The sequence below is a fragment of the Phyllobates terribilis genome, unplaced genomic scaffold (assembly GCF_046119375.1).
Source record: "Phyllobates terribilis strain yellow unplaced genomic scaffold, ASM4611937v1 Scaffold_9__5_contigs__length_417890890, whole genome shotgun sequence".
Lineage (NCBI taxonomy): Eukaryota > Metazoa > Chordata > Amphibia > Anura > Dendrobatidae > Phyllobates > Phyllobates terribilis.
In genome coordinates, this window is record NW_027362769.1 from 105,691,714 (window position 1) to 105,835,892 (window position 144,179).

General features: G+C 43.8%; 1 protein-coding gene across 1 annotated transcript; it reads right to left on the minus strand.

Moving 5' to 3' along the window:
- Nucleotides 1-5,816: 5,816 nt before the first annotated feature.
- On the minus strand, nt 5,817-86,830 carry MTX2 (metaxin 2). Its single transcript, XM_073646884.1, has 10 exons — nt 86,674-86,830; nt 74,092-74,139; nt 60,722-60,768; nt 35,126-35,198; nt 27,776-27,852; nt 24,811-24,903; nt 19,854-19,892; nt 19,385-19,510; nt 15,895-15,971; nt 5,817-6,185 (listed from the first exon to the last, which is right to left on the minus strand). Exons 1-10 carry the CDS (start codon nt 86,711-86,713, stop codon nt 5,975-5,977), a joined length of 831 nt encoding a protein of 276 aa, XP_073502985.1. The 5' UTR covers nt 86,714-86,830; the 3' UTR covers nt 5,817-5,974.
- Nucleotides 86,831-144,179: the final 57,349 nt, after the last annotated feature.

Consider the following 144,179-nt stretch of genomic DNA (forward strand, 5'->3'; position numbering starts at 1 on the left):
CATAATGATTGCCGCGGCCATGCTACCAAATCTTTGCTCTGTATCACCGCTGTCTCCGCAGCAGGGAAATAGCTACTTGCCTGGTAGTCAACAATATGCTGAAGAAAAATTGCTCCCTTCTAGAAGAATGAGACTCCGTAGGAACCCGTTCTTATTGCTTTATATACTAAGCAAATAAAATATAGTAAGTGACCTGCTGACAGATACGCTTTACTGTAAAGTTAATGGATCAAACCTGCGAGGAACGTCAGCGCCACATAATGTCAGGGAAAGTACATTAAATCCCAAACAAAAATGATTTTTGTGCTTATCCTTATTTTAGGTCAAAAAAGTGAAATCAACTCATTCATCACAGAAATGATCCCTTGTAATGTTTCCATGTTTAGCTTAATTTGGCACCTCTGGCCAGCTGCCCTACTAGCACCAAAAATATTATTCCTCACCCAGCAGGTGATAAATAATAACTTCACTCATGATTAATATCGCATATTTCTCAACCTGACTAATGTAGCTAACTTAGAAACCTGCAGAACAAGTGTGTGATAATTGTGAGAGCGGTGGGAGCATTGTGGAAAGAAATCCACAGGAAACGAAGCGTTTACCCGTTGTCCAGCTGATCCTAAGAGGCCTCATTAAGCGCCTCTCTGATGCCCATTTGTACAGTGGAGGTGATCTCTCCTCCACAAGACTGAGCCGTAACTGTCTGCAAGAACACTTCGTCCTCCTCAAGTGTGGCTGCAACTGAGCTCGATAAACTTTTCTGCCGGAATATTTCAATAGTTCTACGTATTAAAAATGTAAAGATGCACGCTCCAGAGTGCCTTGCTGCACTCATTTATGGATCAATGGGTCAGCTATATTTTTTTTACTAATTAAAATGTATTCCATAGTTCAGTTTGGTTACCAGAACTGTACCTGAACTTGAACCAGAACCCAATTGAGATCCGGACTTTTGCCCTCCAGAACTCGGAACATTGCAACGGACTTCCAGGAGAAGTCCGTGGTCGGCGTTTAGCACAGAACACCAACTGTCCGATATGAACGCCAAACTTTTAGCTTTGGGTTGGCTCATCTCTAATCTTGTGTTATATGCAGTGTGGAGGTGATATCCGATGGTGCATTTAGACATGTCGATTTTGGCCCATCAACGCGTCCTGTTCCCATCGCGTTTGATCCCATGTAAGAGGCTCCGTAGATGCTTACACCTAAAGCCCTGGAAAATGGGATTCAGACGTTTGCTCTTACAGTGCCATTAACTATAATGATGGGTTCTGTCAGACATTATTTTACAGCTGTATTTGCTTATTTGAGGCGGACACCAAGACATGGTCGACCAAGCTTCAGTGCCAAGCTCAAACAAATGAATATGGCTGAAAACGATGTGCAAAAGAGCACACAGTGACTCCATCGTAATCATTACAGCCAATGGCCCCTATCAGCGTATACGCTCAAATACTGTTTTCTGGGGCTTCAGACATGAGCCCCGATGGAGCCACTGACATGGATATCAAATGTGATGTGAAGCCGGCCTTAACGAGCACGAACTATATACAGGTCCATCAGTGCTCATTTACTGGCCTGTACACAGTGACTGACGACCACTGATGGGAAACAGAACAATTGTTAATGAGATCCATCACACTCATGTTGTCGGCAGGATATTCCCTGTATACAGGACGATGTGCTGCCGCTGAATTTTTTTGTTGCCATAAAAGATTCAATCACCCAATGAACAAGCGTTTTATTTGTTTGCTGGTTAATCGCCGGCATGTTTACACAGGACACTAGTAAGAGAAAAGCGTTCTGATCACCGATTATCGGCCCATCTAAGTGCACCATAATCCAGTCTGTCTGAAAAGTGACAAAGAATCAGCCCATTGTGAGGCTCAGCGGCCAGAGTGAAAACTACAAGATTTCAGGATGTTTTTTTAAAATTTTGTGAGATTGAAAATTAAAGTAAAAAATTGAACAAAAACTCTTAAAATGATGGTTTAACTTGTTGTAACTGGTCATTTTCTGATTACAGTTCCATTTAACTACTTCCTGACATGAGATGTAAAAGTACATTACAGGTCGGGTCCCCGAATATGGAATGGGCTCAGTAGCTGAGCCCGCACCATACCAGGGAAATGCCAGCTGTTTTACATAGCTGACATCTTATTGTAGCAGCAGCAGCCAGAGAAAGCTTCAATCACTGCTGCTTAACTATTTAAATGCCGCTGTCAATCTCTGACAGCAGAATTTAAATAGCGCTTGCAAAGGCTCCTATTGGCTCCCCACAAAGCAATCGTGGAGAATCGATGGATTGTCATGGCGGCCAGAGACCTGCTGAAGGCACCAAGGCTGCCATCTTTGTCCTCCTGTGAAGCTGGGCTTCATAGGTGAGCATCATGTTAACTAATCACTGCAAAACAAATAAATGTAAAAAAAAAATTAAAAAAACTATACAAGTTTGGTATTGCTGACATGAAGAATCATACTGCCTGGTCATTTTTACAGCACAATTAATGGCATAAAAAACAAAACTAATTAAAAGGTGGCATTGGAAGGTTTTGTTTTTTTTTTGCAATTTCACCACACTTGGAAATTTTTTCCCTTTTCTCAGTACATTGAATGGTAAAAAAAAAGCCTTCATGTGGCTATGCCCATGAAAAAATGATGGTTCTTGGAAGGAAGGGAGGAAAAAGGAAAAGCGTAAAAACGGGAAAAAAAATCACCAGTAAGGAGTTAAAAGGGGTTTGCAGGATTGAAAAAAAAAAAAATCTACATTTTTTTTCTAGAAACCGTGCCATCCAAGGATTGGATCTGCCATAGCAGGCTAACTGCTTTTACTTCATTGATGAGCTGCAGTACCAACTTCAGTCTGTGCACAGATGTGGTGCTGTTTCCAGAAAAAAAAACTTTTTGACAGACTCTATACAGCTCTTAAATGAATGTGTGCCACTGACCTAAATTCATAGTGACTTTAAAAGACAATACGCCCAGATCAGAGGCGGGTGTGTATACCTCAGGCCATATTTATTTAGCTTCACAGATAACATTTTAAGTTGATTTTGAGTGTTTGGTTAATCTGTTGATCTAACACCTTGTTGTACTGCTCATAAATTGACAAATGATAAGTCAATGTTGTTTGCTGATAACGTAGTAATCGCATCCTAGGTCAAAAGGTAAGTTACTTATGACCTGCATGACACGCCACTTCTCAAGCAGCCGCAGCCCGCCTTTGCTTACTTTAAGACATGAGGAATGTAAGTCAATATCCTCAGGGTTATAAATGAGCTAGGAATGGAGTACAGTAATGCATTATGCTATGAATCGGGAGTTTTAGGATTGGATAAAACGAGTAGAATAATGAAAATATCCTATAGTAAACCGCCCACCAACATAAACCCGCAGCGGCTCCGGATTGTGTGCACATACCCTTAAGAAAGATGCAGCAAGCAAATGACTTGAGAATTAAGTAAAGGGAAATCCAGCGCTGCCATCCGTCGATAAATAATTATTAATAATCCATTAAAAGACAGAAGGAAGAAAGTTTGTGAAGAAAGTTAAAAAAAACTGACGCGTTTCAAGTAAGATAAAGGGGGGCTTTTCCGCTTGAAACGCGTCAGTTTTTTGCTTTCTTCAAAAATATTTAGATTTGAGAGTCCTCAGTGGTTGATACCTTTTAATGGCAAACTGAAAAGATGGTAACAAATTGCAAGCTTTCGAGACTACGCAGCTCTCTTCATCAGGCTAGTATATCACAAAATCTGAAGAGTCACATTTATACACAATAAGACACACAAAAAATGCAATAGGTAAGACAGGTGATGAAAAGCAAAGTTATTATGGAAGAGATAAAACAGTTCTGGCTATAAATATTTTAGCAGTTAATGGATAAGGAATGTGAAGGTTTTATTGTCCTGTGACTAGGTCCAGTGTTATGAGGGCCTCACAAGTCTGAGGAGCACATTACGAAAGCTTGCAATTTGTTATCATCTTTTTAGTTAGCCATTAAAAGGTATCAACCGCTGAGGACTCTCAAATCTAAATATTTTTCTAAATATTTTTCTATCTACTGGCTAACACGGTACAAGAATATATATTTTGCTTTCTTCACAAACTTTCTTCTTTCTGTCTTTTAATGGATTATTAATAAAAATATAATAATATTTTATAGACGGATGGCAGTGCTGGATTTCCCTTTACTTACTTGTTTGTGCTGACTCTGCCAGCTGAATACGGCACTCTCCGTTCGACTTATATCAAGCACGGAGAGCAATCATAAATAGTGCTGTCTGGCTTTTCCTCCTCCAAATGACTTGAGACCCAAAAGAAAAATTATTCACTGTGGGGGTATCATACTGTGTTTTGGGGGTGCTTGTGTTGGCATCATACTTTATGATCTGTATTATTTATTAATTCAAGGTTTTTCATCATTTGTGATTAGGCCATTGGGCCATATGCTTTTTACTGCTCTTACATATTATATTATGCCCCATTTGTGAGGTGTTTATTTTATTCTAAGATCTATTAATTAAAATGTACTTTGTTTGTGGGACAACCTTTAAGTTTGTTTCTATATGAAAAAGGTTCATCGTTAGATTTGATAAGTAAAAATTTCCTCATAGACTTTTTTTTAATAGACATCAAGGTTGGTCTACGACTTTGTCCAAGTTTTTAATTTTGGCCCTCTGTGTATTTGAGTTTGACACCCCTGTTCTAGAAGAAGAAAAAAAAAAAAGCATGGCCCATGTTCTCCCTCGTAGCTTTCTTGCCATGATGAAATTAGATTTTTTTTTTGGAGCTGTTAAGATCTATGAGCCGGACAAAGATCTCCCTGAGAAACTGTCTCCAGAGCTTATTTTTTCATGAAAGGGAGAGTTACTAGTGTGAGACATGTAATGTCTGTTCTCATGATTTACATGTCTCACACAAGTAACTCTCCATTTCATTTATAATAAGCTCTGGAGGCAGAATCACAGAGAGATCTATGTCCGGTCCATAGATCTTAACAGCTCATTTACATATTAAGAAAGATGTGGATTTCTCTGGAATATGACATTGGATTGCAGATATGAAAGTATCATTTAATTTAACTTTTTAAGAATTGCATGCACATATAGACATCTTAGGAGGGTTGATCTGAGAGATTCCCTTTAATCTTCTCAGCTGTTTGTATGTAGGAGTTTGTGGTTTTTTTTCCCCACTTCAAGTTTTGTAAAACACCTGGTTGAAAAAAAGAAAGTGCACCTGATAGAATCTGATCCAAACTAGGCACTTGTCCAAACAAAAGGCAGAAAAAAAAACACCTCACAAAAATTTTTTGGGAAAAAAAAGCTTTAAAAACTCTTAAAAGGAGCGTTCCCTCAAGCAGTACCCACTTGAAAAACTGGTTGTTTTTGAAGGCCTCAAAAGCTGTGTCCATATATCCTTACAGTCCCTACTTTCTTATTGCTAAATTTTGTAACATTTTGACAACTTTAAAAAAAAAAAAAGGTATCATAGACTTTGGGAACTGCCATGAGAAAAAGCGCAAAAAGTTTTTTTTTGTTTTTTTTTTACTTAACCAGATTACAGCTACACTTCCATCTTTGGGATGCTAATCTGTTACAGGGACTAATCACCTTGTAAACATGCAGTTTTCCCAGAAAACAGTAGTTCTACCAAGTCTTGCTCCCTGATGTAAGTAACACTATAATCCCTGGAGTGTGATGCAAATGACCTCTCCTTTGTTCTTCTCCTGTCAAGATCTGAAGCCACTATTTGCTACATCTTACAGGTCTCAGACAGGGGATTTGAGGAAGATCAAAAAGAAGGAAGTGTACTCTTCATGCATTTGTTTTCCATTTATTATAATGCAGACACATTAATACTTTTGAGTGCAAAACACAGGATTATCTATTGTACGTATTGTATACAGCAAAATTCTTTTACAGTAATATGTCAATTCTCATTGTAAATTTCTCAAAAAATTCATAATTTGGAAATCCTAGGGCAGTGATGGGCCTTTGGATAATCTCAAAGAAGAACCGGCAGAACTGTCCCTGTCGTGATCTTCAAAATAGTTCTGTTCGATCCTTCGGCAAAAGGCAACCAGGTTGCTGTAGTTTTTCACTTTTTCGCGGAGTTCATCATTAGTCAGCTGAGTGGTGAGGATTGTGAACAGATGTCCGAATACCAGAGCATCCAGCTCAGTGGGTCTACGAGAGTTGGACAAGAAACAGATCAGTGCAGTGTTCAAGTCAAAACCATCTGCGATTTCTCCTAAAACATGTAAAATAAATTCTGAAAATTTTTCCTTCCAGATTAACTCCTTTGATGACTCGGGGTACGTCAGTGATACATTACCCCGTTGCCCAAAAAAGGTGTTACAATGGAGATACCATGTTTATCACTCCACAATTTGTTTTTTTTGGAAGACTTGCCTTTCTTTTTCAGGTACACTGCCATTGGGGACTGACTTTAGTCAGGACTACCTAGGGTCAGCCGATGGTGAGCGGGGGTGGGGGGCATAAATTGAGTGCTTCATCTAGAGTGACATTCTCCACGGTAAGGCAGGGCTCATCTTTAGGGTGCATCATTTAGGGAAAATATGAGGACACCCCGCTGCCTGATCTTGTTTTCAGTCCTGTTTTTTATGTGATGTATTAATTGGATATTACTTGGTTACCACAAAGATATATGTATAAGTAGTTGTTTGATAGGAATTAGCAAGTTCATTTCCTTTTAATAGTATTAATAAAAGTATAATATTTAATAGGGATTTATTCACCTCGTTAGAAAAGGACTTGCGTTTCAGAATGAATGTAAAATTTCCAATGCATTTCAAGACTCAAAATGAGATTCCAAAGAACCATAGATGGAAGAGAAAGCGTATTTGCTTTTATAGGTAAATACACATTACACTTAGGTTGGCTAATCTTACAGATTTAGCAGGAAACAGTCAAATCTAAACCATATCAACCGTTCAGCCGCCCCTCATTCGTCAGATGTCTGGTGAAAAACGATTAAGCATGTTGAATTTCAGTATGTCTGATCTTTTGTTCTCAGGGACAGCATGGTGGCTCAGTGGTTAGCAGCACTGCAGCCTTGCAGCACTTGGGTCCTGGGTTCAAGTCCCACTAAAGACAACATCTGCAAGCAGTTTGTATGTTCTCCCCGTGTTTGTGTGGGTTTCCTCCGGGTTCTCCGGTTTCCTTCCACACTACAAAGACATACTGATAGGGAATGTAGATTGCAAGCCCCAATGGGGACAGTGATGATAATGTCTGTAAAGTGCTGTGGAATTAATGCCAAGTAGTAAAATAAATAAATAACGATATCTCTCCCTACTAAAAACATGCGTGCCTGCCCTCTAGATGTCCCCTGCTCTAATCCAACTGACCGCTCACGCCGACAAGCCAGAGAGAATAACTCGCTACAGCAAGCGAGTGAGTGACAGGACACCACTTGCTGCAGCGAGTCATTCTCCCCTGCGTGAGCAGTCACCACTTGCTGCAGCGAGTCATTCTCCCCTGCGTGAGCAGTCAGGTGGATTACAGCGGGGGGACACTTAGAACAGGTGAGTATAAGGATTTATTTTATTCTTCTTTTTACACCAGGATACAGCGGGAGCAGAATGCTACTCTATCATTGTCCCTTGCTGGTGCTGATTGCAGCGAAAGTAGGGGACCATGATGAGGGTAGCATTCAGCACCCGGCGCTTGGGAACAGCACTAACTGTACACTGATTCCCAGGCGCCAGTATGTGTGATACTGATACAGCACACGATTGCCACACATATCGCACTCACGGACACGGATATCTCCGGTTCTGGTTTTTCCAGTACCGGAAATATCCGGACGTGTGAAAGAGGTCTAACAGAGGTAAGATCTGCACACCGGCAATCAAACATGACTGTGGCTGCAGAAACAAACAAATTCTCATAATTGTCTATTTTATTAAGGGGATATTCCCATCTCCAAGATCTTATTCCAATATGTAAGTAGGTGTAATAATAATAATAATATTAACAAATACTTCCAATTAGAAATGTAGTATAGTTTTTCTGATTCGCTGTGTCCCTTTCCTCATGTGCAGGTATTGCAGGACCTTAGGAATCCATAGTTACGACCACTGATATAGTGGATATAGTGACAGTTCGCTAGTTGCTCGTGGTTGTAACCATGGACACCTAAGGACCTGCAATACCTGCTCCTGAGGAAAGAGACATAGCGAATCAGAAACTATATTACATTTCTAATTAAAGGTATCTGCTAATATTATATCGTAATTATATATATAATTATATATTATTATTACACCTACAACAAACCGGTATAGGATCTTGGAGATGGGATTACCCTTTTAACACAGAGAATTCAATGTACAGGTAAGCCATATATATCCTAAAAAATAAAACAGTTTTATTATAGCTGGCTATTAACCCCTTTATGACCTATGACGCACCTATACGTCATAGGTTGCCTCCACCTGTTTGATGCGGGCTCAGGTGATGAGCTTGCATCTTTTCCAGCACATGACAGCTGATTTCATCAGCTGCCATGTGCCCATTACAGCCGCAGGTGGGCAGGGTCCTCTTCCCCCTGTACCAGTCTATCACTGTTAGTTTGTTTACTGTAAGTGATATCTGTATTTTGTATGAAACCTCTTCTCATGCAATAATAATAATAATAATAATAATAATAAGCATTTATACTACACATAGCATTGTTGAAGCGCTGCTATGTGTAGCACAAGCAATCAGAAGATCACAGCTCTATTGAAGCAAGTAAAAAGTAGAAAAAAAGAGTTTTTAAAAATAGTACAAAAATATAAAAAGTTCAAATCACCCCCCTTTTGCCTCATTCAAAATAAAATCCAAAAAATAAAACACGTTTGGCAACGTAGAGTTCAGAATCGCCCGATCTATCAAAATAAAAAAATAATTAATCTGATCGGTAAACGGCATTAAGAGAAAAAAATCAAAACGCCAGAAGTAAGTTTTTTTGGACGCCGCAACATTGCAATAAAATGCAATAACAGGCGATTAAAGCATTGTATCTACCCCAAAATTGTACCAATAAAAACGTCAGCTCTGAACGCTAAAAATTGGCCCCAGATCCTGAAAAATTGAGACGCTATGAGTCTCAGAAAATGGCACCATATTATTATTTTATTTTTTTTTTTTTACAAATTTTGGATTTCTTTCTCACCACCTTAATAAAAAAAAAACTATACATGTTTGGTATCTGCAAATTCGTAATGACCTGGAAAATCATAATGGCAAGCCAGTTTTAGCATTTAGTGAACATGGTAAAAAAAAAAAACAACCAAAAAAATTGTGGAATTACACTTTTTTTGCAATTTCACCGCACTTGAAATTTTTTTCCCGTTTTTCAGTACACTATATGATAAAATCAATGAAGTCGTTCAAAGGTACAACTCGTCCAGAAAAAAACCCTCACATGGCCATATTGACGGAAAAATAAAAAAAGATATGGCTGTGGGAAGAAGGGGAGCAAAAAAACAAAAATGCAAAAACGGAAAAGGGGTTAATCTAGACAATGTTGTATGTGCTTCAACACCAATGTAATGTAATATACAGGCCTGGGACCCGCTCGCAGCCGGTGGCTTATGCTTTTTTTGGCATCCATGAATGGTATAAGAAGTGTTATGACGTGTTTTTAATAAATATGTCAGCATTTAGTGCAGACAACACATGGTTATCATGTAAACCACTCAGAGCCATATATACACATACAGGACCTTGCCAATAAGTAATGAGAAAAGGGTGCATGGACTATAGCTCCACGCAGGGTGATACCGGATAGGGTTTTCAGCCCCGTGTCCTCAGCCTGACCAGTAGTGTGACAAGTGACAACTGTTTCTCACCCTTTCAGCTGGTGGGACAAACTACATGAATCACCTTGTTCTCTTGCAATGTCCCCTACAGCTCGGGTGCATAAGAAAGGAGAAGCACTTCAAACACTTACAGGCGCCTCTTCTGCACTGTTCATGGGTCTCACATTCCTACCAAGTGAGAATGGGGACTACATAGTGGTGGCAGTCAGATCCATTTCTGTTGTGTAAATGTCTAAACAAATGGTAATAAACCTCACTGGAGAAAAAATCAAAGAGGAGAAGAGATTCTGTGAATGGCACCACTTCCACTTGACAGCCGTGAATGCTGTGACCTTGTCACCCAAGCAGATGTCATCAGTGATCGGTTCAGGTAACCCCGACCCTCTGCAGGGGTAGAACCGGACGTGCTTTCATCGCAAATCTGCCCAGTTGTACTGCAATATGGAAGTCTATAATATAGAAATATATATATATATATATTCTATAACCACTTAACTACATGGAAACCCCAATGTTATTTATTAAAGAGATTTTCGAAACATAATAATAGGGCATATGGGTTGGGGTTATTCTGTTTATTAAATAGCTGGCTATTCATCTAGATGGCCACCATGTAGAGATGGTTGACACCAACTTCTACCATCACAATCAGACGTCATGGCATCTCAGGAGCCAAATACTTGAAATCAGATAAATGTCTCCCTATGTTAAAGGGGTTGTACAAGGCTCCATTTAGACTATATGCAAGGTATTACATAGTTACATAATTAATACAATTGGAAAAAAAAGACAAAAATGTCCATCAAGTCAAACCAAGGGATGGGAAAGGACAAAAGGAAGGGGCACATGCATGACCACAATGCATGATCCGGACCGCCCCCGAAGAGCTAATCTTTCCCTCCTGATTCCAATTGTCGGTCCACTAGATTAAACATTTAGAAGAAAACTTTACACATTTACATATTTATATTTTTTTCTTCTATAAAGCCTTTTTTAAAACAATCATCGGTCCCCACTATGACCAGCTCTTAGGGTAGACTATTCCACAGATTAATACTTCTTATGGTAAAGAAGACCTGACTCCTACTCTACTTTTTTTCTCCGGATGGAAGGAGCGCCTCCTTGTCTCTTGAGGAAATTTTGCATGAAACAGCTTTTGACCATACCTTTTGTATGGCCATTTATGCACTTGTACAAGATAATCATGTCTCCCCTTAGACGTCTCTTCTCAAGATTAAAAAATGTAATTATTTTAGTCTTTCCTCATTACCAAGATCCTCCATGTCCCGCATCAATTTGTGGCTCCTTCTTTTTTCTAACTCCTAGGTCTCCTTTCTATGAACCGGTGTCCAGAAATGAACTGCATACTCCAGATGAGGTCACACGAAAACTTTGTAAAATGGTAGTATTACGTCTCTGTCCTCCAAGTCAATGCCTCTTATAATACATGACAGCATCCTGCTGGCCTTAGAAGCCGCTGATTGACATTGCATGCTGGTATTTAGTCTGTGATCTATACCCAGATCCTTCTCTACTAGTGACTCTCCTAGTTTTACTCCCGCCTAGAGCATATTATGCCTGCATATGATTAGTGCCCAGGTGCATAATTTTACAGTTCTCCACATCTGCACACCTCATCTGCTACGTGGATGCCCAAACACTCAGTTTATCCAAGTCAGCCTGTAACTTATGGATATCTTCCATAGACTGCGCTATTACTACATAGATCAGTCAATCAGAACTTGTTTATTGGCTTCTTTACACAGACCGATGATAACCAATGGGAACAGAATAATTGTTCCGACCCCATACAGCATCATGTTATCAGCACTACCTGCCCTGTTTACACGGGTAATGTGCTGCCTGTAACAATGATTTTTATACTTGCATAAATGATCTTTTTTGCTTATTCATCATGTGATCGCCAGCATTTTTACACGGGTGAAAAGGGTAACGAGCATTCTTGCGCGATTGGCTCGTCTAAATAAAGCAACCCCTTAAATCTATCTTCACAGCTTTCACATAGATTGGCTCTCAGATTTCTCATAATGTAACCCTGCTCAGCCATTTGGGACATACAGAATGTGTGACTACTAGAGTTGAGCAAAAAATACATTTGCAGGACCCCGATCCAGTGGCCATGTTGGTTGTTTGTTTCCACTGGACCATAACACTTCTAAGCTCCTACTACCCGTGTCATACCCAGCACTACTTCTGATTATTAGGCCCCACAATGTCCTTACGATGCCACATGCATGATGTTGTGGGGACCAGTGATGCCGCAGGTACTAAGAAGTTTGCAGGGCTCTGGTCTATGGACTACATACTGCATGCGGTCGCTGGACCATGGTCCTACAAATTTTTTTTGCTGAATGCTAATTACAACATAAAAATGCAATTTTCCTTTCAGGAATCTAAGAAAGCTAAATAACAACTTACAGTGGGGAAAATAAGTATTTGATACATTGCCGATTTTGCAAGTTTTCCCACCTACAAAGAATGGAGAGGTCTGTAATTTTTATTGTAGGTACACTTCAACTGTGAGAGACAAAATCTAAAAATAAAAAAACAAGAAAATCACATTGTATGAATTTTAAATAACTAAATTGCATTTTTTGCATGAAATAAGTATTTGATCACCTATCAACCAGCAAGAATTCTGGCTCTCACAGACCTGTTAGTTTTTCTGCTCTGCATTCATTAGCTTTATTAATTGCACCTGTTTGAACTCGTTATAAAAGACACCTGTCCACACACTCAATCAATCACACTCCAACCTCTCCACCATGGCCAAGACCAAATAGCTGTCTAAGCACACCAGAGACAAAATTGTAGACCTGTACAAGGCTGGAATGGGGTATAGGACAATAGGCAAGCAGCTTTGTGAGAAAGTAACAACTGTTGGCACATTTATTAGAAAGTGGAAGAAACACAAGATGACTGTCAATCTTCCTCGGTCTGGGGCTCCATGCAAGATCTCACCTTGTGGGGTAAGGATGATTCTGAGAAAGGTCAGGAATCAGCCCAGAACTACATGGGAGGACCTGGTCAATGACCTGAAGAGAGCTGGGACCACAGTCTCAAACATTACCCTTAGTAACACACTACACCATCATGGATTAAAATCCTGCAGGGCACACAAGGTCCCACTGCTCACGTCACCACATGTCCAGACCAGTTTGAAGTTCACCAATGACCATCTGGATGATCCAGAGGAGGGATGGGAGAAGGTCATGTGGTTAGATGAGACCAAAATAGAACTTTTTGGTATCAACTCCACTCGCCATGTTTGGAGGAAGAAGAACGATGAGTACAAACCCAAGAACACAGTCCCAACAGTGAAGCATGGTGGGGGAGACATCATACTTTGGGGGTGCCTTTCTGCAAAGAGGACAGGGCGACTGCACGGTATTGAAGGGAGAATGGATGGGGTCATGTCGCAAGATTTTGGCCAACAACCTCATTCCCTCAGTAAGAGCATTGAAGATGGGTCGTGGCTGGGTCTTTCTGCGTAACAATGACCTGAAACACACAGCCAGGGCAACTAAGGAGTGGCTCTGTAAAAACCATTTCAAGGTCCTGGAGTGGCCTAGCCAGTCTCTAGACCTGAACCCAATAGAAAATCTTTGGAGGGAGCTGAAACTCAATGTTGCCCAATGAAAGCCCCAAAACCTGAAAGATTTGGAGAAGAGCTGTATGGAGGAGTGGGCCAAAATCCCTGCTGCAGTGTGTGCAAACTTGGTCAAGAACTACAGGAAACATCTGATCTCTGTAATTGAAAACAAAGGTTTCTGTACCAAATATTACGTTCTGTTTCTCTATTGTATCAAATACTTATTTCATTCAATAAAATGCAAATTAATTATGTAAAAATCATACAATGTAATTTTTAAATTTTTATTTTTAGATTCTGTCTCTCACAGTTGAATTGTACCTACAATAAAAATTACAGACCTCTCCATTCTTTGTAGGTGGGAAAACTTGCTAAATCGGCAATGTATCAAATACTTATTTTCCCCACTGTATATATACAGATGATTTTCTTCTATTTCGAGAAACATAGTGCTTGAGGGGGTAAATAAATAAAAAGCAGTGAGTAGAGCCCAATCCGAGGTGATGGCTATTGTAATTAATGGTTCGCATACATCTTATGCACAATGGTACCCGAACATTTGGTTCCTTTTTCATATTGGTAGAAATTTGGATCCGTCACCCCCAGAACGATTCTGTTATATTCCCTCTGTTAGGTTACCATGAAAGGAGCAAGGAAATCCTACACATGAGCCACTTGTAACCCCTTAATGGAAAAACCAACCTGTTCCCCCATCATTCTATTTATATTTAACCATAATGCATGACGACATATGTCCAATAAATTCTTGGAAAAATGGAGATAATGAAACAGACTTTCTACCTTTGTGCTAAAATGATCAATGGGATGAATACCATGGGAATAATTCCCTCTTGATGAGTTTAGAGTTGAATAGCTGCCATATGGCCGGCACTATATAACCGGCTTAATGGAATGAGGAGATAAGGTAGGATCATCAAGATGTATTTTAATGGCCTAATATGAAGAGTTTTCATTCTAGTCTGATGGCAGCTTATACTTCGGAATTGTGTTTTAATTTACAATCAGACATTGTCTGAGCCAATGGTGGGGTCTGCAAGGATACAACTAATGATGTGCACAAAAGGGAAGAACTGTACATACCACACATATGGGAATGCATGGTACTGCTACTATAGAAAATACTAGCCCTTTGTATTACCCGTGATTCCTAGTTTAGGCACTAACTGAGTAGTAACATCACTATGGATGGAGAAATCTTATGGTGCAGTTACAAGAGTTGGATATTCCTGATTATGGATTGTGGCGACTATCACAGAAAAAATGAGAAAAACACTCCTTCAGCAGGTGATCAGATCATTTATGCTGGCAAAAAAATCATTATTATCGGCACCACATTACCCTGTATAAACAGATGAGGTGCTGCCGATAACATGATACTGTATGTGGACAGAACATTTGCTCTGTCCTCATCAATGCTCATCTGCCTTTATAAACAGGCCGATAAACAAGTGTTGAACGGATAGTAATTGCTCGAAGCTCGTTAATTGTGCACTGATGGGCCAAAATCGGCAAGTCTAAGTGCAAAATCAGGGTGTAAATACAATGCATTCTGAAAATGGAACGGCCCCTTCTGGAACACAATAGTGCAGTGGATCCTGAGATTTTTGCATCCTTACATTCTTCATACTGAGGGTTCTTGCGGTACGCGGGGCAGTGCTACGGCGGCATACAAGGATGTAGTGTTCTCAGCACCGCTGACTCGGGGGAGAGTATTTCTCTTCACCCAGCAGACAACACAGTGACAGATGATGCCCTTTGTGGCTTTTTTTGACTTTTCAGCTCTTTTAGTAATCATCTAATATTTTTCCTTTTTTATAATTTGATTTTCCAAGTAAATGCTAATAAAACTGAACATATTGCCTTTGCTGAAATCTGCTATCATTGTTATCATGTGTTACCTTTTACCTCTGGTGAAAACAAAAAGGGTAAAGAAAAAAAAAATAATGTTAGATCTGTTTTTTCCCATCCTCAGACGACATACCATTATCTAGCATCATCTACGATATTAGAGTATTGGCCACTAGCATGGCAGGATTTAGTATAAAAGGTGCTATAACAAAAGACAATCCCCCTGTATCTGCTCCATACAGGTATAGGGACCTTACAGCAGACCACCCCTATGAGACAAGGCAGGGAACTATACAAGAGCTGCACCCTCCTCGGTGGCTCTATCCTGTCCGTCTATTACATGGACGACTGTTCATTCGAATGACTCCACGTAATACAACATTTCTAATCAGCTAATATGTAGAGTGATTTATTTTTTTTAAAGGGTTTGTCTTCAAGAAATAACTTCTGTAAGTGTTGAGGTCCTCTAGGAAAGTTTAGGCTAAAAAAAAAAAGATATGCAAACCAATAAATAAATGTTAGACTGCTACATATGTTGGACGTCAGATGGAAGTAAAGTTATTTTATTAATAAAACTACTTACTGCTTATTGAAGAAATACGGCTGGGTTCCTAACCTTTGTGAAAGGGCCTGGCAACACTGATCAACATCTTCATAGACCTGAGAAAACACAACCTAAAGCTGTATGACTGCTATGACTTGTAATATAAATCTTGTGAACAGTTGCCTGCGCTCAATTAAATGGCTTCTCCACTTAGACATTTTTTCAATGCTAAAAATAAGCTAAAATAAATAGATAACTCACATGACCGATCCCACAATGCTCCTGTTAAAAAGCAGCCCAATCTCTCACCAGCCTTCATTTTCTGCTGCAGATATAATATTCAAACATAGGAACATGTGACCGCTGCAGCCAATCATTGGCTGAGCAGTCTTTTCATGTATGTTGAGATCAGTGGGAGACTTGGGAACGGGAGCGGCAGGGACTCAATGAGGTGAGTAGCCCTTCTTTTACAGCATTTTGTATAAGACCATTTTGCTGGAATAGACAACCTCTTTAAAGGGGTATTCCCATATTGTATACTTAAGGCATATCAAAATATAATGTTATAAATGTAGTTTAAATCTGGGTCCCCCCAATGGGATCTACATCTATATCAAGAACATGCTGTCACAGATACCATTCATTTGTATTGGGAAGTCCAACCTCCTGTGCACTGACCGCAGCATGCGACAAAGCCCCGTTCTCGAGAGAGAGATGCAGGTCCCATTGGTGGGATCCGTATGTACTATACAATTATGGGATATCCTATATGACATGGGAATACCTCTCTTTAGTCTTTGGTCTATCTTTTTATTTATTTTAATCAATAATTCTCCTTCCTTTCCATGACAACCCGCTACCCCATTCTCATTCTGAATATAGAACTTTTGTGATTTTGTTTTGTGTGGGCGATCGTAGGAAAATCAAGTATATAATGTATTCATGAATAAAACAGGATTCTATAATGGATTGTAAAATCGCTTCCAATCTGTGTCGGAGAATTAAAAACTGAAAGCCAAAATAATACGATTGGTATGGAGAGGCCCAAAATTTTCTTTCTGAAACCTGGGACCAAAAAGTTGGAGAAATGTTAATGTAAGATAAGATCTTCGCATATGTAGACGGATTCGGTGTTTCCTGATGTGATCACTCTGCAGCCTGGATCGTTTAGCATCCATTTCTCCACTTGTAAGGCTTTGTCAGGATTTGTTTAGGTGACGTTCTCTCATTTCCTATCACAGAGCTGCAAAATACTTGGGATGGCTTCAAATCTCAGACTCAATTGTAAAGTAGAAAGAACAGTACAATTAGAAATGCTCATTTTACTATACACAGCCCCAAGTTAACAACTATCCACTGGATTAGTCCTGTACTTGGGAACCCAAAGAGCCATTCTTCCTAGAGGCAAGAGTTCTGCCAGGAAGAGTTGAATGGAGTGGCAGGATGCCTGTGCGACCTGATGCTCAATTCAAAGTCCATGGCATTGCAAATACACAGATATCTGAGCACTGCAGTGACGTCAACTTGAATGGAGCAGGAGGAGAGTGCATGCGCGATCTGAGACCTCCTAAAATGCCTCCTAGTTCTGGGAGAACCAGAGAACGGCAAACACAGGCCTCCTGTTCAGGTGATCGGTGGAGGTCAAAGTAGTGGAACCCACAAAGATCTAAATGTGGTTAAATCCACACTATCCTGACACCTCTTACAACTCATCCTTGATGCATTCTTGCGACTAGGGAAAAGCCAGGCAAAAATGGCAGACACACGTCTGATGATCTATGGAGGTTTCAGGAGAAGAATGAAGGTGACGAATATTCTGATGGTAACTGGTATATAATAATTTCAAGCCAATTCTTTGTTTGGAATCATACATGCAGCTTAAAATATACAGTGCCTACAAGTAGTATTCAACCCCCTGCAGATTTAGCTGGTTTGATGAGATGCAAATAAGTTAGAGCCTTCAAACTGCAAACGAGAGTAGGTTTTATGAACAGAAGCATAAATCTTACAAACCAAAAAGTTATGTTGCTCAGTTGAATTTTATTAAATTTTAAACATAAAAGTGTGGGTCAATTATTATACAACCCCTATGTTTAATATTTTGTGGAATAACCCTTGTTTGCAATTACAGCTAATAATCGTCTGTTATAAGACCTGATCAGGCCGGCACAGGTCTGTGGAGTTATCTTGGCCCACTCCTCCATGCAGATCTTCTCCAAGTTATCTAGGTTCTTTGGGTGTCTCATGTGGACTTTATTCTTGAGCTCCTTCCACAAGTTTTCAATTGGGTTAAGGTCAGGAGACTGACTAGGCCACTCCAACACCTTGACTTTTTCCCTCTTGAACCAGGCCTTGGTTTTCTTGGCTGTGTGCTTTGGGTCGTTGTCTTGTTGGAAGATGAAATTACGACCCATCTTAAGATCCTTGATGGAGGAGCGGAGGTTCTTGGCCAAAATCTCCAGGTAGGCCGTGCTATCCATCTTCCCATGGATGCGGACCAGATGGCCAGGCCCCTTGGCTGAGAAACAGCCCCACAGCATGATGCTGCCACCACCATGCTTGACTGTAGGGATGGTATTCTTGGGGTCGTATGCAGTGCCATCCAGTCTCCAAACGCCACGTGTGTGGTTGGCACCAAAGATCTCGATCTTGGTCTCATCAGACCATAGAACCTTGAACCAGTCTGTCTCAGAGTCCTCCAAGTGATCATGAGCAAACTGTAGACGAGCCTTGACATGACGCTTTGAAAGTAAAGGTACCATACAGGCTCGTCTGGAACGGAGACCATTGCGGTGGAGTACGTTACTTATGGTATTGACTGAAACCAATGTCCCCACTGCCATGAGATCTTCCCGGAGCTCCTTCCTTGTTGTCCTTGGGTTAGCCTTGACTCTTCGGACAAGCCTGGCCTCGGCACGGGAGGACACTTTCAAAGGCTGTCCAGGCCATGGAAGGCTAACAGTAGTTCCATAAGCCTTCCACTTACGGATGATGCTCCCAACAGTGGAGACAGGTAGGCCCAACTCCTAGGAAAGGGTTTTGTACCCCTTGCCAGCCTTGTGACCCTCCACGATCTTGTCTCTGATGGCCTTGGAATGCTCCTTTGTCTTTCCCATGTTGACCATGTCTGAGTGCTGTTCACAAGTTTGGGGAGGGTCTTAAATAGTCAGAAAAGGCTGGCAAAAGAGATCTTTAATCCACACATGTGAAGCTCATTATTCTTGGTGCCTGAACTACTTCTTAATACTTTAGGGGGACCAAACAGAATTCTTGTGGTTTGAGGGGTTGAAAAATGACACTCTGAATTAACTTTTAACGTTTTTAAAAAAAAAAAAAAATTTGCTGCAGTGCATTTCCCACTTCCAGGCTGACCTACAGTACAAATGTCACAATGCCAAGTTAATTCCGCATGTGTCAACCAGCTAAATCTGCAGGGGGTTGAATACTACTTGTAGGCACTGTAAACTAAAAACATGTAAAGTTCCATGGAATAAATAATAATAATATAGACATGTATAGGCATACTGACCTGATCCAGGTTCTTTCCAGCCCATCCGATTGCTTTCATTTTTCTCTTAATTTCCCATTTCTTTTGAACAACTAAAATATTGTTGAGGGGCCACGAGTACGGCGAGCTATACCGAGGCTGCGTTATCTGCAATGCAAGAGAACCCATAAAAGTGGACACTAAAAAAAATATTTCTACAACATGGTCTGTAGCTTAAAAGCAGAAATTCTCCTACAGAAATGCATAGCTTACGGAAATCTCTCTTTAAACATTACTTCTTATAAATATATAGAAAATAGCTAACAGCTATATTAAAATTTGCCAGATGTATTGCAAAATGTATGTGCCAGCAGAAAAAAAAAAAAAATACATTGTATCAACTAATGGTATAAAACCTCAATGTTTCATTTATGAGAAGGGACCTACGATTGTGAGCAAAAGTGTTTTCTCATTAAAATTTAACCAAGATAAATGCTTCGGAGTCACTCACCTCCTCTAGTGTAGCTTCATCACACCACTGAATATACAACTGCAAGGAAAGAAATGATAATGTACAAAGATCCAAACCAAGAGGGGGAATCGGCATTTACATGGACACAGGGCTTTCTTTATCTTCCGAATACTAAGAAACCCCCTGCACATACATAATACATGATACATGTATGTACTCAACCTGGGGGAAGATATATACAAATATGTGAGGTTTCATATCAAAATGACAGCATGAGCATCCACAAGAGAATGGAGCAAGTGTAGGTTTATTGCATATATTATATTTATATATATCTGGGTATAAATAGTCCAATACTAAAACTGCTAGAAATTTACTTAAAGGGAATCTGTCACAAGGTTTTTGCTACCTCATCTGACCGCAGCGTAATGTAGGTAAAGAGAAGCTGAATGCATCGATGTATCACTTAGATTACTGGGTGCAGCCGTTCTGACATAATCAGAGCTTTTAGATTTAGAATGAAGCAGAGCTGAGAAAGCTAACCCCGCCCACACCAGGCTCCCTATGTACAAAGTCCATTAGACCGTGAGGTGCTTAGTAACCGGAATAGTCAGACAATGCTAATCTCTTAGTTATAAATCCTTCACAGTTAGTAAACTACAGCACACACTTTGACAAGTGAAACATCCCTGAATCCTGTGTTTCAGCCTCTATCTCTTGCTGTCTTCAGATTACATGGCAAAAACCTGCTGATTGATTCCCTTTAAAGGGATTTTTCTCATCGGCATAAATGGGTAAAACTGAAAAGTGCTTGTAAAAATAAGTAACTTTGCAATTTACATCTTATTAAAAATCCTTTCTGAACAACGGAAGGATTTTTAATTTTGTTGTTTGCTGCTTCTTGCCTAGGGGTCTAAGAAACCGACCACCTCTGATCGGCCACCACTACACTCTGAATATGTTTGCAGGCTCTTGGATATAGAGCTTGTAAGTGCTGCTCTGAAGCTTGCGGGATCTGACCGGCCTCTGTGCCCATGTGCTCCTCCAATGATAGAGGGAAAGCGGCCTCTCCTAGCAGCACTGGAGCGCGCCCCGTTCAGACCAGCGGCTCAACCATGCTGGTCACTATTTGAGGGGCGCCACTGGGAAGCAGGAATATAGCAGTGCTGTTCTCCAAGGGTTAATCATAAAAATCAACACTTTATTGGTAGTGAACCAACTAACTGCCACAAGAGAGGTGAAAGGAGCAACACTAAGGACATAGAAGCTTCCCAATGTGTTTGGAACTGATGGATTAATATAGAGGCTGGGTTCCATACACCAGTAGTGGTGTATCAGTGGTCAGTTGTTTTATGGCTGAGTCCGACACAACTAATGGTTAATTGTTCACTTTCTGCAATGGTCCGGTGAATATAGCTGGTCAAAATGCACTGCAAGTATGATTAAAAAACCCCAACTCTAGTACCAGTCTGGCGCAATAACTGGCAGATAACAGGGACGGCCCCATAGTAATCTATAAGATGACTTCTAGCACCCGTTTACCTCCATTTATTTCACTATCAGGCTTAAGTAAAATAAAAAAAAAGAAACAGCAACAAATGGAAATGAGGCATAAGGCAATCCGTGCCGCTTTGCAATGTGGGCACTGGCAAATTATCAGTGGGTACGATCTGACCAATCGCCTCTTTTGACAGGCCGTTACACGCCGATTGGTCGGCTATATACAAGCCTATTGGCCGTCATTTCTGTTCTGTTTACAAAGGCCAACGAAACAGTGATGGGGACAGAACTATTGTTAACCGGTTACCATGCATACAATACGATGTTAAATCAGCAGCATATTCCCTATTCACACAAGGGCGATGTCCTGCCGATAATGATAATTTTTATGCATGCATAAAAATTATCACACCGGTCGAACAGTAATCAGGAATGAGCATTTGTTCTAATGTACATTCACCAATTATTGGCTTGTGTAAATGGGTCTAAAGATTCAACAAGGACCCAAGTAGGGAAACGTGAGATCTACATAGAGGAGGCACTCCAATAGTATGTCAATTTTATTTATTTTTTTGTTGGAGGGGGTGGGGGAGAGCTGTTTTTTTTGCAACAAGCTTGAAATTTTTTATTTCTTAGAAAGCACTATACTGATACTAATTGTGGCATTTGAAAATGTATTTTGCAGCATTCAGGTGTCATCTACTCTTTAGACCAAGCTAGCAAAAGAATTGATGATCAGTTTAAAACCTACAGACACGTCATAGTGACTTGTGCTGTGATGATGGTAAATTGCACAATTAATAATGGTGGTTGGAAATGAAAACTAACTGCTACACGCTGCGCCTACATTACAGATTATACAGCGGTGCAGTGTATATTGCAGTAACGCTCCCTGCAGCGTGTATCTGTACAGCCGTGATGGCTGAGTGAGGCGATGAGGACGAGCGTTTCGTCATTTCCAGCAGAGTGAGGACAACATGTAGAATTGCTTCATGCCTGGACTATGATCGGCTTCAGAATCGGAGACCTGCTCGTTATATGAATCATCCTAATCTGGAACCCAGCAGGTGGGGGTATGAGACAATTATAGCCTGTGTACATACGGTACTCCAGGGAGACTGGAGACTAACATTACAGGAAGGTCCGCGAGTCTGCAGTAGAGAATTCACTATACATGTGGACTACTGATCCACGCCGAAACAGATGACTGATGATACAAAGAATGACATAAATGCACAAAAAATACAAGGTGTCTCATACACAGAACAATCTTTAGGATATTTCCAGTAACTAGCCCTGATCTTTTCGGTGACCAATCTAGCAATAAGAACTGGCGAGCCAAATTCCCAGGTGCATTGGTTACCATGTACACAGAATTTTGTTTAGCTCTACCTTAAACACCAAATGAAAGGGATTGTCCATGATTTAACAAAAATAAATTTTATATATATATATATATATATATATATATATATATATATATATATATATATATATATATATATATATATATATATATATATATATATATATATATATATATATATATATATATATAGATTTTTTTTTTTTTTTTTTTTTAACTAGACATAGCGCCACTTTTTGACCATAGGATGTGTGTGGTATTGCAGCCCATATATTTGACTATTTCCAATGGACGTGAATGGTGCAAATAGTAGTGATAGGAATAACAAGCAGCCTCTTTTTCTAGTCCAAAACGACCCCCTTAAAAGAATGTTCCCACGGCAAGCCATTATGGCATATGCATAGAACGTGCTATAAATTTCTGAAGGGTGGGGGAGGGATTTTCTACCAAGTGGTTCTTGCATTTTTAATTTGGCCATAAGAAAATGAACGGATTGATTCCTATGGGTAACTCCCCCTCGCTGCCCTCACACTTATTTGATAAATGTCTCTAGTTAAAGAGAATCTCTCACCAGGTTCTTGATGCCCCATCTAACAGCAACATAAAGTAGGGGCAGCATAGTAAAGTGCTGCAGAATTTGTTGGCGCTTTATAAATAAAATTATTACTATTACTACCCAGAATCCAATGCTGCGTCATTTCCTGGGCTTCTTGCTGTACTTTTGTGTGTAAGTGATAAGGACACAAATGTATCCATAACTTTATTGACCACAAACGCTGTTCTGCTGCAGAGAAACCCACTTTAGGAGTGATGAGTCTACAAGTGCTCTGGGCGGGACAGAGAACTTTCGCTGCCTCAGGTCCTAACTCTACTCTCAGCCTAACTCCACCCAACACTAGGTGATTGACATGTTGCGGCAGTGCTATCTGTCAATCACCAAGTGGAGTGCGGAGTTAAAGAAGTTGTCCACTACAAAGACAACTCCTTCTCATACCCCCCCTCGCTTGGGCCCGATAAAAAAAAAAAAGCTTATACTCCCCTCCCGTGCTGATGCAGTTCCCGGGACTCTCGCTCTCCCCGGGACTCTCGTGCAGTTGTTGCGACACGTGACCCTGGTGTCTAATCAGCGATGGCGTCACTGTCTCCACCTTTGGACAAATCGAAGAGGAAGTCCAGGGTCGCAGCTGATCTGTCAAATTGAACATGAAGAGGAAGTCAGAGATCAGCTGCAACCCTGGACTTCCTCTTCGATTTGTCCAAAGGTGGAGACAGTGACGCCATCGCTGATTAGACACCAGGGTCACTTGTCACAACAATAGCACGGGGGCCCTGGGGAGAGCGAGTGCTGACACCGCGGGAACTGCGCCAGCACGGGAGGTGAGTATATGTGTTTTTATTTTTATTCAGTGCCAAACATTTATATCAAGAAGGGGTTGTCCAAGTAGTGGACAACCCCTTTAAGGCTCATTCAGACATCCGATTTTCTCATATGAGTGCGATCTGTACTTGTGATGGTCTATCGGGACATTCACATGTTCGTGACTTTTCACGGACTGAAAGGTCTTCAGAAAATCACGGAGACAAGTCTAATTTTGATCTGAGGGTCAGATCAAAATCAGCAATGCAAGTCAATGGGTCTGAACAAATCGGACCGCACTAGAATAACATCGATTTTCAGAGTGTCAGAAAGGAAAAAGTGTAGAATTATTTTTTTCTTCTTTTTAAATTTTTCCACGTATGAAAAAACAGATGACACTTGGACCACACTCTGATCAAACAGAATAATAGGTCCATTTTTACGTGTGAAAAACAGACATGTGAATGAGCTCTTAAGTTGGGAATAGAACTTGAAGCCAAGGCAGTGGAGGTGCTCTTTCCCGCCCAGAGCACTTGCAGACTCATTTGCATATCACTTCTCAAAATGGATTTCTCTGCAACAGAGCAGCATTTGTATCTAATAAAGGTATTGGATTCACTAATGATCACCTATACACACACACACACACATGGACTTGGTTGGGGGGTGGTAGAACGAGCTCACAGATTCACTTTAATATCCTTAAAAGCTAAAGAACACAAACTTAAAAAAAAAAGACAGTTACAGTCACACGATGGCATAACATACCGTACCTCTGCTGTCAGAAGCATATTATTAACAAGTTCCATGTACGCTTTCATCTCTGCCTTCTGGACTTCATCTAAGCCGTCACTAAGTGCATGGCCCTACGTGAGGAAAAGCAAGCGTTATCGCCAGGTCTTCTATTTGCAAAAAATTATACAAAGACTTTGCCCATATAAGATGAAATCAAAACCTGGAGGGTGGTCAGAAGTTATCAAGTGCAGGGAAATCATGTAAATATCCAGAACAAAGACTTATTCTATATCATCAGAGGACAGAGGAACAGAGGCTGATAATGAATAAGGAGTTGGGGAGCGCGTTCCCCACCTTGAATCCATCCCATATTTCATAAACTCAAGCTCCGGAAGCAACAAAAAATATTATTTCAGCGGCTCAGCCCGAGTTGACGGCATGAGTCACTCACAGATTGGCTGCTGCGCTGTTGATGTGAAGTCTTCACTGGACCGAGGTAAGGTGAAAATTGAACAGTTTTTTTGGGTGGTTTTTAAGGCTGTGTTCCCATGATGAGTTAATGGTGAGTTTTTTATGCCGCATATGTTTTAAAAAATGCAATTAACCTATTTTATACTTAGTAGGTGAAGAAAATATGCAACATCAAAAACTCACAAAAATCTCATCGTGGGAATGTAGCATTAAAGAACACCACAGCAGCTGGAGGGTAGGGTTTTTTGAAAACAGAAAGCACCTTTAAAGGAAATAGGAGCCATGCTGGACAGTGTTGTTCCCGTCACAGCCATGAAATGCAAAGATGGTAATAACCCTTTAATAAAACCAACCTGAAATCATAAATATATTCACAAATGAGGGACAAAAGTTTCATTTGCCGACAGTTATTTCTCTTAATGCCGCTATAAATGTGCATGCTGGGACATCCATAGGGAGAGGTATACAAGCCACTGCCACACTTCCAAGGCAGCGCTCATCTCCCTGCTGAAAAAGGACCATTCATGCTAAAATTCAACATGCTCAATCCTTCTTCCCCACCACCCTCATACACATTATATGGTCAGCCATTCCCACCAAAATCGTTAGGTTCACCTTTTCTAATATGTATACAGCTAAAACAGGGCGGCTATGCTATAGGGCAACCGCTAGAAAGTGCCTTAATTTTCTTTCAACAATCGCAATGGGAAACACTACACATAGTCGGGCCCTGCTTATGTTCGATGATGAGAAAAAAAACAGGTAATGTACAACCCCTGGCAAAAATTATGGAATCACCGGGCTCGGAGGATGTTCATTCAGTTGTTTAATGTTGTTGAAAAAAAGCAGATCACAGACATGGCACAAAACTAAAGTCATTTCAAATGGCAACTTTAGGGCTTTAAGAAACACTAAAAGAAATCAAGGTTAAAAATGTGGTACTCCGTAAGGGTAATTTTTTTCAGACCAAGCAGAGAGAAAAAAAAATATGGAATCACTCAATTCTGAGGAAAAAAATATGGAATCATGAAAAACAAACACACAAAAGAACACTCCAATACATCACTAGTATTTTGTTGCACCACCTCTGGCTTTAATAACAGCTTGCAGTCTCTGAGGCATGGACTTAATGAGCGACAAACAGTACTCTTCATCAATCTGGCTCCAACTTTCTCTGATTGCTGTTGCCAGATCAGCTTTGCAGGTTGGAGCCTTGTCATGGACCATTTTCTTCAACTTCCACCAAAGATTTTCAATTGGATTGAGATCCGGATTATTTGCAGGCCATGACATTGACCTTAGGTGTCTTCTTTCAAGGAATGTTTTCACAGTTTTGCTCTAAGGCAGGATGCATTATCATCTTGAAAAATTAGGTCATCATCCCCAAACATCCTTTCAATTGATGGGATAAGAAAACTGTCCAAAATATCAATGTAAACTTGGGCATTTATTGAAGATGTAATGACAGCCATCTCCCCAGTGCCTTTGCCTGACATGCAGCCGCATATCATCAATGACTGTGGAAATTTGCATGTTCTCTTCATGCAGTCATCTTTATAAATCTCATTGGAACGGCATTAAACAAAAGTTCCAGAATCATCACCTTGCCCAATGCAGATTCGCGATTCATCACTGAATATGATTTTCATCCAGTCATCCACAGTCCACGATTGCTTTTCCTTAGCCCATTGTAACCCTGTTTTTTTCTGTTTAGGTATTAATGATGGCTTATGTTTAGCTTTTCTGTATGTAAATCCAATTTCCTTTAGGCGGTTTCTTACAGTTCGGTCACAGACATTGACTCCAGTTTCCTCCCATTTGTTCCTCATTTGTTTGGTTGTGCATTTCTTGTTTTGGAGACATATTGCTTTAAGTTTCCGGTCTTGACGCTTTGATGTCTTCCTTGGTCTACCAGTATGTTTGCCTTTAACAACCTTCCCATGTTGTTTGTATTTGTCTAGATTTTAGACACAGCTGACTGTGAACAACCAACATCTTTTGCAACATTGCATGATGATTTACCTTCTTTTAAGAGTTTGATAATCCTCTCCTTTGTTTCAATTGACATCTCTCATGTTGGAGCCATGATTCATGATGTCAGTCCACTTGGTGCAACAGCTCTCCAAGGTGTGATCACTCCTTTTTAGATGCAGACAAACGAGCAGATCTAATTTGATGCAGGTGTTAGTTTTGGAAATGAAAATTTACAGGGTAATTCCATAATTTTTTCCTCAGAATTGAGTGATTCCATAAATTTTCCCTCGGCTTGGTCTGAAAAAAATTACCCTTACCGAGTACCACATTTTTAATCTTGATTTCTTTTAGTGTTTCTTAAAGCCCTAAAGTTGCCATTTGAAATGACTTTAGTTTTGTGCCATGTCTGTGATCTGCTTTTTTTCAACAACATTAAACAACTGAATGAACATCCTCCGAGCCCGGTGATTCCATAACTTTTGCCAGGGGTTGTATATAACTATCGGTTAAGTGTCCCTTCATTAACAATGCTGATTCACTTTTTGTTCCAATTCTTACCTTGGCTTTCACAAATTGAACTATTGGTCCCAGTTCAGATACTACTTGATTCCCAACATGGATGAAAGGAACTTTACCTGTAGGACATAAAAGTTTTATGTAATCACTAGAACACTGAACAGAGATATGTTAAAGACTCACGCGGGGACTTGGAGAAACAGATTGGGCATTTACAACTTAAAAAAATGAAAAATCACCAATATATATAAAAAAAAAAAAAAAACGTTGTTTTCTCTTCTGTCAAGCGTTTAAAAATTCTATTCAGTATGGTATTATGTCCTTCTGGGAGAGTTGGCTACCACTACATCTCCCATAATGGAGTCCAGATCAGAAAGGCTATGATCTTACGTCACGGATTTGCCACAGGTTGTCTATATCACTAAACGATCCATGACAGAAATCCAAAGCGGACACTTGAATCTCTGGTGCACATGTGCCATTGAGCCACCGGAGATCCAAAACTAGAATTAGTATGGTCATTCAATGGATCAAATGTCCAGCTATTCAGCGCAGAATGTGTGGAAATATCATGCATGGCATTTTTGTGTATTCTTTTTTTAAGGCATGGACAAGCCATTACATGTGGCATTACAGTGGATTCGATAGGACCCAGTCACAGAATTCAATTAAATCGTTAATGGACTCCTAAAAGGCAACATTAAGTGTCAACGAGATCCATTAGTCACTATCTGGATCAGCTGTACGACAGATGGGTCACCGCTTCATGGCCATAGCATTCATGTTATTAGAGGCTTAGACTATATGCATAAGGAGCATAATCGGCCCGATTCTCTTGCAATATACGGCAGTGTGAGTGAGCCCTTAGTCTGAGACTCAGGACAGGGCTCTCTCTAGCCTTGTATTGAGAAAATTCAAAAAGTGACCTCCGCTCCATACATCATCTACTGTGTGATTCGTCAGGTCACAAATGCAGTGACGTGACGCCGGAGCGCTGCTGAAAGCGGAGGAATACGGCGACTGGTCAATATATTACTGCTCATCAATAGGGCTCATTCACATGTTTGATTGTTCCACGTACAAGAAAAACAGACCCAATATTCTGATCAGTGTTTGGTCTGAGTGTCATCCATTTTCTTGCACATGGAGAAATTAAAAAAAAAAAAAAGAAAGAAGTTTCTCCACTTTCTCCATTCTGACAGTCTTAATGGGTCAGTGATTTTTTTGCACATACCCATTGACTTGCATTGTCGATTTTGACCCAACCCTCAGATCCAAATCGGACATGTCTCCGCAATTTTCCACGGACCACTTGGGCCAAGGAAGAAAAAAAAAAAAAATGGTCGTGTGAATGAGCCCTTACACTTACCCACATGACCCATAAACAGGCAAATGAAAATAAATCACCGGAGTGGGGCTTTAACCTGTCTGACACCCTTGTTTCCTGTGTAATATTCTAATCAGTGGCAGTCATCAAAAGTAGGAATGCAAAACCTACTTTAGTGGACTCTGTGCCACAAAGTACTACCGGTATATGGTCACCCATTTATCTGAATAGCTACCACATAACACACCAGTGCTCTAAAGAGAAATGTAAAAAAACCTTCTCCAGTAATATCAGCTAATTTCCAGCAGTTATAAAAATGGCAGATCTGAGGGGATCCACTGATTGCTGAAGGAGCTTCCTTCTTAGAGGTTGCTGTACAGAAATTTGAGCCAAATTAAAATGTGTGTTCTCTTGACAGATGAGGAAACCTCACTTACATTTAGTGGTAATTTCTTAATTTTAGAGGGACTGTTTACTATTTATTATCATTATTTAACAGCCTTCGGCTCGATCTCGAGCCATGGTGACTTGATGGATGAACAATCTGTAGTAAGATGGATCTTGTGGAAGCCTAGATAGGTCCACCAGGGTCTTCTCCGTCATTATCTTGATACGTTTAAGCCATCAGGTTGTTGGTCTTCCACTTCGCCTTGTTCCTTCTATTCTTCCAACCATGATGTCCTCCAGGGATTGCTCTCTTAATATGATGTGTCCAAAGTAGGCTTATTAGTAGGAGACCTTATTGCCTGGTAAACATTTGCAATCTAAAGGACTGATCGGATGACTTCTCTTTTAATAAAGAATAGATAAACGTTATGAAAATGACATCCCTGGTAGACCCAAGCCCCAGATGACCACCACGTGAAGTGTATGGTATATTATATACTGCATGAACGTACTGGCGTGACCCGGAGACTCTTCAAAGCAAACTTTACTGGAAGATAAGTTTTCTTCCCCTATCTTACTAAAAGGAGTACAATGATTTCACAGCCAGAAGAGGAAGGATTGCCATACGAAGGCGGTGGAGAAATCTGTACTTCCCTGTGGCTTCACATGATACTTATAGCTTTTCGAGTGTTCTTCACCAAATGTTCCCCTGGAGCACATGCAGGAAACCTGCTGTTAGACCTGGTTCACATAGAGTTCATGCTAACAGCAGGCTTTGTCATGGTCCTTTTCAACAGATTCCCTCTTCTCTTGCTCACAGTCAGCCTAAGGGTAATGGATGAGGTGCACAGCACCAACAAAGACCTCATCTGCATCCATACTCTAAAGTGTATGACAAAAGGAAGGAAGGCTTTTTGAACTGCGAAGAGTCAAAGGTTTCATTCACACTGTACTGCCGTGTTGCTGCTGGACAGATCTTTTCATATTCTGGCATCCATATTCAGCACTGGAAACCGCCCATACATTCTTCTACTCGAGAGAAGGGGCATGGCGTATCTAAAATACATTGTGTAGCCCAGAAAAGTGGGTGACGGTCTCTGGCGTTTTATTTTAGTAGTGTAATTTGCTCGCCCTCGTCATGCGATGCACAATCCTGCTGCCAATCACGCTGCAAAAAAAAAATTCCAAGAAAATAAAGAAATCCACTTGAGCGAATGTAATGTATACAAAGTCAAATCCATCAATGCACTGCACCAACACGCAGGATGAAAATGTAGTTCTACCATTCCACGAGCGGAGACCACATTTATCTTACTGCAACGGGCTGGTGCCATCGGTGGGGAAGGAGGTACTTGTGCCTCACGCCTCAGTCTTGACATGAGCAGCTAATGAATGGATCTGCTCAGCTATTGTAGTGGAGATGTCCATATGTGTAGAGAACGTCACAGATATCACAATTTGTAGTCACGGTTAGAAGAAACCTCTGATTGTTCGGCTTAAAACGGATGGAGGAGTCAGGTGTCAGGTTTTCCTTCCCACATACCATACATACTTCGGCAGGCTCGTTCACCCGTCCGATTTTCTCGTACGAGTGGCATCTGTGGTTTTCATGGATAGTATTCATTCCTATCATTCTATTGGGCTGTGCACATGTCCAATTTTTTCCTCGGACCAAGTGGTTCGCGGAAAATCACGGAGACATGTCTGATTTTGATCTGCAGATCAAATCAAAATTGGAATGCAAGCCAATGAGTCCGTGTGGTCTGATTTTCACAGACAGTCAGAATGGAGACTTTTTTTTTCCCTCTCCTCTTACAAGAAAAATGGATGGCACTTGGACCATTCTCTGATCAGTAGAGTCGGTACAGTTTTGTCATATGTTGAAAAATCGAAAGTGTGAATGAACCCTAAGAACTAAAGTAGTGGCAGCTAAGCTGTTGATATTATTAATGGTCTTCCTGTATAGAGAGAAAGCAATCACCCCCAATCCCAACCAAAGTGAATGAATCGTGAGCGAGCACACACCTGCCAGGAATTCATCCTTTCCATGTCAAGGGCATATTCTCTTCAGCGAAAGGCAACATGACCTCTCCAAGTATTTTAATATATGCAAACAGGTCCATGATCCCTGGTATGCGGTAAATAGGTCCAGCAGCATAATAAGCAAAACATGCCCATATCATGATGCTTCCACCATGCTTCACTGTCTTCAGAGAGTACTGTGGATTAGATGCAGAGTTTGGGGGTCGTCTGACAAACTGTCTGCGGCCCTTCGACCCAAAAAGAACAATTTTACTTTCATCAGTCCACAAAATATTTCTCCATTTCTCTTTAGGCCAGTTGATGTGTTCTTTTGTAAAATGTACCTGCTTCAGTACATGTCTTTTAACAGTGGGACTTTGTGGGGACTTCTTGCTAAGAGATTAGCTTCACACAGGCGTCTTCTGTCACAGTACTCATAGGTAACTTGAGACTGTCTTTGATCATCCTGGAGCTGATCATTGGCTGAGCCTTTGCCATTCTGGCTATTCTTCCATCCATTCAAATGGTAGTCTTCCGTTTTCTTCCACGTCTCTCTGGTTTTGCTTTCCATTTTAAAGCATTGGAGATCATTTTAGCTGAACAGCTGATCATTGTCTGCACTTCTTTATAAGTTTTACCCTCTCCAATCAACTTTTTAATCAAAGTACGCTGTTCTTTTGAACAATGTCTCAAAGGACCCATATTTCTCAAGCTTTCAAGGAGAAATGCATGTACAACATGTGCTGGCTTCACCCTTAAATAAAGGCCCCCTGATTCACACCCGTTTCTTCACAGAATGATTGACCTCAGTAATTGACCTCCACAATGCTATTATTTTGAACACATCCCTTTCAATTAATTATTCAAATCCACAGACTCAAAAACCTGCAGATCATGAATGCTGAGTCTGTTGGTTTTCTTAGAATCTACTGCACCAACTGGTAAATTGTTTGACATGTGGTAATATAATTTATACCAAAAACAGTGATTACTCTGGTGAATCATATTAGACTGCTATTATTTTGAACACTACTTTATGTGAATTAGTTGTTGAGAAGATTAAAATGACAAGAAATAGGACTTGAAAAATCAAAAAAAACAGGCAGTAAATATAAAAAGTTTACTTTTCCTCCAATTGGAAGTTAAAATCTATTACTATTTATTACAATTTAAATATTTATGAACATTCATAACAATCATCATCCATTCTACGTTCCCCAATGCACGCTACTATAAGATTTGATACACTGAGGTTTATATCAGTGTGAATTACATACATTAAAAGAAAAACAGAGCATGAAATCGAGACGAGAGATTGAAATAAATAGCCGGCGTGAAAGTGACCATTTGTATGTTTTTCCCAATCTGTTTGTGCTGCATAGTATTGGCACAAAGGCCAATGTCTCCCCGCTGTACTAACTGCTTTCCGATACTATATTTGAAGCATTTGGCCTCAGCAGCCTTAATAACTCTTCCTCCGTTTTCTTGCTCAAGCTTTCCATTAGTTTCTCTATCAATTGATGCTTAGAGAAAAGTCAGCTCAGCACCTTCCCCTTTGGAGATCAATATCCTCTTTATTGTAACACCTACAATAGCCGTAGAGTGGTTATTATTTTTAGATATTTTCTTGATATGCAGAGCCATCAAAGCTCCATTTCTAATGTACTTCTGTTCTGCACGGTAGTGCACAGCTCAGCAGAGCAAATAGTGTCTGCAGGGTACTCCTTCAAAGGGAATGTAGAAAATTATATTGTTTAAAGTCAGGTTTTTGTGTTAAATATATATTTTTTTATATTTTCTTTTCATATCACATTCTGTATTAAAAAAATATATTTATAAAATCATGCATTTTTCATACTCAGGCTAATTTTAGACCCATAATTCCTGCTCTTTACAAAAGACTTTTCAGGAGTCTCATTACCTTCAGAGGCAATGTTGCAATAAAAGGTCAAATGTCTATACACAGCTGATAACACAGGATTCACCATTCCCAACAGGTGATGCACAGCTGACCCTACACTCCCTCCCTTCATAATGACCTTTGCACATGCTCATTAGATGCTTCTATACAATAAATAGGTTTTACGTCTGAGTAAGTCTATTGCCGTAAGGTCTACATCTGAGTAAGTCTATTGCCAAATTGTAATAGGCAGCATCTGAGAGGGACGGGTGAAAGTGCACGCCTTAAGAGAACACTCTGAAGAAAGCCCAGTTGTATTGCAAGCAGAGATTTCACATACTGAGCTTAAAGAGTAAAAAATGTGAATATCTCTTCCTATTTACGTACAGGTCTTCCTACGTGTGTTACCGATCAGGACAGTAGTCGGTAGAAATATGAACCCTTAGTTTACTTAAAAGGTCCTTCCTGAAGTCAAAAGAGGGTGGACATCTGCTCATTAAGTGCCCCTGCCAGCGTTCAAGTCAAGGCACGAAAAGAGGAATTCACTGCTCCATTACTTTGCCACCCTTGGTGGAGGCACCACCGTTCTCATTCTCCAGGAACATACACACGACCGATTTTCTCAGATAAGTGCTATTCACGATTTTCACGGATAGCACTTGTACCTATGATATTCTATTGGGCACTGCACATATGCGATTTTTTTTTTTTTTGGACTGAGTGGTATGCGGGAAAAAAAAATAAATCGGAGACATGCAAGACTTTGATTTTAGTATCGGATCAAAAAAAAATAAAAATAGGCAATGCAAGTTTATGGGTCTGTGAAAAAAAAAAATCGAAGTGTGGTCTGATTTTCACAGACTGACAGAATGGAGAAGGTGGAGAAACTTTTTTTTTTCTCTCCATCTCAGGGAAATACTGATGCCACTCGGATCAAAGTCTGATCAGAGCAATGGGACAGTTTTTCCCAGATGCAGAGAACAGTCGTGTGACCCTACCCTTTGAGTAATGCCAGAATGGGAAGCATTGACTTTTTCCAGTCGATAGACCTTTATGGTTATGGGCCGTTGGTCTATGAGTAGAATGCTACATTTTTTTGATTAAGGGACTAAAACTTTTCTGGCATCTCTGATGATCTTGCATCAAAAATACTGGAACCCATTTAAAGGAATGGGATCCATCAGTATCCATTTCAATCAGCAAGAAATGGATCAATCATATGTCTTCTAGAAATGGAAGCCAAGAGTGTGAACAAACTCTACAAAAACTATGGACTATGAAGACAAATCGCTCATTGTATCGGAAGGCATCATGTTCCTGGGAGGGATTTTCTAGTAATGGTACGTAACGCGCAGGTTTTTTTTAGACATAAACGGAATATTTTCAATTTGCTTGAACCATAATTTGAAACATTAGTTAGGGAAGGTGACTTTCCCGCCGCCTCACAGCACATGTAAGTGGCCGCAGGCTTTCTCCACACACAAGCTCCTGACGGTGACTTATGCAGCATGGAGGAGAAAAAAAATAACTTTGCTCTCTTAGCGAATGGAAATGTGCAGCTCTTACAGGTGAACAGAATATGCTTAGATTTATCATTTTTATAGCCCTTTCAAGCAGCAAGAATTACAAGTTGTAGGAAGAAAAATAAGTGTGCAGAGTAATGCGGATATATTTATGACCGGAAGGCTTGCGTGGTGTTGCTATGGATCCCGAGCCCCCTTTCGCGTACAGCGTCTTCAATTAATACCATGCTTACCAGATGGAGACATATATTCAGCGTTTGCCCTACAAACCACCTGGACTGGCAGATTGCACATTTGTAAGAAGGCCTGAAAGACATTGAAAAACAGAGAGAAACCATTTGTTGGCTGATGGCAAAGAAACAACAAAAAAAAAGAAATCAAAAGACAATATTCAGCGGGTCATTAAACATGTTTACTAAGATTTCCTGCTCGGGGTAGACTTGTACCATAAGTGCAAAATGTTAAAAGGAAGCCTACCCATACTGGAGAGACATGTGAAGACGTACGTGCACATCCATATCTGTTTGTACAGGGTCCTCGGGAGAATTGGCGCACAATAATTGGAAGCTGTTCATTTTGGGGAAATTAAATGGCAATTGGAATAAGAAACGAAACGCCAATAAATAACATAAGAAAGACACAAAATTACCTACAATAGTCATGATATATGTTCTCCAGTATCAGCATGACTGCTGGTGGCTCCAAGGCTAAGGCCGGACATTCTCATTAGATGGCTGAAGGATGCTTCAGCCGACAGCCATCTCAGCTGGCTCTCCCAAACACATGGGCTCATATGGCCGTGCTCCGGAGATCTCTAGCAGAAAGCTGACATATCTCCAGAACAATGCGATCGGTAGTCCGAAATCAGACATGCCCAATCAATATCTACCCCAACGATTAGTCGGCCGTGGCCCCCATACTCATTAGACTGTAGTCAGTATCGGTTGGGTTCTCCCAACATTTGCTTGTGTATAGGGGCCTTAAAGGGGTTGTCCAGTCCAAATCAATAGGTCCATGGAAGTGAGGCCACGTCCAGTGGTTGGGAGTATGTATAATACATACATACCCTCCAATCCAGAGTCTGAACCGGAGAATCCCCGCAGTGCACAGTGTATGCACTGGGGGGATTCATAAGTCTGCAGTCACCGAGAGTGACTTATCGATTTGGAACGGATAAACCCTTTAAGGCTACAAGAGGACTCGTGTGGCGTAAACACTGACATATTGCCACATTGCATCAAATAATTGTCAATGGGGTCAAAAAAAATGAACACTTGGATTATTGGTTGCAGGTTGCACTCAACATTGCCTCCACAAATTACCATTTAAATTGGAAAGGAGTGCTAGAGAACACCATTCTCCAGAAACGTCATTTTACAGAGTCTGGTGGGTGAACCATTCAGCTTTCCAAAATAAAAACATAAGATCTGACAGAAACAAAAGGGGCACTCACTGTTGTAGCAGTGATACTTCGTTCTCGTGTTCAGTGGATCCAGAGGTTGGATCCCACCAATCAAATCTCGATGCCACCTCCTAGCTATCTTACTAAAATATTAGTGGGCTGATTTACAAAACTACATACAACTAAAATTTAACTTAATCTGTGTTAAAAAAAAAAAAAAAAAAAACAAAAACAGTCTTTTATTCTTTGCACCACATTTGTTATGTGTTTTAGACATGTTCTGTACACATTTTTGTCACGCTCAACCAGGGAGCGTGGCCGATTGAAGAATGGGCATGGCCTAAATCCCAATCTCGTGTGCCAAAATTTCACGGAAAATTTTCGACACTTTGTGGAGCAGAGCAAGCCAACTAACAAATGCGATAAACTTCAATCTGACAGTATGAAGATGCACCGGATTTATCAACCACCATAAATCCCATTCGCTGCATTTTAGGATTGTCTACTCTAAGTTTGCACTGCCTAAAAATTGGACAGCTTTAATAAAGCAATCCCATTGACTTCCAACTTTTCCCCCCATCAGTAGTAACAGACGTGAGACTTAGATTATGGTCACACTATGTTTGGGTAACCACGTGCAAGGTAAGTGCCAGTAAAGCATAAGATGAATTTAACTAAAGGCCCAATTTATTTATTTTTAAAGTACTGTTACTTTCTGATTGAAAACCATAAAACTGGGTTCAAAAGTCTGATATATGCTCAGATAACAATAGCTGCCCAGCCGGCAGGTCTACTGACTACAACCGTCTTGTATATGGCTATGAAGCAGTTCGTTTCGGTCTGTAGACCCATTGGTCTGGCTGTGTAGTGCGATTTGAGCACACATGTGAGAACCCGGCCTTATGGTAACATTTAATTCAGGTAGCTATTAATCTAAAATAAGAGAAGTCAACCAGTACACCGGCAATAAAAAACATCAAAATGCTGAATAGAATGGGGGGAAAATTGTCCTTCGAATTTTAGTGTCGCATGTGAAAAGCTGTAACGTGGAGAAGACCCTCACATGCCATTTATTATTCTGGAGGGCGAAAGTAATACTGGCGGATGTGGACCCACTGCGCCACGGGCCAGGCTTACCCTGGAGGGGTGTGACTAGGTGTCTACCGGTACTTCACTAGAGCCTCTGGTGGGGTGGATAGGCTGGGCTGCCGGTAGACACCAGGTGCCACTCCAGGGCAGTTTCCGGGACTGCAGCAGTTAACCAGAGGGTCAGAGACGCGGGTACAAGGTACAGGAAGACGAGACAGAGACAAGATCAGACGGTCCAATGTCGGGGAAGGCAGCACAGGATCAGAATACATAGCAAAGGTCAGGAGCTGAGGGGTCAGACAGGACGGGTGGCAAGCCAGGCCAATAACGGAAGAAATCGATACAAGCAAACATACAAACAAGACACTAGAAGATGAGCTAACTAGGGACCAACATTCGGGCAAGGAGTGGTGGGTGGATTTGCCTACTCTAGGACCTGCAGGAACGGAATAGGCTGTGGAATCTAATTTCGGCAGGGCACAGCAGGGTTAAATTCCTGCAGAGACCGGCCATGTTGAGAAGCCGTACGGTGACCAAGGTGAGTAGGGCGGCACTGAGAGGGCATGTGAGTTACCGCCGTGATACAATTAGGCCGCGTGCCCACTATGCGTTTTTCAAGCGTTTTTGCCGCGGAATTTCCACAGCTAAAACGCTTAAAAAACGCTTGGTAATACGTGCCCCACAGTCCCCAATGATAATCCGCATGTGCTGTGCACATGCTGTGGAAATTTCCACTGCGGATTATCATTGCGGAACAATACGCAGCATGTCCATTAATTTTGCGGACACGCAGCGTAATCGCTGCCATTGACTTGCATTGGACCGCGTGACATCCGCATCACTGCATCTGCACATGCGGATATCACACGGTTCAATGTGCGGATGGTACCCAGGTTTGGAGAAGAGGAGACTCATCCAGACCTGGGTACCATAGAACCTGTTAAAAAAAGAATTTAAAATAAAAAATAAAGATTATACTTACCTTCCGATGGCCCCTGGCGTTTTCTCTGCTCCGTCTGGTCTGCTGTATGGGTCGCGGTGTTGTGAAGGACCTGCCATGACGTCATTGAGTCATGTGTCCTGTGACATGACTCAATGACGTCACCGCAGGTCCTTCACACCACCGCGAGCCGCCCAAGACACTGGACGGAGCGGAGAAAACACAGGGAGGACATCGGAAGGTAAGTATAAACTTTATTTTTTACCACTCTTATTCTTTTCTTTTTAACTATTACTTGGTCACACTATATAAATCCATGCCGGTTGCATGGATTTATATAGTGTGAACAAGTTGTCAAGCACTTTGTGATGCTAAAATTGCTTGGAAAGCGCTTGATAACCCGCATGCAGAAATACATGAAAAAAAGCTTGACAAACGCTTCTACCTGGCAGGAAAAACGCATGTAAAAACCGCATGTGTTTTTCCTGCCAGGGAGAAGCAGAAAAAATATGCAGCATTTCTGCATCGTGGGCACATAGCCTTACTGCTGACCTCCTTTATCTTCTAGCGAAAAAAAATCAACAATAATACTAATAATAATATAAATGTAAAATCTAGCCATTTTACATGTTATTGTCCCACTCCTAACAGTAGATTACATTTTTCCCTGTACTATCTAGATGAACGGTTGAATCACCCACTTTGGAATAAAATCTTCTTGCTGGCCTTGCCTGGTATGATTAATGGAAAATTAATACATGGCCTATAAATGAAGTCTAGCCTGTGTCCGAATTATTTTCTAGGCATCACGTGGGGTTTTAGAGATGGCTCAGGAGACGCTGTGTCTGCATTACAGTGGGGTCTGTGCGGATGATCTAAGGGCTTTCAGACTTCTACTTATCAAACAATGGATAATAGAGTCGGACAGCAGAGAAATGACAAAACTCTGCTTGTGCAGCCAAAAGGAAGTCAAGCAAAAGAGATTCTTGGGAACGGATTTAACACTGTGTCTCAATAGCCATTAGTTATTTAACATTTGCTCTTCCGGTTTAATGTCAACGAATTTGAAATCGAGATCACAAAGACATTCATAAAAGGGAGGAAACGAGGCGATATAGGATCTAATGTGGACTTTACTGTTTTGACCAAAGAGTTGACATAATTAACTAATGTGTTGTACAGGTTACTTTAAAGAGGACGAGAAAGGTCTAATGCTTTAATGTATACATTCATTTCCTATAAAAATACAATTCTGGAGCTTCTATACTTAGAATTTTTGCATTGTGTTGTTGCTTTACTAATCCTCTTGGAAAAGTATACATAAATTGATAACTGGGTGCTACTAATCCCCCTTGTGATCAGGGTGTGCCATTACACATTCTGACACTGTCAATGGTCACAGTCCTTTGACAAAGGAAATAGAAATGCCTAGTTCATTAAGGGAACATTCGCTCAGGCTTTCTTCTCATCATTTGCTGACCATATTTCTCCCATGTACAAAAACACCACCTATATCCATCCACCTCTAATGCGAGCGCCGTTCAAGCGATGTCAATGCCTGCTCTCCCCGGGCTCGCGTGACATCATTATGTCATGCGAGCCCTGCAGCCATTAAGTGGCCGCTTCCGACTCAATTCTTTAGGACACAACTGACATCCAGAAGACGCGAGATCACGCTGCTGCTTTCTGACTTGCTCCTGGATGTCAGTTATGTCCAAAGAAGGTAAGAGTGAAGCGGCTGCTGATTGGCTGCAGGGCTCACATGACATAATGATGTCACGTGAGCCCAGGGAGAGCAGGCGTCGACATCGCTGGACCAGCGCCAGCACCAGAGGTGAGTATAACTGTGATTTTACATGGGGGGAAATATGGTGACAGAGAAGGGCTTGTCCGAGCAGTGGAAAACCACTTTAACACAGACACTACAGTAGACACAAATACATTTTTGTGAGGATGAAAAAAAATTATAAAACGTAAATGGATGTGTGAATGTACCCTAAAGGATGAATTTGCATTCAAAAAAATAACCTTCAAACTGCACAGAATAACAGACTACATATACATTGAATAACTTTGTATCTAAATAACATTACTTACTTAGATATTACACATTAGACAGCTGTCAGACAAACTGATCTCTCCTAACTCCCCCAAACACAGGAGAGCTCAGCCGGACACTCCCGTGTTCTCTACAAGGGAACGGCTGTCAGACTCCTTTTGCAGCGGATTTTCTCTTGAGGGAACAAAAGGATTGGACATTGGAATTCCTAAATGCCAAATCCTATTTTCCCCCAACATCATGTGTCATCATCTGTCGGGGGACAATCAGCCGATCACGCCCATACCGGTGGGTTCACACTAATTAAAAATTAAAATGACAGTAACTATTTATTTCATAAATCAATAGTACACATGAAAATCAGAGAAATCTACTTCTTTCTTCTCCTGGATTTATATTTCACTCTCAATTCATAGGGAAAATCTATAGTCAGTGAAGACAGAATTTCTTAATACTGAGATAGGAGATGACAATTGGTGGTTGTAAAACACTATGGGAGTGGGGAGGAGCAAGAGGAAGCCATACATTCTACTGAAAGTTCCATGGAACTCTATGAGCACCAACTGTCATCTCCTATCTCAGAAATGGGAAAATCTGTATTCACTGAAGACAGGTTTTACCAGTGAATTGAGAATTTTGAAAATGATCAGTTCAGGAGGAGAAGGAAGTGGATTTCTATAATAAGATATTACAAAGTTTCTTATTTTCATGTGTACCACTAATTTCTGGGGAAAAAAAATAAAATAATGGTTACTCTTTAAGTCTAAAGGGTTAGTGCCCTTAAAAGGGGTTGTCCGGTCCCAAGCAACAAGTCTCCAGTCACTATATGTGACTCCAGACTTGTGAATCCTCACATCGCATGCACTGCACACTGTGCAGATTCTCCGGTGCAGTATGTGATATGCATACTCCCAGCAACAATCTGACTAGGTAGGCACAGCCTCGCTCAATGCATGCATATTGGGTAGCACGGTGGCTCAGTGTTTAGCACTGCAGCCTTGCAGCACTAGGTTCAGATCCCAACCAAGGACAACATCTGCAAGGAGTTTGTATGTTCGCCCCATGTTTGCGTGGGTTTCCTCTAGGGTCTCAGGTTTCCTCTGACTCGCCAAAGACATACTGATAGGGAATGTAGATTGTGAGCCCCAATGGGGACAGTGATGATGTCTGTAAATTGTCTGAATTGTAAAGCGCTGCAGAATATGTTGGTGCTATATAAATAAAAAGTTTAGTATTATTATTATATTGAGTGAGGCCGGAAACAGTCTAGTCGGAATGTGGCCACATGAACGCCGCCCCCAGCACCAGCACCGGTGTGAGGACTGGACAACCCCTTTTACAGTTTAACTGAGCTCTTGTAATAAAATGATTTGTGCTGAACTTCATGCCGAGAGGGTCAATTTTCTTCTGCAGTGTCTTATGTAAATCAATCATGTATATGTATGTCTTCCTATGAAACAGATACTTCAGGAGTCACCCCCCCTTCAAAAGGTAAATCTAGATAGTAAACTGAAGCGCTGTCTGGATTTGTATCATCCCTATAGAGTTATAATATTAATGATCAAAGAGAACACCATCCTGTATGATTGTCAGAGATATATAGGACATGTGGAAGTGGTGGAACTTGGATTAGATGCCGACAGATGCTTCTGGATTGAGATGTCAGGCTAATTGGAAAAGTACCCCTCTTATTCTTTGAGTGTTTCTTACGTGATTGCTTTACCTCCGTGACCTTGACCGGGGCCTTATGAATCATTAAGGGCCTCATCTGACATTGTGGAAGCTATTTCTATGTTCACCCCAAAAAAAAAAAAAGAAAGAAAGAAATTTCCTGCTGTTTCCATACTGGGAAGATGGCTTGTTGACACTAGATTTACCCTGGATAATGTTACTGATGGAAATGTCTAGTCATCAACAACCATCAGAATAACAGACGGTGGTGACTGCTAAAAAGGTGACCCTGTGCACGAGACAAGAAAAGCTGCCGCAAGTAACAATACTGCCGAGAAGTCTAAAAGTGATCCAACTGATGGCATCAGGAAGACATTCAGATATAATTATATTATCTAATTAACTTGATTAAATATAATTAATGTATCAATGGTCAGCACTACAGCAAAGCTTTCTACTGTGTTGATCACCAGAAACTTTAGAATACCATGAAGGATACGAGTGTGCCCAACCATCTGATCAGCCTCATTAGGAACCTTTACATCGACCAAGAAGCAACAGTGCGAACAGAACATGACGACATTGCATGGTTCAAAGTAGAGCGAGATGTCAGACAAGGCTGCATCTTGTCACCATTTCTCTTCAATTTATAAGCTATTTCGAGGAAGGCTGGAGTTGCCAAAAAAAGAAGAACGAATGAAAATTGCTGGACTAATCATCAACAATCTTAAATACGCAGACGATACAACATTGATAGCAACAAGAGCAGATGGAATGAAGGATTTATTACGGAGTGTCAGGATAAAAAGCTCGAACATGGGACTGCCACTCAACACAAAGACAAAGATATGGACTACTGCCAGGTACGACCGGGAGTCATTTAAGATGGACGGCAAGCAACTGAAAGTTGTAAGGACTTCAAGCTACTCTGATCAATAATCCCTCAAGATTCAGCAATGACACCAAAAAAGTCAATATGAGAATAGCCATGGGAAAAATCAAAAATGAAGTCACCGGACAAGGTCTTCAAATCGAGGAACATTTCACTGGCGACGAAGACATGGCTTATACATAGTTTGGTCTTTTCTGTGGCAAAATAAGGATGCAAAACCTGGACGATAAAGAAACAAGACAGAAGAAGAATTGACGCCATTGAAAAGTGGTGCTGAAGAACAGTTATCAATACCATGGATGGCAAGAGGAACACAAACATCACTTTTGGAATACATCAAGCCAGACATGTCACTCGAAGCAAGGACCACCAAGCTACAACTTGCCTACTTTGGACACATCATGAGAGCAATCACTGGAGAAGGACATCATAGTCAGAAGAATATAAGGAACAAGGCGAAGAGGAACACCAGCAACCTGATATCTTGATATTATCAAGATAACGGCAGAGAAGATACTGGTGGACCTATCTAGGCCTGCACAAGATCGGTCTTGCTACAGAGCGTTCATCTATCAAGTCGCCATGGCTCGAGATCGAGTTGAAGGCCAATGAATAGCAATAAAATCAATGGTCTATTCCAGTAATGCAAAAAAAAACAACTGACTTTACTTTGCACAGAGGGGCCACACTTTTCCTTATTGTGCTGCTGAAATCCAGCAACACTGGTCAGCTGACCAAGGATGCTTTGGTCCAAGAGATGCCAGGGTAGTGACTGGCTTATCCATGCAAACATTCTTGCTCCGACTACACACATGCACACTTGTGTGGACCAAGACTGCATTCAGATTATACAGATTTTTACTATGTTTTTACATTGTAATATTTTATAATATTTGAACAAACGCTTAAGGTTCATGATATGCACCCAATATATATGTGATGCATGTTTATATTAGTATTTGAGTTCTAACTATAATTTAATAAACAAGCAGGTCACACTAACTATTGCTGAGGACATGATTTTATTACCTACCGATTCATTAAAAGGCGCTGTGTACAAGCTTGACAAAAGACCTGTACTAAAATCGAAATTAAGCTAATATGGGGGGTTTTTTGTTTTGTTTTTTTTACACTTTTTACAACCCGGATGGACGTTATATTTTCCATTTTTGAAACTTTGGTGCTTGTGCTGTAGTTGTATGCCTTGGGCCTTTGAGGCTGCATCCCCATTCCCAGGGGAATAGTAAGCTGCTGCTTATATATGCTTTGTTTTATTTCATTAATGCTGCCTCAAACCGTGTCCTATGTCTTCTTATTACATCGCTATGTTCAGGCGAAGCCTCCGGAATACAATGATGCTTACAACGTGCTGAATAATAAAGGGATATTTACAGGGAATTCAAGTTTTTTGAAAACTAGTATAGGCAGGGCTGTCTTATCCCATATTGATAGGCCAAGTGAAAATTTTCCCTGACAATGACCATACCCTTAAAGAGAATTTGTTACCAAGTTTGTTGCTGCTTCATCTTCAGCAGAGTTAGTTTTTCTTCAAAAATGTTGCAATATCATTTCTACTTTAAGGGAGCAGCAAAATAGTAGGGGGAGACAGACTGAAGGAACAAGTGCAACATGATACTACTCTGGCATCATGGAAAATGTAGTTTGCATTAGGTGAACCATATCAGAGGGGAAAAAGGAATCAAGTTGGCAGACAACCCAGACATGGCAAAAAAAAAAAAAAAACCTGAAACTGGTATTCACGAGGCAAACATGAAAATATCTACATTACTCTTTAATAATAGTCTTCGCTGCAATATATAGGCAATATAAAAAATCCTGGGGTTCCTGTTTAACAGTGTGCCAGCCACAGAATACTTAAAGGGGTTGTCCAGCCCTAGGCTACAAGTCTGTAGTCATTCTATGTGACTGCAGACTTGTGAATCCTCACAGCATGTACACTGCATGCTGTGAGGATTCTCCAGTGCTGGCAGGGAGCGATACTTCCGGCCACATTCTGACTAGACTGTATCCGGCCACTTTCAAACTAGACTGTATCCGGCCTCGCTCAATACATTTTCATTGAACGAGGCTGCACCCATTTAGTCGGCATGTGACGGGATCTATGCAAATCGCATACCTGTGGTCACGCGCACGCTGTTCTTGGCGCCGGCACCTGAAGACCCTCACAGCACGCAGTGTGCATAATGTGGGGATTTACAACAGAGTGACTGCAGACTTGTAATTTTTCTTACAGTATTAATCTAAAGAGAGGACATCAGAAATACCTTAGTTTACATAAATTCCCCTTAAAACATTTTCTTTATTAAATATATATATATATATATATATTTATATTAAAAAATACCCTTTTTTAATATATATTTAATAAAGAAAATGTTTTAAGGGGAATTTATGTAAACTATGACTGCAGACAACCCCTTTAAGTTATAGATACCCCCAATACATATGATTACTAGTATCCTGCTTACTCTTACCTCCTATATATTTGCCAAGTAAAAATAATTCAGTGGCATCCAGAAAAGTGGCTCTTTATTGGCACCAATAAGTAATGATAACAAATACTGACCCACACAGCGGTTTCATTTCAAATGCCATAAAAACCCTGTGTGGGTGTACAATGACAGCAAAAGACCCACTTGTTGGAAGCTGGCAAATTTGAGAGAAACTGGATCGCTCGACCACTGCATCAACAGATGCAAAATACGCCAGTGCTGCCCATTGCACCGTGGCTAAAACATGGGTGATGTCATCAAGTGGCACATTCAGAGGGAGCTCAGTGGTCAGTAAGGGCTACCATCAGTGGTTGTCACTTTACGATATCTGAGGACTTTTAAATGTGCAATAAACTAAGTTTATTCAGAAAAAAAAAACAATTTGAAAAAAAGTTGCTGCATCGGTATCCTTCATCCATTGCTTAATAACGTATTGCAACAGCTGCAAGGATCCTTGAAATTTGGATCTCGTCCCAACTAGAAGAATGACTCTAAATGTGTTACTTTAAATGATTCGGGATATTAGGAACTCGTGCCAATACATACACATTCAATGATAATTGCCGCCTTGTTTGGGATCATTTACAACACTTTCACAAACAGATGGACTGATGGAGTAGTCCGTGTACATAACTGGCAATTAGCTGACAAAATACAAAACTCATAGGGGTATATAGAGGCCAGAACTAAGGTATGAAAGTCAGTAATGTGACCCAGGCGGGAATCCACAAATCTAAAAGATGTAAAACTCCAGTAATCTCACACCGTAACCATCACATCGAATAGGCATTTACACTCAACACCCAGTCAGATCGCTCCAAAACCATTTCAGAATTGATGCAAATGGCCCCAGTCATTTATGAAAATAGACTCATCACTTTTCGTATGTTCAATATACTTGTATGAAGCCAGCTGTGCAAACAATCAGCCATTGTGACAGCCGCCCATGATTGGGGGTCCTTGTGGTCAGAACTAATCCATTCTAAATATCCTGTGGTTAGTGTTAAAGGGTTTCCCAAATTCCATAGAATAGAGGATAACTTACTGATCGCTGGGAGTCGATCAGTCCCACAGGTGATTGAGATGAGGCCGTGCATGCATACTTCTGCTTGATTCAAGACTAACCTCTGTTTCTGTCTTCCAGAACCCCTTCCCCTGGTAAGTAAACTATGCAGCACCCGTTTCTGTCTTCCAGAACCCCTTCCCCTGGTAAGTAAACTCTGCAGCACCCATTTCTGTCTTCCAGAACGCCTTCCCCTGGTAAGTAAACTCTGCAGTACCCATTTCTGTCTTCCAGAACCCCGTCCCCTGGTAAGTAAACTGTGCAGCACCTGTTTGTCTTCAACAACTCCTTCCCCTGGTAAGTTGGATAGGCGATGTTACGATTTCAGAAAAAAAAAAACTTGAAATAATTTACCTTGAATTAAAGAAACAGCATGAAAATCTCATTCCAATGGTTGAAGCAGGTCATCATTTCATAGTGCCTGAGAGGGGTACCATCATAATAACCCTGTCTACATGCTCTATTCCAGCATATGGACATCATAGAACTTTCTTAAGACCCCTTTCCCCATACTATGAGCCACAGAGGAGAGGAGTTAAAATAACAGTGGCTCCCATGCCCATGTACGACATTGGTTGGCCTTCCACAAGATGATCAATAGATGAAGAACAGCAAAATTAGCTGTTTGATGGGAGTCTTGGTAACCAGAAGCTTCAGCTCTTATATCAAAGGGATTGTCTGGGATGAGAAAACTCCAACAGAACTTTCTATAGGTCATTATTTATTAAAGCGAATCTGTCTTTAGGTTTTTGCTACCCCCATCTGAGAACAGCATTATGTAGGGGTGAGAGCAGCGTGACATAGGATCAGAGACCCTGATTCTAGCGATGTATAACTTACTGGTCTGTGTGTTGCTTTTTCAATAAAATCAGTATTTTATCAGCAGGAGATTAGTACTACAGGACATGCCCCCACCACTGATTAGCAACTTTCTATACATCGGAAACTGCAAATCAGAGGTGTTGGCAGGGTCTCAGTGTGTCTACCCCTGCATCAAGCTGCTCTCAAATTACATAGCAAAAAAACTGCTGACGGATTCCCTTTAACACATACTGTGAAGCCTATTTGAGGTGACCACCTAGAATTGCATAGAAACATGGTCTTTTCAAGAGAACGGTAATTTCAATGAAATTAGCTTATATATGAGTGTATAATAGAGATACATATATATCTCTCTCTCTCTCATTATATATATATATATATATATATATATATATATATATATATATATATATATATATATATATATATATATACACACACACATATATATACACACATATATATACACACATACATATATCTCTCTCTATACATATATATACAGTACAGACCAAAAGTTTGGACACAACTTCTCATTTAAAGATTTTTCTGTATTTTCATGGCTATGAAAATTGTACATTCACACTGAAGGCATCAAAACTATGAATTAACACATGTGGAATTATATACTTAACAAAAAAGTGTGAAACAACTGAAAATATGTCTTATATTCTAGGTTCTTCAAAGTAGCCACCTTTTGCTTTGATAACGGCTTTGCACACTCTTGGCATTCTCTTGATGAGCTTCAAGAGAATGCCAAGAAAAAGTATATAATTCCACATGTGTTAATTCATAGTTTTGACGCCTTCAGTGTGAATGTACAATTTTCATAGTCATGAAAATACAGAAAAATCTTTAAATGAAAAGTTGTGTCCAAACTTTTGGTCTGTACTGTACATATATCTCTCTCTAATAAATAAATATATATATATATACATACACACAGTTATATGAAAAAGTTTGGGCACCCCTATTAATCTTAAGCTTAATGTTTTATAACAATTGGTGTTTTTGCAACAGCTATTTCAGTTTGATATATGTAATAACTGTTGGACACAGTAATGTTTCTGCCTTGAAATAAGGTTTATTGTACTAACAGAAAATGTGCAATCTGCATTCAAACAAAATTTGTGAAAAGAAAAGAAAGGGCGCATGTGTAGACTCACAGGGCTATTTAATTAATTTAAAAAGTGCCAGTACACTCACCTGTGATGGTTGTGTACGTCTACACAACCAAGATTAAGCGTGTGATTAATGAGGCTCCGGGTCACCTCTATTTGTAGTACCGTCCTGTCGGTGTTTGCCTCGCAACTCCGTGCTCCTCAAGTGGTCACACGATCCTGCTGGACCAGATACCAAGTCACCGCAGGTCCTCAGTAGTTTAACCCGGTGGCTGGATAACCGCAGGTCCTCAAACATCCAAATAGACCAGGCTGCTCCTGCCGCTTTGGCTCCGTATGGAGATATTTCACAAGTAAACAATGGTGCAGCGGTCTCAGGGAGCGCCAAAGGAATACTGGACAATTTAATAGATGGCAACCGACTTTTATTCTTCCTCCAATACCACTGCCACAACGCGTTTCAACGGTCTAAGCCGTCTTCATCACCCCACCTGATGAAGACGGCTTAGACCGTTGAAACGCGTTGTGGCAGTGGTATTGGAGGAAGAATAAAAGTCGGTTGCCATCTATTAAATTGTCCAGTATTCCTTTGGCGCTCCCTGAGACCGCTGCACCATTGTTTACTTTTCAAACAAAATTTGACAGTTGCATAAGTATGGGCACCCTTATCATTTTCTTGTTTTAAATACTCCTACCTACTTTTTACTGACTTACTAAAGCACTTTTTTTTTGTTTTGTAACCTCATTGAGCTTTGAACTTCATAGCCAGGTGTATGCAATCATGAGAAAAGCTACTTAAAGTGGCCACTTGCAAGTTGTTCTCCTGTTTGAATATCCTCTGAAGAGTGGCATCATGTGCTCCTCAAAACAACTGTCAAATGATCTGAGATCTGAAAACAAAGATTATTCAACATAGTTGTTCAGGGGAAGGATACAAAAAGCTATCTCAGAGATTTAACCTGTCAGTTTCCACTGTGAGGAACATAGTAAGGAAATGGAAGAACACAGGGACAGTTCTTGTTAAGGTCAGAAGTGGCAGGCCAAGAAAAACATCAGAAAGGCAGAGAAGAAGAATGGCGAGATCAGTCAAGGACAATCCTCAGACCACCTCCAGACAGCTGCAGCATCAACTTGCTGCAGATGGTGTCACTGTGCATCGGTCAACTATACAACACACTTTGCACAAGGAGAAGCTGTATGGGAGAGTGATGCGAAAGAAGCAGTTTCTGCAAGCACGCCACAAACAGTCGGCTGAGGTATGCAAAAGCACATTTGGAGAAGCCAATTTCTTTTTGGAAGAAGGTCCTGTGGACTGATGAAACCAAGTTTGAGTTGTTTGGTCATACAAAAAGGCGTTATGCATGGCAGCAAAAAAACACCGCATTCCAAGAAAAACACTTGCTACCCACAGTAAAATTTGGTGGAGGTTCCATCATGCTTTGGGGCTGTGTGGCCAATGCCGGCACCAGGAATCTTGTTAAAGTTGAGGGACGCATGGATTCCACTCAGTATCAGCAGATTCTTCACAATAATGTTCAAGAATCAGTGACAAAGTTGAAGTTACGCAGGGGATGGATCTTTCAGCAAGACAATGATCCTAAACACCGCTCCAAATCTACTCAGGCATTCATGCAGAGGAACAATTACAATGTTCTGGAATGGCCATCCCAGTCCCCAGACCTGAATATCATTGAACATCTGTGGGATCATTTGAAGAGGGCTGTCCATGCTCGGCGACCATCAAACTTAACTGAACTGGAATTGTTTTGTAAAGAGGAATGGTCAAAAATACCTTCATCCAGGATCCAGGAACTCATTAAAAGCTACAGGAAGCGACTAGAGGATCTACTAAATATTAATGTCACTTTTCTGGTGAGGTGCCCATACTTATGCACCTGTTAAATTTTGTTTGAATGCAGATTGCACATTTTCTGTTAGTACAATAAACCTCATTTCAAGGCAGAAACATTACTGTGTCCAACAGTTATTACATATATCAAACTGAAATAGCTGTTGCAAAAACACCAATTTTTATAAAACATTAAGCTTAAGATTAATAGGGGTGCCCAAACTATTTCATATAACTGTATTTATATATTATATATATATATATATATATATATATATATATATATATATATATATATATATATATATATATATATATATATATATATATATATATATATATATATATATATATATATATATATATATATATATATATATATATATATATATATATAATTGTCTTATCCAGTCTGTCTTTCTGTCCAGGAAATCCCACGTCGCTGATTGGTCCGGCCGCGGCCAATCAGCGACGCGGGATTTCAGAAAAAGATGGTGGCCGTTAGCGGCTCATCTGCCGCACGGAGGTCAGCGGCGATGCAGCCGGGAGATGACCGGTGCTAGCAGCGGCAGGACCCCGACCCGCCCTCCATGCGGCTAGCGTCAGGAGATCAGCGCCTAGGGCCGCTGATCTCCCGACGGCAAGTGTGAAGGGAGGACCGGGAAGCGGCGCCGCCGGTCGGGATACTTCTGCTGCGAGCACAGGCAGCGTAGCTCCAAGGTCCTCACTAATAAGATTCGCTGATTGGTCGCGGTCGCCGGCCGCGACCATTCAGCGATTTTGGCGCCAAATTTAAGCCCCGCTCTGCTGATTTGTTGCAACCGCCGGCCGCGACCAATCAGCGATATTGGCGCAAAATTTAAACACCGCTCTGCTGATTGGTCGCGGTCGCAAGTAATCAGCGATTTTGGCGCCAAACTTAAACACGCTCTCCGGTCCTCACTAACACGGTTCGCTGATTGGCCGTGGGCGGCGGCCGTGACCAATCACCGATATTGCGGCCAAATTTAAACAACGCTCTGCTGATTGCGCCCGGTCGGCCGCATACATATTCTAGAATACCCGATGCGTTAGAATCTGGTTGTGCACTACTTTAAATTAACCCCCCAATGTATCACCCAGGGGCCCCTAATGAATTTTGGAGGACTGGGGAGCGAGCCCGCCAGTCGGGGTACTTCTGCTGCAAGCAACCGGGAGATGACCGGCTAGCACAGGGTGAGCATATGGAGGTGAGCGCGTCTGAGGGTGAGTGTGAGCGTGTGAGGGTGAGTGTGAGCGTGTGAGGGTGATCTCCCGGCTGCATCGCCGCTGACCTCCGTGCGGTAGATGAGCCGCTCACGGCCGCCATCTTGTTCTGAAATCCTGCATTGCTGATTGGCCGCGGCCGGACCAATCAGCGACGCGGGATTTCCTGGACAGATGGACGGACAGACAGACGGGATAAGACAATTATATATATATTAGATATATACATACAAACACAAAGTACTATGCAAAAGTTTTAGGCAGGTGTGGAAAAAAAATGTTGCAAGTGTACTTAGAATAATTGAGGCTGTTTTGAAGGCAAGAGACTGTCACACCCAATATTGATTTGATTTACATTATTTAATTGTTCAAACTTTTTACATTTTAGCAATTCATAAAAATAAACTACCAGCACTTCTATGAAAGTATTCTTACTTTGCAGTATCACAAAATATCACAGCTATAATATTATTATTATTATTATTATTATTTATTATTATAGCGCCATTTATTCCATGGCGCTTTACATGTGATAGGAATATACACAACAAAAGCATTTACATAATCTTAACAAAACGAGTCAGCGACTGGTACAGGACGAGCGAGGACCCTGCCCGCGAGGGCTCACAGTCTACAAGGGATGGGTGAGGATACAGTAGGTGGGGGTAGAGCTGGTCGTGCAGCGGTGGTTACTGCAGGTTGTAGGCTTGTCGGAAGAGGTGGGTCTTCAGGTTCCTTTTGAAGGTTTCCACGGTCGGCGAGAGTCTGATATGTTGGGGTAGAGAGTTCTAGAGTAGGGGGGAAGCACGGGAGAAATCTTGTATACGATTGTGGGAGGAGGAGATAAGAGGGGAGTAGAGCAGGAGATCTTGTGAGGATCGGAGGTTGCGTGCAGGTAAGTACCGGGAGACTAGGTCACAGATGTATGGGGGAGACAGGTTGTGGATGGCTTTGTATGCCATGGTTAGAGTTTTGAACTGAATTCTCTGGGCAATAGGGAGCCAGTGAAGGGATTGACAGAGAGGAGAGGCCGGGGAATAGCGGGGGGACAGGTGGATTAGTCGAGCAGCAGAGTTTAGGATAGATTGGAGAGGTGCAAGAGTGTTGGAAGGGATGCCACGGAGCAGGAGGTTGCAGTAGTCGAGGCGGGATATGATGAGGGCATGCACTAGTGTTTTTGCAGAGTCTTTGCTGAGGAATGCACGGATCCGGGAGATGTTTTTGAGTTGGAGTCGGCAGGAGGTGGAAAGGGCTTGAATATGTGGCTTGAAGGAGAGATCAGAGTCCAGGGTTACCCCAAGGCAGCGAGCTTGTGGGACTGGGGAGAGTGAACAGCCATTGACGTTGATGGATAGGTCGGATGGGGGATGTGAATGAGAGGGTGGAAAGATGATGAACTCTGTTTTATCCATGTTGAGTTTTAGAAACCTGTCGGAGAAGAAGGATGAGATGGCGGACAGACATTGTGGGATTCTGGTTAGTAGGGAGGAGATATCGGGTCCAGAGAGGTAGATCTGTGTGTCGTCAGCATAGAGGTGATACTGAAAGCCGTGAGACTCTATGAGCTGTCCCAGGCCGAAGGTGTAGATGGAGAAGAGCAGAGGTCCTAGAACTGAACCTTGGGGGACACCGACAGATAGGGGGCGAGATGAGGAGGTGGTGCGTGAGTGGGAGACGCTGAATGTCCTGTCTGTTAAGTATGAGGAGATCCAAGATAGAGCCAAGTCCGTGATGCCAAGAGATGAGAGAATCTGGAGTAAGAGGGAATGGTCCACTGTGTCAAAGGCAGATGACAGGTCCAGAAGGAGGAGGATGGAGTAGTGTCGCTTGGATTTGGCATTTAGTAGGTCGTTGGTGACTTTGGTCAGGGCAGTTTCAGTCGAGTGATGCGATCGGAAGCCAGATTGTAGACGGTCGAAGAGGGAGCAGGAGGAGAGGTGGGAGGACAGTTCAAGGTGGACATGTTGTTCTAGAAGTTTTGAGGCAAAGGGGAGGAGTGATATGGGGCGGTAGCTGGTCAGAAAGGAAGGGTCAAGGGAGGGCTTTTTGAGGATGGGTGTGATTGCGGCATGTTTGAAACATGAGGGGAAGACTCCGGTTGTTAGTGATAGATTGAAGAGGTGGGTTAGGGTTGGGATGAAGACTGAGTTGAGGTTAGTGATGAGGTGGGATGGGATTGGGTCAAGTTCGCAGGTGGTGAGGTGTGATTTGGAGAGTAAAGAGGAGACTTGACCTTCTGTAATGGTGGAGAAGTGGGGTTTGGAGGAGGAGGGTTGAGTAGATATGAGGAGGGGTTGTGTGGACTTTAGGCCAAAGTTTTGTCTGATGGTGTCAATCTTCTGTTTGAAGAATGAGGCAAAGTCGTCGGCTGAGATGAGAGAAGAGGGAGGAGGTGCTGGGGGACGAAGGAGAGAGTTGAAAGTGTTAAATAGCTGTTTAGGGTTGTGAGATAGGGAGGATATGAGAGATGAGAAGTAGGTTTGTTTTGCTGTAGTGAGTGCGGACTTGAAATTAGTGAGGGATTGCTTGAATGCGATGAAGTGCTCGATGGAGTGAGACCTTTTCCATCTCCGCTCCGCAACCCTGGAGGCCCGGCGCAGTTCTTTGGTAAGTTTAGTGTGCCAGGGTTGCCTGTTGAATGTGCGAGGTGTGGTGTGTGTGAGAGGGGCGATCGAGTCTAGAGCTGCAGCTATTGTGGTGTTATATGAAGCAGCAGCAACGTCTGCATCGTGCAAGGAATTTATGTCTGTTATATTATATTATATTATATTATATTATACAGTATATACATAATTTACACACATATAAACATACACACTGCACATACACAGTCTGACAGTACATAGCTGCTTGCTGTCTATTGGTAAATTATTTATCACTGGCGATGTCAAACTTCATAATATATCAAAATCCTTTTTTCCCCATGATATACAAAAGCATTTAATTCAATTAAGGTAATTGTGGCATCTATAGTTTCTCACAGAAAGGGGGGTCTTAATTATGTTTGAGTCGATTTTCAGCAAAATAATTTCTGTTTATACCTGTGAATTGAATTTATAGGAAAGTCAAGTTAAGTTTGAGAAACAATTTATTTTGTGCCAGCGCTGAACACTTCAGTAATGATATAATATAATTGGTGCACGATTTAGAAGGAGTAAATTCACTTGTAGCACAGGGGAGGTGCAGAAGATAAATGAAGATACTATTCATTTTGCTGTAATTTCATCTGAGGCCTCTGACACATGGTCGCACTCACAGCGTAAAAATCTGGAAATTTACTGCAGGTACAGAGGATGCCCTACACAAGTCAAGGTTCACAGTCAATTACACTGGGTTCTAAATTATACATACGTCCATATTAATGTAGGAAAACAGAACATTTCAGCATCTGTGATTTTTTTTTTTTTTTTTTTTTTGAGGAGAAATTCGTGATTGATGAGCCTTGAAACACCTAGCCTAGAACACAAGTTGAGTTAATCACATTCAGACATAGATGTGAAAGTTCTTCTAGCTCTATCTGAAAATTGCTTTCCAGCCAAGAAGAAGGTACTGTTATGCCATCGGCTATCTCATACATTGACAGGCTGACTGCAGAATATGGCCATGGACAACTCTGCTCATGCAATCATAAGATACGTATACTATGGATGTCCAGCAACTCATATGCACCATTGCGAGTCATGAGTGTTTGATAATGGTGAACACTCATCATTTTACTGTCAAAGGTATTCTACCACTGCTTTAAATTCGGATAGAGGGTACAGATAGCAACCTTTACAGGTCTCAGAGAGAAGTTTCTGAAATTCTCATTTATAGTAAGGGAAAATGACAAGGCAAAAAGGTAATTATAAAGCATAAGTGAAAAAGGAAAAGTCAAAAACTCCTTATCCCATGATTCCTCCAGAAACCATCCTAAACTCCCTAACAGCTCATAATACACCCATGTGTACTTGACTTTATAACCATGTAATTTCCTGGCATTAAATCCTTGGCTCTAGTATTTTATTTTATTTTTTTTACGTTGGTCTTGTTTGTCTTTGGTAATAATTGATATTCTGTTATTCACAATGATCCATCCCAGCTTTTGCCTACTGACTTTATGAATGTTCTTCTGGCTAAAAACATAAATGAGTATGAGACTCAAACTGAATCTATAAAACTAATGTATCAGTCATCATATGCCACATTTACTTGGCATTGACCAGTTCAAGACTGGGCTATTGTTCCCCGTTCACAACCAAGCATATTTTTGCTTTATTTTGTACATGTGGTTTTAACAGTTTTAAAAATTTTTCTTGCCACGTGGTTGTTCAAATAATTTGTCAAATTTTTTCTGTACTTTTTCTATTTTATAAATAGGTTTCTATTTTTTTCTTTGTAAAATATATATACTTTTTTACGTCCACAAAGGACCACTAAAATACACTTTAGATTGTGTTCCCCTTCCTGTGGCAAATATTTTTATGTTTGGGACACACAGAGGATTTTGTTTTCAACATGGCTAGGGCTACAAACAGCAATTCGGACTGGCGGTGGCTTTCACATATCGTGCCCTAATAGGGTAAATAAAAGACCTGTGGAGGGGTATTTCAACATTTAAATAAATATTTTCATTGAATATGATCCCTGTAACTGGGGCTGGTATTAGCCTCAGTTACAGGGCAAATTCAGCCTTCTGCATGCACTACTGATCGCAGGGACTGGAGTTGGAAGCGCTGCCAGTGCTTCCTACACTGTATGCACAGCACTAGTTCAGCACTATGTGTACAGCAATCAGAATAACAGAGGTGGTAATAAACTCTCTCTGCTTTTCTGTGGGGAGTGTGCATCTCTGACAACTGGGCACCGACTCTGGGCAGCGGCACTTTTCGAACCGCATTGCAGAATTATATGCAAACTGCCCTGACATTTTAAGTTGTTGGGTGGTTTTATTTTTTATTTCACAATGTGGGGGAAGCATTGGTTTTCCTTAAAAGAGACCAGCTTATAGAGTCTTAAAAGCAATGCTTCATGGGAGAGAAGTACGCAAATTATCTCTTTCCCAGAAGAAAAAAAAGGAATCTCGCTAGTACCACCTAGGATAGGTAGCCACCGTGTAAGTCAAATGTACACAATGTTACAAATACATTTCAATTGCAAAAAATTTTTTAAAAATTATTAAACGTCATGAAGCGTGGTCATACATTTTTTTGATTTAGTGCCCAACATTGCTCTCACCACAGAGTATCCGTGACTGGTACCATATACACTACAGACGGTATATATTTATTCGTTTATTCGGCACACAGTATTCAAGCCATGATTTTTCCTATTGAAAGTTCGGAAGCTTTGACTTCAGATAAGGTTATGCTGCTTTGTATTCTGCAGCGAGCTGCACTATAAGCTGATATCTCTACACTACTGTCATTTGTTAGATATCTTTATAGATCAAAAATATGCACAATCCACAGTCTGAATCTGTATTTAATGAACTTCCTATAAAAATCCTTTGAGGCTATTTGAATCTGATATTTTCATAAAGTGACCACATATAACCATGGCTACTATCAGCTGTCAGCGAGGCTTATTAAACTAAAGAATGCCGATTCAATACACACACACAGTTTAATTTATCATTGGACTGACAGATAAAGTACCAGAGCTGTAGTTGGAGGAAGAAACTGTATCAGGTTACTACAGATAGTAACCTGGAGAAAATGGAAAAAGGACGGCTGCTATCTATACGTTGTCCTAATATAGAGCGCATGTGCAATAATGGGGACCACCAGTAGGACTGCCTTAAAGACCCCCTACTAATGTACGGCCGACCCAGGAGCTATGGCGAGGCATGCGATTAGTGAGTATTGATGCTTAGCTGATCTTCTCAACCAGTGCAGAAAGGTCTATACTTTCTGCCTCCAAAAAGGCTGTAGGGTAAAAATAGCACCTTATTTTCATTTCTTGTTCCTACAATTTTTTAATTCTTGTCCTATATTCTAATCATGTAGCATTATGATTTTTTTTTTTGCCTAATGGGTCTAGCTTGAAACAAATGTAAAGGTGGTCATGTACATTCAACTAAAGTTGATCAAAACTGACAATTTTAACCAAAAAGCTTGTTGAAATTTAAATAGTCTGTCCAGGACTACGATGCTTAGGAAAGGTCATCAATATCAGATTGGTGGGAATGCCGACTGTCGGACCCCAACCTATCAGCTTTTTGTAGAATCCAAGCAAACAGCTTATAAAGCTGGGATACCACAGCTCCATGAGCTGCATAGTGATCATTCTCGGTTACAGCAGCTCAGGTCCCGTTTATTTTAATGGGTGCAGTACCCTAGAATGGCCACTACCCAGCGTACAGAGTTGTGGTGTGCGGGCTCCATACACTGTTTATTTCAGGCGGCCACGCGGACATGAAAACAGCTGATTATTGGGTTACGGACTGGGGAGCCAAGGGCCCACCAGTAACCAACTCCAGGGCCCCACTTTTTAACTAAATGCAAATGAGACATTATCCTCAATCACAAATGTACATAACAATGAACTGGGTAAATTATTAAATGAATAAGATGGCGCCTTGGTACATAGTGATTCAAGTATATTGTGCCAAGTACGGCTCATATACGAGGATGGTGGCCCACCGGAGGATTCTCCTGTTCTCATGTGGGCTAGTCCAAGCCAGGTTGGGAATGACAGGTGTTGGACCCCTACTGATTTGATATTGATGACCTAACTTAAAGGATAGAGTTACAAAGAACTTAACCATAGACAAAAATAAAAATCGGCCACCCAAGGTAGACTACAGTTTTGTCAAACACTTCTATAACCTCCTCAACGAAAGCACCAACAAGGTCTAATCAGCCATATGTACTGTGAAACGCCCGATTATCAGATGAAGAATCAAGTACAGTAGATAACTTTAACAAATGGGGTTTTTTCAGAAAAATGTAATTGTGTTGTAAATAATAGGTTTGCCTCACATTTTACCAAAGCCAAAATCTCATTATCATTTGAGCACAATAGACATCTAATCTACAACAATCCACAGGGATCAAACAGGAGACGGGATTTTCTATGCTCTCATACTCCTATTTTCCTTTATAATGATGCATACTTTTTTTAACTGGATTTGTTATGTTGAATAACAGATGATATTTGTCACCATCCAGCACCTGGAGCTCCCCTTTATCAGGAACTTTTTTTTTTTTTTTTTTTTTTTTTTTACTGGACGGCAAAAGATTGTTTTGAATTGTGATTATGACAAATTATATAACAACTTTCTTAACTTTCATTAAGTAAAAAAGGGCAGCAATAAATGTAACAATACTCATCCTCCTATCCATGTCCCCGAAGCTTCCCGCTAGAATACGGATTACATTGGCTGCAGACATGACAGCCCCATATACCACTGCAGCCAATCACAGACATAAGCAGCATATGGCAAGATACCACTGAAGCCAGTGATTGGATGCAGCGGTCATGTGTGGGTCTACGAGCTGTGACATCTGTAGTCAAGGTAAAGATTATGGAAAAGTGGAGCATCAGGGGTGTGATGCTGAAGACAAGTGAAAGAGTGAGTACGTAGTTTTTAACTATATTATATGTATTGCTGCCAGTCTATAGTTTTTTCCTTCTCTTGGACAATCCTTATAAAGGCGGACACATCTGTACATGTAGCAATTTAATAGCGTGTATAAGAGAGGTTTTAATAGCTTTATAAATTACCATACATATGTTCAGTGTTTGAAACTATAGTGGGTGTAGGGGTTGAAGCTGTACCCAGGCCTTAGAGGGTAGGGGCACCCAAAAGTCCTTTTGGCTCTTATGAGACAATCAATGCTAACAAAGACTAGTGATGGTTGGAGGCCCTGTTTTAGATTTTGCATTGAGGTCCCACCAGCTTTAAGTTAAGACATTGCATATGGACTGTGACCAAATTTCTTCCTTCTCAAGTTAGACAAACACATGACATAGCTTTCGGCTCGATCGATTGTCAAAGTTGGTGCAAATTTATTTGCATGACCCAGTCCATTGGCCACTTTATTTTTCTTTGGCCACTGGATTGGAGCCATGAGAACCATTTTTTACCTAACATCATCCACGTCTCTTCTTTAGATCAGCCGACCAGGCGCAACGTCACATAAGCCTCATGCCGCCGTGATGATGTCGTTCCAGCCCAGCTAATCAAAAGAAGATCCGCGGATGCCGTCAGCTAAGAGGCGGTTCTCATGGCTCCCATCTTGTGGCCACAGATTACTGAGGTGGCCAATGGACTAGGCTGTCAGAATCATTTCTAACCAACTCTATCGAGTGTACATGTATATTTAATTGAGGAGAGGTGCCAGGCCCCTGTGGCATCAACTTATCTCCTGTAGAAACAAGGGATCAGACATATACCTGCCCTCTTACCTCCGACACAAATCCCAAAGTTTACCCAACTTGTGTGAATGGCCAGCGATAGCGAGACCTAACAATTGCAGACTTGGTTCACAGCCAATGTGGTTTAATAGCAATTTCTCTAGAGCCTGTGGTTTTTTAGTGATAGACACTTCTGAAATATTGATAATTCTCTACACGGTGAAGACGATCACAAGTAAGAGTCTACGCCTTAGCTTAAAATACACTTATATGGATTTTGCCTGCTCTGCTCACTGCTGTCTCAGTTAAAGGATGACCTCAGGATAAAATGAACTCAGACTAAACTAAATAAGGCCGTGAACATTGGGGAATGGAAGGCTAATGGCCATCCCATGAGTCCTACAGGGCTGAAGACCATTAAGCCTAGAAGTTTGATTGAGGAGAAGTTGATGAGCACACCACAGACAACTAGCTCAGCAGCAAACCACCGATGAGGGCTTTATACACAGCGGAGGCTGAGCACAATAAAGAGTTAAATGTTCTCATATTAAATATGGATGATTCTAGACCTGCAGCGTTGCCTAACTTTGGAAATAATGTATGGACCTAAGAGGATGAGACGTCTGTAGTCAGGTCAAGACCAGTGAATGGTTTCACCCCAGCAGATGACCTAGGTAGCAAGATGAAATTGTCTTTGTGGAGCTCATGAAGTGAGGGGTTCGATTTGGCTACAAATCTGAAACAAGGGGAGGGTGGAGGTCACAGCTGCAGATTTTTAACAAGGTAGTGCAGAAGAACTCTGATTTCAAGAATAAATCATTACCTGGACAGCGAGACAAGACGCATTGTCAGACAGCAGAACCTGTTCACCTGAGGAAGACAAAACAGCCATGTTAACAGGAGCATATATGGAACTGGGGTGACTTTTTGATGATTTATGAAAATGGATATATTCCGCATGTCAGCAGTTTCATGTATCTGAGGCGTTATTCACATCTGTGCTATTATTTCGTATTTCTGTTACGTTATGGGGACAGAAAAATGAAAATAATGCCAGTGATAGAACCTGCATATTTCAGACACCAATGGTACCAAAGCAAACCCCCTTAACCAAAAAAGCAAAATTGGCCTATCAGAGCAAATGGACATTATAGAGTTCATAGGTTAGTGTTTCTCTACAGCTGTAATCCGTTAACGGAGTGTATCTGCACGGTAGCACCCAATCCAACTACTGTGCAAAATATGGCAGCACGACCCCATTAAGAGAACAGGGCAATCAGGCACACTCCTGAACAGTCAGAGGCTGGTGGTGCCGCTGTGCACGACAAGCTTTGAATGAGATGCAGCACTGCAGACCCTTCATTCTCACAGTCAGAGGGTGTCCCAAAAGCCGGACCCAAACAATAAACATGATAGCATACTGAGGAGAAAAGAAAAAACAAAAAGTAAAATAACATGGTTGCCTAAGTGTGAACACCCTCTTATAACTGGGGATGTGGTTGTGTTCTAAATTAGTCAATCAAATTTAAACTCATTTAAATAGTAGACAGTGCACTGGTGCCATCATTTACACTGATTCTAATTAACCTCATATAAAGTTTAGCTGTTCTATTTGGATTTTACTGACATTTTCTCAGTTGCATTTTACAGCAAAAGCCATGGTCTGTAAACAGCTTACAACACAGCAAAGGAATCTCATTGTTAAAAATTAGCAGTCAGGAGAAGGGTACAAATTTTTTTTCCAAGGCATTAAATAATCCATGGATCACTGTGAAGACTACTTAAATTATCACATTACCTAGAACTAGAGATCCCACAAAAATTGATGAAAAGACAAGAAGAAAAATGGTCCTGGAGACTGCCAAGAGGCCTACAGCAACATTAAAGGAGCTGCATGAATGTCTGGCAAGTACTGTTTGTGTACTGCATTTGACAATAATCTCCTATGTTCTTCTTATATTTGGCCTGTGGGGTAGGGAGGCAACACAGAAGCCTTTTCTTATAAAGAAAAACATTCAAGAGCGGCTTGGTTTTGCTAAAGCATACATCAAGTCTGCCAAAGCATGTGGGAAAACGTTTTATAGTCCGATAAAACCAAAATTGAACCTTTTGGCCATAATTCTAAAAGATATGTTTGGCGAAAAGCCAACATTGTGTATCACCAAAAGAACATCATACCCATGGTGAAGCATGGTGGAGGCAGCATTATGCTTTGGGGCTGTTTTTTTTCCAGCATTTGGAACTGGGACTTTAGTCCAGGAAGAAACTATGAACAGTTCCAAAACACAATTTTGCAACAAAACCTTCAGGCCTCTGTTGAAAAGCTGAAGTTGAGGAGGAATTTAACCTTTCAGCATGACAATGACCCTAAGCATACCTCCAAAATCAACGAAAAAATGGCCTCAGCAAAAAAAGATCAAATTTTGGAATGGTACAGACAGAGCCCAGGCCTGAATCCAATTGGAAACCAGTGCGTGACCTGAAAAAGGCACTGTACACAGGAGTTGTGAAGCACTTGTAGCCTAAATTGGGGTTAGGTAAACGGTCTAATCTTATTATATGAAGTGTCTAAAGCGCTCCCGTGCCTCTGTTGTCCATAACACTACAGTCCCATTCCCTGATGATGCCGTATCTGCAGTGAAACACGTTGGGGGGACAAGAGCTCTAATACAAATGTCCTGTTCTGCCAAATAAAGGTGACACCCTGGGGTGCCATCATCTGTTATTCATAAGCAGCTTCTTGTACGCTCATTTCATTATAGGCAGATTTGGGACATCATTTTAATATTACAATATGCATACCCTGTTTCTAATTTATTATCAATCAATAAAAGTTAACTTTTATTGCCTGTTAGAGAGGGATCACATAATGGGGCTCTCCCCTTTTGCCTTTCCATGACAATAAAGGTGGAAAAAGTTCTACAATTATTCTTCTTGATAGGATTTTTTTTTTTAACATGACAAAAGCCTGGCATATTAAGAGGGGTGTGAATAATTTGTATATCCACCATGTGGCCATATAATAAGCCTTCTACAACTAGTGCAGGGAAAAAGAAAGAAAAGGCGACTTTGCAAATAGCCTTAATTAAAGATATCCCCAATATTTTGTGTCCAGAGCGCCTTTGTTTACGTATAGGTTTCCGTGGTAGCAGACTACAAACAAAGTCTGCGTAGTCTGATCCTCACTTATTATGACAATTTCTGATGGCTCTGTATGAATTTCCACTTGTGAAACGACTATATCTATGGGGCGGTGTGCAGGACTATGTGGGCAGAGCATTCAGGCCATACAGATATGTCATAATAACAGTGATGCCTGAACATCCGCACTGCCCCGCTCGTTCTACCCCATCAGAGCTAATTCTGCTCTCCTCATATACAAAGAGTCTTGTCACCGGCTGCATCTTATCACATTACTGTGCTTCAGTTTATTAAAAAAAAATGCACAATGATTTAAAAGGCAATGTAGCAAAAACCTCCAGATCTCTATTTTTCATGTATCGTTTGACCTCCACATCTATTCCGTAGAATCGTTTTAGCAGAATTAGGAACGTCGCCCCTCCCATGACAAGCGAGCGATTATGTAAATCAGGCTCTCTGCAGCACACAATAGCGGAGAACGTGCTCCTGCTGATCGTCACTTAGGTGCAGAGGAGGCAGGAGAGAAGAAGAGGATGAAAAACAGATTATCCAAATAATATAGAGACATAAGAGTGGTAAATAGAAACAACCTTATACAGGCTAGGCCAGAGTATACTGTACTGTGCATATACAGCTGATATTGCACGCGTGAGATCAAGCTACACAGACAAAAGAGGGATGACGGAATCACTGCAATAAAAAATCCTTGCCTAAAAGACCATAGGCTGCCATGTATTAGTCTTCATTACTTTGCAGCCTTTTGACAATGGTAGCGGGCTGCAGTTCACCAAATGTGGGCAATAATGTAATCTGATGATATATGAAGAGCTGCGGAGGGGAGCAAGGACCACTCCAGCCTGTGTATTTTAACAGCTCCTTCTTTATCAGCCCCTCCACCGCTTTTCCATTAACCATGACACTTCCAATATATGCTGGCTCAGCTTTTTTTTTTTCCTGCAGTAACCATGCCAACTCTACCTGCCTCAGTATTATTTTATATAGCCGTTGGCAGCCACGTTACCGACTCAATAACAGACTGTTACCTTTTTTTTTTTCAGAGAGATTTTGCAAGGCGGCGCTCAGATATATCCCCAGTATACTGATAATTAACTGGCAAGCGCAGAGCTCGGCACACCAGGACTCACATCAGCGCCATATTGTGTTTGCCATTAGCGGTTCTCGCAACAGCCGGCAGTGCAATAATGAGAGAGCGGGTAATAGCCTAATTTAGTGCGAAAAATACCTTTTAATTCAGCTTCAGTTTAGAAACACATGTAGTCATAGACCCGGTATAGGGGGACATTATTCAAAATAGTAAGTAATATATACAGTGCCTACAAGTAGTATTCAACTCCCTGCAGATTTAGCTGGTTTGATAAGATGCAAATAAGTTAGAGCCTTCAAACTGCAAACGAGAGAAGGTTTTATGAACAGAAGCATAAATCTTACAAACCAAAAAGTTATGTTGCTCAGTTGAATTTTATTAAATTTTAAACATAAAAGTGTGGGTCAATTATTATACAACCTCTATGTTTAATATTTTGTGGAATAACCCTTGTTTGCAATTACAGCTAATAATCGTCTTTTATAAGACCTGATCAAGCCGGCACAGGTCTGTGGAGTTATCTTGGCCCACTCCTCCATGCAGATCTTCTCCAAGTTATCTAGGTTCTTTGGGTGTCTCATGTGGACTGTATTCTTGAGCTCCTTCCACAAGTTTTCAATTGGGTTAAGGTCAGGAGACTGACTAGGCCACTCCAACACCTTGACTTTTTCCCTCTTGAACCAGGCCTTGGTTTTCTTGGCTGTGTGCTTTGGGTCGTTGTCTTGTTGGAAGATGAAATTACGACCCATCTTAAGATCCTTGATGGAGGAGCGGAGGTGCTTGGCCAAAATCTCCAGGTAGGCCGGGCTATCCATCTTCCCATGGATGCGGACCAGATGGCCAGGCCCCTTGGCTGAGAAACAGCCCCACAGCATGATGCTGCCACCACCATGCCTGACTGTAGGGATGGTATTCTTGGGGTCGTATGCAGTGCCATCCAGTCTCCAAACGTCACGTGTGTGGTTGGCACCAAAGATCTCGATCTTGGTCTCATCAGACCATAGAACCCTGAACCAGTCTGTCTCAGAGTCCTCCAAGTGATCATGAGCAAACTGTAGACGAGCCTTGACATGACGCTTTGAAAGTAAAGGTACCTTACGGGCTCGTCTGGAACGGAGACCATTGCGGTGGAGTACGTTACTTATGGTATTGACTGAAACCAATGTCCCCACTGCCATGAGATCTTCCCGGAGCTCCTTCCTTGTTGTCCTTGGGTTAGCCTTGACTCTTCGGACAAGCCTGGCCTCGGCACGGGAAGACACTTTCAAAGGCTGTCCAGGCCATGGAAGGCTAACAGTAGTTCCATAAGCCTTCCACTTACGGATGATGCTCCCAACAGTGGAGACAGGTAGGCCCAACTCCTTGGAAAGGGTTTTGTACCCCTTGCCAGCCTTGTGACCCGCCACGATCTTGTCTCTGATGGCCTTGGAATGCTCGTTTGTCTTTCCCATGTTGACCATGTCTGAGTGCTGTTCACAAGTTTGGGGAGGGTCTTAAATAGTCAGAAAAGGCTGGCAAAAGAGATCTTTAATCCACACATGTGAAGCTCATTATTCTTGGTGCCTAAACTACTTCTTAATACTTTAGGGGGACCAAACAGAATTCTTGTGGTTTGAGGGGTTGAATAATAAATGACACTCTGAATTAACTTTTAACGTTTTAAAAAAAAAAAAAAAAAATTTGCTGCAGTGCATTTCCCACTTCCAGGCTGATCTACAGAACAAATGTCACAATACCAAGTTAATTCCGCATGTGTCAACCAGCTAAATCTGCAGGGGGTTGAATACTACTTGTAGGCACTGTATCTATACTCCTTTAATTCTGTTATAACCCCTTTTTAATGTAGGACATAATAGTACCTCTTACAACAGGTCCCCATCTATGGAGCGAGCTCAGGGGAAGAGCCCATAACATATCCAGTAAATACTGGCGGTATTATACAGCTGGCATTTATCTGTAACAGCAGCAACCAGAGCTGGCTCTGATCACCGCATAATGACAGTGGAATTTAAATGATTTAAGGGGATATCTGGGACTCTGTGAAAAACTAAAAATGTGCCCAAGCACTAACAGAGGAAGGTAGTTGCTACCTACCTGCCCGTTGTGCCCGGCGCCATTCATCACCGGCACAAAGCAGTCACAGACCGCGCCTGGCGAGGATTCAGCTGTTTCTGCTGGCGTCACGTCGACAGAGCGGCTGCTTCTTTTTGGCTCCGCTCTGTTGACAGGGCGAGACTTAGACATCATTCTGATTGACAGCCGGATTCCCCGGATTCCTGCTGCCTAAGCGGAGGAGCCAACTGTCAATCAAAATGACGTCAGAAGCCAGGCCCCGTGGAGAGAGCAGGACGGAAAAGAAGCCGTCAATCTGTCGACGAGACGTCAGCAGAGGCAGCTGAATTCCCGGCAGGAGCGGTCTGTGACTGCTCTGTGGCGGCGATGAACGGCGCCAGGCACAACAGGCAGGTAGGTAGCAACTAGCTGCCTGTTGGTGCTTAGGCATATTTTTCGTTTTTCACAAAGTCCTGGATATCCCCTTTAATCCCTATCTGTGGCATTTAAATGTGGTGACTGCTAGTGCACACGCGCACCGGCCCCCCATCAGCCCTGCACGACACAATCATGGGGTGCCGATGGATTGTCATGGCAGATGTGGGTCGCCGTCTTAGTCCCTCTGCAAAGCAGTAGTATTGCTGTATATTAAAAGAAGCGATCAAATGTTAGCAGGTTCAAGTCCTCTAAGAGGACTAAAAAACACCAAGGTTACTTACAAGTAGCCAGTTTTTCCTGAACCCATGACAGCACACCTTGAGAGGGATCCGCCCCACCAAGGACAGGAAACCGTCTGAAATGAAAGGGCGGTACCTCTCCCTCGCTTCAGTTGGATTACAGAGCATTGAGAGGACCTCCAGAAAAGGTTAGACACATAAAACGTAAAATGCTCACCAGGGTGTGAGAAAGAGACAGGGGGGGAAAACTACGGGTGCTGTCATGGGTTCAGGAAAAAACGGCTACCGGTAAGTAACCTTGGTGTTTTCCCCTAACCCATGACAGCACACCTTGAGAGAATTTTGGAGAATATGAGCACCCTAGGGAGGGACCACCGCCTGAAATACCCTTCTCCCAAAGGTCAGGTCAGAGGAGGATAGATCCAACCGATAGTGCTTGTAGAAGGTGGATGGTGCAGACCAAGTAGCAGCTTTACATATCTGGTCAATTGAGACGTCTGCTCTCTCTGCCCAGCAGCTCTGGTGGAATGAGCTTTAATACCATCCTTTGCCGGAACACCTGTAGATATGTAAGCTAGACAAATGGCCTCCCTAGGCCACCTAGAAATAGTTCCCTTTGACACCCCGTGACCTTTCCTACTCCCCTGAAAGGCCAGAAACAAGGAGTTGTCCTTCCTCCACTGACTAGTCATGTCTATGTACTGTAGTAAAGCCCTTCTAACAACTAGATTGTGGAATCTAACCTCCCCTGGGTTTTTGGGTTACTGCAGAATGAGGGAAGCACAATCTCTTGATTACAGTTGAATCTGGAAACAACTTTCAGAAGGTATGCTGGATCTGTACGTAGGACGACCCGGTCATCATGAATTTGGGTGTATAAGGGATCAACAGAAAGGGCCAGCAGGTCACTCACCCTACGGGCCGATGTTAGGGCCACTAGGAGAATGGTTTTGAGGGTGAGGAACTTTGGAGAGATAACTTGCAGGGGCTCAAATGAGTCGCCAGAGAGAGTGCGTTTCAAACCAAATTCAGGTCCCAGGGAGGAACTCTGAGAGCCCGAACTGGCTTAGCTCTGGAAAAGGATTTAATGAATCTAGAGACCCACATGTTCCCCGCCCAGGTTGCAATTATAGAGCGCCCCTAGGGCAGACACATGAATTTTAAGTGTTCCCGTAGCTAACCCCAGGTCACGTCCCTTCTGTAAAAATTCTAGGACATCTTTAATTGGAGGTTTATCCAACAACAAGGAGTCTATAAAATCCAGGAATTTTCCCCAGATTCTAGTATAAATCTTAGTTGTTATGGGCTTCCTACTACCCAATAGGGTGGAAACTAGGCCTGGTGAAAACCCCCTATTGCTCAGTAACAACCTCTCAAATTCCAAGCCGCCAGATGGAAACCTTTGGCTTGTGCATGAAACATCGGCCCCTGGATGAGAAGGTCCGGCCTGTCCGGCAATACCCAGGGATCCGAGATCGACATTAGGCGAAGCAGGGAGAACCAGGGTCTTTTTGGCCAAAAGGGGGCTATCAGAATTATCCTTGCCCCCTCCTCCTGAATTTTTTTCACAACTGCCAGGATCATTACTATTGGTGGAAAAGCGTAAGTCTTCCTGAACTTCCAGGGTATCTGGAGAGCGTCTACAGCATAGGGATTCTCTGTTGGATCTAGTGAACAGAATCTCTCCACCTTCCTGTTCGCCCTGGTGGCGAACAAATCTATGTCCGGTGACCCCCATAGTTGGATAATCTGTTGGAAGACTATCGGGTTTAGAGCCCACTCTCCTTGTCTTAAAGTGTGGTGACTGAGGAAATCTGCCCTTGAATTTTCTACCCCCCGGATGTAAAGAGCACTGAGGGATGGGAGATGCTGTTCTGCTAGATGCAGGATCCTGTTTGCCACTACCATAAGGGAGCGTGATCTTGTTCCTCCCTGGTGATTTATATAAGCTACTGTCGTCTGATTGTCGGACCTGATGTGGACATGGTAACCCAGTATGTGGGGAAGGAAGCCTATCAGGGATTTCTCCACTGCCAAAAGCTCTTTTAGGTTCGATGATGTCACTATTTCGTGACGTAGCCAGAGCTCCTGAACCGAGAGATCTGCTAGATGACCCCCCCAGCCGGAGCCACTTGCATCTGTTGTAATTGTATGGTCGACTGGTCTGGACCACTGCAAGCCTGAGGTCAGATTCTCCCTGTTTGTCCACCAGGAGAGGGAGTCTACTGTCTCAAAGGAAAGAGATAGTCTTTTTTCTAAATGTCCGTTGAAGGATTTTTGCGCTGACAGGACCTCCCACTGAAGAAGCCTCATATGACTTTGGGCCCATTTGACTGCCGGGAGACAGGAAGTCATGGAGCCCAGTAGGGACATTGCTCCTCTCAGGGACATCACTGGAGACTTTATGGCCCTTGAGACCAAGCTGATTATTTTGCAAACCTGGTCTTCCGGGAGGAAGCAGGATTGGAGTTGGGAATTTATGGTCAAGCCCAGAAAGATCTGAGTCCTTGAGGGGGATAGTTTTGATTTTTGAATATTTATCAACCATCCTAGCTGATGTAAGGCTGTCCTGACCTCTAAAAGTTGAGAGGAACAGTGTTCCTCCGATTTCCCTATTATCAGAAAGTCGTCCAAGTAGGGAACAATCACCACGTTTTTGATTCGGAGAAAAGCTGTCACCTTCGCTATAACCTTTGTAAACACTCTCGGTGCTATCGAGAGTCCAAAAGGTAGGGCAGTAAATTGGAAATGCCTCAATTCCCCTTGGATGAATATGGCTACCCTTAGATACTTCTGGTAGTCTGGAAGGATTGGGACGTGATAATAGGCATCTTTTAGGTTGATAACTGCCATGAAACAATTGTGGTGTAGGAGTTTTACTGCCGAGTTCATTGATTCCATCTTGAAAGTCTGGTTGTCTATCAGCTGATTTAGACTTTTGCGGTTGATAATGGTCCTTAAGGACCCATTTGGTTTTTTTAAGTCACAAATAGGGGGGGATAAAATCCCCTTCCCCATTGTGAATTTGGAACTTCGTGAAGGACCTGCTTGTTGACTAAATCTAGCACCTCCGACTCTAGGGCTATCTGCTCCTCCCTGGACTTTCTCCTGGAGGTGATCATGAAGGCTCGTCTGGCAGCATTAGATAAGTTAGCAGACCAGGCAACGAGTTTAACCGAATCCGCTGAGGAGTCTGCAAGGAAAGCGGACGCTGCTTGTAGTAAAGGTAGATTGGAGAGGATTTTATCTCTGGATATCTTTTTATCCTTGAGCTGGTCTTCTAATTGTTGAACCCACACCATGAGTGACCTAGCGACACAAGTGCCTGCTACTGCTGGTTTCAGGCCCCCTGCTGCCGCTTCCCAGGTGTGACGCAGGAAGGAATCTGCCTTCTTATCTAGAGCATCCTTTAGACTGCCCGAATCTTCCAGGGGTAGGGACGATTTTTTGGATGATCGGGCAACAGACCCGTCAACTTTAGGAATTTTATCCCAGGACCCAGAGGCACTATCCTCAAAGGGGTACCTTCTTTTAGAGGATGAGGGCAACACTCCCGATTTCTCAGGCTTCCTCCATTCCCGGTCTATAAGGGTCTGAATTTTAGGATTCACTGGAAAGGAAGGTCTCTTTTTTCCCTCCAGGCCTGAGAACATAATGTCTTCCAGGGACCTGGCTGCCTTCTCCTCCCTCAACCCCATGGTAGATTGAGCGCTCTGACCAACTTGTCAGTACCCTCAATAGGGAAACAGGGCCTACCACTGTCTGATGAAGAATCACTGAGGCATAGAGCCTCTGACTGGGAGGATGAATCATAGTCGGAGGAGATATCCTTGTGGGATCTCTTTTTCCTCTTAAGTAAGCTTTTCAGGGAATCTTGAACCTTTATAAGGAATACGGACCTCAAATTAGAAGCAAAATCCGGGGTGCTCTCCGCTATGGTTTGATTAATACAGCTAGCAGAAAGCTGTTTCTGCCAATGTATGGAAAGGGGGACTTGGCATAAGGCGCAAACCCTGTGCTTCTGTTTGGCGCTACTCTTCTTAGGTTCCTAAGGGATGAAGCACATAATAACTTTCCATTACTATTAAGTCACATTCACAAAGATCACTCACCCCTGAAGTCACAAAAGGGTACCGGATTTGGAGGCTGTGGCGGGACATAAGATGAATCCCTTCTGGATGGCCCTGAAGCGTCCGACAAATTACTTCTCCTGCTGCCGCTACGGTTGCTGGAGCGGCTGTCCATGTGAGAGGCGTCCGACTGCTTCTTCTGCTGGCGTTGTTGAGATGGAGGGGTCAGCTGCTGCTGCTCCTGGCTGTCCTGGTCTGCCATAGCTGCTATACCACAAGCATGAGTATAGGCAGCGTTTGACCAGGACAACCCCTCCACCTTAAATAGTTAACATCCGGAACCTCCTCGGGGTCTTGTGTCCGCCCGCCGGCCGAGGTTTGAAAAGCCGGCCGGCAAGCACTTACAGGGCGCCGCCATGTTGGATCCGTGTGCCGCCCTCCGACGTCATCGGGCACGCCTCTCGCAGCGTGCACTGCGCCGTGACGTCAGGCGCGTCACACCCGGAAGACGCTGCTCCCGGCGTGCGGCCAGCCAGGAGCCGGCGGCAGGGAGAGGACAGTGCAGCGGAGCCCTCCTCACCGCCTGCGAACGCTTGGACACGGCTCCAGGGAACCGCGGACGGCGCTTCTGGAACCCGGTGGACAGGCTGGTGCCCGCTCTTCCACACCGGAACAGGCCCAGGTAAATATGGAACTCTTCTTCAGACAGGTTCCCATCAAGGACAGGAAATCAACTGAAGCGAGGGAGAGGTACCGCCCTTTTATTTCAGACGGGTTTCCTGTCCTTGGTGGGGCGGATAATAAATGGTTTTCAAAAATATAAAAAATTGAACCACCCCCAGCCATTCCCAGTTGAAATATAAAATAAAAAAAATAAATAAAAAAAACATTTTGTATTGTCGCATCCATATACGTCCAATCTATCAAAATATAGAACTTATTAACCAATACAGTAAATGCCGTAAAGAGAATAAAAAACATAAAATAACAGTATTGCAGTTTTTCGGCCGCCGCACCTCCCTAAAATAAACTATCAAAACGTTGTAGGTACGTCAAAATGGTATTAGTAAAACGTCAGCTCACCACGCAAAAAAGAAACCTTCCCTCACACGGTTGCATCAATGAAAGATTGGCAACACAAACTAATTTGTATTTACCTAAAATTTTTACAGTGTTTGTAACCAATTAAAAAACAAACTATAAATGACCAATGAATGTTGTTGCCAGGTCATTTTTACCACCCACTGAACTCTGTAAAAACAAACTTCAAAAAAATAAATGGTAGAATTGTGTTTTGTTTTCACCATTTCATTGCGCTTTGAACTTTTTTTGGTACATATACAGTATAGACCAAAAGTTTGGACACACCTTCTCATTTAAAGATTTTTCTGTATTTTCATGACTATGAAGATTGTACATTCACACTGAAGGCATCAAAACTATGAATTACCACATGTGGAATTATATACTTAACAAAAAAGTGTGAAACAACTGAAAATATGGCTTATATTCTAGGTTCTTCAAAGTAGCCACCTTTTGATTTGATGACTGCTTTGCACTCTTTAAATGAGAAGATGTGTCCAAACTTTTGGTCTGTACTGTATATGGTAAAGCAAATGGTGTCATTCAATAGTAAAACTTAGTATGCAAAAAACCAGGGCTGTGGAGTCGGTAAGCCAAACCTCAGACTCAAACTCCTTAATTTCCATGACACGGACTCCGACTCCGACTCCCTCATACACGGCTCATGTTTAAGTGATAAATTTACTGTAGCACAGATTCATCTCAGCTAAAAGTCTAGACCCTTAGATCAGGAATAGGACATTTCATAACTTTCCCAAATTATTATGAAAAAATATTCCCCTACAAACTGCATTGAACTTCTGTACCCAATTTATTATATATTTTAGGAGTCAGAGTCAGTCCATTTAATACTGACTCCACCAAAATCGGCTCCGACTCAGACTCCACAGCCCTTCAAAATACTCTTCCTTTTACAATACTGGACACTATAGCAGAACCCTGACAGACTCCACTGTGAGCCAAAGGGGTCTGTAGTGTGCTGCGGGTCTCACTCATCTAATGGATTTGACAGCGTCGAGGCTTCCATTAGATAAAGATATCACAACGTACATATATTCATATATGAAAAGTACTCGCAGCTTAAAGGGGCTGTCCACTAGTTTTACATTGATGTCCTATCCTTATGATAGGTCATCAATGTCTGATCGCCAGGGATCTGACACCCGGTACCCCCTGCCGATTAGCTATTACAGATGTAGGAGGCGGCCGGTTGGAAGTACTCGCTTGGCGAGCTGCTCCATCAACTTGTAGTGGCCGCATGGTATTGCACATCCGCCTCCTATTGATTTGAATAGGAGGCGGATGTACAGTATCAAGTCCCAGCCACTACAAGTAGACAGCCAGTTCCACAAGTAAGTACTTCCAACCGGCGCCGATACCAATAACAGCTTGGCCGATCAGACATAGATGATCTATGCGAAAGATAGGTCATCAATGTAAAAGAAGTGGATAACCCCTTTAAGAGAATTTCTCCTAATATAAACATAACGTGTATCTACAGTTATTTTGTTGTAGTTTTTACCATTAGGTGTAATTTTTTTTTAAGCTAGTTCTTAGCTATGTCTAATTCTTGGAAAGCTGGGTGAGAACCAATACACCCGCCATTACAAGGGTTTTGAACATGTTTTGCAATTGCCCAAATGGATGTGATATGGAAATACTATATATCGTAAGTAAGTAAGTAAATTCCCATTCAGGAGTCTGGATATATTACTGACAGCTATACTGGGAAAAAATCCAAGAAATAGCTGGACAGAAGAGGTTGACCGAAATAAATCAAAACTACAGTCGCTTCGATAAACCAAAAATCCAACATGGCAGATAATAAATCCAGTTGTATACAACGAAAAGGGGAATCATAGCAAAAATCATAAAAGGCCCACAACAGACAGGACAGATGGCCGGGGAGGCTTGGTTCTCCCCTCCATACCCAAGTCCTTGTCTGCTTGATTGTCACCTAGGGGTGGGTGCCCTCTCTGCCATGGTCTACCACGGTGTTATGTATGCCCAGTAACTAACCCATTGCTGTATTTTACAATAACACAAATTTAAACAAATTACTCACTTTTTAATGGCTGGTAAATAGTAGCATTTTCTGGCCATGGCTCTACAGCTGTGAAAGAAATAGAAGAAAAGGTAAAAATGTTATCTCATAAAATCTAATAACGCACACGCAAACTCAGGAGAGTCAGTCTATTAAAATGAACCTTAAAGGGGGGTATCATTCAACAAGACCTTGATGACCTAGCTTCATGTTAGGTCATTAATATCCGATCGGTGGGAATCCAACCCCCATCACCCCACTAATCAGCTGCTATAATATGCGCCGTATAGGAGCTGTTCTGCAGCACCTGGCAGCAGCTGCTACACACTGAATGTAATTGTGCTGTGCAGCTCTGATCAAAATGTTTACATCCAGCCAGAACCAGAGTTTATAGCTGATAATCCATGGGATGCCAGGTGACAGACCTGCACCAATCTGATATGAATGACATATCAATGGAATAGGTCATCAATTTCTTGTGATTGGACAACCCTATAGTTAGGATCGTAACTATTTACCCTCAAGGTTGCAAATATGGCCATTTACAGTGGTTGGAAATTCAAAGCCATTTGTCTATATAGAGACTCCTTCCTATTGGTGCAGACTTCTTTCTTGTAAGGCCCGATAACGACCAGCATCCTCATTAGAACAATAATGGGATCTAGGGCAAACCTTCCAGTCTATGGTCAGCCCAAGTAATGAGCTAAACAGGATGACAACCATCACCCCCTCGGGTGACCACACACCTTAGGTAACTGTCAGCTTCCCCCTCCCAGAGCATTGGGCATGATGACATCCAACAATCCTGCGCTCATGGGGTGAGAGGTGCCTGGTAAATAGTGGTGCAGTTCAGAACAAAACTACTGGTGCACAAAGACCAGCAAAAACCATATTACATCTACCAGAATTATAATATAGTATGGTGGTAGGTAACATCCAGCGGTACATAGAGTTGCCTATAGCCCCATATTAAAGAATATGTGATAAACTACAGGTTAATGAGGGCCCTACTGCTTGGAAATGCCCCATCAGAATGGAGCAGTGGTCACACAAGGGCACTGTGCACCCTCCACGTACGCAAGCAATAATTGACCAAACCAAGATGGCGGTTATTTGTACTCTCTCTCTCTCTGTATAGGAACCTTTAAGACACTGACATTACTAAAGTAACATCTATTACCATCATCAGAACTGAAGGTTTTCCACATTCTGTTTAAAGGGAATCTGTCAAGTAAGATCAAACACCCAAAACCGCAGGTCTGTGAGATGTAAATCCATCGACACCTTTATATCTTCTATTTGTTGCTGCATTCTGGAGCAATCAGAGGTTTAATTCATATGCAAATGAGGTATTAGGTGCACTGGGCGTGACAAAGCACTTCCCAAGCCTCTTCCCCCTGAGATTGTTTCCCAGCCCAGTTCCAGACTCTTTTCTGCAGCTTGACTGATAACTCATTGTCTGTCTGACATCAGATGGCGGGCAAAAAAAAAATCAAGACAGTGAGCCATCTATCAAACTAATAAAAGAATTGCCGGGCAAGGAAACAACCTAGGCAGGCAGAGGCTGGGGAACTGCTCTGTCAAGCACCAAGACACAATGCCTCATCTGCATATGAATTAAAAAGCTCTTAGTTCTCAGGAATACAGCAACAGATAGAAAATATAAAGGTGTTAATAGATTTTCATGTCAAAGACCTGCATACCCATATATGCGGTTTGCTGGGGCTGATACTACCGCTAGATTCCCTTTAAGTAAAAATTATGTCAGTATCGGTGCATTGAAAGGTCAGATTATTAGGTGATGATCGCTCTGCATATTGCTTTCCAAAAGACCAAGCTTATCCTATCAGTGGATAGCAGGAGGTTTCACTGCTCTTCTCCACTGGTCAATTAAAATACAGACCCCACAGGGAATAAAAATACTTTGAAATCCCTTCCATTTTATCCTGACTGGCATGGCGAGGGTTACGAGAGGCAAGAAAACATGCAGCATCACTCTTCTGAATTGTGAGCGCAGAGGTGAACAACATTTGCAGAACAGTAGGCATGGAAATTACACATTGCTACCGCTCTGTCATATTTCCAATCCATCAACTTGATTAATGTTCTAATAACTCCATATAAACTTATCATTCACGCTGTAATGAAGTCAAACCCTACTACTACTAAGCTCTTCAAGGCATCTGCACAGGTAAATACAATGGTGGCCGTAGTCTCAGCATCCTGTGCATTCAATTTACAGATATTAGGGACTTAACGAAATCCCATATTATCAGCGTTAATTAGTGATAATTTGGGTACTGATCAGCATGTTTTACCATATGGAAATAGAGGTATGGGTGTTTGGGCAAATGTACCACAAAAAAATTGTACCTTTTTTTTTGTAAAGATGTGATGTGGCAATCATGAGAAATCTAGAGCAGAAGCCATATGCAAATCCGACTGGAAGTGCACTGGAGGCGTGTCACTGCACCTGGACATATGCTTCCAAGTGCACTGAACACGCCCTCAGTGCACTCTCGGCCTGATCTGCATATGCATTGTATGCTAGATCTCAGATCTATACAAAAAATATTATCATTTTTATCGGGGGACCAGGGCCTATACAGCTATACAAACATGCTGGCGGGTTCCCTTCAAAGGTTTGGTCAATTCTGGACAACCCACTTATAGAAAAGGCAGAAAGACAAAATAGTACGATCCAAGCACCAAAGGGATTTTCACCAGGATAGTTTACAATGACGTAGGATAAATGACAAATGCCCCCGATTAAATAGATAGCTCATCTGTAAGGTCAGTCAAAACCTGTGATCCCACAGAACCTAAGCTGTGGTTTACATATTGGGGTCCCTTCTAATATCTCAAATATAGAAAGAGGAGGAGACACCAAGCGCAATATGGTCTTCTCTGGTAAAGAAATTGGTCTAACGGAGAGGTAAAGGAATTGCTCACCTTTTGGGGATGTTTAACCCACAACTGAGTAATCAAGGTGTCAAAGCTGCTGCAGTACTCAGGTCGGGAAATCCTGCCGTGAAGACCAATTGGTGGAGGATAGGAGCAGTAGTCTGCGCTGTTGTGTATGGAGCAACTTAAGGTGAATGAAAGTCGAGCCCGACAAATTCCATGGGACCAGCAATGTAATGGTCAATGCCGTGCCCGATACCAACCGGATGGTAAATGTTAGGAGACTGACAAATCGGGAGGGTACATTTCAAAGTGCCCAAACCTATATTCACATGGGAAATTAGTCACAGAGATGGGTATTTGGCAGCGTTTTTTCTTCCCTTTGGCTACGACGAACAGTCAAGCATTCATATGTATAGGGCGGGCAGATGGATAGCCAAATTTATGTCCAATAACTGCGACCCATACGGTCAACAACACCGACTTCTGTAAATGTGGCTACAAGTGGCACAAAGCGATATTTATCATTTTTAGGTTGCGCGATTGGTCAAGATCAAAGAGAAGTGCTTTTCCATCTATCATGATGATCACTCAGAAACAAGCAAATCCTAACAATAACTAGCGTGTTTAAAGGGGTCTTTAGATGTGTATATCATGCGTACAAGATGTATATGTGTATAACCACTGCCTGTTTCCGCAGTCTAATCAGACGGCACTAAACAATTGTAAAATACATTTTCCATTAGTAATAATCAATAAGGGAAATATATGGTAATTATATATCCGCTAAACATCAGTCAGTTCCACCCACCTTTGTAAAAGGGCAGATCAATTTTAGAGGGGATACCAAAAATCAATAGACTAAAACGTCACTATACTTGGGGTCAACACATGCAGATAGACAGGGCTGATCGTCCATTGGCGCGGTGTATAGATGAACTCGGCTCGTCTTAACTAAAGATGTTCTGTGGTCTGGAATTATTTGAAGATCTGTCAAGGTTTTTCAACACTCGACAGAAATACAAAGCAGCTTCGTGAGGAACTTAAAACCCCCTAAGGATAATATTTGCTTTTCCAAGACGAAGACAATTTATCATATTGATGGTAATATACATGTTCCTAGATATTTAACAGATAGAAAATTCATTACGCACTTCACCCGACTAAGTAGAAGACATTTTCTAATAACTTACAGTCTCTACTGCATTTTTTGGGGTTTTATTAAATTGATTTACAAGACCAAGAAAATTAGTCTTAAGCAATTTTAATAGAAGTTTCAAAGTAAGAATGTTTGTGGAGATATATTGATGATTAAATGTTCACTTGCCAACCGGGAGGAAATGGAGAGCACAGACAATTTTATAGCAGAATCTATTACATCTTAATGCTTTCCTAATTAATCAGAAGGAGAATCAGATGGCTTATAAAATAAACATCGAAAAAGGAAATCAAGAGGGTAGAAAGATTACTAAGCATGTGTTATATGGTATTATCACAATGGAACAGGTGCACACAACCTTTGTTAGCATAAGGACCACAAGGTTGGATCATACCATCATAAGACTGTTCATTTAGGACAACCTCTGTTCATAAGCCCAATGTCAGAGGGTGGTCCCCAACACCACCCAAATAGTTCTAGACAAGCGTCACTGACATGACCGACTTTCACACAAAGTAACAGAAAGAGAAGAGACCTTGCAGACTCTGGGTAGAGATAGAAAATGCCCCCCTAGACATCGCCACAGCCTCACAAACTCCCTGAGAAAGCAGCAATTCTGATCAGGATACTCCATTAATAGATGGAGCCCCAGCAACCAACAAAATATTATTCATAGAGGAAATATGCATTTTTCAGCGCGTTGCACTTAAATTCAGGGCTGTGGAGTCGGTAAGCCAAACCCCTGACGCAGACTCCTCAATTTTCATGACTCCGACTCCAACTCCACAGCCCGGCCTCACTACTGAGCGTGTACATAAAGTGCAGCACAGATTCATCTCAACTAAAAGCCGAGAGCCTTAGATCAGGAATAGGACAGACATTTATAGGACATTTCAGAACTTTCCCAAATTCTTCTGAAAACATTTACAGCACATAATAAATTGGTACATTAGTTCAATGCAGTATGTATTTTAGGAGTTGAAGTCGGTCTATTTTATACCGACTCCACCAAACTGGACACTGACTCCAACTCCACAGCCCTGCTTAAATTTCTCCAGAACGACCATCATAAAAAAAATTGTCACTTATGCGTTTTGTGTGGTCCACAGAATAGCTGATAATTGTATTATCAATGGGGCTACAATGAAGGGATACCCAATGATCAACAGATTAGAGGCCCAAAGTCAAGCACACGCGCTGCCGCTCCACTGAATGCCTACGTGGCTGACAAGACAGTTGAGTGGAGCGCTCTGCCGATTTAATCAGCCTCTTAGAATTTGAGTGGAGCGGCAGCGAGCATGTGCCCCCACAGCTTCATTCACACCCACTCTAGTGATCCGAAGGGTCATAGTGGAGGGGCCGTTAGAGGTTATATATTTATCTTCATCTGCTGTGGAGATGTGATCTTATTTTTAAGGGAAAACCCCCTTAAATTTAGTGGGAGCTATGTAACGCTACGTGTCCTCTGCTGTAACATGTGAATATGCCACAACACCAGGATATCAGCTGATCAGAGTCGTCGGCTAAAGAGAAGGAAGAGTCCTAGCTGGACAACCCCACTGCCTTGTCTTATCTGCCTGCACATAGAGATTCAATACGGCTGTGAAACAGAACGCTGTAGTCTAGCAAAATGACCATCAAAAGTAGAAAATGTCCCCTAGAAGTGCAGGCGGTAGGTTACTATATAGAAGGTTGCGGAGACACCAGATGGCTGCACATGGTGTGCCTACCAAATACCGGACCAATCTGAGACAGACTAGTTGCTAGGGATGTTCTGCCTGAAATCAACATTTAAAAGTGAACCCGTGACCAAGTCATAAATGGAACATTTTTGATTTACCCACTGTGTATTTTTTAACACCACCAAACTATAGCTATGAGCCTTTTTATTTAGTCATAATTTTTGTTTTTTTATCAAAAGGACATTGCTCTCAGGGTAATAATTCAGAGGAGCCGAAAAATACAACCCCAAAGATTCCAATGAGTGACGCCCCATTGGCAAAGAACATAAAGTTAGCATATTGGGCACGCTAAATCAAAAGGTCCATATCTTTGGAAGATTTAAAAAAAAAAAAAAAAAAAGGGAATAATCAGGGAAGCAGCAAGAATAAAATAAGATCAAAAACTGGCCACTATATCTGGTGACAGGTTTTCTCTAAAAAGTAGTAGTCATAGGGCAGCGTACAACCAGACTGTCTCACATATCTCCGATCAAACCCTGATTGCCACTACGTTACGGTAACCAAGGCGGAAAACTGCTTGGCAACATTAATTCATTCTCCATTACTTATTAATAGGATTTTTAGGTGGAGCGGCTCTTCAACTATTGTAATCCAGAACAGGAATTGTTAATGGGTGTTTAAAGAACACGTTGGTAATTTCAGAGGTGGGCATTTTATTCCCTGAGTATAAATTTCTGTTTCTCCATGTGTAAAATGGTGAGAAATTTCCCTGAGATGATTAACTACTGCACGGGCTCTTGCAAAATATCAATAGCGAGAAAGCAGATCGCACAGTCGAGAACTCAGTGGCTCCAGAAAGCCATATCTCATTAAAATTATAAGACTGTGCAGCCAGAAAGAACACAATTAGGAGTGTTTTGATTGGCTGACTTGCTAGCCCGGACATGCCAACCGGTTTCATAGCGCAGAGGCTTAACGGACTGATTCACTGCTCCCCATTTCATTACTCCAAATCTCAATTTCCTCCGCTGGTTCTCAAACTACCCCAGACCAAGTCCAAGCCAAAAAGGTTAACTATTTACAAGGACATGCAATCACTGTTAAATATTTCCAACGCCTTGATATAGAATACTAGGTGTTCATCAGGACACTCTCCACCATTGCTTACGGCTACAGGTGGGTTCGAAGAGGTCTAGGCTCTCTCAGGGGTGGAGGCTTAATCCATTTCGGTTTAAAATGATTGACTGTAACAATGTCAGGGGGAAATTATCTGATTTCTTTCCCAGTAATTTGGGCTCAGCACACGTAAGAGTGGTATGGGATGCAAGGAGGGCCTTTTTGAGGGGTGTGTTAATAAGAGAAACAAAGTCTCACAAAAGAAGGGGGTAGACCTAGAAAACAAAGTCCGGGATTCAGAGTTTCTTTTTATTCGAAATAATAGCCCTGAAAATTTATCACAGTGGAACGAATCACAAAATCAGTTTCAATCAATCCAATTACAACAGGCCGATAATAAACGTGTTTTTAAAGCAACAATTCTATGAGGGGGGAGAAACTACAAGCAGGTTACTTGCAAAGATGACCGAGACCCAAAAAAGAAAATGCTTTCATATATCAATTGAGGGACGTAGAAGGCAAAATGTCCGTCAGGGCCCAGATATACTAAAAGGTCTTACATAGCTTCTATTCTAATTTATACTCGTCTAAGGTCAATTATTGTCGGACTACCTCTTGGGGATAACTCTCTCTTATCTGGAGGATAAAGATAGAGATTTTTTGGATCAGCCAATTTCCTTGGAAGAAGTTTGACAGGTTGTTGGGAAAATGGCCCCTGGATCGGATGGCCCTCCGATAGACATTTTGACGATGAACTGCTACCAAAACTACCTGGAAATGATTAATAATGCATTTTTATCAGGGACATTACCAAAGTCGTTATATGAGGCAGTAATAGTTGTTCTGCCCAAGGAAGTAAAAGATAAGAGACCTACCTGACTCCCACAGGCCTATCTCACTGCTGACGACAGATGTTCGGATATTGGCTAAAATTTATGCTTTCCAACTGAGTAGAATTATTGAATCAGTAATTCATGAAGACCAAGCTGGCATTATGCCCTCCAAGTCATCTGCTATAAACTTATGTAGGCTTTTTTTGAATTTGCAAGCGGCACAGAGTCTGTAAAAGGCTGGTGTTCAAGCCGAAACGCGTAACATTATTGTTTACTGAGGAACATGGAATAAAAATCTACAAATTCTGCAAACTTACAAGTGAGTGCCGGTCTTCTTATACAATTTTGGTATACACGTCATATCCATAAAAATGTATAAGTTACACTATATGTATTGCATTCTTTTATTGGTATGTAGACACATACTTCTGAGGCAGCCAATAAACATGGTGTGCACCCAATATAAGGGCACAGTCAGACGGCCGTATAAATCGGACCAAGATCGGAACGCAGTGCAAGGACTGGCCGGCAGCTCATCCGACCCAAGCGTGATAGCTGCATAGAAATATATAAAGCGGTCACACTTGGGTTGGGAGAGCTGCCGGCCAGTCCTTGAATTGCGATTCGACTTATACGGCCATCTGGCTGCGCCCTAACAGTGTGTACAAATCCTGAAGTAAGCCCCGTGTGAAGAAATACAGCAGGCGTAACACAGTGTACATCAGGAAGGGTTCCTATAATATTTTTGCCCTTAAAGGGACCCAGCTGATTCGTACTGCCTGAATCACGGGCAGTATGTATCAGACACTGGCTCTATCATTTTAGCCATAAAGGTTTTACTTTAAAAAGTCACCCGGGGATCATGCTGCTCGGGTGACTAGTCCAAGAGGCCGCTGCTCTGCATCTTCTCTCAACCGCGCTCCCCCCAAGTGACAGGCTCTTACTTAAGCTCACACGTAAGGAGACACACCTGTCACACAAGGGGAGCAGGATGGGGAGAAGCCACCAGAGACCAACCTCCTGGATTTGTTTTCTGAGAACTTTGGTTCCTGGTGTCTGATTCATGCTGAGGTTCGCGTTAAAAACAGAAGCCATGATGCCAGTGAGAACAGATAAGTCTGGGTTCAGACTAGCATCAGAGCCTCCATAAGCCAAGGTCCGTCATGCTGCACTTCTTTTTTTCCCATAAGAATTACAAACATAAATTATAATGAATGGGGTCCGTCTGCTGCAAATTCAGTCACACAATGAATGCGCTTTTGTTTTTTTTAAGGGGGAGAATTTGCAGGAATTCTGTTTCTCTGAATCTATAATGGAACGATGAACGCTAGCTTAAGATATGACATAAGAAAACTAGATTCTAGGTGTATATAGAGACACTGCAAATATTGCAAACACGTGGAAAACCGCTTGCACCCAACCCTACTTGTGTAAGGCAATTAAAGCTTTATTTGTGACACTTTTTAGTGGAAACTGAAGTAAATGTTAGGCCATAAATTAATTCAACCTTCCTCGGCTGTCACAGAATAAACACATTTATGAGTCACGTATCGTGCAATGATCTCCATGGTAAAAAAAGAAAGACAAACAAGAGTAACTGCTTAAAGCAGGGATGTCAAACACACAGAGGGTCAAAATTAAAAACGTGGACAAAGTCGCGAGCCAACCAGTATACACAGTAATGGGCCCCACATAGTCCGCCACACAGAATAATGGGCCCCACATAGTCCGCCACACAGAATAATGGGCCCCACATAGTCCGCCACACAGAATAATGGGCCCCACATAGTCCGCCACACAGAATAATGGGCCCCACATAGTCCGCCACACAGAATAATGGGCCCCACATAGTCCGCCACACAGAATAATGGGCCCCACATAGTCCGCCACACAGAATAATGGGCCCCACATAGTCCGCCACACAGAATAATGGGCCCCACATAGTCCGCCACACAGAATAATGGCCCCACATAGGGGTGGTGGTTCTGGTGTTGCAGGCCAAATGAAAGCATCCCTGAATGTCCCTAGAACTAGGCCCTAGGTAGGGAGGGGGAAGAGGTGAGCACTAGTCAGCCCCCATTGAAACTAAAGACAAACGAGGAAAACAGAAAAGGGGATACACTTAGCTTGAGAAGACACCAGAGAGAAGACGACAATAATCCACCAAGAATCTCCAAGAAGAAACTAGCCGACTGCTAGTACTCCAGGCCTGAGCAGGGGAAAATAGTTCTATCACGGGCGACTCTCTGGAGACACTGAGGGCTTTTAAATATCAAGTAAGGGTGTGTCAATTAGCAGCAGAAGGTGGAGATCACTGCTGGGTCCTAGCGAGAGAAGGATACCACTACACTACAGAGATGAAAGGATCAAGAAGGTCAAGCACAGCGACCTTCTACAGCTGGATCCAGAACGACTGTCTGTCAAACCTGATACACCCGTGACAGATTGGCTCATGGGCCAGAGTTTGACATGTATGCCTTAGAGCTACGATATAGAGCCAGCACTATAGTCAAGCGCTGCACCAATAAACTTGGTGCGGAAATCCTCCACTATTCCTTGTTGACCCATTGGGGCACATCCATCAATGCACTTGTGTCAGTTTTCTTTTGTGATTATATTGAGAAGAACTTGCCATACTTCCTAAGTTCCTGAAACTTTCCCTGAGGGCTCAGTCAGACGGCCGTATAAATCGAACCACCATGCACGGACTGCCCTGTGGATCTCCCGACCTGAGAGTGGTAGCTTCCAACATTTTCATAATCAGCGAATAAGCACTCTAGCTTTTAACGGTCGCGGTCGGCAGGTGTAAATGTATCTTTACAGTAACCTGTGCAAATTGAAAACTGCAATGTCAGACCATGAAATTGCACTTAACTTTTAATGCATTGCAGCACCTGATTTAAAGGGGTTGCCAACCTTTGACGACATTTTTTTTTATTTTAATTACGTGCAGGCGTTTGGGGCTAACAATTATTTTTGCAAGTGGTTTTCATTATACATTTTGCACCATTTGCCTTCTATAATCTTTATGTTGCACTATTGCTGAATGAGTTAACAGAGAACTAGTCATTCAACCTGCAATGATGTCTGACTGAGAGTTTCTAACTTTTTCTGAGCTCAGCTGATTTACGGCCACAGACAAAGTTTAGTGTACAAGAAAACAAAAGAGTCTGATAAAGCAAAAAGGTGCAACATTTTTAATGAAACCTAACTGTAAAAATTATTTTTAGCCCCAAATACTTGCAATTAAGTAAATAATAAATGAAATGTTACCAAAGGTGGATAATCGCTGCAAGAGGACTGTTGCAAAGAAAAAAAATAAATAAAAAAAAAAAAAAACCTGCTGGTTCTTTGGTTTGGTTGGTTGCAGAGGCGGACATACCATTGGTGCAACCAGGGGCCCCAAGAGGTAAGGGAGCCATTACTTCCTGCAAAGCAGGTGGAATTGTGCATTATGATGAGTTATTGGACTGCAAAGGGTCCATATATTGTTCTTGCACAGGGGCCCCTTCTATCTGTGTCCACACCCGGTGACAAATTCACTATGTCCCTGTGTAACCTGATTGAGGAACCTGCTGTTTCCAATGATGGCCTGCAGAACTGTGAATGCAGCTCTGGAGTGAAGTCAAAGGCACAGGGATATAATGAGCAGAATTTTCTAATGCATGGAGACAGAAGATTTCTAACACGGTTTCTCAATCTCCAGTCCTCACGGCCCGCACAGGTCATGTCCTCAGGTTTTCCTTAGTATTGCACAGGTGGTGGAAGTATCATCAAGGCATCAGGAATTCTCTCACTTGTCCAACACTATGAAAATCCTAAAAACATGACGCATGGGTGGTCGCGAGGACCGGACTACATGACCCGTAGGGGGGGGGGGGGGGTCTGTGAGGACCGGACTACATGAACCGGGGGGGGGGGGGGGATTCCGCAAGGACCAGAGTACATGACCCCTGGAGGGCGGAGGTCGTGAGGACTGGAGTACATGACCCATGGGGGCAGAGGTCGCGAGGACTGGAGTACATGACCCCTGGGGGGGGTTTGGACTGCGCGAGGACTGGAGTACATGACCCGTGGGGGGGGGCTGGAGTACATGACCTGTGGGGGGAGTCGCGAGGACTGGAGTACATGACCCGTGGGGGGGGAGGGTCGCAAGGAGTTTGGGAACACTGCTCCAGGGGCAGACATATCATTGGTGCAACCACACAGGGGCCAAAGAGGTAAGGGGGGGCCATTTCTACCTCCAAAGCAGGTGCAATTTTGCATTTGTGGGAGCTCTTGGGCTGCACAGGGCCCATATATTGTCCTTACACAGGGGTCCTCTTCTGTCTGTGTCCGCCAGCGCACTGCTCTATAGTAAGGGTATGCCCACGAGTTATTGTTTTTATGCATTTTTAAATGTGTTTTATGTTAAGCAACTGGAGAATGAGGAAAAACTAGAGAAAAAAAAACAATGAAAGAACTGATATGCTGCACTTTTTTTTAAACGGCAACAAAGGTATAAAATCTAAGGAAAAACATGCACTGTGTGAATGAGACTTTAGAAACTCATTCATTTTGTGGTTCCTGTAAAACGATGCTGATCTTTTTTCATCAAGATAAGAAAAATGCATCTAGTGTGAACAAGCACAAAGACCTCTTACACTGAGTGAACAGACTGTCTGGCTACTGGTCATATTAGCCATGTTACAGCCACCTGACACGTTTTGAGGATCTGGAGGCTGCATTGTCTTGGCCCAGGTGCCCTGTGGTACTACAAGTCCCAGCAAATACCGCTTATCCCATAATGTCTCCTCAGCACTGACCACCTGTGATGAATATTGTGCCTGCGGGTAGCACTGAGGTCGGTGCAATGTGCGCCATGTCACCGCCTTACACGCAGTCTCTACCGCAGGCACAGCGCCATTACCTGCTATCTGCGACACAAAGGCGTCTGTAACCAGAGACATTGCAGGAATCCTCCGCGCCACATGCAAGGTTAAGGTCACAATAACAGGAAGTCAACCATGGGATGACAGCGCGACCCGGCACTACTTCCTTCCATAGCCAAGGTAACGGGGACGCTATTGAATGTTGTTTGTTTGCTAGTCAATAAAGTTTATTTTGAAAAAATCTAATAGGGCGCTGCATTGAAGACAGTGTGATCACGTGACTGAGAAGGAGTAGAAATCTCCCGCGCCATCTTTGTTTTGGGCAATGCAGAGAACTGAGGCGAATTATTTGCGGAAAATCAGGGGATTTTTCACGCCATTCATTCGATTTTCGATATTTATTCGTTGTTTGTAATGTGAGTGACGCTAGAGTTTTGTTACTTCGCCCCCAGCCTAGTGTAGTCTTGCAAAAAAAATGTTTTTAACAATTCTTATTAAAAACCTATGACACAAAGTAACTTCATTTTTTTTTTAATTTGTAAGTGCTTCTCCTGCCTTATGTTGACATTAATTTTGACTTTCTTTTGTTCTTTTAGGCCACGTTCACACGTTCAGTTTTGTAAAATAGTTTTGTTTCATTGCTGCCTAGATATCAGAACAGTAGACCAAATGTCTGCTCTGTATTCAAAACAGCCCTGTTAGGGGATGTGCACACGGTCGGTATTGGCAGCACTGTGAGCGCAGGATACTTTATGCTGAGTCGAAAGCGCTGAACACAGGTGAATCTGCTTGTGTTCATTGAACCATGCGGATTCACCGCAATCAATACATTGTAGTGATATCATTTCTCTTGTGAAAAGACGAGCCGCAAGTCCGTGTCCGCGGGTGATCCGCAGGTGCTCAGAGACGCATAGTGGACATGCGATTTCTACAAATCCCATCCACTTTACTTGTAATTAATTTCATAAGTCCAATCATTAATTTACTGCTAGACACTTTATAACATAATAATGCATCAAGATCCCTATACGGTCATAATTGTAGACCAGGGCAAAAGAGACTCTAGCTACAATTATATTATAAAAACAATTTTATTAGCTACAATTAAAAGCAAATTCTGAACAAAGAAAAAAGGGAGAACCTCACTATGGAGGGGAGAATATCGAATCCACAAACAAAACTCCTTCATAATGTTGGTAATAAATAACATAACCAATAGCTAAATACCATATAACAGTTGTTACATCCAACAGTGATACATACACATGTAGTCAAAATTGTTGGTACCCCTCGTTTAATGAAAGAAAAACCCACAATGGTCACAGAAATAACTTGAATCTGACAAAAGTAATAATAAATTCAAAATCTATGAAAATGAACAAATGAAAGTCAGACATTGCTTTTCAACCCTGCTTCCACAGAATTTATAAAAAATGTAAACTCATGAAATAGGCCTGGACAGAAATGATGGTACCCCTGAAAATGATGTGACAAGAGGGACATGTTAAATCAAGTTGTGTCCATTAATTAGCATCACAGGTGTCTACAATCTTGTAATCTGTCAGTGGGCCTGTATATAGGGCTACAGATACTCACTGTGCTGTTTGGTGACATGGTGTGTACCACACTCAACGTGGACCAGAGGAAGCAAAGGAAAGTTGTCTCAGGAGATTAGAAAGAAAATTATAGACAAGCAGGTAAAAGGTAAAGGTTATAAGACCATCTCCAAGCAGCCAATCATTAATTTACTGCTAGACACTTTATAACATAATAATGCATCAAGATCCCTATACAGTCATAATTGTAGACCAGGGCAAAACAGTTGCACATATTATTTAGAAATTTAAGATCCATGGGACTGTAGCCAACCTCCCTGGACGTGGCCGCAGGAAGAAAATTGATGACAAATCAAAGAGACGGATAATATGAATGGTAACAAAAGAGCCCAGGATAACTTATAAAGAGATTAAAGGTGAACTTCAAGCTCAAGGAACATCAGTGTCAGATCGCACCATCCGTCGTTGTTTGTGTTATGATCTGCAACATGAACTAAGGAAAGATAAGGGAAAACTGTCCCTACAGTAAAACTAAGCTGAATCCCTACGAAGTAGCGGGCTGCCTGTGTTACGCTGGCGTGTCCTTTAATAAAATAAAACTTAAAGGACACGTCAGGGTCCACTGGACTGCAGAGGAGCTGCAGCAGCTGAGTCCCAGAGGAATGTTCAGCTAAGCACAGAGAAAGAAATGAATTAGTGTGTTAAGTGCACACACTAGTAGTAACTAAACAAGGTACAATGGTGGGAGTTAACAACACTCTAGAAACGAAACAAATAAACTTCTGCACTGCAAGACACCGCTGTGCAGAGCAGGAAGGATTTGGCAGCATGAAACGCCCGAGCACTAGATGGCGGCGTATAGAGCTGTAGATAGCTGCAGGCCAGGAAAGGCCTGGAACCTAAGTTCCTAAAGAGGAGGAGAATCTCTGCTGCACCCAACACATGGGTGTAAAAGCGGCAGTGTGACCACACATACAATGGCGGACCCTGGAATGCTGGATCGGTAGCGAGGACGCCTCCGTGGCGTGGACACCAACCTCTGAACCGACACGGTAGAGCGTGCTGCTCACAGCATTCCCCTAGCCCTAATTGATGACTAGGATGACTAGGAAGCTTTCAGCAGGAACCCTTGACAACTACTCTCACACACTGCATTTACTGCCAAAGACCTCACCCCAGATTAGAAAGAGATAGACTAGGCACCGGGGCGGAGCACACGGAGCCCTTAAATACACTAGAGACAGCCCCAGCCCCCCAGGACTACCAACCACGCTGTACCAGACAGCAGGGGGCGTGGCTTAGCAGCACATGATCGCAAGGGGGCGTGGCTTAGATGCACATGCCATGAAGGGGTGTGGCTTAGCTGCACATGCCCGCAAGGGCGTGGCTTAGCGGCACATGAGCAGAAACCCACAAACTTAGGACCCAGTTTTTAGAGGGAATCCTCAACCGCAGGTTCTTTGAGGACAACCAAACCATGTCACCCACAGTAAACAAAACCTCCTTACGTTTCCTGTCAAAATACTTCTTGGACTTCTTGTTAGCCTCTTGAAGGTTACAACGTACATTAGTCCAAACTCTCTCCAAATCACCGGGAAAAAAAAGGAGAACACCCAGCTGAGGGGGATGTATGATTGTTAAGAGCAAATTCTGCGAGAGGCAGAGACTCAGACCACACCTCTTGATTGTCTGCCACAAAACAACGCAAAAACTGTTCAACATCCTGGTTCTTTCTTTCAGTCTGTCCAGTAGACTCAGGATGATACCCAGACGAAAAAGACAAATGGACTCCCAACCTGTCACAAAAAGCACGCCAAAAGCGAGCCACAAACTGAGGTCCTCTATCAGAAACAATATCTGTGGGAACGCCATGGAGCTTGACAATCTCCTTAACAAACGCTTTAGCGAGTGTCTTGGCGCAGGGCAACTTAATGAATGGAACCAAATGACACATCTTACTAAAATGGTCCACGACCACCCAGATGACAGTAAAACCCTCGGACACAGGAAGATCAGTAATAAAATCCATTGTGAGATGGGTCCAAGGCACACTAGGAACCTCCAGAGGGCAAAGCAACCCAGCAGCAGGAGTATGTGAAGCCTCTGACCTAGCACACATTGTACATTGACGCACCCACTTGATGACTTCCTTCTGCCATCCAGGCCACCAAAAACTGCGACTGATAAGTCTCTTAGTCTCAGAAATTCCGAGATGACCTGCCAACCGAGATTCATGACACTCCACAAACAAATCTCTCCTAAAGGCTCTAGGCACGAACAACCTCCCATGGGGAGTGTTAGATGGGGCATCATCTTGAGCTTTCAGAATCCCATTCTCGAAAACGGAGTCCAATGCCGCCACCACAACTCTTTTCTGTAAAATGCTCTCCTCCTTCTCGGCACTGACCGTAGGAGAGAAACTGCAAGATAAAGCATCGGCTTTAACATTCTTAGTACCAGGGATATAGGTAACAGAAAAATGAAACCGAGAAAAAAAAAGTGCCCACCTAGCTTGACGGACATTCAAATGCTTGGCAGCATCCAGATAGATCAAATTCTTATGATCTGTGAAAACCTGAATAGGAAATCTAGCGCCTTCCAAAAAATGATGCCAATGTTCAAACGCAAGTTTAATAGCCAGCAACTCCCGATTTCCAACATCATAATTCAGCTCGGTTTCCGAAATTTTTTTCGAAAAGAAGGCACAAAGATGTACTCCATCCTTGTTCTCCTGAGACAAAACTGCTCCGAGCCCCACCGATGAAGCATCGACCTCGAGCAAAAGAGGCTTGGTCTCATCAGGCTGCATAAGAATAGGGGCAGAACTGAACCTCTCTTTGAGATACTCAAACGCTTCAATGGCCTCAGTAGTCCACTGGACCGTATTCGCAACTTTCCTGGTGAGATCGGTCAGAGGCTTAACAAGTGCAGAAAAATTCTTAATGAATTTCCTGTAATAATTGGCAAAACCCAAAAATCTCTGTATAGATTTCAAACCAATAGGCCTAGGTCATTCCTGCACAGCCTGATCCTTCACAGGGTCCATCTCAAAGCCCTCGCTGGAGACAATGTAGCCCAAAAAACTAATTTTCTGCACAGCGAACTCACATTTCTCCAGCTTAGCAAACAGTGAATTATCACTCAATAACTGCAAAACTTCACGCACACTCTGCCAATGGGACTCTAAATCTGATGAATAAATCAAAATGTCTTCCAAATACACAACCACATTCTTACCAATCAAAGGTCTCAGGATGTCATTAATAAGGTTCTGAAAAGTTCAGGTGCATTGGTAAGACCAAAAGGCATCACCAGATTCTCAAAATGACGTACCAGAGTGTTAAAAGCAGTTTTCCATTCATCACCCTCCTTCACTCGTAACAAATTGTATGCCCCCCGGAGATCAATTTTAGAGAATCACTTGGCCCCCACCAACTGGTTAAACAAGTCAGGAATTAACGGCAATGGGTAGGTATTGCGTACGGTAATCTTATTCATTTCACGAAAATCCAGACATGGACGTAAACCGCCGTCCTTTTTTTTAACAAAGAAGAATCCAACTGCCACAGGTGACTTAGAAGGTCTAATGTGGCCAGCAGCCAGGCTAGTCTCTATGTACTCCTCCAAGGCCTTTCTTTCAGGGATAGTCAGATTAAACAAGCGACTCTTGGGAAGAGTAGCTCCAGGAGCAAACTCAATGGCGCAATCATAATCCCTATGAGGAGGTAAAACTTGAGACTCCTCCTCCGAAAAAACCCTCCAAAAATCTTGAATAGGTACCGGTAATTCCCCTTTTTCCACAGCCGCAATGCGACGGTTACAACATTTATTATAGCACTTCGGACTCCAAGACTTAATCACATTAGTAGACCAGTCCAGCAAAGGATTGTGCAGTTTTAACCAAGGCAATCCTAAAACGACTGGAGAGGGTAAATTATCTAATACAACCAAGTCCAAAATTTCTTGGTGAACTCCATTGATAGTGAGGGGAAATGCAGCAACCTTGTGAGTAATACATTTCAAGGGAGTGTTATCAATTGCAATCACAGAAATAGGTGATGACAAAGGTTTGGATTTCAATTGAAGGTTTTCCAAAAACCCTTTATCAATCACATTAAGTGTTGAACCACAATCCACAATTACCTGAAATTCAATCAAATTTTCCTGCAAAGTAGAACTCCCAGAAAGAAATACTCCTGCAGAGCGTAAACAAGCTATACGGGCGTAACTGACCTTTTTTTTTTCTTTACTTAAACGAAGCTCACAATACTTAATCAAATGGTCAGCTTTACCACAATAAAGACACAATCCCTCGGCGAACCTCCGGTCTCTTTCCTGAGAGGGGAGCGACTTCGCCCCAACCTCCATCGGTTTCCGCCATCAGAGCAGATTTTCTGGGGACTACGACCTGGCATTACAGGAGTCTTTACCTCATTCTGTCTAGATCTCAGTCTCCTATCCAGACGAACAGCTAATTGCATGGCATCCTGCAGAGTCTCAAGTGCGGGGAATGCAATTAGCAAATCCTTAACCCTTTCACTCAGACCAGCAAGGAATAGACATTTCAGAGCTGGATCATTCCATTTAACTTCTGAGGCCCATCTTCTGAAGTGTGTGCAATAATTTTCAACATCACCTGACCCCTGATTCAAACGCCTGAGTTCTGCATCAGCAGATGAGATTCGATCAGGATCGTCATATAATAGCCCCATAGCAGAAAAAAATTCTTCTACAGATCTTAAACATTGATCATTAGGTTGGAGAGAAAAGGCCCACCCCTGTGGTTCTTTGTGCAAAAGTGACATAATAAAACAAATGCGCTGTGATTCATTCCCAAATGTCCTTGGTCTCAAAGGAAAATATAACAAACAAGCATTTTTAAAGGAAAAAAATCTTGCTGTTTACCATAAAAAACATCAGGCAGTCCTACCTTGGGTTCCACAAAATGCGCTTCAGAACAGCTACTCACGTGTTGCTGGACCTCGGCCACCTCCAGAGACAATCCCTGTAGGCGTTGAGCCAAATCCTGGACGGAAACCATACTGATCCCCAAATTTCTTTCCTTTCAGTTTTTTTGGGCTGGACTTACTGTTATGATCTGCAACATGAACAAAGGAAAGATAAGGGAAAACTGTCCCTACAGTGAAACTAAGCTGAATCCCTACGATGTAGCGGGCTGCCTGTTCCTAGCGAACAGACCCGCCTTAGTCCTCGGCTAGTCTGAACGAAGACCTATAGAGTTAAGGGAGGGGTCCCTAAAAGAACTAAGGACTGGGACAAAAATGGGACACCTCCTAAACAGAGAAGTTGTTGCAGAACACAAAAAGACAAACAGACAAAAAAGTACTAGAGGTCCCAGACTGACCAAATGAACTGACAGAGAAAGGCACAGAAGCACCTGGCTAGAGAAACAGTCAAAAACTGAAGTCAAGCACAGCCAAAAGGGCAGAGCTGGAATATAAAGGCAGATGGTCACGTGACCGCAAAACACAAGATGGAAAAAACAAACAGGAGGGTTCTAACAGTTTGATCCAAAGTGGACTTCATGGGAGACGACCAAGGAGAACACCATTGTTGAAAAGAAATCATAAAAAAGCCAGACTGGAATTTGCCAAACTACATGTTGACAAGCCACAAAGCTTCTGGGAGAAAGTCCTATGGATAAATGAGACAAAAATGGAAGTTTTTGGCAAGGCACATCAGCTCTATGTTCACAGACAGAAAAATGAAGCATATCAAGAAAAGAACACTGTCCCTACTGTGAAACATGGAGGAGGCTCTGTTATGTTCTGGGGCTGCTTTGCTGCATCTGGCACAGGGTGTCTTGAATCTGTGCAGGGTAAAATGAAATCTCAAGACTATCAAGGGATTCTAGAGAGAAATGTGCTGCTCAGTGTCAGAAAGCTTGGTCTCAGTCGCAGGTCATGGGTCTTGAAACAGGATAATGATCCAAAACACACAGCTAAAAACACCCTAGAATGGCTAAGAGGAAAACATTGGACTATTCTGAAGTGGCCTTCTATGAGCCCTGACCTAAATCCTATTGAGCATCTTTGGAAAGAGCAGAAAAATGCCGTCTGGAAAAGGCAACCTTCAAACACGAGACAACTGGAGCAGTTTGCTCATGAGGAGTGGGCCAAAATACCTGTCAAGAGGTGCAGAAGTCTCATTGACAGTTAAAGGAATCGTTTGATTGCAGTGATTGCCTCAAAAGGTTGTTCAACAAAATATTAAGTTAAGAAGAACCACCATTTCTGTCCAGGTCTATTTCATGCGTTTAATTTTTTTTTTAAATTCTGTGGAAGCAGGGTTAAAAACCAATGACTGACTTTCATTTGTTCATTTTCATAGATTTTTAATTTATTATTACTTTTGTTAGATTCATGTTATTTCTGTGACCATTGTGGGTTTTTCTTTCATTAAACGAGGGGTACCAACAATTTTGACCACGTGTGTATACTAATAGGCAACATACATATATATATATAGACCAAAGGATTAATTAAAGTTCTTAGTGAATAATATGATGGGTCTAAAGGAAATGTTTAAATTATCCCAGTGGAAAAGAAAATATGCTGCCCATCAGTATATGGTATAAAGGAAAAAATCCTTCAATAGTTATAGATACTATCACAATAAACAAGCTAAAGAAGGTGACCAGATAGAATTAACTAACTGACACCATATAGTACTGGAAAACCAATTATTAGCAAAGTGCTGAGGCATCCATGAAGGAATTTAAGGCATAGCTATCACAAAATTTACCCAAGTAAGGACCACACAGAGGAGGATGTAGCGGACAGTCTCCCTCGCTCTCGACGCCGTTTTGCTCTTGCTTCTTCCTATGTGATTGTCTATTGGCTGTTCGAGCAATAAAAAGGAGATTCCCCTGTCATTGGTATATGTCCCCGAAGAAGCGAGAGCGAAACCGCGTCGGGCGAGGGAGACTATCCGCTTTCTGCGTTTTTTTTCAGTGCATTCAATGGGTGAAAAACGCAGGCAAAAACGCACCAAAAACACGTTTTTGAGGCTGCATTTTTCTGCGAAGAGATGCAGAAATGGTGCAGAAATTTCAGGTACATAGGAAAAAATCTGTTGTCTATTTGTCATCTGTCATGATAGATATACAGTACAGACCAAAAGTTTGGACACACCTCATTTAAAGATTTTTCTGTATTTTCATGACTATGAAAATTGTACATTCACATTGAAGGCATCAAAACTATGAATTAACACATGTGGAATTATATACTTAACAAAAAAGTGTGAAACAACTGAAAATATGTCTTATATTCTAGGTTCTTCAAAGTAGCCACCTTTTGCTTTGATGACTGCTTTGCACACTCTTGGCATTCTCTTGATGAGCTTCAAGAGGTAGTCACCAGAAATGGTCTTCCAACAATCTTGAAGGAGTTACCAGAGATGCTTAGCACTTGTTGGCCCTTTTGCCTTCACTCTGCGGTCCAGCTCACCCCAAACCATCTCGATTGGGTTCAGGTCTGGTGACTGTGGAGGCCAGGTCATCTGGCGTAGCACCCCATCACTCTCCTTCTTGGTCAAATAGCCCTTACACAGCCTGGAAGTGTGTTTGGGGTCATTGTCCTGTTGAAAAATAAATGATGGTCCAACTAAACGCAAACCGGATGGAATAGCATGCCACTGCAAGATGCTGTGGTAGCCATGCTGGTTCAGTATGCCTTCAATTTTGAATAAATCCCCAACAGTGTCACCAGCAAAGCACCCCCACACCATCACACCTCCTCCTCCATGCTTCACGGTGGGAACCAGGCATGTAGAGTCCATCCATTCACCTTTTCTGCGTCACACAAAGACACGGTGGTTGGAAACAAAGATCTCAAATTTGGACTCATCAGACCAAAGCACAGATTTCCACTGGTCTAATGTCCATTCCTTGTGTTCTTTAGCCCAAACAAGTCTCTTCTGCTTGTTGCCTGTCCTTAGCAGTGGTTTCCTAGCAGCTATTTTACCATGAAGGCCTGCTGCACAAAGTCTCCTCTTAACAGTTGTTGTAGAGATGTGTCTGCTGCTAGAACTGTGTGTGGCATTGACCTGGTCTCTAATCTGAGCTGATGTTAACCTGCGATTTCTGAGGCTGGTGACTTGGATAAACTTATCCTCAGAAGCAGAGGTGACTCTTGGTCTTCCTTTCCTGGGGCGGTCCTCATGTGAGCCAGTTTCTTTGTAGTGCTTGATGGTTTTTGCAACTGCACTTGGGGACACTTTCAAAGTTTGCCCAATTTTTCGGACTGACTGACCTTCATTTCTTAAAGTAATGATGGCCACTCGTTTTTCTTTACTTAGCTGCTTTTTTCTTGCCATAATACAAATTCTAACAGTCTATTCAGTAGGACTATCAGCTGTGTATCCACCTGACTTCTGCACAAAACAACTAATGGTCCCAACCCCATTTATAAGGCAAGAAATCCCACTTATTAAACCTGACAGGGCACCCCTGTGAAGTGAAAACCATTTCCGGTGACTACCTCTTGAAGCTCATCAAGAGAATGCCAAGAGTGTGCAAAGCAGTCATCAAAGCAAAAGGTGGCTACTTTGAAGAACCTAGAATATAAGACATATTTTTAGTTGTTTCACACTTTTTTGTTAAATATATAATTCCACATGTGTTAATTCATAGTTTTGATGCCTTCAGTGTGAATGTACAATTTTCAAAGTCATCAAAATACGGAAAAATCTTTAAATGAGAAGGTGTGTCCAAACTTTTGGTCTGTACTGTATGTTGAGGGTTGACTAGGATATATAAAATTGTGTTGGGGCTGGCTATTCACTGCATCACCTATGTTTATGTCGCTGGGAACCTGAACTCCCATAGGTGCCCAAACCTATAGAAAGACAGGCGCACTGGCTAGAGCTACATCTGTGGTTTACTTATTGTGAGGAGGGGGCTATTTTAGCACTTTAGGACTATTGTGACATGCAGAAGTAGTGCTGTTGCAGAGTGCGACATGCAGAAGTAGTGCTGTTGCAGAGTGTGACAGTCTCAAGTAGTGCTGTTGCTTTAAAAGCATTCAGCAACTATTAGAAGCAACACAAGCACATAAGACAGGAAGTGTTGTGCTCCACAAGCATCCAGCAACTAGAGGGGTTAACTCAGTCACAGGAGAAGGGGAGTGTTTTAGCAGAGCTCCAGGGGGATTGTGGGAAAGTTGTTTACTGTTTAATTACAGAAGAGAAAGGTGGTGTGTGTGTTCTACATCTGACAGAAGCGCCCCTGCAAGTGAAAAGGATTCAAGTCAGGAGTGAAGCTAAGCCCAAGTCAGGTAGAGTTCCTGAACTAGCAGGGCAGAGTATTGTCAAGCTGAAGGATAAGGTCTGTAAGAAATGGTGTTACAGGGATAATCTCCCTCAGCCAACCCCCCCCTCCTCCATCTCAATGTGCTGTAAAGAATGCTGTGTTCATTAATGTGCCTTTGCATTAGAACTGTGCTGTCCTGTACTACTGGGAAGCCTGTGAACTGCTGTGCTGCTAAGGAAACTGTACTGTTTGTCACTGGAGCCTGTTGCTCATAAGACTTAACTTGCACTGGCTGTGCGGCTTCTTATTAGATGCTACTGTTCTACCGTTTATGAGGACTCTTGTCAAGTGTGTCTGGTCTGCAAGTGAAACAATCTACGTGTCTGTGCCTGAGGGTCAATATTCCTGTGTGCCTGAGAGAAGCTGCAGCACATTGTCTATGGTCGCCCTGAGTAACGGTTCCCCCAGGATTCCAAAGGATTCATGTAACCTGTCTCGTCCCTTTCTGAACCTAGCGATGTGCGTGTAACATTGGTGGCCCATACGGGGATCATTATGGAGACCCTCCAGTGCGTCCCCTGAGAGAGAACCACCAGCGCTGACTGGGAGGAAGTAATAGGAGAACTGCGAGCCGAGTTGATTGAGGTAAAAAAGTTTATTTGTTCCAGGCCAGAACTTGTATCCCTCAGACCCAGGAGTGGGTTCCAAAACAGAAGATACCCAGCTTGTGAAGCGTGCCGTTCATCAAGTCTGAGTACGGTGTGTGTCCACTGTCTAAGATGTGGTGAGCAAGGACATTATGCCAAGAAATGCCAATGGTCACGGTCAGTAAAGATAACCTCATCAGCCTAATCGGTGAAAGGTGCTTTATACAGTGCCAGCTAGATGGACTCCTGGTAAAAGCACTGTGGGACACAGGAGCGCAAGCGAGCCTTGTAAATGAAGAATGGAGAAGGCGCTACCTTCGGTCGCTAAAAGAACTCTTAGGACCAGTGGAACTCCACGGCAAAGCTGTCAACCAGACCGAAATCCCTTTCATAGGCTGGGTGGAAGTGACTTTCCAACTGAGGGCCACAAAGAACAGCAACACCATTGAGCTTTTGGTACCTTTTCTCGTGACCAGAGATCAGAACGTGGCAGAGGATCCTATCCTGGGTTATAATGTAATCAGTGAGGTCATCACGAAACACAAGTCAGGGACGCTGGTGATGGATGCAATTGCCACATCATTTGCCATACCCAATGCCGTGGCGGAAAATATGATTCATAGAGTAAAGAACGCACAGAGAACAATGGACCTAAAACCTAAAAGAAGTCAAGGTAGGCTGGCGCCCAGCCATCATCCCTGCAAACCAAATGGTGGGGCAGAGGTATGGAGTCTGAGTAGAACCGGGAAGAAAAGTCCAGAAAAGACTGTTCATGCCAAAAGAATCCTCAGAACTTCCGGAAGGCCTAGTTCAAGGTGAGACTGTGCTTACGATTCCTATTGGTCGGTTTGTTCAGGTGACAGTCCTGGTGATGAATACTACAAAACATGAAATTAGACTGTATCCAAAGACTGTGTTAGGTCACATTTAAACCGTTAAAATGGTATATCCAGCCAGTGTGAGACCCGCCTAGGGGTCTACAGTGAATTCAGTCTCCCCACCAAGGAACAGGAGTTGCCATGGGGAAGAAATTGCATGACCCACGTCAGACTCCTGGGATCCCCCAGTACCCCTGGAACACTTGTGTGCTGAAGATCGAGCGGTAGCAAAACAGATGCAGAGAGAGTCATGCATTCTCCAAAGATGACTCTGATATAGGCTGCATCCCATCGTTGAAAATCAATTTGACACGACCCCAGTAACCAGAAGTTACATGTCTGTGCCGAAACCATTACACCGTGAAGTGAAAGAGTATTTACAAGACCTAATCAACAGAGGTTGGGTCCAAAAGTCGAAGTCGTCTTATTCCTCTCCTATTGTTTGTGTTAGGAAGAAGGACGGTACGTTGAGACTCTGCTGTGATTACCGGGAACTAAACCGAAAGTCAGTACCTGATCAGCACCCAATACCAAAGATCCAAGATATGCTGAATAACCTATCAGGAAGTACCTGGGTCTCTGTCCTCGATCAGGGTAAGGCATACCACCAAGGGCTTGTCGAAGAGTCCAGTAGACCCTTGAAAGCATTCATCACACCGTGAGGATTATATGAGTGGATCCGCATAACATTTAGGCTCAGTTCAGCTCCAGCAGAATTGCAGAGGAGTATCGAGACATGTTTAGAAGGACTGAGGGACGATATCTGCCAGCCGTACTTGGATGACAATGTGGTACACAGCAAAACCTTCCGGGAGCATGTTGAACACGTGAGGACCGTATTACAACGATATCAACAACATGGAGTTAAGTTGACCCCAAAGAAGTGTGAACTGTTCAAAAGGCAAGTGCGATTTCTAGGCAAAATTGTGTCCGGAGAAGGATAAACCATGGACCCAGCAGAAATTGCTCCGGTACTGGCCTTAAAAGACAAGTGGTCCTCTACTGTCGATGAGTTGAGGCAGAACTTAGGATTCCTCTCCTACTATCGTACTTACATTCGGAACTTCTCCAGGATTGCCACCCCACTATGCCTCCTCTTGGGGAGGATGACAGAGACGACAACACCCATGGAGAAAAAGAAGAACGCGGGTAGGACCGGGCTTAAAAGAAACAACGCCGTTTCATCCCAACAGCCCATTCTCTGGACAGCAGACCACCAGGAAGTATTGGAAGAACTAGTAGACTACCTGGTAAAACCACCCATCTTGGGATATCCTGATGTCACGGGTGTGTTGCCACGAAGATCGTCACGATTACACAGCCTGACTTCTCGCAGCTGACTTTTTGGTGCTTTGTGTTTTTCGGCAGTGAGGGAGTTAATTCTCTCTCTCTCTGTGCTAGACGAGGTCCAGCCTCGCCCAGCTGCAATCAATGCTGCTGTAGTGAGACTCCTTCAAATGCCTGCGGGTCTGTTAGGGAAGTGTCGGTGAAAGCATTTCATGCAGACTAACAGAGCGGATCGTGGTATTTGGAGTTTCAGAGATAAGTGTATTCGGAGAGTTTTTTCCCTTCCTCGCTTTATCATTTATCTCCTTTCCCGTTGGTGTTCCCTCTGTTGTAGTTGTGTAGTTTTTGTATGCAAGGTGGTTTTGGTTTTTCCCTTGTACTGTCTCGTTCGTCTAAGTACTGTGTGTGGGCATATAATTACTTGTCCCCTTTTGTTGTGATCGGGGTCCTTCTCAGGACTAGATTACTTAGGTGCAGGGATCCTCAGGAGGTAGGGGTTACGCTGGCGGCCTGGACCTCTGTACCTTTAACAGTACCTCCAGGTTGAGGGATTAGTCAGGGCCCCAGCTTAGGGTCAGCTTAGGCCCCCTACCTCCAGTATACAGAGACAGCGTGACATTTTCACCGACCACTTAGTTTTTCTCCAGCTACCATGGATCCAGTAGCCGGTCTAGCTCGGCAGTTGCAGAGTTTGTCCATGGAGCTGGCGGACGTTAGGTCCAAGGTTTTGTATCCTCAGGAGCAAGCCGGACCAGAACCTAAAGTAGCTCTCCCTGACAGGTTCACTGGGGGGCGGGACAAGTTTTTTGTTTTCCGGGAGGCATGCAAGTTGTACTTTCGGCTGCGGCCTCGGTCATCGGGGAGTGAAGAACAAAGGGTGGGAATTGTCATCTCGCTCCTACAAGGGGACCCACAATCTTGGGCGTTCTCTCTTCCCCCGGGCTCCCCGGCTCTCCAGTCAGTGGATAGGTTTTTCGCTGCTCTGGGACTCGTATATGATGACCCAGATCGGATCTCCCTTGCTGAGTCTAAGTTACGTAGGATTCAGCAGGGAGATCGTCCGGCGGAGGAATTCTGTTCGGAGTTCCGTAGGTGGGCCACGGACACCTAGTGGAATGACCCGGCTCTTAGGAGCCAGTTTTGTCAAGGTTTATCCGACAAATTACAGGATGTGTTGGCACAGTATGACTCTCCCGCGTCACTGGAAGCCGCTATGGCCCTTGCTATTCGCGTTGACAGACGGCTTCGGGAGAGGTGCGGGATAACTCTACCCCCTGTGATGACTCCACCTCCTACAAGGTCCCCTCATATGGTGGTTCCCCTGGTCAGTCCAGAGGAGCCTATGCAATTAGGAGGGACATCATTTCGGGGGAGGGGACCGGTGGTGCGCCATAAGACAGGAAGGTGTTTCTTCTGCGGGAGAAAGGGACATTTTATTGGGGGGTGTCCATCCCGTCCCTTGCAGAGTGAAGAGTCGTCGGAAAACTGTTGATCCCAGGTTGTGTGGTGGACGGCAATCTGGGAGTAGGTATTTCGTCCCTAGGTTCGTCTCAGTTTCTCGTACCGGCGGAGGTGGTGGTGGGTACGAGAACTGAGAGGATATCTCTTCTTCTGGATAGTGGGGCCGGGGCTAATCTGGTTGATGCTCAGTTTGCCCGTGTTCAAGGTATGCGATTGAGTGAGTTGGCTAAACCCATCCCCATATTCTCGATCGATGCCAGGCCTCTCGGTCAGGGAAGTTTTTTGCAAGCTGTGCATGACGTAAAACTTCAAGTGGGGGCGATACATAAAGAACTGTTGTCTTGCTACGTGTTGGAGGGTCTTCCCACTCCTATAGTGTTGGGCCTTCCTTGGTTAACTAAGCATAACCCGGTTATTAATTGGCAAACCAGAGAGATAAGCCAATGGAGTAAATTCTGTAATAAAAACTGCATGAACACGGTCATCGGTGCGGTTACTCCTTGGGTCTTACCTCCATTTCTGGTGGACTTTGAGGATGTATTCTCGGAGAAAGGGTGTCAGGAACTACCTCCTCATCGCGAGTATGACTGTTCTGTAAAACTGCTCCCTGAGGCCAAGTTACCTAAAGCTAGGTTGTATAACCTTTCTGGTCCTGAGAGGCAGGCCATGAAGGATTATATTTCAGAAAGTCTGGCTAAGGGGCATATTAGACCTTCATCTTCACCGGTGGCTGCGGGGTTCTTCTTTGTTAAGAAGAAAGATGGAGGCCTACGCCCTTGCCTGGATTTCCGTGAACTTAATCGGATTACGGTCCGAGATCCGTATCCGCTCCCACTTATTCCCGATCTCTTTAATCAGATCGTGGGCGCCAAATGGTTCTCTAAGTTGGATCTCAGGGGGGCGTACAATCTGATTAGGATGAAGGAGGGGGATGAGTGGAAGACGGCGTTTAACACTCCGGAGGGGCATTATGAGAACCTTGTCATGCCATTCGGTCTGACTAATGCCCCGGCGGTGTTCCAACACTTTGTTAATGACATTTTTCGCCGCCTGGTGGGACAGTTTGTTGTCATATATCTGGATGATATCTTAATTTACTCGCCGGATCTGGTGTCTCATCAGGAGCACGTTAGGCAGGTGTTACAGATCTTGCGGGATAATAAACTGTATGCCAAATGGGAAAAGTGTGTGTTCGCCGTACAGGAACTCCAGTTTTTAGGCTTCCTGGTTTCAGCGTCCGGTTTTCGTATGGACCCTGGGAAAGTGCGGGCAGTTCTTGAGTGGGATCGGCCAGAGAATCTTAAGGCACTACAACGTTTCCTGGGGTTTGCTAATTATTACCGGAAGTTCATTCGTAATTTCTCGTCCATGGTTAAGCCTCTCACAGACACGACTAAAAAGGGGACGGATTTTTCTAGGTGGTCTGACAAGGCTTGTCAAGCATTCTCCTCCTTGAAAAAATGTTTTGCCTCGGCACCCATACTCATTCAACCTGATGCGTCACAGCCATTCATTGTAGAGGTAGACGCTTCCGAGGTAGGGGTGGGAGCAGTATTGTCACAAGGTTCGTCCCCTGGTAAGTGGCATCCGTGCGCCTTTTTCTCTAAAAAATTGTCGTCCGCTGAGAGGAATTACGATGTCGGCAATAGGGAACTCTTGGCCATTAAGTTAGCTTTTGAGGAGTGGCGCCATTTTTTGGAGGGGGCAGTCCATCCGGTCACCGTTATCACCGATCACAAGAACCTGCTATATCTGGAGTCCGCGAAATGTCTGAATCCCAGACAAGCTAGGTGGTCATTGTTTTTTACCAGGTTTAATTTTGTCGTTACATATCGTCCTGGGTCAAAAAATGTAAAGGCGGATGCCTTATCTCGTAGTTTCCCTGGGGCCGGGAATCCGGACGACCTGATTCCTATCCTTCAGGAGGGGGTGGTGGTTTCGGCAGTATGCTCTGAGCTGGAGCAGGAGGTATTGGAGGCTCAGGGGGATGCCCCTGTTGGACCTCCGGGGAGACTGTTTGTTCCAGATCAGTTGCGACAAAAGGTGATCGAGGCACACCATAACTCAGTTTTTGCAGGACACCCGGGGAGTAAAGCAACTGTGGATCTCCTCTCGCGTCGGTTTTGGTGGCCTAACTTACATAAGGAGGTGGTAACTTTTGTCGCGTCCTGTGGGGTTTGTGCGCGCTCTAAGACCTCACATACCCGTCCGTCTGGGGCCCTCTTACCTTTGAAGATCCCGGAGCGTCCTTGGACTCATCTGTCTATGGACTTTATTACGGACCTCCCTCCGTCTTCGGGTAAAACGGTCATACTCGTTGTAGTGGACAGGTTCAGCAAGATGGCACATTTTATCGCTCTTCCTGCTCTCCCTAATGCTAAAACTCTTGCGCAGGTGTTCATTGGGGAGATTGTGAGGCTTCACGGGGTACCCTCCGAGGTGGTGTCTGATCGGGGGTCTCAGTTTGTGTCCAAGTTCTGGAAGGCGTTTTGTGCACGGCGGGGGATGCATTTGTCGTTCTCATCGGCTTTTCATCCTCAGACCAATGGTCAGACGGAACGAATGAACCAGAGCTTGGAGACATATCTCCGGTGTTTTGTGTCAGAGAACCAGGAGGACTGGGCTTCTTTCTTACCTCTGGCAGAGTTTGCTCTTAATAATAGGCGGAGCGAGTCCACTGGTAAGTCCCCGTTTTTTGGGGCATATGGTTTTCACCCCCAGTTTTGTACTTTCAGTAGGGGGGGCTCTTCGGGGGTTCCTGAGGAGGAACGATTTTCCTCATCACTCGCTTCAGTATGGAGAGGGGTGCTGAAGAATCTGAATACTATGGGGAACCGATACAAACGTATGGCTGATAGGAGGAGAGTGTCTGGTCCGGACCTAAGTGTGAACGATCGGGTATGGTTGTCTACCAGGAATATAAAACTTAAGGTTCCCTCCTGGAAACTGGGTCCCAGGTTCATCGGGCCGTACAGAATCAGTTCTATAATTAATCCGGTGGCATTCCGTCTTGACCTCCCCCCTACGTTTAAAATTCACAACGTGTTCCACAGATCGTTGCTTAAGAGGTATGTGGCGCCGGTGGTACCGTCACCTTTACCTCCCCCTCCAGTGGTGGTCAATGGTAACTTGGAGTTCCAGGTATCGAGGGTCATCGATTCACGCTTTAATCGCCGGTCCCTTCAGTACCTGGTTCATTGGAAAGGGTATGGTCCTTAGGAGAGGATGTGGGTTCCTGCGTCGGATATTAACGCAGACCGATTAGTTCGGCCTTCCACACGACTCACCCGGATAAACCTGGCCCTGAGGGTCCGGAGGCCCCTCGTAGAAGGGGGGGTACTGTCACGGGTGTGTCGCCACGAAGATCGTCACGATTACACAGCCTGACTTCTCGCAGCTGACTTTTTGGTGCTTTGTGTTTTTCGGCAGTGAGGGAGTTAATTCTCTCTCTCTCTGTGCTAGACGAGGTCCAGCCTCGCCCAGCTGCAATCAATGCTGCTGTAGTGAGACTCCTTCAAATGCCTGCGGGTCTGTTAGGGAAGTGTCGGTGAAAGCATTTCATGCAGACTAACAGAGCGGATCGTGGTATTTGGAGTTTCAGAGATAAGTGTATTCGGAGAGTTTTTTCCCTTCCTCGCTTTATCATTTATCTCCTTTCCCGTTGGTGTTCCCTCTGTTGTAGTTGTGTAGTTTTTGTATGCAAGGTGGTTTTGGTTTTTCCCTTGTACTGTCTCGTTCGTCTAAGTACTGTGTGTGGGCATATTATTACTTGTCCCCTTTTGTTGTGATCGGGGTCCTTCTCAGGACTAGATTACTTAGGTGCAGGGATCCTCAGGAGGTAGGGGTTACGCTGGCGGCCTGGACCTCTGTACCTTTAACAGTACCTCCAGGTTGAGGGATTAGTCAGGGCCCCAGCTTAGGGTCAGCTTAGGCCCCCTACCTCCAGTATACAGAGACAGCGTGACACCTGAGTTTAGTTTACCATTTGTTCTTCATTGTGACGCTTCTCAAGTTGGACTGGGGGCTGCCCTGTATCAGCATCAAGATGGAAAATTGAGACTAATCGGTTACTTTTCTAGAACATTGACAGATGCCGAGAAGAATTACCATCTACATTCCGGAAAATTGGAGTTCCTGGCACTGAAATGAGCTATCTGTGAACGATTTAGAGATTATCTCTACTACAGCAAAGAGTTTGAGGTATACACTGACAACAACACTTTGACCTATGTCCTTACTACAGCCAAACTGAATGCAATGGGTCAGAGATGGGTCACTGAACTTGCTGACTTCAATTTCAGCATCAAGTACAGGCCAGGAAAATGCAATGCAGATGCTGACGGATTGTCCAGAATGTCACTAGAGCCTGAGGAGTTCATGCAAGAATGCTCGGAGGAAGTGCGTCTGAAAGCAATTGAGAGCACTACCCAAGCAGTACAAGCTTATCAGGAGGAAGATACACCATTGTGGTGTCCATTGACGGTAGAAACCACCATAAAAACAAGAGAACAAGATCACCCCCGGTCTATTCAACAACTACCAAAAGGGAAAATCCGTAGAGCACAACGGGAAGATCAGATAATTGGTAGAATACTACTTTATGTGGGCCAAAATCGGTTTCCAAGTAAACGAGAGAGAGACAATGAGTTACCAGCAGTATCTGTTTTAATTAAAGAATGGACGAAGCTCTACCTCAGTGAAGACGGTATCCTGTATCATAAAGGAGGACAAATCCGGCAGTTGGTACTACCCAGAGTATTCCGTAGGTTGGTCTTCAAAGAACTCCATGAAAACATGGGACACCTGGGAGTGGAAAGGACAACCAACTTGATCCGTGAACATTTCTTCTGGCCGTACATGCAGAGAGATATTGAGAGGTACGTGACCAGGGAGTGTGGGTTTCTGAAAGATAAACGTCCCAACACATCAACCCGGGCACCTATTAGCAACATCCAAACTACGTATCCGTTTGAGATGGTCTCAATACACTTTCTACATCTCGAGACATGCAAGGGTGGTTACGAATACATCTTGGTGGTGATGGCCATTTCATTCGATTTGCTCAAGCCTATGCCACCACCAATAAATCAGGTCGAACAGCGGCAGAGAAGATCTTCAATGATTTTTTTTGAGGTTTGGGTTCCCTATGAGGTAACACCATAACCAAGGAAGAGAATTTGAGAACCAGCTCTTTGCCAAGCTAGAAAAGAACTGTAGAATTCAGAGATCCCACACAACGCCCTCTCACCCAGAGGGTAATGGACAAGTGGAACGTTTTAACCGGACATTATTGTCGATGTTGCGCACTTTAACAGCTGATGAGAAGAAAGACTTTAAGAGTTCTCTGTCAAAAGTGGTACATGACTAGAACTGTACGAAGACCGATGCAACGGGTTACTGACCCTTTTTCCTATTGTATGGACGATCGCTAAGACTGCCAATCGACATCATGTTCGATATTGTTGCATCGGCGTCTCTGCCCCCTGCCAGGCAGAGACGCCGTCCCCCTTACCGCCACGCTCCTGGTCCGGCGTCTTCCGGCCTCCCTGCTGCTGCTGGTGCACGCAGCTTCCCGGGCACTGTGCTTAGGGCGCGCGCTCCCTCCCTCTTAAAGGGTCCGTGCGCGCCGTCCTAAAAATTCCACGGCCGATGGCCGGAGGACTTCCCATATTTAAAGCACCTCCTCCAATATGGAGGTGCACGTGCAAGGTTGTTGCTCTGTGATTCTTACTGTTGCTTCAGCCCTCAGGTTCCTCTGCAAGTAAGTCCTGTCCGCAGGTCTGTTCTTCAGTCCAGTCCGCCAGTCTGTCTACAGTCCAGTCCGCCAGTCTGTCTATGGGCTCAGCCCGCCTGCTTAGCTGGAAGCACCTGCCTGTCACCTGCCGTGCCCGCCAGCCTGCTTACCTGGCTGCACCTGTCTGTTACCTGCCGTGCCCGCCAGCCTGCTTACCTGGAAGCACCTGCCTGTTACCTGCCGTGCCCGCCAGCCTGCTTACCTGGAAGCACCTGTCTGTTACCTGCCGTGCCCGCCAGCCTGCTTACCTGGAAGCACCTGCCAGTAATCCGCTGTGCTCGCCAGCCTGCCTACCCGGAGCACCCATCTGGGTATCAGCCGAATCAGCCTGCTTGTCTATCCGGACCACACGTCAGCCTGCCTGCCATGCTCATCCGCTGTACCGGTCAGTTCCTGCCATCTGACCCATGGGAATCACCTGCACTCATACAAAGTCGGTCCCAGAGTGGCACCTGGTCCCCCTGCTCGGTCCCGTCCTGGTTCACGGAGTCGATTGAGCCGCCGTGCGACCTTGGTCAGGTCGAGTAGGTACTTAGTCACGCCCCTTAAGTCCCTCCTTGCACCGCAGCACAGAGGTTCCACAACCCGGATCCGTAACAGATACTCCGGTGTCAGAGACTTACAGAACATATCCGGAGTACGTTTGGAAATGGAAGGAACGAATGGTAGAGGCATACAACATAGCGTCCAAAGTGGTTACGCAAGGACAGAGCAAGAGTAAGGAGTGCTATGATCGAAAATGTTATGGAGCAGAATTGGCACCGGGAAGCCGGGTGCTAGTCAAGAACGTACATGAGAAAAGCGGTCCAGGAAAACTTAGTTCGTACTGGGAAAACAAGGTGTATGTGGTCGTAAGGAGGAAAGCTGATGACAACCCAGTGTATGAAATTCGATTGGAAATGGGAGACAAGAAAACCAGAGTAGTCCATTACAATTTACTACTACCCTGTGATTATCTCCCACCACAACAAGACTTCCCAGAAGTAGACCGACATCGTCCAAGATCGACTAAGGGACCACCACAGACTGAAGCTCCAGAGGTGGATAGTGACCTTGAAAGTTGCGATGGATAAGAACACACCGTTATATTTCTCGGTCCGGCAAGGAGAGGGATGTACCATCCTCAGGAGAGTGAACTAAGTCCTGAGGCTCCAGAGTTCGTACCAAGGAGTACAGATGAAGTCCAATTCAGATCTGATGATCGAACACCGGTCCATGAAGAGACCGATCGACACTCAGGAGGATCGGAATTACCAGACCGTGCGGAAACAGGTGACTCAGAAGAAGTACATGAACTTACAGAGGCATCTCCAAGAGCATCTGAGGAAGCTCGCGAAATGGGTGCGGTGGAAGAAACTCCTGTGACCGAAGAACCCGTGGTATCTGAGTAACAACCCACCCGGAGGATGTCGACTCGAGAAGTGAGGAGGCCCGTGATGCTGACGTATGAGACACTTGGTGAACCCAGTCAAGTGTCAAGGACTGTTGACTGGAAATAGGTATCTCTGCCTGCGGACCAGGTAAGCCCACTTGAGTGGTATTCACCACCGAGAGGCAGTATGGAAGATGTTGCCTACTGGAAAGACTTGTTTTCATGCTTTGATTTTTCTTAAAAGACTTTGTAGAAACAAAGAACTGTTAAAGCATAGATAGAAAGATAGATAGATAGAGAGAGCTGGTTGAAGACGTATGAAAAGCTTCAGCTGAAGAGATGCTGATTGTTTTAATTGTGTTAATTGTTTATTTCTTACAGGCATCCTACAAGAAAAAGGTCGTAAGATTAGATTATTATAAATGTTTATGAATGTTATACCAATTTCACAATTCCAATTTGTATATAAAGCTATCTAACTTTCACCACTGTCTCAGAATTGGTCAGATTGACCAATTAAGACAAATGTCGAGGACGACATTCAAAAAGGAGGGAAGAGTGTGACATGCAGAAGTAGTGCTGTTGCAGAGTGTGACATGCAGAAGTAGTGCTGTTGCTTTAAAAGTATTCAGCAACTGTTAGAAGTAACACAAGCACATGAGACAGGAAGTGTTGTGCTCCAGAAGCATCCAGCATCTAGAGGGGTTAACTCAGTCACAGGAGAAGGGAAGTGTTTTAGCAGAGCCCCAGGGGAAATGTGGGGAAGTTGTTTACTGTCTGGCTGGAGCAGAAGAGAAAGGTGGTGTGTGTGTTCTGCATCTGACAGAAACGCCCCTCAAGTGAAAAGATTTCAAGTCTGGAGTGAATCTAAGCCCAGGTCAGGTAGAGTTCCTGAACTAGTAGTGCAGAGTATTGTCAAGCAGAAGGATAAGGACTGTAAGAAATGGTGTCACAGGGATCATCTCCCTCAGCAAACCCTCCCCCCTCCTCCATCTCACAGTGCTGTAAAGAATGCTGTGTTCATTAATGTGCCTACATGTCTGTGCCTGAGGGTCAATACCCCTGTGTGCCTGAGAGAAGCTGGTCGCCCTGAGTTACAATTCCCCCAGGATTCCAAAGAATTCATGTAACCTGTCTCGCCCCTATCTGAACCTAGCAGCGTGCGTGTAAGGCTATGTGCCCACGATGCAGAAATGATCAGGATTTTTTCCTGAGTGTTTCTGTATCTCCCTGGCAGGAAAAAACAGATGCGGATTGTACATGCGTTTTCCTGCCAGGGACATGCGGAAGTGAAGCGTTCTTCACTTGCATTTCCGCATGCGGGTTGACAAGCGCTTTCCAAGCGATTTTAGCATCACTTGGAAAGTGCTTGTCAACTTGGTCACACTATATAAATCAATGCAAACGCCATGGATTTATATAGAGTGACCGAAAGAATAGTAAAAAATAAAAAAATAAATATATACTTACCCTCTGATGGCCCCCGGTGTCTTGCTTCCCTCCGTTCTCCCTTGCCGGCAGTGGTACACTGAAGGACCTGCCGACGTCAGCGTCGCGTGACCCGTCACATGACTATGACGTCAGCGCAGGTCCTTCAGTCCATCATGATTTGCCGGCATAAAAGGACGAGTGCAGCGGGGGCCGTCAGAAGGTAAATATAATCTTTATTTTTTGTTTTATTCTTTTTTTCACAGTTTCTATGGTACCCAGGTCCGAAGGAGAGTCTACTCTCCTCTAGACCTGGGTACCATCCGCACAATGAACGCATGTGTGACGCCTCGCCCTGAGCTGCGGGGTTACTCAGAGCCGGGTCGGTGTAGGTGTCGCGGGGGATGCAGTCGTGGCCTGGACCCGTTCCGTGCCCAGGGCTGTCACATAAAAATATTGGGCTTTCAAGGATGAGTGGTATTTCGACTACGCCACCTGTGGTTTCTGGTGATGGACACCAGCGCTGCAACAGTCCACTGAGGCTGGTGTTATGGGCAGCTAAGATGGGACGGCTCCCCACAGGCGGAGCAGGCCTCAGGGCTGTGTGAGAAGGAATGGTGGGTGCAGTGCCGCGCAGGAAATAACAGGCTGAGGCGGTGTGTGGAGTCATCCGGGTCTTTACTCACTTTCAGATGAACCTTCAGACGCAAAGCTTCTCTCTGCTACACACGGCGTACTGCGGCCACCGGGAAGGGGGGTTCAGCACTTCCCAGGTAGATCAGGAGCACCTGTCGAGCCCCCTCTGGTGTGTGTTCCTCTCCTTGATAAGTTCTCCCACAAAGTCTTCTCCTGACTGTGTGTGGTTAGAACATGGTGTAAGGCCGGGTCCCACTGGATAAATGCAGTGTAAGAGATACAGGTGGCGACTCCGCTCCGTCCGTATCCCCCTGGGATCCACTAAGCCTCCGGGCTTTTCTGACTGAGACGTGAAGTAACAAAGTCAGATATCGGGGGCCGGTCACCCCTCTTGCAGTAGGAATCCCTCTGACTAGGCCAGAGTAAAGAATACAGGTCGCGACTCCACTCCATCCGTATCCCCCTGGGATCCTTTTGCCTATGGAGCCTATCTCCTCTGCTCCGCTCCAAGGCTTTCTTAGGTCAGGACCTTGACCGGGCAGAGACACTGGTTAACTCTGACCTGCTCCTCGTCTCAAGGCCAGAGAACGAGGACCGTGTATCTTCAGTCAGCTGCAGACTCTTGCTGGATCCTGGCAGAAGACCACAATCAAAGACCTTGAACTTAAGATGGCCGTAGATTAAATATGAATCAATAAGTGTTTCCTAAAAGTGTGTCCTCCACCCTCACCCACTACATGGTTCCCCCTATCTTTGGCCCCCCCCCCATCTCCTCTATCCCGGACCAGGGCAGCACCCTGGTGCATTTAGGCCCCCTACAGGACAGGAGTGGGGTAGTGTTGAGTGGTAAAGTGGGGTCCTGAGAAATGCTCCATCCTTACCTGGAAGAGGAGATACCACACCTCGATCTGAGGTGCAGTACCCCTGTGGCGACTGAACCCTCAGGGGCGCCACATTCCCCCCCGGTGAAACACAGCACGTCCGCGGGCTGCAATAGAGTAAAGAGTTGGTACAGACATTCAAATTTTAACAGTTTTTGTAAACATGAAAACATTCTTCCCTTTATGGGAGGTTAGGACACTTTTAACGTTGCATGATATACACTGTGTTCCAAATTATTATGCAAATAATATTTTCTCAGATTTTCCCAAATTACCTATATGAATTGCAGTCATTGTAATTTTCCAGTCAAATAACTATTAGAGTACAATTGAAAGGTTTTTGTACAAACTGCATATGATAACAGTATATTTTAAAAAAAATAAAAAACTCAAACTGCACTCAAAATGCATGTTCCAAATTATTATGCACAGCAGAGTTTTCAACCTTTTCATTTTAATAAAGAACAAAAAAATGGTCATTTTTGAAATTATAAGCATTAGCAGGTTATTACAAACTGAAATCAAACAGTTTTCAACTCAAAACTTTATTCTAGGTGATGTTACATTTACACATAGGACCGCTTGTTTGAAAGGAGCTTCTGAACTCTTTCGTCCATTGAATTTGTCAGGTTTTGGATGGTTTCTGCTTCAATTGTTTTGCATGAGGACAGAATACCCTCCCAGAGCTGTTGCTTAGATGTGAACTGCCTCCCGCCATCATAGACACTCCTTTTGATGATGCTCCAGAGGTTCTCAATGGGGTTGAGGTCAGGGGAGCATGGGTGCCTCACGATAAGTTTGTCCCCTTTTATGCCCATAGCAGTCAGAGATGCAGATGTGTTTTGTGCAGCATGAGACGGGGCATTATCATGCATGAAAATGATCTTGCTGCGGAATACACGGTTCTTCTTCTTGAACCATGGAAGGAAGTGCTGTTTGAGAAACTCAACATACATTATGGAGTTCATCTTTACCCCTTCAGGGATCCTAAAAGGGCCGACAATCTATCTCCCCATGATTCCAGCCCAAAACATTACTCCACCTCCTGCTTGTTAGCGCCGTAGCCGTGTTTGCATGGGGTGTCCATCAACCAGCCATCCTCCACTCCATCCATCTGGACCTTCGAGATCATTTCATGCATGATAATGCCCCGTCTCATGATGCACATAACACATCTGCATCTCTGGCTGCTATGGGCATAAAAGGGGACAAACTTATGGTGTGGCACCCATGCTCCCCTGACCTCAACCCCATTGAGAACCTCTGGAGCATCTTCAAAAGGAGTGTCTATGATGGCGGGAGGCAGTTCACATCTAAGCAACAGCTCTGGGAGGGTATTCTGTCCTCATGCAAAACAATTAAAGCAGAAACCATCCAAAACCTGACAAATTCAATGGACGAGAGAGTTCAGAAGCTCCTTTCGAACAAGCGGTCCTATGTGCAAATGTAACATCACCTAGAATAAAGTTTTGAGTTGAAAACTGTTTGATTTCAGTTTGTAATAACCTGCTAATGCTTATAATTTCAAAAATGACCATTTTTTTGTTCTTTATTAAAATGAAAAGGTTGAAAACTCTGCTGTGCATAATAATTTGGAACATGCATTTTGAGTGCAGTTTGAGTTTTTTATTTTTTTTTAAAATATGCTGTTATCATAGGCAGTTTGTACAAAAACCTTTCAATTGTACTCTAAGGGTATGTGCACACGATGCAGAAATGCTCAGGATTTTTTCCTGAGCGTTTCTGCATCTCTCTGGCAGGAAAAAACGCATGCGGATTGTACATGCGGTTTCCTGCCAGGGACATGCGGAAATGAAGCGGTCTTCACTTTCATTTCCGCATGCGGGTTGACAAGCGCTTCCCAAACGATTTTAGCATCACTTGGAAAGTGCTTGTCAACTTCACACTATATATAAATCATGGATTTATATAGTGTGTGAATGTCAAAAAATAAAAAATAAATCTATACTTTACCCTCTGATGGCCCCCGGTGTCCTGCTTCATCGGTCCCGGCTGCCGGCAGTGAAGACTTTAGGACCTTCCGACGTCAGCGTCACGTGACCCGTCACATGACTCTGACGTCAGCGAAGGTCCTTCTTCATTCAACCGCGAAGTGCCCGGGAAGCCGGCAGGACGCAGCGCGGGCCGTCAGAAGGTGAGAATATATATATTTTTTATTTTATTCTTTTTTTTTTTAATGGTACCTGGGTCTGGATGAGAGTTCTCTCATCCACACCCGGGTACCATCCGCACATTAGACCGCATGAAAAGCGCATCAACATATACAGTGATGCGGATTCCATGCGGTCTAATGCAAGTCAATGGCGGCAAAAGAGCAGCGTTTCCGCAAAACTAATTGACATGCTGCGGATTTTTGACCGCAGCGTTTACGCTGCGGAAAAATCCGCATCATGGGCACAGCACATGCGGATTTCCATTGAGGAACATTGCTGCCCTTCTACCATGCGTTTTTCATGCGTTTCCGCGGCGTTTACGCAACTGCAAAAACGCCGCGGAAACGCATGAAAAACGCATCGTGTGAACTCAGCCTAATAGTTATTTGACTGGAAAATTACAATGACTGCATTTCATATAGGTCATTTGGGAAAATCTGAGAAAATATTATTTACATAATAATTTGGAACACAGTGTATATATAAATAATATAAATATAGAAAAACATCAAAGAGGCATTATGCATGTATGGAAAACATTAAAGAGACATTATGCATGTAGACAGTACTGTAGACAATACGGTAGAAAGTGTCAGTTCAGCAGCATGAGGGACCTGTCCCAAACCCTCAACGTAGGCCCTGGGGTGGCTGCAGGGCATGGAGATCCCAAGTTGGACCTCCAGTAGAGCCACTCCAGACAGGTTTTGCTTCTGAGGTCTGAGGTAGAAGGGGTTTTGCATAAAACCAATAGGGAGCACCTAAATAGGTGCAAACTATATACAAGAAGTCAGTCTGTTTACTGCTTAGCGTCCACAGGGACAAATGTCTCTCTCAACTGAATCCGGGTGTAGAAAAGAAAAACAAGGAACAGTTCACTCAAAAGTTCACACAACAGGGAGATGCATCTCCCGGGGCTGCTCAGAAGTGGTATCCCCACCGGGGAAATGGCTCATCTTTCCCGACGGAGCCTGACCGGTCCTCTGCAGGTAGGTGGGTGGGGGCATCCTCCTTGAACACCCTGTGGACATCCAGGGCGTACAACCCACGCTCCCCGTGGTGGCGGGTGTAGGACACCAAATCGCCTGGGTAGAGGTTCCGGCCAGGGTGGCCCTGCTCCAGCCGCGGCTCGACGTCCCGCCGGTTGACGAACACGTCCCGGTTGAACTGTGAGCTGCGGATGAAGCCCCATCCTGCCACCTGGTGGAAGCGCACAATAACGCCTTCTTCCCAGGGGCTTGGACGGGTGGCCTCCGCCTGACGGGCCTGTGACTTAGCAGCCTTGGCGCGCACCTCATGACGCTCACAGCGGACCCGCTTCTCCCGTCGCTCTTTCTCGAACTGGAGGAGTTCTTTGCGACAGGTCTCCTCCCGCCTCCGCTCTTCGGTCTTGGTTTCCCGGGGGAAGCCCATCAGGTCGCCCCCCCGGTTATCCCAGGCAAACTCTTCTGCCACCGGGCAAGCGACCGGTGGTGCGGGCAGCAGCTGTAACGAGGGTTGCTGCGGGCTCTCTATCGGTGCGGCCCAGTCCGGGTTGGGGCAGGTGTTCACCCAGGTAAGTGCAGGGTTATCTGGACCGGGAGTCGGGAGGCATAGCAGGTCTCCGGCAGTGGCGGTGGCTTGGGCCTCGGCCTCTGGAGCCAGGAGCTGCTCCCATATGATGGCGCCCGGGGATAGGGGTGCCGGCAGGATACTTAGGAGGGCTTCGGTGCGTCCCGTGCCCAGGATAGGGGTTTTAGCCTTACCCGCACTTGGGCTGCACGGGGCCTCCTGAGCTTCCTCCGCCTGGGCTGGAGCCTCACTTGTCAGGCGTGACAAGCTCTGGTGGCGGTCCTTGATCCTCCGCAACACCTCCTCTCTCCACTCTGCGGCGGCCAGTCGCTGGGCCTCTGCGACCCTCCGGGTCAGGTCCTGCGTTTCACCACGGAGGAACTCGGCCTCCTCTGCGGTCAGGTGGATTCCCTCCATACCGAGGGAGGTAGCTGCTGGTGGGCCAGCGACGGAGGACCTCTCCTTTGCTGCTTCCATCTTTGCTGCTGGGTGCGGTCTCTTTCTCCTCCTTCTTTTGGGGCAGCTCCAGGGCGGCAGGCTGACGGGCACTCCTTGGGACGTCCCATCCATCTTGACGGACACTACTATGCGGACTGTCTCTGCTGGAGGGGGCGGTCTGCACTTTTTTGGGAGGACTTTGGTTGCTGTTGTTTTTGCACATAATGGCGTCCGTTCTTCTTGGGTGGCGCCACTTCAAGTGTGTAACGACAGTCTTTTTGTGAAAAGGCGCACAGTACCCTTCGGCAATGGGGATTATCTTTTTCCATTGCTGCGGGCACGCAATCCTGCCGACTACGCCAGGTTGTGACGCCTCGCCCTGAGCTGCGGGGTTACTCGGAGCCGGGTCGCTGTAGGTGTCGCGGGGGGATGCAGTCGTGGCCTGGACCAGTTCCGTGCCCAGGGCTGTCACATAAAAATTTTGGGCTTTCAAGGATGAGTGGTATTTCGACTACGCCACCTGTGGTTTCCGGTGATGGACACCAGTGCTGCAACAGTCCACTGAGGCTGGTGTTATGGGCAGCTAAGATGGGACGGCTCCCCACAGGCGGAGCAGGCCTCAGGGCAGTGTGAGAAGGAATGGTGGGTGCAGTGCCGCGCAGGAAATAACAGGCTGAGGCGGTGTGTGAAGACATCCCGGTCTTTACTCACTTTTAGATGAACCTTCAGCCGCAAAGCTTCTCTCTGCTACACATGGCGTACTGCGGCCACCGGGAAGGGGGGTTCAGCACTTCCCAGGTAGTTCAGGAGCACCTGTCGAGACCCCTCTGGTGTGTGTTTCTCTCCTTGATAAGTTCTCCCACTAAGTCTTCTCCTGACTGTGTGTGGTTAGAACATGGTGTAAGGCCGGGTCCCACTGGATAAACGCAGTGTAAGAGATACAGGTGGCGACTCCGCTCCGTCCGTATCTGCCTGGGATCCACTAAGCCTCCGGGCTTTTCTGACTGAGACGTGAAGTAACAAAGTCAGATATCGGGGGCCGGTCACCCCTCTTGCAGCAGGAATCCCTCTGACTAGGCCAGAGTAAAGAATACAGGTAGCGACTCCGCTCCGTCCTTATTCCCCTGGGATCCTTTTGCCTGTGAAGCCTATCTCCTCTGCTCCCCTCCAAGGCCTTCTTAGGTCAGGACCTTGACCGGGTAGAGACAGTGGTTAACTCTGACCCGCTCCTCGTCTCAAGGCCAGAGAACGAGGACCGTGTATCTTCAGTCAGCTGCAGACTCTTGCTGGACCCTGGCAGAAGACCACAATCAAAGACCTTGAACTTAAGATGGCCGTAGATTAAATATGAATCAATAAGTGTTTCCTAAAAGTGTGTCCTCCACCCTCACCCACTACATGGTTCCCCCTATCTTTGGTCCCCCCCCCCATCTCCTCTATCCCGGACCAGGGCAGCACCCTGGTGCATTTAGGCCCCCTACAGGACAGGAGTGGTGTAGTGTTGAGTGGTAAAGTGGGGTCCTGAGAAATGCTCCATCCTCACCTGAAAGAGGAGATACCACACCTCGAGCTGAGGTGCAGTACCCCTGTGGCGACTGAACCCTCAGGGGCGCCACACATGCATTCCGCATGTCCTTATCTAGTGAAGCAGAATGCACGCGTTCTAATGCAAGTCAATGGCGGTGAAAACGCAGCACTTCCGCAAAATAATTGGTAGTGCTGCGTTTTTTTCCGCAATGATAATACGCAGCGGAAATTTCCGCAGCATGTGCACAGCACATGCGGATTATCATTGGGGAACATGGCAGGCCTTCTACCATGCGTTTTTTAAGCGTTTCTGCAGCGTTTTTGCCGCTGCGGAAACGCTTAAAAAACGCATCGTGGCACACAGCCTAACACTATTATTGGTACTGAACATGACTCATCAATGGGGGGACAGAGAGGATACTGCACAGCCCTCCAACTAACCCAACGTATTCTGGTTCATTGTTGTAATTAGGTAGTCCATTACTTTGGGATCAACAATATTTTTAGTAACCTTACATAGGTTACTGTAGTGTTTGTTCTGAACCTTGAGTCATGGAAATTTAATGTGTTTCTTTATTATTTATCAGTATTATTTCAAGGTGCAATATCCTCTTAACCTCCACTTTGCAGTATTGCGTTCGCTGCCATCCCCGTGAGTCAATAACGTTCTCTAGGATGCCAGGTAGCCTGCAAATCACTGTATATCAAGTTTTCTCCTGGTGTATCACAAAATAATATTTAGTATATTCCTGCCATGTTCTGGATTTCATGTATTATTCATCGGGAGTCGATGCAAAGCTATAAGTGGTAGAAAAAAATGTGATTAGCAATGGAAAAATTATAATAGCTATGATATAGGAAAAGGGGAGATTGACACTTTTTATTATAAAGTAATATTCCGAGCCCACCTTCTATGTGTGCTCTGCTTTACTGATAATAAGGTGTCAGCCGTGCATTTAATAGGTTTATAAAGTTATCTGGCATTCCAGAATCAGGGAATGAGCTTCTCCAAAATGCTTTTCATCTCATGACACTACTATATACGTTGTGCTTTCTTGGTAATTGTACAGATATAGCATAATATGCGACACAGACACACAGACTGCTTCATATTATATCAGCAGCCCCTGCAATGTTTGTGCAGAGTTTGTCTGAAAAAATAGTGACTATTCTGAACAAAAAAGTACATGAAAAAATACAGAATTACAAATGTAACAGTAGGGAGAGATAAATAGTTTACCTAACACATTGACAGAGAATTGAGTTTGCAGGACACTGTTTACTTTCACACCTTGGTCGGCCACACACATTGTTCAATTTCACACCTTGGTCAGCCAATATTTACTTTTTACACATTACTAATTTCATTAAACTGTACTAATCCTAACTGCCATGAACATCAAGACATTATGGTTTAAACTTTGAAAAATCACAAAAATAAATGTTTTTCACATACTGCTGTACCTGCTTTTTGTCACTAAAAATGCAGGAAAACGTGATACCTGCGGTTTTTGCTGCATTCTTGCACTACCCATTGCTTTCTATGGGTGAAAAAACACTGCAAAAACACTGAAAAAACATTGAAAGAAGTGACATGCTGCAGTTTGCAAAAGCGCAGCAGTTTTCCAAATCAGTCAGGAAAACAAACAATGTGTGTGCATGAGATTTCTGAAATTTCATAGACTTTGCTGGTACTGTAAAACGCAGCTTAAAATTTGCATGCAAAAACGCAACGTGTGAACATAGCCTTAAGGCCGTGGCCCCACTATCAGTATTTGGTCAGTATTCGGTCAGTATTCTCAGGAGTGGGAACCAAAACCAGGTGAGGAACAATCAGAGAAAATGTATAATGGCAACAAGTCACCAATTCTGCATTTATCACCCACTCCTGTTTTTGGCTCCCACTCCTGAGAAAAAATACTGACCAAATACTGTTAGTGTGGCCCGCGTCCTAAAGGGGGTTTCTGACTCTTCCTGCTTGCTGGCGGTTGAGAGGTGGAGTACTCCTCTGATGATTGACTGTTCAGACCAGGGGTTTTATTTGAGTCCCTTGTATGGACTGTGCGCCATACTATGCTAAGATAACACAACCCTTTTGGTTTTCACAAAGTTGTGCACTTGTGGTAGCCAGAACAATTTTCACTTTTACATTAAAAATTAACTCAATTTAACATAAAAATTCTATATTGCACCATTTTATTTTTTTTAAAGTTAACACATGGCACACGGTTAAGATGACACTACACTTTATACATACTGACACCTTCATGCAATTTTGCATCAAATTTTTCATTTTTGCCAATAAATCTGACCCAAGAAGAGAATTTGGTATACAATGCCTTCTAAAACTAGACGTTCAAGATGTGAAAGACTAATTTAAGTTCATATGTCCATCTGGACAATCTATTTGTCTGTTCCGTCTATCTGAAGAGACAAATGGAATTTATGTGCAAAATGGAAAAATGGATCCATTTTATAACAGCACTTCACATCCTTCTGCAGAGCCTGGAGGTCATATGATTGCTGGTTGTCTATAAGAGCTGTTGGGTACTCGCAGACCTAGATTAGTTCTGCTAGTGACTTCGGTCATTGTAGTGTGCTGTTTTCTACTGTAACTGGGGCTCCTCTGGATGCCCCAGTTACGGTGGTAAAAAAATTGGCAAGAAATGAAAAAAAATGTTTCCCAGAGGTCTTTGATAGGGGACAAATTATGTAAAAAAAATATATACATATAAAACATTTGCAAAAAAAGCAGCAAAAAGAAAAAAATTGTTGCAAAAAAAATTTTGATTATTTTTTATATAAAATGCATCTTATTATAGATAACAGAAAACCTGCACACATTAGGTATCCACACAACCGTAATAACCTGAAAATTAATTTAACAGATTATTCGAAATTATATGTAAATAGTAAAAAATCTAAACAAATAAAACAAAAAATAGAAGTGCCCCAAATCAACACAAAAAAAATATAAAGCAAAGTATGATATAGCCATGTCAGTGAAAAAAAAAAGTTATGGCTGCTAAATGAGTCAAAACAAAAAAGGTAAAATATGGCAGATCATTAAAGGGGTATTCCCATCTCCAAGATCCTATCCCAATATGTAGTAGATGTAATAATAGTAATATTAGCAAATATCTCCAATTAGAAATGTAGTATAGTATTTTTGATTCACTATCTCTCTTACCTCATGTGCAGGCATCGCAGGACCTTAGGTATCCATGGTTACGACCACTAGCAACTAGCTAACCAATTGTGACTTTATCAGTGGACGTAACCATGGATACATAAGGTCCTGCGATGCCTGCACATGAGGAAAGAGACATAGCGAATCAGGAGAACTATACTACATTTGTAATTGGAGATATTTGCTAATATTGTTATTATTACATCTACTACCTATTGGGATAGGATCATAGAGATGGGAATACCCCTTTAAGACTGTTTCTGGCTTGGTAATTCAAGGGTTAAAGAATGCAAAGCCATGCAGATTTCACCAAAGAAAGAAAGAGCAACATGTGTATGAGATTCAGTTAAAGGTCATCCACTTCGCTGGCACTGTAAAAAGCTGCAGATTTTACACACATAAATTTGCAAATAAAATTCCAACCAAATAAGCAACATGTGAACTCAGTCTTAGAGTACATCCTCACAAAAAGTACTTGGAGGGGAAAAGTCAATGAATTATAGGCACTGTAAACTCGCAAGCTGCAAAGTTTTTTGACCAGCACATAGTTGAGATTTGGTTTAATCGCTGCTTATTTTCAGCCTGGAAACTCTGGATGTAAAATCTGCAGTATATCCAACCCCTGTGCATATAGGGTTTAGATCATAAACCTGGATGTGAATAATAAATGAAGGTGTGCAATGTAAATAAAAACCACAAGCCTCTACATTAATCAGAGCTTGTGCTTTCAATAACACTGAAGCAGAAGGCATAATATTTTTCTGTTATCTACAAATGTGTTAAAATATATAGTACAATATTACTGGTAGATATAAAGATTGAATAATTATCTTCTTCTGTTATTAGGTGATAAATTGTTTAGAACTATATAAGAAGGTTAACGATTTGAAAAATGTACAATATTTTACTCCTTTGCTTTATCCCAGGCTACTCTTTACCCAATTACCAATTTATTCTTTTATTCCATAATAATTTGTTGTTCTCCCTACACCTCCTTCCTCTATCCTTCCTATCCCTATAAATAAGACAAGTTTTAAGTATAATGCTAAGATTAAGATAAGATATATCCAAGAACAGTAATGATGTAATATAATATGGATATGTTTAGGTTTTTTTTATGAAAAAAATGATAATAATCTATTTAAACAAAAAATATAGAGAGCTCACCCCAAACTGCTACTGTGTTACCAAAATCTACATTTTTTTTTTAAAGTTGTAAGGTGGCTGTAGGACACCTAGTGGATGGGAGATAAATCTGGATTAATGCTTTAGTACATATAGGACTAAAAGAGGTTAATTGGCCATGACAGTTTGATTATGAGCAGCTAAAGAGTTGGGAGAGACGGCTGCTCGCCATATCTCCACCCCTGGGTGTGGTTCACTGTGTAAAATGAGACCTGTTTGTCTAACACATGTGTGAGTGTATGGAGGTGTGGAGATCTCCTGGATTGAGTGACTTTGCTATAGGACTAAGAAACTGGACTCTAAGCCAGGCGGGCTAACCAGCACTATTGTATGGACTTGTTACTGTATGTTTCACTTTTTGCCAGGACAAAAGCTGCATTTAAGTTTTCCTGTGAAGTGGTTTATGAGGACTGAAATAAACCAGCCGAACTTTAACTAGAAATGGTTTCTGTGATACCTCAGATCGCTCCCAAGTGAGTAGCATTGCTACAAAGTATACATCTATAAAAATACACCTTAATTGTAAAATACACAACTTCTGGAACAACTTTCCATCAACCAATAGTTTTACATACATTCTCTTCTAGTGATATTCATTAGTGTGCAAATGTCTGGGTCACAGAGTCAATAAATGGTTTAATTAGGCATCGAGGGGTGAAGCAATGAGCAACTTCTCATCTTCTGATTGATAAGCTCAGGTGACAGTAAAAACACATATAACTTGTTCCCTGTCATCATCTGGCGACCCCATGAACACTGCCAGCTTGTTCCCTGTTGTCCTCCCCTTCTTTGGAAAGGCCGAAGTTAAAACTGCAAGTATAGTACATTCAAGTCCGACTTTAGCCTGCCCTGGTTCAGATAAGACCATGGCTAGAGATTTTTAGGTTTAAAGGGGTTTTCCACTTTCCAAAAAGTAGACCTCAAACATTTCCTGTTGTGCAATAAAATCAGATAATATTCACTATCCCCTGCTCAGTGATTGGCTGCAGCTGGGATGTGAACTGTTAATTGGACATCACCGCTGCAGGAATAACACTGAGACCAGAGCAGTGGTAGAGAACTGAAGGTAGACCTGCAGAGGTCGAGAATATTCTGATTTTATTTAAGGTATTTTGCATATTAGAAAAAGTTTGGGTTCCACTTTTCAAAAAGTGGAAATCCCCTTTAAACTAGAAAAGGATTGGAGTTCTTTCTGTGATGTAGTTTTTGCTAGAGCCTTTAGTAACAAGGATGTATCATATATTTTCTTGGCTGCTATAAGTTTTTCTACCCTTTTCATGACTGGATGAGTTTTCGTTTTTGCGCTTTAGTCTTTCCGCTTCCAAGACTTGCAAGCGCCATAACTATTTTATTTTACTATAACAACATATGAATTGTAGTTTTCAGTAACAGTATTCAATTTATCAAAGAATGTACTGAAAAATGGGGAAAACGTAATTCCACCATTTTGGGGGCATCTTGGTGTTACGTCATTCATCATGTGGTAAAAATGACCTGGCAACATGATTTTCCAGGTCAGTATGTTTGCAACAGTACCAAACGTGTAAACATTTTTTCTTTTTTAAGTGGTGAAAAAAAATTCAGAAAAAAAAATTTACAAAAAGCAAAATGAGCATAAACCCTGCTGTAAATAAATAAAAAGCAAAAGTGCATTTAAATAAAATAGGGTTCTTAGTAACACTGTTTTGATCAAAAATAGTATGAAAGCTATCCCACCACGACAAGGTGAACCCATTCTGGATAGTCCTACTCTGTCTAATATTAATAACCTTACTATGTGTCAAAGTTGACCTCTGTGTGAATAAGGGCAGTCAAAGGACCGAGTCCCGAACTGTGGACACAAGCCAGGGGGAGCTGTTTAAATGTATTATCCAGCTCTAGGAAGGGAGGCCACATCCTGGTTTGCACAGAATCCAAAAAATACAAAGAAAAAACACAAAATTTGAGTTTGGCTTAAGTTGGTATACATGCAGCACATACAGTTTCTGTGATGTAGAAAAGTTTACATACCCCGGCAGAATTTTTCCTTTCTTGGCCTTGTTTCAGAGAATATGAATGATAACAAAAAACTTTTTCTCCACTCATGGTTATTGGTTGGGTGAAGCCATTTATTGTCAAACTACTGTGTTTTTTCTTTTTAAATCTTAATGACTACCAAAAACATCCAAATGACCCTGATCAAAAGTTCACATACCCTGGTGATTTTGGCCTGATAACATGCACAGAATTTGACACAAATGGGTTTGAATGGCTAATAAAGATAACATCCTCACCTGTGACCTGTTTGCTTGTAATCAATGTTCCAAATTTCATGATACTGACATAATCTCAGATTACATAATAAATGTGTGGCACCCCAGGGTTCTGGTTACCACAGTAATAGCAATATTACGTCTGTGAGCAGGTGGGAGGTCTCCTGGTCAGGAATCCTAAGCATGCCACACCTCCTGCCCAGTCCTGGGAGGGGAAGAACTTCCCCTATATAAACTGGGGCTGAGGTGGGGTTAGAAAAGAACACAGACAGAGACAGAGACACAGTCTGGTCTGGTGTGGATCAGTTACAGGGAAAATAAGAACAGGAGCTCTGTGGGAGCAGTGATAAAAGGAGTCCGGGACTGGAAGCTGTAGAGCTCGTCCGGACTGGAGAGATCTCACCGGACACGGAGTCCGAGGCTGTGGGGACTGTTCCATACCCAGCAGCAGAAACCGACCGGCAGGGGATTTCAGGTCCTCTGGCCAAGAAACCCGAAGGCACGGTCACACGCAAGGGACCAGCACCGCCGTCGTGGAGCGGAGGCTACCAGAAGGCCCCGAGTCACCGGCCATACGGGTGAGCACCACACGGTACACTCAGGGACGTGGGCTACTTTTACCCGCTTCTAGCAAGGTAGCCAAGAAGAGTACAGTTAGTTGGGGAGGCCTACAACTCCGCCTGGCCAGGGGAGATCCTATCTGCTCACGGACTGACCAGGCCCCGATTGCTAGCCAGTACTCCCGGGAGGGTCTATCTTTGTCACCAGTAAAGACCCTGAACTACACCGCACCGTCTCTGAGTGGTTCCTGGTGCCTGCGTGCAATTCTACCATCCCCATCATTCACGTCCGCTGCCCTGAGGCCATACCCCTCCCGTTGGGGGTTATACTACCCACGCTGCACAACTGTACCACCGGCCTCAGCGGTCTGCCCTGCAGCGGCGGTTTCGTAACCGCATTCAACGGGTGGCGTAGTCGAACAATATCACATCTGCCACTAAAAACATCGCCACTTAGTTTGACACCCTGGGCACGGACCGGGTCACCGCCACGAGGACTACCACCCCCAACAGATCCAGCTCCGGGTATTCCCCAAACATGGCCCAGGGGGCGCGTCAACTTTTGGCGTAGTCGGCAGGATTTCGTGCCCGCAACCACCGGGTACTGCGTGCCTGAAAAAGACTGTTAAACTTACCTGTGGTGAAGATTCCCGCCATCCGACGCCATCTTTTGCCTTCTTCCCGCCATCCGTGGAGTTTTCCCGCCATCCGACGCCATCTTTTGCCTTCTTCCCGCCATCCGTGGAGTCTTCCCGCCATTGGACGCCATCTTGAGGACGCCGCGCGGGAAGAAGAGGGGCGTGGACTCCGAAAGCGCGCGAGAACTGAAGCCCCGCCTCACGTCCGGACGTTGCGTAAGGTCCTGGAAGGAGCCCAGCAGACGCCGACGTCACAGGAGCGCGACGGAAGGTCCTCAACCCTGACGATCCACTGCGGAGCCACGGCCTACGGAAGAGGATCATCGCAAGGTAGGCCACGGTCCACTAGGGGGGAGGAGGATGTCGGATACGGAGGAGAGCTTCACTGCTACAGCCACCGCCAGCACCACCGCTGCTGCGGTCATGCCTTTCACCATGCCCTACATCCCGGGGGCAGCCTGGCTACCCCAGTACTCAGGGGAGTCACATACCCTAAATGACTTCAGAGAAAGGCTGGATAGCCTCTTCCAGGTGTACCCCCTCACAGAAGAGCAAAAAGTGAGCATCCTGGTGGCTCAATTAACAGGGGCAGCCCAAAGGGAGGTAAAGTCCTGGCCTCTTGGGAGGAGGAGGACTGTCACAGAGATACTAGCCCGGCTGAAGGACACCTTTGATACCCGTACCTCAGCCGAGATCAAGCTTAGATTCTACGGGTGCAAGCAGCGAGCACATGAGAATATAAGGGACTATGCACTAAATCTACAAGAGGCCCTAAGAGCTATTAAGCAGGCTGACCCTGACGGCGTGGGAAACGAAGACAAACTGTTGACTGAACAATTTATAGAGGGTCTACATTGTAATGCCCACCGAACCCAGTTGCGGGCCATGGCCTTACAGGACCCTCATCTGGACTTTGCACGGTTCAAGGACAGAGCCATCCGGGTGCTCCGAGAACCGGCACCAGGTGGCGCTGTGACCCACAAACGCCCTGCTACCACTTACCACCAGGAGACGGCGCCCTTGTCGGCAGGGCCTGTGGGAGCTGATGCGCAGGCTTTAAACAATGACCCGGCTACAGACCTGCACCATCAGGTCCAAGAGCTAACTAAAAGCGTTGCCGCGCTAACCCGAACTGTGCAGTCTTTACAGGTTCCTACTCCAGGGAAGATCCAGCTGGCATCCGGACCGGAGGATATCCCGTGGCGCCGACCAAGGAGGACCCCACCGGCCAGAGGAAGACCCAGCGACCGATACAACGAGGACGGACAACCCATCTGCCGCCGCTGCAATCAACCCGGACATATGGCAAGGTACTGTCCTTTTAAACCGGCACAACCTGGGGTAGAGGGCCAACCCCTAGGAATAAGATCACCAGGCCCATCGAACTGGCGTGACAAATACGTGGGAGGACGTCCAGTCTTGCCTGTAGTACTGGATGGCATTCCTATGAGTGCCCTACTTGACACCGGGTCACAGGTCACCACCATCCCGTACGTGCTATTCAAGCAGTACTGGAATGACTCGGATATAACCCGCTACCCAGATGACGACTTGAGTATCATCGCCAGCAATGGTCAGCCCGTGCCACAGATCGGATTTAAAGAGATGACCATTAAAATCGGTAAAGTCGAACTGGCAGCACAGGGACTGATCATTGTGGACATTGACAAGCGCGAGAGTCACCCAAAGATAACTCTAGGAACTAATGTGATTGAAAATTGTCTTGCAGAGGTGATTCTTATTTTACAGCAGGTTGCCAAGAACGCCAGCTCCGGCCAGCAGCGAGTGCTCCAAAAAGAGATCCAGGCACTGATGCGACGGCAACAGGTGGAACTCTCCGGTGGTGAGATTGGTAGCGTGAGAATGTGTGACCCTTTCCCTATTGCCATGCCCCCGAAAAGTGAAATGATGATTTGGTGCCGGGCAGCTATTGGTCTGAGAGGTAGAGATTACCAGGCAATGGTAGAACCAGTCTACTCAGATAGTAGGCCCACCATTTTGACGGCACGGGGGGTGGTTGATGTACGCCATGGGAGGGTGCCCGTTCGCATAATAAATATCGGGAAGAGGGAAGTGTACCTGCCCCGGTATGCTACGCTAGCCAAATTGTATACCATCAACCAAAATTCTGTACAGTCTGTGGAACCCTTGCCTCCATCTCATCCAGAGGAAGGTAACAGCTCTAAGCAACAAATGAAGGACTGGTGTCAGCAACTGCATTTGGGTACTGACTCCACACCCGCTCACCAAAAGCAGGGAGTCTACCGGGTGATCCAGGAATACGAGAGAGTGTTCAGTAAACACCCGCTAGACTTCGGGCGAGCGAAGGGAGTGGAACATCACATCCCCACGGGAGACCATCCTCCCATAAAAGAGAGGTATCGACCCGTACCCCCTGCACACTACCAACACGCCAAGGGGATGCTTAGAGAAATGAAGGAGGCTGGGGTAATCAGGGATAGCTGTAGCCCCTGGGCAGCTCCACTAGTCTTGGTAAAAAAGAAAGACAACACTATGAGAATGTGTGTAGATTACCGGAAAATCAACCGTATCACACACAAAGATGCGTACCCCTTACCAAGGATAGAGGAGTCTTTGGCTGCTTTAAAATCTGCTAACTTCTTCTCCACTTTGGATCTCACTAGCGGGTACTGGCAGGTTCCTGTAGCAGAGGCGGACCGGGAGAAGACCGCATTCACCACCCCGATGGGACTTAGCGAGTTTACCTGCATGCCGTTCGGACTCTGCAACGCACCAGGAACCTTCCAACGATTGATGGAATGCTGTCTGGGACACCGGAACTTTGAGACGGTCCTGCTGTACCTGGACGATGTTATAGTTTATTCCAAAACCTACGAGGACCACCTGAAACACCTGGCGGAAGTGTTTGAAGCCCTGGCAAACTACGGTCTGAAGGTGAAACCGTCGAAGTGTCACCTGCTAAAACCAAAGGTGCAGTACTTGGGACACGTGGTGAGTGCTGACGGAGTGGCTCCCGACCCTGATAAGATCACCGCGATTAAGGAATGGCCAAGACCCTCCAGCGTAAAGCAAGTGCGGCAGTTCCTCGGGTTGGTAGGCTACTACCGAAGATTCATTCCCGGTTTCACCAAAAAGGCAGCTCCTATGCAGGACCTCCTGATAGGCCAGTCCAGGAAGGCCAAGAACCAGAAGCCGCCCTTCAGATGGGAGAAGCTGGAAGAAGAGTCCTTCCGCCAGCTGAAGATGGCCCTCACGGGGGATGAAATCCTGGCGTACCCGGACTACAGCCAGCCCTTTATCCTCTACACAGACGCAAGTAACATCGGGCTAGGAGCCGTACTGTCCCAGATCCAGCAGGGGAGGGAACGGGTAATTGCTTACGCCAGCCGAAAACTGCGACCCACCGAAAGAAACCCTGAGAATTACAGCTCATTCAAGCTAGAGTTCCTGGCAGTGGTGTGGGCAGTCACCGAACGCTTTAAGCACTACCTCGCCTCTTCCCGGTTCACCGTGTACACGGATAACAACCCGTTGACACACCTGGACACTGCAAGACTCGGTGCCCTGGAGCAGAGATGGATGGCCCGCCTGACCAACTATGAGTTCACGATCAAATACCGGGCAGGACGCTCCAATACCAACGCGGATGCCTTGTCCAGAATGCCAAACCTACCGGACATAGGGGAAGATCCAGAGGAACTGGAAGAAGTTGAACTCCCCGCGTTTCACCGTCATGGGACTACCCAGTATTCCCACCGTGTAAGGGGTAAGCAATCCACTACGTTCAACCCCTTACCTCATTACAACTGGGCGGAAACGCAAGACAGTGACCCCGCCGTCCGACTGGTGAAGGAGATGCTGACTCAGCCAGATGTCCGCCTTGACCCAGACGCTCCGGAGGAGACCAAGCAACTGTGGGCTGAGAAGAGTCGACTGTTCCTTTACAAGGGGAAGTTGTGCCGCAGAATGGTTAACTCCCGGACGCATGAACTGGTCTGGCAAGTAGTGGTGCCAAGAAGAGACGCGGAAATGGTACTGGAGGCATACCACGACGGAGCTAGGCACTTCGGATGGAAGAAGCTGGAGTTCCTGCTGCGCGGGCGGTTCCACTGGGTAGGCATGAGAGGAACCATCGAGAGGTGGTGCAGAGACTGTGGCCCATGCAACCTAAGAAGGAAGGACCGTGCCAGCCAGAAGACTCCCCTGCAGTCCATCGTCACCAGGCAGCCGTTGGAACTGGTAGCCTTGGACCATGTAAAACTGACCCCCAGCAGAAGTGGCTACGTCTATGCGTTAACCATCGTGGATCACTACTCCCGGTTCTTGGTTGTAGTCCCCGTCAAGGACTTAACGGCTCAAACAGCAGCTAGAGCCTTCCAGCAGCACTTCTGTCGTCCACACGGATACCCAGAGCAGGTGCTGACGGACCAAGGACCTGCCTTTGAAGCGGAAGTCTTCCAGGAGTTCTGCACTCTGTATGGCTGCCGGAAGATAAGAACAACACCCTATCATCCGCAAACCAATGGACTTTGTGAGAAGATGAACCAGGTGGTGATAGACCTTCTGAAAACATTGCCCCTGGAAGAATGCAGTCTGTGGCCTGAGAAACTGCCTGATCTGGTGAACCTATACAACCACATCCCTGTAGGTTCTACCAACTGTACCCCGGCTTACCTAATGAGAGCAAGACCTGGTAAGCTGCCTGTTGATCTGGATATGGGAGTCCTGACACCCGAGGACACTTCACCAGAAGCAGACTGGGACACAGAGAGGCAGCAGCAGTACCGGAAAGTACAGGAGAGCGTTGAGCGAAGTCTCCGTCAAGCAAGAGAAAGACAGGAGAAGACTTACAACCAGTGTGCTCCCGCTGTTCCCCTGGTACCTGGAGAGCAGGTCTTGAAGAGGAAAAGACGGCTCCACAAGTTGGACGACCAGTGGGAGAAGGACCCGTACACCGTACTGCCATCAAGCCATGAAAACCCAAAAATCTGCACAATCAGTAAGGATGGAGGAGAAATCACAGCCATTGTCTCCCGAGATCACCTGAAGAAGTGTCCCGAGCAGCTACGAAACCCTGAAGAAGATCAAGAAAACCCTCGACCCGCAGAGGAAAGGGAAGAGATGGTCAGTACTGTACTCGGAGACTTCCCTCGGTCTTGGACACAGGTAAATGGCGCTGTTGTGGTACCCGTCCTCACCTTCCTCCAGCCAGCATCCCAAGTGCCTACGGAAAAACAGGTAGAGCTGGAAGAGCAGCCGGTCCAGGAGGCAGAAGACCCCACACAAGCAGACCAGGAGAATCGACCCTCTGCTTATAGTGAGCCTGCCGTGCCCCTAGTGAGCCAAAGAGTCCGTAGACAGCTGCCCAGCTTACCTTTAACAGCTCCTACACCCTGTAGTGCAGGACCAGTTAGTGAGCTCCGTAGGTCCACTAGAGCCACTAGAGGCCAGTTGCCCATACGTTGGAGGATCTAAAGTGTTCAGACTGTTTTATTAATATTTCCCTGTTTACTGTTGCTTGTAAATAATTATGTTTTTCCAGTTATTTTATAGGTATCTTTTGTGGATTTACTAGAACTTTATTGTATATATGTTTGGAGCGTAACCCAGGAACGGACTAAAGACTGTTAAAGACTCGGGGCAGAACAGACCCCTACCTGGTTACGGCTCCCTGTTCTTTGGTGAAATGGACACCCTTTTTGCTTCAAAAATTGCACCCGGTTGCAGACACGCCGTGACCACTTTAACATGTTTTTCCTTATTGTATTGTTCCTGTTTATACCCTGTTATATTTCCAAAAAAAAAAAAAAATATGCTTAGTCCCGGAGTACTAAATTTTACTAGGGGGGAATGTGGCACCCCAGGGTTCTGGTTACCACAGTAATAGCAATATTACGTCTGTGAGCAGGTGGGAGGTCTCCTGGTCAGGAATCCTAAGCATGCCACACCTCCTGCCCAGTCCTGGGAGGGGAAGAACTTCCCCTATATAAACTGGGGCTGAGGTGGGGTTAGAAAAGAACACAGACAGAGACAGAGACACAGTCTGGTCTGGTGTGGATCAGTTACAGGGAAAATAAGAACAGGAGCTCTGTGGGAGCAGTGATAAAAGGAGTCCGGGACTGGAAGCTGTAGAGCTCGTCCGGACTGGAGAGATCTCACCGGACACGGAGTCCGAGGCTGTGGGGACTGTTCCATACCCAGCAGCAGAAACCGACCGGCAGGGGATTTCAGGTCCTCTGGCCAAGAAACCCGAAGGCACGGTCACACGCAAGGGACCAGCACCGCCGTCGTGGAGCGGAGGCTACCAGAAGGCCCCGAGTCACCGGCCATACGGGTGAGCACCACACGGTACACTCAGGGACGTGGGCTACTTTTACCCGCTTCTAGCAAGGTAGCCAAGAAGAGTACAGTTAGTTGGGGAGGCCTACAACTCCGCCTGGCCAGGGGAGATCCTATCTGCTCACGGACTGACCAGGCCCCGATTGCTAGCCAGTACTCCCGGGAGGGTCTATCTTTGTCACCAGTAAAGACCCTGAACTACACCGCACCGTCTCTGAGTGGTTCCTGGTGCCTGCGTGCAATTCTACCATCCCCATCATTCACGTCCGCTGCCCTGAGGCCATACCCCTCCCGTTGGGGGTTATACTACCCACGCTGCACAACTGTACCACCGGCCTCAGCGGTCTGCCCTGCAGCGGCGGTTTCGTAACCGCATTCAACGGGTGGCGTAGTCGAACAATATCACATCTGCCACTAAAAACATCGCCACTTAGTTTGACACCCTGGGCACGGACCGGGTCACCGCCACGAGGACTACCACCCCCAACAGATCCGGCTCCGGGTATTCCCCAAACATGGCCCAGGGGGCGCGTCAACTTCAGTTCACTTTAAATGGTAAAGGAGAAACGCGTCGAGTTGCATTTGAGTTGGTTAGGCAATATTTTCAAATGGATTTGTTATCAGCAATTTACAAATCTAAAGAGAATGGAAAGCTACTATGCCATTTAAAGTGAACTGCATTTATTATGTAATCTGAGATTATGTTAGTATCATGAAATTTGGAATCATGTCAATGACATGGATTGGAGAAGCTGATTGCAAGATTCATTAATATTGAATATATCTCCTTGCACCCTCTTTTTGATTGAGTTACTATGCTATTTAAAGTGAACTGCATATATTATGAAATCTGAGAGTATGTCAGTATCATGAAATTTGGAATCATGTCAATGGCATTAATTGGATAAGCTGATAACAAGATCCATTAGTGTTGAATACATTTTTTTGCACCCTCCTTTTTGTATCTGTGGCTAAATTGTACTGATCAGGGCTACAGATGTATATATTTTTATACTGTGTGCTACTACAAAATTACTTGATCTCTATCTCAATTTTTGCACTGTGCACTTTTTAACCCCACTGGTTGTCACTATAGGGTGATATAGGGGCAAAAGGGAGAGTCGTTGGTGAGCGGGGGCACCATTGCGCAGGATATAGGGTGCCAACCTCCGTGGCAAGGTAGGGTAAGGCAGTGGCAGAACAGGGTAAAGCACAATTCCCCTCCCTTTATCTGTGATTGTGCACTGATAATGTGGGTTGTTGTTTTAATTGTTGGGAGCATTTTATAATATGTATTAAAAGTTATAATTTAAAATTTGTCAATAAAGGGTACAATTTCTATGAATTCTTGGATTGATTAGTTCCAATAGAATCTACTTTTTGCTGTGATTTATGGTCACCCGATGAACAAGCAACACGCTCATTCGTTGGGTGAAATGGTCTTTTGTGCTGCTCGAAAGATCATTGTTCTCGGCAGAGCATCATCATGTGTATATAGGATTTGTGCTGCGAAGAAAGGTGGCAGGCTATGTGGACTAAGAGATCTATTACATATCGTTCAGTAAGCATTGTTAAGCAGAATCCTTAAAACAGGCTATTAAACTCACCTTAACCCTAGCCATTTACCCTAGCCGTAAACTAATCCCTAACAAATTTTTGCCACCCTGTAGACTTTGGCGCCCAAGGCAACTGCCCCCCTGCCACTTCTCACCCCTCGACCCCATACTACGTCACTGCCACACATATTTATAAGGAATCAGTGCATTCTGCATTTATCAGTTTTTCCTGTGTCTTTCTGCTGCTTCTAAAAATCCCTTTAGCACAATTTTATCAGACATTGATTTTATGCCACTTGGAAAGTTGAAAAACCTGTTCTGACATATTTATTTAAAGATCTCCACAATTATCTAAAATTAGGTTAGAATCGCGAAGTCTTATCAAGGTGAGTGGCTGCACACACAAAGGAAGGGAAATTATTGATGCACATTTTGTGTTCTTCCTTTCCAATGGTTACCAGTATGAGAACTGCACTCAGAGAATTCCATTAAATCTTAATGTTTTAAGGGAAAATTAAAAATAAAATATTCACCAGTAAATCCACAGCTGCAAATTCCGCACTAAATTCCACAGATTTTGCTGCAGATTTATTACCGATTCCACCTCTTACATTGCAACGGGTGAAATTCACAATGGATAGCCACAGCATAAATCGACATGCTGCAGATGGTCAATTTATGCAGCAGATGCAAGAGCTATAACTTTTTTTATTTTTATGCCAATATAGCCATATGAGGGCTTGTTTTTTTGCAAGACAATGCACAGGAAAGTGTGAAAAAAAAAATCCAAGTGCAGTGAAATGACAAAAAAAATCACGGTACCGCTGTTGTTTTTTTTTGGGAGGAGGGTTTACAGAGTTCTTTGTGCAGTAAAATTAACTTGACAATATGTCTCATCAGGTGAATACAATTACAGCAATCTCAATTTGTATTATTAAATTATTTTTATTTAAGTCGTGAAATTTTTTTTTACATTTTTAAACAAATTGTGTTGCCATTTTCTAAAACCATTGCGCACTGTGACCCAATGCCTGTCACATTTCCAGTGTTTGTCTATTAGACGCTGTGCGCGTGTTCAATGACGTCAGAGGGTTGAAGTTCGCCCGACATGCACACAACGTGGTCCAGGCTGCAGCTGATCTCTGACTTCCTCTTCATGTTCAATTCGTACAAAGGTGGGGACAGTGACGCCAGCACTGATTGGGTGCCGGACATCACGTGTCATAATAACCACACAAGAGCCCCGGAAGTGCGAATACTGACACCGCTGGAATGGAGCCGGAAACGGAGGTGAGTATAAGCTTTATTATTTTATCGGGGCCAAACATTTCGATCAAGGAGGGGTTGTCCTAATAGTGGACAACCCCTTTAAAGTGATCAGCCACACATAGCAACTTCTCAGGGAAACAAAACCTCTCCTCAGACTTTCCCTAAAATAAACTTTTCTCACCTGCCAGAGTTTTATAATAGTGCTGTCTATGTGCTCGCTACCTGCGGGGTCACGGTCCCTCTAATTGTCTCACCACCACTTTGCTTCCTATAGTAGCACAGACGCCAAATGGCATCTGAAAGTGACAGGTACATATCAAGTGATGGTTCTTACCCTATGATTGATCACCAATGATCTGCTGAGAACTGCCACATTGTGCCCGAGGTAAAAGGTCCCTGTACATTTGGGAAGGTGTTTCTTGTTTGCTGAATTAGAGTCAAAACAGTCTGTTTCCTGACTCTGCAACTTGATTGCCACCTGCCCTGATCTGTATCTGTCTTATCATGTTGCATGAACTTTTCCAGCCATTACTTTGGGAATACCATCAACAAGCCATCATTGGTTGCTGTAAGAAAATAGTCCAGGAATATGATTCCTGATGCAAAATACAAACCCCCATGATCAATATCTTAAGGTGCATATTGCAACATTACTTAGAGTCCATTGCATATTCAAAACTAAGCCAAACCTAAAAGTGATACACCTGCGTGACCGTGACAAGTTTTTATTTAGGCCATTTTCCCTTTGATCTAATCATCATGTCAAGCCTGAAAATACATTTTGTTATAATGTGATTGATTCTCATGAAATCATTACACTTTTACATTACCCATATGGGCAGGTCTCATTTATTATAGAGAAACCAAAAGATAATTGTCTAATATACAGTACAGATCAAAAGTTTGGACACACCTTCTCATTTAAAGATTTTTCTGTATTTTCATGACTTTGAAAATTGTACATTCACACTGAAGGCATCAAAGCTATGAATTAACACATGTGGAATTATATACTTAACAAAAAAGTGTGAAACAACTGAAAATATGTCTTATATTCTAGGCTCTTCAAAGTAGCCAACTTTTTCTTTGATGACTGCTTCGCACACTCTTGGCATTCTCTTGATGTTCTTCAAGAGGTAGTCACCGGAAATGGTCTTCACTTCACAGGTGTGCCCTGTCAGGTTTAACAAGTGGGATTTCTTGCCTTATAAATGGGGTTGGGCCCATCAGTTGTGTTGTGCAGAAGTCAGGTGGATACACAGCTGATAGTCCTACTGAATAGACTGTTAGAATTTGTATTATGGCAAGAAAAAAGAAGCTAAGTAAAGAAAAACGAGTGGCCATCATTACTTTAAGAAATGAAGGTCAGTCAGTCCGAAAAATTGGGCAAACTTTGAATGTGTCCCCAAGTGCAGTTGCAAAAATCATCAAGCGCTACAAAGAAACTGGCTCACATGAGGACCGCCCCAGGAAAGGAAGACCAAGAGTCACCTCTGCTTCTGAGGATAAGTTTATCCGAGTCACCAGCCTCAGAAATCGTAGGTTAATAGCAGCTCAGATTAGAGACTAGGTCAATGCCACACAAGAATTCTAGCAGCAGACACATCTCTACAACTGTTAAGAGGAGACTTTGTGCAGCAGGCCTTCATGGTAAAATAGCTGCTAGGAAACCACTGCTAAGGACAGGCAACAAGCAGAAGAGACTTGTTTGGGCTAAAGAACACAAGGAATGGACATTAGACCAGTGGAAATCTGTGCTTTGGTCTGATGAGTCCAAATTTGAGATCTTTGGTTCCAGCCACCGTGTCTTTTTGCGATGCAGAAAAGGTGAACGGATGGACTCTACATGCCTGGTTCCCACTGTGGCACCCCAGGGGTCTGGTTACCACAGTAATAGAAATATTACGTCTGAGAGCAAGTGGGAGGTTTCCTGGTCAGGAACTCTTAAACATGCAACACCTCCTGCCCAGTCCTGGGAGGGGAGGAATCTGCCCTTATAAACTGGGTCTGGGGCGGGGTTAGGGGAGAACAAGCAGAAACAGGGAAAGAAACAGCAGGAGCTCTGTAGCAGCAGGAGCTGAAGACCAGGGGCTGGAGCTAAGCTGAGCTCGCCCTGGCAGAAGAATCTAAGAACCGGACACCGGAGTCCGAGGCTGCAGGGATCTTTAAGCCCAGCAGCAGAAACCAGCCGGCAGGGGATTTCAGGTCCTCTGGCCATAGAAGCCCGGAGGCTCAGTCACGAGCAAGGGACCAGCACCGCCGTCGAGGAGCGGAGGCTATCAGAAGGCCCCAAGTCACCAGCCATACGGGTGAGCACTACACGGTACACTCAGGGACATGGGCTACTTCCACACGCTTACAGCAAGGTAGCCAGGAAGAGTGCAGACAGACGGGGAGGCCTACAACTCCACCTGGCCACGGGAGCTCCTGCTTTCTCACAGACTGACCAGGCCTCTTATGCTAGCCAGTACTCCCGGGAGGGTCTACCTTATCATCACCAGTAAAGACCCTGAACTGCACTGTAAAGCCTCTGAGTCGTTCCTGCTGCGTTCGTGCACCATCACTCCCATCATTCACACTCATTGCCCTGAGTCTATACTTATAAAATGTGCTCAAAGTGCTGCCCATTGTGTTGGATTGTCAATGCAACCCTCTTCTCCCACTCTTGACACATTGATAGCAACACCACAGAAGAAATGCTAGCACAGGCTTCCAGTATCCGTTGTTTCAGATGCTGCACATCTCATATCTTGATGGTATGGTGTACACATTTTATAAGGGGTCATAAACTTGTAAAAATCTCATGAAAGAATAAACTTATGTTAAAACTAAGCACACCATTGTTTTTCTTATGAAATTCTCAATAAGTTTGATGCGTCACATGACCCTCTTCCCATTGAAAAAAATAAAGTTGGATCCAAAATGGCCGACTTCAAAATGGCCACCATGGTCACCACCCATCTGGAAAAGTTTTCCCCCTCCCATATACTAATGGCCACAAACAGGAAGTTGATATCATCACCAACCATTCCCATTTAATTTAGGTGTATCCATATAAATGACCCCCCGTGTAGTATAGTATAACTCATGAGTATAACACAGAATGTAAAGACCCTATGTGGCCAAAAGAGGTAAAGTGCTAAGTGCATGGATATACTTGACCCAGGGCAATATTGCGGTATATAAAGCACATATATTACCGGCCAAGTGCAAAGGGTCATGATAATTGACAGCCTGCTCTCTGCAGTTAGGCAGCGAGGATCCGGCTGTCAATCAACATGATATCGGCAGAGCAGAGAAGAAGAGAAGGAACATCAAAATGACATCTCAGGAAGCAGGAGAATCACTGGCAGGAGCGGTCCGAGACCACATGTGAGACATAATCGGAGAAAAGGTATAATAGAAACAAGTCTCCAATTCTGCATTTATCACCCACTTCTGGTTTTGGATCCCACTCCTGAGAAAAATTACTGATCGAATACTGATAGCCGTGGCCTTAGAGTAATAAACATCTAATAAGAAAAATATATAAAGACCCCAACCTTGCAAAATATGCAATTGGTAAGAACATTCTGCATATACATAATGAAGCCGGATGTTCAAGTCATTTGAAGATTTTTCCGAACCCTTGGCATAACCAGTATATACAGTATGTAGAACACGGTTGGACAGACCCACAGAACTCTGGTTGGCCTAGACCCTGAGATAATAATGGGAACCAAAGTGACAGCAGAGGATAAATCCATTTGAAGCCCATCTCCTACTTATTAGATCTTATTGGTGATATGATCTTCGCGTGCAAATTCTCTCTCCGAATAATCTCCTCTGGTGCCCCCAAGGGAGTCCAGCCCAGTTATATCTTCACCTGCTTCTTTTGACCAAATTGCTAGAATTTCTTGTCTGTACATGAGCCCCTTCTCACACCTTTGCTATACCTTCAGCCTTATGTGCATAAACTGTCTACAATCAGAGGACATACTTTTTACTGATGATAAGCTTTTGCTGTTTTCTGTTAAGAACAATTAATCATGAGCTTAAAACTTTACGTTACCATCGCTCTACAGCACATACATCCTGGTTATAGATATTACCTAAATAATTTTATTTGGCTTTATTGATCAGTGCAGTTGAGAATTTATGTAATCACATTGTTCTTCATTTTACTTCATCTTTGCTAGCTCCAGGCTAACATGTTCAGCATAACTAATATTCCATTGTAGCCCTGACCAACTATCCCCATTCATCATTTGGTTACCTTGTGTTACATTTTTGCAGATTATATTTTATTGATAGAATGGAGAACTAAATCTGCACAATCCTCCAATGTGGTTGGTCTAGTAGACATCATGTTACCTTCTGGATGATCATATGACAATTCTTATTGATATTGGTATGACTGGGTTCAAACTGATGTACAAAAAAGATGCTTTACTATATTTCCACAAAAGGATGCTAGAATTCAGTTGGATATCTATTATTTTCCAAGATAAGAAATAAATTAAACAAATGTTGTTTTTGTGCTATATAAAAATAAAGATAACTGCATTGATAACTCTTTAGTGTATAAGGGTGGGAAAGAATTGTAATAGCTTTATCAAAATGAAAAAGAAAAACCTGCTGCCAAAAAACAGTAGTGTGAATATTCCCCCTTGTGTGTTCCTTAAAGGGAATCTGTCAGGTCATTTTTGCGTAGCATACTAATAGTATCCTGAAATAGAGCTTGGGCAGCCCTATTTTCCTGGGCTTACAGCAATACAACGGGGCAATGTATAGCAATAAAAGTGCCCAACCCCTATTTCAGGATACTATTAGAATGGTAAGCAAAAATAACCTGACAGATTCCCTTTAAAGTGGTGCAACAAATGCATAGGAATCCCCATGTCTAATTTAAAGATGTTCTCTCTTTTTCTACAAAATAATGCTTAATGGGGACCTGTCAAGTCCCAAATCTGCCACCTTAGCATTTTAGAGCAGTCTTTTTGCATTGTAGTATTGTCCTTGTTGTCCCACTCCAACCTTTGTATGTACACCAAAACAACCTTTATCTCGCCAATCGCTATATGCAAATGACCTGCAACCAGTCCGGAGGGACATCACGTACCCAGACTAGACAAGCCTCAGTACCTGTAATGTCATGACTGACATCCTTCCCTGCTGCTCAAGTCATATCAGCACCGTTGCAAATACTGCACATGCGCGCAGCATCCGCTCTGAGCATCCCTTCCTCAGCATCACTATGGCATCCTGGGCATGCTCAGTGCACTGAAGAAGCCAGGGAGAGTATAGTTAGCTTCACTGCTCAGGAAGGGATGCTCAGAGAGGACGTCAAGGGCATGCACAAGATTTGCAATAGAACTGTAAGGACTTGGACAGCAAGGAATAACCTCAATTACACCCTAGGCACGAGTCCCCAACCTGTGGCTCTACAACAACATGTGGCTCGCGGGTTCATGATGTGTGGCTCGCAGCAGTCTGACAGCTTGGTGCATGACTTTTGTGAGTAGCCCTAGGGCCGGCATCATCACCCAGCGTAACCGGCAAGTGCCAGTGCCCTGGACCATCAGGGGGGCCCACTCGCTGTCGTGGCCCGGACGCCGCTCCCCCAGGATCTCTGCAGGACCTCTCTCCAGCGATGCTGCTTGATTGCCGGCACTTCCCCAGACATGGCCGCGTGCTGTGTGGCTGTGTCTGGTAGTAATGACGCAGCAGGGGCGACACTGCGCCTTTAATTGTGCTTGTGTGTTGCCCCTGCCGCGTCATTACCACCAGACACAGCCGCACAGCGCACTGCTCGCCGCAATGTCTGGGGAAGTGCCGGTAATGAAGCAGCAGCATCAGCGGTCCTGCAGAGATCCTGATGGAGAGGCTCCCGGGCCCCGACGCTGAGTGGGCCCCCTGATGGTCCAGGGCCATGTCTCTGACTGCCAAAGACATGCCGGCGGCCCTGCACACCTGGACGGGGCACAGGCCGGGGGCAGGTAAGTGAGGCTTGTTGCCAGCTTCCCCAATCCCCATATTAAATATATTTCTAAAGTGTGTGTGTGTGTATGACTGTGTATATATATTTATGTCTGTTTTATATGTGTTTTTAAGAATTTATGTTCATATATGAATGTCTGTATGTGCATGTATCTGTGTATATGTTTGTGTATGTGCATGTCTGCATAATATACAGGGTGGTCCAAAAGTAGATGGCCAGAAAATAATAACATTTATTTTGATTTATATATAAAATTATATTTACTAACACAAGCTTAACATTAACAATTAAATTTTATTGAGCATTAATACAAAAGCCCTTAAATTTTATCAACGCAGGTGCTCAATCTGTTTTCCATTACAATTAGCACAGCTTTGAAGTCGGCCTCTTACGCTTCGACAAACTTTTTTGCACAAGTCTCTTTGGGTATTAATTTCTTGAAATGCATCTCTTATGTAATTTTTCACATCACTGACACTTTTTGGTTTTCGACTATAAACTTTGTGAGGAATGAAAAGTGGAATCTGATTGGTTGCTAAGGGCAACTGAGCCAGTTTCACTTTACACCATGTTTGATAAATCTCCCCCTTCATAACCTTATTACACTTTCTGTCCACCTACTTTTGGACAACCCTGTATATGTGCATATCTGTGTACCGTGCGTGTGTGTGCGCGTGTCTGTGTACTGTGTGCATGTCTGCGTACTGTGAGTGCGTGCATGTCTGCGGACTGTGTGTGCGTGCATGTCTGCGGACTCTGTGTGCATGTCTGCGTGTACTGTGTGCGTGTGCATGTCTGCGTACTGTGTGTGTGTGCATGTCTGCGTACTGTGAGTGCGTGCATGTCTGCGTACTGTGAGTGCGTGCATGTCTGCGGACTGTGTGTGCGTGCATGTCTGCGGACTCTGTGTGCATGTCTGCGTGTACTGTGTGCGTGTGCATGTCTGCGTACTGTGTGTGTGTGCATGTCTGCGTACTGTGAGTGCGTGCATGTCTGCGTACTGTGAGTGCGTGCATGTCTGCGGACTGTGTGTGCGTGCATGTCTGCGTACTCTGTGTGCATGTCTGCGTGTACTGTGTGCGTGTGCATGTCTGCGGACTGTGTGTGTGTGCATGTCTGCGTACTGTGAGTGCGTGCATGTCTGCGGACTGTGTGTGCGTGCATGCCTGCGGACTGTGTGTGCCTGCATGTCTGCGGACTGTGTGTGTGTGCATGTCTGCGTACTGTGAGTGCGTGCATGCCTGCGGACTGTGTGTGCGTGCATGCCTGCGGACTGTGTGTGCGTGCATGTCTGCGGACTGTGTGTGCGTGCATGTCTGCGTACTCTGTGTGCATGTCTGCGTGTACTGTGTGTGTGTGCATGTCTGCGGACTGTGTGTGTGTGCATGTCTGCGGACTGTGTGTGCGTGCATGTCTGCGGACTGTGTGTGCGTGCCTGTCTGCGGACTGTGTGTGCGTGCATGTCTGCGTACTCTGTGTGCATGTCTGCTTGTACTGTGTGTGTGTGTGCATGTCTGCGTACCGTGTGTGTGCGTATCGTGTGCATGTCTGTGAAGGATGAGGGGACAGCCTGGGCCCTGTGTTGTATACCTATATTTCTCCGCTGTATCTGTGCATCATGAATCGTGGTATGCGATAAAGGGGCCCACTGAGACTCTTTGTCACCAGTGCCCACAAAATCCTGGAGTCGGCCCTGAGTAGCCCCGCATAGAAGAGCAGATCTGGATGCACATGTACTGGTCTAGCTATGGCTGTCATTATACCAGTAATGAGGGCTCTGCATGTCACTACTGTAAGGGGGGCAGACGCTGGAGGATGTGGCTTGTGACCCTCTCTCAAAGCTGAATGTGGCTCTCAATGTGAGAAAGGTTGGGGACCTCCTCCCTAGAGCATGCATGCAGGTAGTAAGGACTGTCTAGCCGGACTAATCCAAATTCATTTGCATTTGGTGATTGGCAAGATAAAAGTTGTTTTGGCAAACATACTGTACATAGGTTGATCTGGGATAACAAGTTTGTGCTGACCTTATACTTCTCACTAATGGAAATCAAACACAATTGCATTCAATAGTCTTAAATCCTTTGAAAGATACAGTCACAGCACAATCTTCCTGGATAGTTTGACAAAATGTATCAATCAATGTGCAATATTTGTTCAATGTATTAGTCACAAATTCAGGTTGTTTAGCTCACAAAAAATCGTATCCACTTCTCAGCTGAAGGGTCTGTATGGGGGTTTTAGCCTTTGTAGGTATTTAAAGAAGTAGGTGTAGCACCCTGAGGATTCGGCTGCTACAGGGGTATTGCACCTCACTCCAGAGGTGTGGTATTCCACTCCCGGGTAAGGATGGAGTGTGGAACTGAGCTTAGTAGGCTGCATGCACTACATACATCCCATTTCCGGGGGACAGAACAACGGTACTCCCACCAGTATATGTGCAGGTACGACAGCGTCTGTCCCTGGCTGGAGTGGGAGGGGGGTGGAACATCCCAGTAGTGTAGGGGCAGATAGGGGGAGTAGTCTGGGTAAAGCTAGGAGCCCATTGGGTGCTGGTCACCTGGGTTCACACATAGAGGGAGTATATATGGTGGGCACCATCTTAGAATAGGGTCTGTGGTCTTTTGTCAGAGAGCCTGAGGAGGAGCAGAGCAGAGGAGCTCAGCCAGGAGGGCTGACAGGGAGCTGTGGCTCCGGCTGGGCCCAGCTCCAGAGCAAAGCCTGCAGTGAAGAGAGAGAGGAGGAAGAAAGGCCCAGAGAAGCAGAGACAGAGGGAACCCTAAGATCCCAGAATCAGACCAGAAAGGGTGAAGGGTTGGCAGAAGAGGGCACCGGATCCCAAGCTGGCGGAGGCAGAAGTAACCCTTAACCAGGAACCGGAGGTCGTGGGCAAGTTTTGCCACGACCCTCACCATATCCACCAGGAAGGCACACCACGAGTAGGGCCAGGGAAGCCAGAGAAGGTTCAACCACTAAGAGGCCCGAGGGAGCCGGACAAAGGTGGATCCCTGGTGGGGACGGCCAGGAGAAAGAGAGTGAGAGGGAAGCTCAGGACCACGCTCCGGAACTGCCTGGGGGTTAGCCGAGTCCCGCACCTGGTGGACGCAGCACGGCTCGGGTGGTCACTCAAGGCCAGAGTGACTAAAGCAACATCAGTGAGTAAAAACCCTGAAACTGCATCTCCTGACTCTGCCTCTCTTTCCTGCATCATCACAACCCCCATCATCCACACCTGCTGCCCTGAGGCCATACCCCTCCCGTTGGGGGTTATACCATCACTGCTGCACATATACCACCGGCCTCAGCGGATTGCTCTGCAGCGGCGGCTTCAAAGCCGCACTCAACGGGTGGCGTAGTCGACACTTAAACAACATCTACAAAGACTGCCACACACTTAGTTTGACACCCTGGGCACGGACCGGGTCACCGCCACAAGGACTACTACCCCCATACAGATCCGGCTCCGGGTATCCCTTGAACATGGCCCAGGGGGCGCGTCAACTTTGGCGTAGTCGGCAGGATCACGTGCCCGCAACCACCGGGTACTGCGTGCCTGAAGAAAAGTTCACATGTACCGTAAGAAGAAGTCTCCCGCCAATTCCAGAGGGTCCCCGCCATCGGACGCCATCTCGGGTAATTTCCCGCCGTTTGCCCGCCATCTGCAGCCTTTGCCCGCCATCCACGGAGTTTCCCGC

What these genes read in the sequence shown, in the direction of transcription:
- MTX2 (XM_073646884.1), bottom strand. Translation starts at nt 86,713, where the DNA reads ATGTCTCTGGTTACAGACGCCTTTGTGTCGCAGATAGCAG. An exon ending in CGTCTTGTCTCGCTGTCCAG is followed by an intron (nt 35,199 to 60,721) that starts GTAATGATTTAT and finishes AATGTCTTTCAG; the next exon opens with GCCTTCTTACAAATGTGCAA. An exon ending in CCGTATTTCTTCAATAAGCA is followed by an intron (nt 6,186 to 15,894) that starts GTAAGTAGTTTT and finishes CAACTCTCGTAG; the next exon opens with ACCCACTGAGCTGGATGCTC.